This window comes from Chroicocephalus ridibundus, chromosome 1, assembly GCF_963924245.1.
Source record: "Chroicocephalus ridibundus chromosome 1, bChrRid1.1, whole genome shotgun sequence".
Classification (NCBI taxonomy): domain Eukaryota; kingdom Metazoa; phylum Chordata; class Aves; order Charadriiformes; family Laridae; genus Chroicocephalus; species Chroicocephalus ridibundus.
In genome coordinates, this window is record NC_086284.1 from 187,656,549 (window position 1) to 187,800,727 (window position 144,179).

The following is a 144,179-nucleotide window of genomic DNA, read 5'->3' on the forward strand; positions in this document are numbered from 1 at the left end:
GACGGGAAGGGCCGCCCTCGCCCACCCCCGGGCGGCGGCGAGGGAGCTGTGGGGAGCGGAGGCGAGGGGCTGGGAGGAGACGCGGCGCGGTCGCGGGGCGGCTTCCACCCCGTGAGGGGAGCGCGGAGGCGGCGGGACGGCGAGGCGGGGTCGCGGGGAGCCATGGAGGAGCCGCGGGGTGCGGGGCCGGCCCAGGCGGCCGGCGGCCGCTGAGGCGGCGGCCCGGGGGCGCCGCGGACACGGCCGCCGCGGAGCGAGCCATGCGGGTGGCGAGGTGGCTGGCGGGTCTGCTGTGCCCCCTCTCCCTGCTCGTCGCCCACGCGTGGGGAGTCCGCTTCCACCCGGGACAAGGTAAACACGCGGCAACAAAGGCGGCGGGTCCTGGCCGTGCCCTACGGGGCAGCCGCCGCCGTTCCCCCGGCCGCGGGCGGGCAGGCGGGAGCGTTTCCTCACGGCGGGGTTTGGGGGACAGCGGGGCGGCCGTCGGTGCTCGGCGGTGGCGGGGCCGGAGCGGGGTGTTGCCGGTCGCGCCGCAGGCAGGTCCCCAACCCCCCCTCCCCCCGGCCCCGCTCCTGTCACTAGCCCCCTGGCGAGGGCAAGGGGTGCGGTGGCAGGAGCCGTGTGGCTGCGAGCGGAGGTCGCCTCCGTGCTGCCGGGGTCAGGCTGAGCTTCTCGCTTTCCGCCGCAGAGACGTGGGTGAAGCAGCTCTCCTCCTACGAGATCGTCACACCTGTCCGAGTGAACGAGTTCGGAGAAGTTTTCCCTCCCACGCGTCACTTCAGCAGGAGGAAAAGGAGCTCGGAGGCACCGCTGGAGCCCACGGCTTTCCGGAGGCATTACCAGCTCAGCGCCTACGGGCAGCTCTTCCAGCTCAACCTGAGCGCCGACGCGGGTTTCCTGGCCGCTCAGTACACCGTGGTGCACGCAGGGGCCCCGCAGAAGCCGTCCTCCCCCGATCTGCGCCACTGCTTCTACCGCGGGCATGTCAATGCCCAGGAGACGCACACGGCCGTCTTCAGCATCTGCGGTGGCTTGGTAAGCATGCGGGTTACTTCCCCCTGTCTCCATTCATGTTCTTCTCCTTCCCGAAAGAAATGTAGTGGGGTGCCTTTGCCGCAGAGCTGAGCTGGAAGTTCTCGGGCATCGTTCCAAGTAGTTGGTCATGAAAAGTCTTGGCATCGGCAGTTTGCAGTCATGATGATACTTTTTTGGCGGGATATACAAATGCTGCTTTCAAAGGATCTATTGCTGGCCTGTAGTAGAATTGGTTGATGTAACTCTTGACACCAAGAGCATTATAATGGAGGAAAAAACATTCCTCAGAAACACAGTAAGCTTTTGTTTTGACAAAATGATGCTGATAGTTGGCATCAGTTATGTGTTTGTAGCTTTATAGATATACTGTATGGTTGTGAGTGAGGAATAATGGTACTTGATGAGAGAAGAACTAGTGTTGATATTCTTCTTCCTCTGCTTTCAGCAATGCTGTAGAGGTGTGTCATGTTCTAGTAGGTGTGCAGCAGTGCTCTCTAATCACGTTTCTGTTGAAAGTGAGTGGGAAGCTTCCTACTAACTTTAGTGGGACTGTGTCTATAAAATGCTTTTTTAAGAACTGAATTGAGCAAACAAATCAAAACTCCATTGCCATACATTCTTTACTTATTCCTTGATAGCATTCCATATGTCTTCCAAAGTAATAATGAAGAAACAGCATCACACAACTGTCTATCAAAACAGTTGTACTGTGTTGCTACATCTTATAGTTTTGTGTCTAGAGACAAGAAGATTGATATCTAGTGCCTCACCATGTCATGGTTCTTTGAATTCCTGAGGACAAGTATGTGTGACATGCACATTGTAAAAATATGATGTTGTAAATACTACTGTGAATTTACGTTGAAGTTGTTCCATGTTTTTTGCAGTTACTCAGGAAGGTAAAGGTGCAAGGTGCACTTTTAATTTTGGGGAATGAAAAAATCCAGTTTCGTATTCTAGTCTCTTTCTAGTAGCCCATAGGAGATAGAATGGAGATGGCTGGATGCATGCAGGAGGGTGTAATGTGTATTAAAAGAAGGTGATACACATGATGGAAAAGAAGGTCAGAAATAATTGGTACTTGAGAGAGATGCCTCTGTTGTCTAGTGCTTATTCTTGGATATGTGGCTATATGTCGCCTTGTCTTCGGGCCAAGGCCTGTAGGCTTGGGCTAGTCCTTGGAAATCACTGGAGAAGCAAGCATTCAAAACCAGTAATTCTATATTAATGGAAGTTTTGCCAATATATCTTGCTTTAGAAATGTCTGTCATTGGTTCTTGTCTGCATTATAAAAAAACCCAACTCAAACTTGTACCAACCCCCCCAATATGTTGCATTCCTAACTCACAGAGGGAGTAGGAAAGAGGAGGAATCACAAATACCTCTTTTTGTTTTTTTCCTCATGTTTCATGTTGTAGATGTAGTAGATGCTCATATACCAGGGTGTTGAGAATAGTGTCATACACATGAGAAGTCTTAAAAGCTTCTCTTTTCATAACTTTTTTTGCCTGTTTTAATTCTGTCCCTGCAAAACATCAATTTCATTACTTGAAGGGACCACATGCACTGAAAATAATTTTTTCTGAAAAACGTGCACTTACTGCACTTACAAGTTTTCTCAACTACCTATTATTTAGCAGTTTTCAAACTCCTCAGCACATGACTCTCTTCTTTGTCAAAATTTGACTATCTCACTTCTCTTGTGTCTCTCTCTCTGTCTCTACTTTTATGATCTGCATCATGTATACTTCTGCTTGGAAATCCCTGAGTGCCTTTAAACTCAGCCTTTGCCTCTTCTAGATGAGCCTTGTGAACTTTCACTGCAGCTTCCAGCGGGACTCTGTGTCCTCTGTCATTGCCTGGCTGACAGAGCACCTGGTTTGAGCTACCAGCAAAAGCCTTGTTTTTGCTGTTGTGGTGTTCTCAGGACCTTCTCTCACTGCTCATGTCACTCCTAGGCAGACACAGCCTTGCAGAGGGTATGTAGTGTAGGCAGCATTATGGCTGCTTTCCCCTTCACTAATGAAGCTGGTGAGGTTTTCGGAAGAGGAACCAGGGCCTTGCATGTGTGCTGGTGCACTTTTTGTGGGACATGCCTATAAGTACCTCAGGGAGGGATTGTGTGGGGATGAAGAGGAGGTCATAGCCAGCTGGTTGCCTATATCCACACATAGTATCTTCCAACCTGACTCAGAGCCTTCAGTCTAATGTTCTTCCTCATCCTTGTGGGTCTAAAGTGTTAGACTCTTCATGTGACTGCCAGGGGATTCAACGTTTTTGGAGTCCAGAGAAGAATGGATGTGAAAGGAGGGAGATCTTGTCCTCTCTGAATGTTCTTCCAGGTGGGGAAGCTTTTTAAAATTCCATTGCTTTGTGCCTTCAACAAATGTACTCACAAAAAGAAGCTAGTCAGTTATTGCTCTTCTATTGAATAGGACCGTGCTTCATGAATACATGCAAAGATTTAAGTGTGACTGCTGCTGTGGTAGGATACTACTTATTGTGAGTGAGACAGTAGAGACTAGACTAGTGACTTGGTAGCCCTGTATTATATATATTTTAATCATAGAATAGTTTGGGCTGGAAGGGACCTTAAAAGATCATCTAGTCCAACCCCCCTGCAACGAGCAGGGACATAATTAACTAGATGAGATTGCTCAGAGCATCCTCCAACCTGACCTTGAATGTTTCCAGGGATGGGGCATCTGCCACCTCTCTGGGCAACCTGTTCCAGGGTCTCACCACTGTCATCATAAAAAAATTTCTTCCTTCTATCTAGTCTGAATCTACCCTCTTTTAGTTTAAAGCTGTTACCCTTTGTCCTATCGCAACAGGCCCTGCTAAAAGGTTTGTACCCGTCTTTCCTGCAGGCAGTAAAATCCCTTCTCTTTGTAGGATCCATTTTCTTCAATGCTGAACCTGGTGTATGGAAATTACAATAGAAGAGATTGCTTTGAACTATTAGGCGTAATTTTACCTGTCAGCTTTGCAAATATCAGGTAGTTGCCGTAGACCAATGCTGTAAAAGCTAGTGAGGAAACAAGGTTGTGGATAAAAAGGTACAGGAAATTTAACAATGGAATTTTAAAAACTGCTCTGAGGATGTGCCTGAGTGATCTGAAGTTAAACCTGGTACTTGGGTTCACTTTGTCCTGTAGGCATCTATCCCCAAGCTCTGTGCTGCCTTCATTCACAGCTTCACTCCTGCTTCCCAAGTGCCTTCTTTTCTCTTTTGCATTATGAAGTTGAGTGTGTTCTCCCCCTCAAGCTCTGCTTCTCTTTTCACCCTCAGTGAAGCCTTTTTCCAAGTGTGCCAAGAACGTGTACAACCCCGAGTACCCATGGAGCATTGCTTAATGGCTCCTGACACCCTGTATGCAGTTTTGTTGTGTTACATTTCAGAGCATGCCCTGGGTTCAGGGATGCAAATGGCAAAGGGAGGTTAGAAGGTCAGCGGGGAGTCTGTAGTAATTGCGAGGAGGGAGTGTGTAATTAGGGAAGCTTGGGATGCCGTCAAAGGCAGAAGGTCATTTGGAGTGATGGCCTGGGTACCTAGTTGAACATCTGATCACATACAGGCATATTTCTTGCATCTTTAGAGTAATTTTGGAAATTTCACACTTTATTTCACTCTATTTTCTTAAGTTCTATATATTTTTTTTTCTCTTACTGCATTGGTCAATTAGAGCTTCCTACAAACATGGGAAGCAAGATCTGCTGAGGATGTCCCTGGATGCATGTAGGCTAGAGACCTCTCAAACATTATCTGGAGAGCAAAACAGAAGTAAAAAAAAAATAAAATAAAATTCAATTTTGAGAACATTGGGCTTACAAGTTAATTGACAAATACAAGCAAATACCAGGGAATAAAGTACCTAAAAATGAGGGAGCTATCACCATTTATAACTAGATCAAGCCTTCAATTCCTACCAGGCCCCTATCTGAAGAACAGAGCTTTGTTTTTATTTGTTTTAATCCTGAATGACTGCTATAAAAACAGTTTGTTTAGTCCTTTGAGAAGCCTGCTGTTCTTTCATGGAGGTCAGGAATGTGATGACTGATGCTGAGGATAGTTAAAATCAGGTTTTGTGAGCTGGGGGAATGCCAAAGTGCCAAAGGTGGTTTGCGTGGCCCTACTGTGAGAGAGGAAAAGGTAAGAAAGGAGGAAACATGCATCTTTTTGGGTGTACAGTCTCTGGTGTATAGAGCAATTTCACACGCTCACTGACTAGCAAAAGTTAGGAGTAGGAAAGTATGCATAAATCTGTTCTTGCATGGATTTGCTTCTGGAGTGAAGCAAGGTCTGTGTGATGAATTCTGTCCTTGGGAGCTCAAGGAAGAGACTGGTAACACTGCTTTACTCGCACATCAAGCTTACTTTTGTCTGGAGAATGTCAGGAATATGAACCTAAGTGTGGAGCTTCAGAATTTCCTCAGTACAAGAGGTTGTATTTATTTTTTTACGAGTACGGGTCAGCGAATCACCTTTCTGAGAGATTTTGAAAACAATTCAGTCTGCTACTATGGATGAGTGCAGTGGTTCTTTTTCAGAAAAAAGTAGGCAGTCCTGAAATTTAGTTTAATGAAATGTAATTTTTAATTGTTTTGTTAAAAAAAAAAAAAAAAAAAACAAAACCAAAAACCCAACAAAAAAAAACCCAAACAAAAAAAGAAAAACCCACCCCAAAAAAACTTGCTAGAAGCTAGTGCTAGTATAGCCAGAATCTGATTTCTTGTGGAGATCTAGTGCAGGTAACAGACTCCAGATATTTGCTGCCCAGTCTTGTGCTGCTTAGTACTAATACCTTCAATGAGTTAAACTACATTGGTTTTCCAAGGAAAGCTTCAACACTTGTAAGTGCAAGGTATGCTTACCTTCACATAACTTAATGCTTTAACTTATAATCTGTCACTTAAAAAAAAAAAGTTACTTTCTAAACCCGAAAGCCAGATAGTTTTCAGTATTCAGGTCACATTTGTAAACCTATGAGCATCTTTAAGGTACATACTAGTTTTTATATATTTTTATCTTGTTGTAGAGATTCCATCATAAGCTAGGAAAAGATCATATTAAAATGTCAATTAAAGACAATCAATTCTTATCTGGACAAACTACGTCTCATAGCTGCTGACTGGCTGACGTGATGACTTCCACTTAATAGCTCTGGGTTCACTTGTCATGTAGGTGCGCAAGGTGAGTCTCTAGCCCTGAATCTCTGCAATAAAACAGTCAAAAATTTCAGTGCTTCCATTATCACCCTGTGCATTTGTGCTATCTCACCGGCACAAAATGGTTTCAAGTACAAGGACTGACTTGACAAGTAAAAGATAAAATGTTCTTTTTTTTTTTTGGCTGTTATTTTTGTAGCTAAACAGAACAAAAAGGATCAGGAAGTAGACCAAACTCTACATTCTCTACATTGAAAAGATCTAGATAAAGATTTTTGTACTTGATTACTTCATTTGAATTTTTCATTTGATCTTTCTCTTTTTGTTGCTTTCTTCTCTGATTATTTATTCTTTTGCTCTTCACTTAATTTCACTTACAATTTTTTATCTCACTTTGATTTGTTTTCCTGTTAGTTTTTTCCTAATATGTGTTCTCACAAGCAGGACCGAATTTCAAATATTTTCACTTCTGTGACACTTGATCTAGCATTTTTCAACAGTCTGTTTTAATGACTGCGGTTGCCTGAAGTCTTCCCAGTCTTGGTCTGCTGGTCGCAGGATGAATGGTACAAATCTCTTACTATTGCTGTCTCATGTCTTTTTAGCTTTGTATACACTAGGTGTCTTTTTCACATACACCTGAGGGTGGACCATAATAATCGAATATGATCCTGTATCCCAGAGTCAATTTCTGCCTGCCTGCCTTGGCAAAATCACTATTCATCACATACTTAGTTATAAAATAGTAAGACAGCTTAGGTCCCCTCTGGAGCTGTTACAAAACGTCCTGAAACATCCCCAGTGCATTATCCCCAAGTTTCTACATCTCTGCTTTTCCTGAAAATATCTCCACACATGCTATGCTTTTACACATGGACCAGCAGAGATCAGCAAATACAAGTGGTAATTGCAATTGTAAAGTGAGAAAATACATAGGGTCACAAATTGTGCAGTTGAGGTCTGTCACAGAAAATGTCTTATCGGAAGCAGTATGATCTGAGTATGTATCTACCTTTTCACCAGTAATTCTGCAAGATTTGTCCTTTACGTAGGCATGTCCCAGTCTGTTTCACATTTTACATCAAGGATGCTCAGCCATTGCTGGCCTGCCTTTTGCCTGCATCCTGTGTCTGGTAGCCTGCTTCCCTGGCAGCTATTTGAGCATGTTCTATTTGCCAGATAAATTGTTCTGATGGTCGCAGTCTGTTCTTAAGTACTGCCTTTATAGGAGATCCCACAATCTCTTTCATCATTTTGGGTTTGTGTGACACAGGTGAATTTGCTGGAAAGCTGTGGGCAGCCACAGGAGGCTGGATTTACTCTTATTTTTTTCTTATAGATATATACACATACACAATATACATATATGTGTGTATATATATACATATACACACACATATACATATATATGTGTGTATATATATACACATATATGTATGTGTGTGTATATATATGTATGCCTGCACATGTTCCTTAAACTTTCAAGAAGTACACAGAAGGTACTGTGCACGATCACAAGTGACATAGAGGTGTCAGGGGAGGGGAGAGCACACAACATATGGCCCTTTGCTGTCACTAGGTGAGCTAAATTACTGAAATTGTGTGCAGAATGGCTTTTTGTGTGTGTGTGTCTTAAATTAATGCTTCCAGCCCCAGGTGGCAGTCAACAGTTAGCCAGCATGGATCTTGGGGAAACTTTGTACTCTTGGGGAATAGATAGGCTTCCCACATGAGATAACATATCTGCAGTAGTCTCAGTTGTCTTTCTGTTTCAGACGTACCTTGATGTAGAAAATGGCAAGATTGCAGTAGCAAAGTCAGACACTGAGAACAGATTATACCTTCTGGGTATGCGCGTATTGACAAAAGTACTCAAGGTAACTTATTGTGTGGTTGACTATAACAGGTGAAAAATCTAGCCGTGCTTTGCGTGTGCTTGAGCGATAACTGCCTGATGGCATACATGGGGTTGAAAGGTCTTTTTGGAGCTGCTTATCTCCCAGTGAGAGGAAGAAGGTGATTCTGCATGTACTTAAAAACATCAAAGCTAGGAAGTTCTCTTTAAACGGAGATAAGTTGCAAATGTACATTTGCTTGACGTTTACTGAGACAGACAAGATTATATGACGGAGTTTCCTCCGTTTCCTCCAGTGTTAAGCATATAGATCCCCTAGGTCTGTGTTCTGTGGGAATACTTAGCTTGATGGTTATTTATGTGTTAAAAACAAAACCCCTAAAAAAAACCAAAGACACCACCCCAAAAAAAACCCCTCCATTTCATTTCACCAGTTTCAACAGGTATTGCCAAATACCTGCTTTTCCATAATGAGATCTCCGTGTATATATCTATGACAAAAGCTTTTATGCATAATTTTTTAATTGACTCTTCTAGCTTGCTCACTGTGAATTGTATATAAGGTAAAAATAAATCACCCCTCTCTCTTCCTTCCACTTCAATGAATCTTGTTAATTGCTGTGATCCCTGCTCTTCCCAGCTGTCTTTGAGATTGTTATTGTAGCATTCTCTCAAGTTCTCTGCTATTTACCTGGTCTGTTGTTACAAATTGTATTTAGAAACTCCTGGAACACCATTATTACCAGGCTTCAGCCAGACTTTCTTGCCTAGAATAGCCTAAAAAAGTGGTGTTCAGGGTACATCCAGGATTTACCCTTTCTGCAAGAATATTCTTTCCCCTATGCATTATGCAAAATGGAAATACCTTTTGTTTGTGTTCCTGAGTGAAAGTAACTTGGCAGTAAGGATACTGGATCCAGTGCTACAGTTATCAGCATGGTTAGATCAGGTGTGATAAACACACAAATAGGTAAGATCCCTTTAGGACTTTACATGGAATTTAAATTCCAATCTGGAATGACATCATTTTATTTAACAAATGATTAGGTGCCTTTTCAGACTGGGACGCTTCGGAGCATGGGTGGGTGCCTCATCAGTTCTGTTCAAGGTGTGATTAAGTATGCTAAAGATCTGATTACTATCTGCTCATGAAATCTTAACATCACAGAATTTGTAAGGAGATGTAGTTAAATCACAGTCAAACTTATGATGAAAGGTTTATTTTTTTTCCTATAATAAGCTTTTAGCATTTTATTCTATTTCTCTTTAAGAACTTCAAATATAATGTTTCTTTCAGTCACTTCTGAAAAGGTGTTCCACTAGAAAACACTTGTTCATTGCTGGATATTTCTTTTCTGTTGCTTAGGTGGTATATTATTTAGTATTTTGTTACTAGAATCATAGAATTGCCTAGGTTGGAAGGGACCTTTCATATCATCTAGTCCAACCATCAACCTAACTCTGACAAAAACCAGCACTAAACTGTATCTTTAAGCACTATGTCTACCTGTCTAGTATTTTCACATTTCTACTATATTAGCTCTAGTTTTAATACATTAGCTTGCAACCACTACCTCTTGTTGTGTTTCTTTCTGAACTATCTTCTGGTAGAAATTTTTTTTCCCATATGTTGTCATTGTACCATGATCAGATAACCTCTAATACTTTTTTGTTCAATGAACTAAATAAGCTATACTTAAGTCTTTCATTAGAAAACATTGTAACAGTGGAGCAGGGAGAAAAGGGTGAAGGGCTTCTCACATGATTCAGAAGAGCTTTGAATTAACACAAGGGGGAGGGAGCAGAGGAGGAAAAAGAATAATATTAAAGGGATTTTGTAATTTACTTTGGCTATGAAAGTACTCTTGCTGTAAACTACTTGCAGGTTTTTGCATTTGAGTTAAGAAGCCGTACCGTGAGGGCATGAAAAATACTTGAGTACAGGAGTGGAGCACCTAGGAGGGAGTCTGCCAGTTTAGAGTCATGGTTTCCAGAACTTCAGTTGTTCTCTTAGCATTTTTCTGAAATCTTTCCAATTTTGCTGTTGGACATACTAAGATTAATTCCACGTTTCTGAAACCTGCTATATATCCCTTATGTTTTCCATGTGTTCGACGAAGTTGTCATTATACACAAGGATGTAATTTGTATGTGGGCATGGTACATACTTTAACCATAAATTCTGCAATATTTATTTCTACTACTCTTGGAATAGAGCAAATACATTGATTAAGACTATGCGGTTTTAAGCCACTTTAAACCACTAAGACATACCATATATAGTGAGTAGCTGTGTCGATCCATTGAACCTTGATTTAATATAACGTGTCTAACTCATCCAGAGTATTTTAAATCCAAAAAATAAATTATCTTTCTCATGTGGGTTTTCTCATAAATTTCCTCGAATCTATGCATATGCATAGTCCTGTGTAGCACTCCCTCTTTGCACCACTTCTTTATGATGTGCAAGAGGCTGTTTTCAATTTTGTACTGCACTTCTACTGAAGAGATCTTTTAAATATACTTTTACCTCTTTATCTGAGAACAGAAATAGAATGTTTCGGGCAGATTTCTTGTTATATGATTTGAGAGGCATCTGTAGATGATAAATAAATCCAGTTCATTTCTGATTTCATTTCCTGCAAATGCTTGGGCTCCTGTTTCAGCAACCTGCCTCTGTACATCTAAGTGACTTGGGTTTATTTGGTTTTACCAAAAGTATTTCTTGTTTGGATCTCTCAGACCTTCTACATGTGTGCCTCACTCACTGTAATAGCTCCATTTGTGTAAGCAGAGTCTGTCACCAGATTAAGTATCACTTTCATGAATGAAGGACTATAAAACAGACAGTGTAGCTGGTCACTGAATTTTTGTAGACCTATGTGTTAGGAAAATGAGGAGATAACCATATATGTAGCTAACAAAAATCCAGCTTTAGTCTTCATAGAGAATTTAAAGGTTTGGAATTGGTGGCTTCAAGCTCAATGTCTGCTTGGGGTTTAAATGACAAATATCATCATACACCCTTCTAAAGATAGAGCACTGTTTTCATCTCTCATCCTTTGGTTTTTCTCACATACACTACGATGCGTTCTTTTCAACTTGGATAGGGAAGGTGCAATAAATTTATCATAGACTCCTGGGGGGAGATGTTCCAAACTAGTCAGTGGTAGTAATTGTTTATCTATACATTGTTAAAGAGGAGAGAATTCATTAAGGAAAGAACGAAAGTTTGCTGCAATATATATTTTTGATCAGTGATTTCTTCCATATCTAAATGGACAGTTGATGCTGGGATATTGTGCAAGAGCCAGTGGGCCAGAGAGTGAGCAAGTGAGAGGAAGCCGACCTCTGTTTTTCTAAAATAGTTACCCCAAGTATCTGGAAAGGTGGAATCTCCAGTCTTAAGGACACTATTGTGCCTTCTTGTATTAATCTTTTGATTTAAAACAAAAAGCTAAGAATAATTCTGAGGTAATGAAACGTAGTATAGGATACGTCCCCTTCAGCTTTCTATCCTAACTTTAGGCTATAAGTTTATGGTGTGTTTTGTATTTTCTTGGATATAATGAAGGAGATTGCATTCTTTTGCTTTATAGGCAATTTCTCTAATTGTTTGCTGTTAAGATGAGCACAGTTACTGCTACTTCTGAGTATCTTTTAAAAGAGGGAGAATTGCCTGCATTTTGTTTTGTTTTGGTTTGTTTTTTTTCCCTCCCTAGATAACTTCACTGTGTCTTTTTTTTCAGCACAGTATTCTGTGTTTCAGCTAAGATCCATGTATCGGTTCTGATTGGGATATTCAGACTACAGAGTAATGACAGTTGAGCCAGAGATGTTGCCAGGCATTTTATATTGTGTCTTCATTGTTAGCCTCAGATTGATGTGCAGGCTTTGGAGCACTGTTCTGAGTTGCTTGATAATCTGGTTTTACAGTAAGCTCTCACTGATATGAAGTTGCTTTTTTGCCAGGAAAAATGGTTCTCTGTTTTATTTCAGTTTAAAAATACCTTTAAAATATCTTCCTTTGGTAGGAGGCATAGATTTTCTTAATTTTTTTTTAACTGCACAGAGGAATTAGTATACAGTGTACACTATTTCCATTGCTAGTGTGTAAACAAAGGAGTGTGGGAGTGCATGCCTAGAGGAGGTGCAAGGCAGGAATACCTCTTTCAGAGAATCAGCAGTCCTGGATTGACTTGGATCAGTCATGATGCGTCCTGATGACTCTTTCCGATACACTGCATAGGATAATGGTGCATAAATGCGGTTTTGAATTCCTAGATAGGATTTTTCATCTGGCAGCAATTGGTTGCCTAAGTATGGGGTCAGGAGGCTGAGTGGAATTTTCAAAGTGATCAAAAGCTTGTATCTTAGTGATGATTTTCTTTTTTGGTAGAAAAATAAAGCCTTATTGTTGTAGTTCTTGTTTTCTAGTGGAAGTCTGATATTCCAGAAGATTGATTTGGTTTAAAATATAGCACAAACTCTTTCCTTATTACTTCTGTGCTATTATTCTTATAATTGGCATGTTTGTTGTAGCTGAAACCACGTATTTGTAAGACCTGGAAGTCTGTTAGCTGGAAAAGCCATTGAAGAAACAAATACAGAATATCTGCTGTAGGTATTAAGAGTAGAAGGGAAATAAAATATACGTGTGGAATAAAGCAGTAGTAGTGAAATTTTTTGCTTAAATCTGAAATAAGATATTTAAAATGTCCCTTATCTAGAAATAGGGTTTATGATATGTCAGGAGAAAAGAATTAATTAGAATGTTAGTGTTCACAAATAGTATGGGGTGAAATTTATCTTGTTTTGGTAATTGGGACTTTAATATTAAAAAAAAAAAAACAAAAACAAACCAACATCAACATGAATCTTAGCATCAGTTCTTGCTGCTTTGGCCATGAGTGCAGGTTCTTCTTGCCTGTCCCTGTCACTTTGCCCAGAAGGTTGCACCTACTTAGGACTAGCTGACAAGCTGTGGCATATCTGTTTCCATGAGGCCCTTCCCAGGGAGGCACATAGCATTCCCAGTGCACTCCATCTGCTGTCCTCTACAAACCACATGCCCTGGAAACACTGGATGTGAGAAGGCTGAACCGCACATAGAAAGGATCCAGCATGAAGACCACTTGCAAAGAATTTAAATGAAACCGAGGGGGGGGAAAACGTGTTTCTGCGAGTTAAATTTAAACAGTCTTCAAAAGAAAATACTATTTAGCTGAGTCTTTTCATTCTGCAACAAAGGTGAGGCAGAGGATCTAACCACAGTGAGTTTACAATAACTGGATGATTTGTATGCCATGTTTCAGGCAAGGTTACAGAGAGTCTGACACATGCCTGAAGCCTAACAGACTTTAAACATAGAAAACTGATAACTGCTAGAAGGATCCAAAATTCAAGGGGATATTATCATTCCAGTACAATACCCTGGACACTAAGGTAGTCTGCACCAGATTTTAAAAGGCTCCTTGTAGGCTGCTTGAAAAAACTGTTCTCACTTCTTGTATATCTTGCTCTGCCTCTCTCTGTAACCCTGAGTTTCAAGGTTGACATGAATGCTTAATCTCTTAAACTGTGTAGATTATCGCGATTCTTTTGTTGGTCAACATACCTCACTAATATGGCAAAACAGCTAACAGGATGCAGCACACCTGCTTGCTGTAGGTGCTTAACTGGCTGAAGTGAGGAAGTTGCCAAGAAGTCTGAAAATAATTTGATTAAATTCTTACATGTTTTTTTTTTCTCCTCATAGTCTCCTGAAATAAGGGACTTAAGCTATAGGAAACTATGAATTTGGTCAGAAGTGCAGAAAGAAAGAAGAGATTCCATTTTAGGATTTCATAATTGAAGGGATTATGAGGCAGGGGTGAGGCTGGGGAAAGGATCTTAATTTGTGTTCATTTTCTTTATATATGTGCCAGTGCTTTTGTTAGTAATCAAGTTCCTTTGGTTCCCATTACATAGTTATCCATGTGTGTCTGCTATAGAGGGGGGAAAAAATCAAGGAGAAAAACTCATTAATGAAACTGTCAACTTTGAATTCCTGGAACTTGTTTCAAAGTCTTTAAAAGGAATATCAGGTTAACACTATTTCTAATCTATAGGCAAAATGCAGTTTTAGAAAAAAAATGTTATGAATTATGTAAAGGACAAGGCAAAAAATCAGTCTAGAATTTGGATAACAGAAATCCTGAATTACTTGATGGCCTCTACTCCACAGTTCCCAGCTGCTCCTCCTTGGCTTGCTAAATACTCTACTTTTGTGACCTCCTTTGTTTCATTAACTATATAGCGATTACCTATGATGCATTGTTAATATGCAACCTAGTCTGTTATGAGTTATTCTGGTGAGACAGGTCTCTGAAAGCAAATTTCTCTTTGCCTTACCTTCAAGCTTCCATCTCCAGCTTCCCCTGAATTTTCCTCTGTCTCACGTGTAAATTTTCTTCCATTAATTTCAGAATATTATCATAAATAGTTTATTATTTCAATCAAAATTATTTTTATATCAGTATTTTTAGTGGAAAATAAATCAATTACTTCTCTTACTTTCAGATGGGCACCTTTAAAGCACATGATGGTGAATATTTTTTAGAACCTCTGATGAAAGCGGATGGAGGTGAACATGAAGATGAGCATAACAAACCACATCTTATATACAGGCATGAAGAACTTAAAAAAAAGTATCAGAAATCCCATAAACCTTGTGAAGTTTCAGGTATAGTCATACTTTAAATTTCAATGTGACTTTTTCAAATGTCAGATGTATTTAAAAAAAAAGGCAAGATTTAATTTTTGTAAATGATATTTATCTTCAGATTGTTCCCTTAGAACCTACACATTTCTTTCACATAGGCTTGGCAGTCATTTATCTTTTTTTTTAAAGCACCGTGCTTTAAACTAATACGTTTTTTAGTGGGGCTGAAAACTTTCAGTAGTTGTTTTTCATATTTATGCATGCATCTTTGTAATTGGAAAATAGTATTAGAGAAAGGCACCTGCAGCTACCATCAAAGTACAAAAGCTAGACAGAAGAGCGGGATTAAAAAGGATTTATTTGAAGTTGTAGGTGTCTGAAAACTCATTCTAAACACTGAGATACCATCTGCTTTGGGATAAAATGATGCAGAAGCCTTTGAAGATCATGCCTGAGCGATGCACTTCTTAACCTTTGCTATTATACTAGTGCCACTTAAAAACATTTTTCATTGTGTTGGAAACATGGCTTAAAATAAAAATAAATTTAGTGATGTAATAAATGCTTTTCTCTTGCTTTTGATAGAAGCATAGGGGGGCCATTTATTTGGCTTCAAAGAAAACACAAATGGGTGGAGATTCACAATAGGATAAAGCAGCTTATATTTGGTTCAGCTTGGCATTTAGAAATATCCTGTCTAATTAAGTTTATACACCTTTCATGAGATTGAAAACTGCATTTTATGCATTTTGAGTGTACTTGCACTTCAGGAGTGTTTAGGCAAGGCTGAGTGCCTAAATAAGACTATCTGAAGAAAAGGAAAATAATAAAATTTCTACTTTATTTTCTTAAGGAATATCTGTCCAGATATTTGAAAACATAAATTGCAAAAATAATGGTGAACCTTGGGTGGCTAGTGTTTTTAACTTTGGAAAATTCTTAAAGCATATTTTATATTCAGAAAAAATATGTTGAGAATTCTGCTTTTCTGTAGATACTAAGGCCAGAAAGCGACCATTATGATCACCTTGCATTCAACAAATTCTAGTGAAAGGTGTTTCTTTTCTTTAGCTCTATTTTAGGAAGCTGATGCTGTCTATTTGTTGATTGTCATTGCAGAACAAGGAGTTAGTACTTTGTTGGAAAATCAAGCAAGTGTTGTTATTCCTGATTCTTTTTTTAATGATGAATAATATGTACTGAACCAAAGTAGAGGTCTTTCAGTTTGTTGTGTGGGTTTTTTGTGTTTTTCTTTTTTTCTATGTTGCATATGACAATTCTATTAATATTAGCAACCTAGTGTGAGAAAAAGGCTCCAAGCATTAAGAACTTGGTCACTCTCCCCCTTTTCATTTATTGGAACAACTGCAAAAGATTGTGTGCTAGAGATCAGTCATTTTTCCAGGAGTGAAGTTGCAGAAATTTTCATGGAGAAAAACCTTGTGTTGTTATGTTTCTGCCCTTTTAAAGAGATTTGTTTCGTTTTAATGCTAGTCTTGCCTGGTTATTCACGTCTTCCCTTTGAAGAGGAACAGAGTATATCTAGCAATATAGTGACCATGAGAGTTTCTCTAGTAAGTGAATCTTGACAGAGGATATGGAGAGGCATAGCATTCAGTACTTTTTAGTTTGAAATTGGACCATGATAATTACTTCTGAAATGGTCTAACTCATCTTTTCCTCACTTTGTGCTGGTTTCTTCTAAACTAACTTGCTGATGAAAAATTAATTGGAAACCCTGGTACAAGCTTTACTCAAGTCAGGATAGGACATCTGCTGCATTTCCTCTTATCCATAAATTCTGTTTCCTTCATCCAGGGAAGCTCATCTGAGTTTGCCATGAAATGTTTTTGATAAATACGATAGCTATTACTCATCCACTTGTTGATTTCTGGTGTTTATGAAAAAAAAAATTGATTTGTTCTGGTATTGAATTTATCTTGGCTGGTCCATAAATTCAGGTCGTCTTTAAGCTCCCACTTTAAATATAGATGCTGTTTCCCATTTTACCAGTACTCTGAAATCTCAGACACCTTCTGTGACCTAGTAAAGATGATGTGTATATGAGATTGCTTCAGCCAGTTCTCTTCAGTCATCAAACTCATTCAGTCTGAACCCATCTAATATACATAGGTGTTCACAAAGTTGCTTTTCAAAGCCATTCCCCAAATTCTCCCCTCATTATTGTTAGTGCTAATAGCTTTTGCAATTACTATAGCTATATCTTGTGACTGACTTTTAGATAATTACTCATCAAACTTTAAAGTGCTTGCTGTTGTCCCTCTACTGTTTTCTGGCTGTATTGTGCCCTAACTTTAAGGAGGACAGATTATTGACCTGTCAAAAGTAGCTTAAAGTTTATGAATGAGGGTCTTCCCTTGTAATACGGAATGCATAGATTTAAATCCTCCCATGTCGAAGGTGACAGAGTTGGGATCTCTGAATTCTTGAGTCAGTGCTGTAGTCACTAAGTCATTGGAATAAAAGGATTAGGAGACATATCCTTTGGCAGCGACTTTGTGAGAGGAAATCTAGCTTCCAGGAAGACAATGGAGGTTTGTTCTGAGGGGGCTGAAAGTGTCTAATTCTGGAGAATTCACTGAGAATTCAGATATACTTCTCAGTTAAGTATTTTTATGTGGGCTGTAGCTAAGCTCACTCCCTGATCAATGCATGGATTTTATGCATTGGGCATCAGAAGCCTCTGGTGGCTGGACTATCCAGCATAATTGGAAGTATTACAGTATTTAGTTTGGAGTTATCTGAGTAGGTTTTATATTCCCTTCAGAACTTGATCCTACATAATGAATATTAACAAAGCTGTCAAGGAAGTCACCGAAGGCTTTTGATGTGTACTTGCTTATGAAGTAAACTCCATGCTTATATAAATATAAGGTTATATAAATGAAAAAGTCAATAGGAATTTGAGGACATGGGCCTGGTCTGTGTTATGGTTTGTTTTGACTGGTTCTGTTAGTGTCAAAGGTGTGTCACGGTGTATAACAAAGGAAAAAAAAAAAGGTATTTTGTTTAACTAACTTGCTTCCTTTGTTGTATTACTTAAGCTGTAGTGCTTATCTCCTTCCTGCCTGTTTGCTGCATTCTAGGAACTGTGAAATACTGCTATCTCTTAAGTAAACTTTAACAGTGAATCCATATAAGCTAGAACTGTATGATAATGTAAATGATGTCTAATTTGATGTTCCTGTTACAGCCTTGCATGGTTAATGTATCTTTTGTAATTCTTGCACTTTTGTGCAATTTTGTAATATCTTGGACATAAGATCATAAATGTAAGTTCACTTTGTCTATATTGCCCATTTTGCCTTTTGCCCATTTCTCACTTTAAATTTAGGAACTGCATTCAACAGTAAATCTTCTTTTACTTTACAGAAAAAGAGTTGAAGAAGAGCACTTTACTACATCCAACCTTCAGCAGCTTAAATGAAGAGAGCAATGTGTTACAGAAGTCTCTCAATTTAGAGTACGCTTTAAATAACCTGTCTGTAGAGGATGGTGGCAATCCACATTCCAGGAAAAAACGTTTTCTTTCCTATCCAAGATATGTAGAAGTGATGGTTACAGCTGACACCAAAATGGTTCGTCACCATGGGCAGAATTTACAGCACTACGTACTAACACTGATGTCAATAGTAAGTAAACTTAAGTTCATAAGTATTAGCATTTTCAGTTATGTATTTTCTGTTGTTTTCTCTTCTGCAACTTCCCTGTCTTCTGGTTTGATTGAATTTGACACAGAATATTGAAAGAGATCACATAAACAAAAAAAACCTAGGGTCAAAACTTCAGAATATGGATCTCTTCAGTTTACTGCAGTAAGGTGTGTAGGTGAAATGCTGTGACCTGTTTCCTGATTTGCTGTTGCATTAGGAGAATTCTTAAGCTTCAGTGAGTTAAAACATATGGATTAATTACAGCAGACAGAGGTTAAAAGGCATTCTGAAAAAATGCTTGGTTGTTGTAATCCTAGTTTTTCAAGTAACTTCAGATTAATATGGGTCAGACTTTGAGTTGGCATCATTTAGTTGAGCTCTTTCTGTGGTGAATTTTTTATTGAACAAAAAGTCACTTCTTGTATTGATTTAGGATCTAGTACAATAAGCTCTGTAAAATCTAAAGGTTTACCACGACATTTGTTGAAACACTTTTTAGGGAAAGGCATGCTAAAATATTCTGTATAGTAATTTTTTCTAGATTTCTGTCCTACCATCTATTCAAGAAGCTTAATTTATATGAAGCTCCATCTAACTTCAGGCTTGCAAATTAAGGCACCTGCATGTTGGTATCTATGGAGATATCTGCTTTAAATAACAGAGCTATTCACTTGACCAGTTATAGACATCTACTTTTGGATGAACAGAATAGCTCTCTAGTTTCCACTGGGATCAATCAATTTGCTTCATAGAAGCATCCAGTGCCATTTAAGATGCCATAGGACATCTGACTTGGCCTCAGCTGCTGCTTCAGAAAGGTGTGCAAGTCTCCTGTAGATCATGTGTCGTATCTGCTAGTTCTGTGTAGGTGCCTGATAACTGATAGCATTTGAAGTGACACTAGATAACATGCAGTTAGGCGACTGAACTGAGTTCTGGTCACTCTAATGTCTATCTCCAGCTGATGGCAGTAGAGGTGCTGTCACCTCTACGAAGATGTCATAGATGTAGGCACCTAGATTTAGATGATGGCATTTTCTCTAATTGGTTTATAAGAAAAATAATGGAATTTTAAGAGAGGCTAGCATAGCAGGCTATTAACTTGATAGAGTCTTCTGAATTTTTCTACAGGCAGTGGTATGAAGGTCTCAAAGTTCACTTATTACCAAAAAAAAAATAGTCAGTATTGAAAGATGGATTTTTTTTTTTCTTTAACTTATAGTGCAGACTCAACTTGGAATCCTTTTAGAAAAAACTGATCCCAAACAAGCCATTTTTATAAAGTTACTTTTTTAATATAGAGCTGTACTAAGAACCAAAATGAAGTGGTCAAAACATTATTTTAAAATGGAAGCTGTTCTTCACAAAACTTTACAGTAAGATGAAATGGAACATTTATTGTATAATTTTCATGAGGCCCTGTTGTAATTATAGCTAATTTAATTCCTGATGTTCTTTTTTTAAGAACATTGTTCCTGCATCAGGAGATGTTGTACCTTCAGCCACTGTTCCTTACAGTGCAATGTTTCTTGTGTATTTTTACTTGCATAATGGGACTTCTACTAGGTAAATGGGATATGCAGTGTATAATTGCTGCTAAAGAGAGTCTAGATGAACTGTTTATAACATCTAGCATTTAACATATACATGTATGAGTGAAAAAATACCAGTTCTTTTCTAAAAAGCTTGTGATTTTATTCTTGCACTTACCTATCTATACTGTAAAACTGGGACTTAGAGCAGTTATTGGTGGCTTTGAGGTAATGGCATACAACACTACATCTTTAATGTGAATTTAATATCTTCATCTACTGTGGTATTCAGTAAGATGTATAGCTGGCATCTTCTGGCAGCTGTTATTCCACATGTACATCTGCTAGTTCTGAAGGTAATCTTGAAACAAAAGTTTGTTAAGACTTTACTTTTAGAAATGTTTGGTTTTTATAAATGCAGTTTAAAAAAAAAATCAGATCTTAATTCTGAAATATTTTCTTCACAGTCCAGTTAATTTCCTCCCCAACAATATATATCCCAGCTCATATCCCTTCTCCTTGAAGCATTTCAATGGTATCATAGAATCACAGAATAATTTAAGTTGTAAGGGACCTTTGGAAGTCATCTGGCCCAACCCTCTACTAGCATATATTTTGCTCTGGCAAATAATGCATGTGAAGATACAGTTTTCAGTCTCTTTTCTCTTCCTTCTTCTTCCCCATAATAGTTATTTTTTCAGTAAGCTAGTAATAAATGTGAAGGATAGAAAAACAACTGACTACCACTCTTTGCTATGTAATCTGTATTAGAATTCATCAGTATGCAGGTGGAGCATTTCTTGACCCATAGAATGTACTGGGTTGGAAGGGACCTTTAAAGGTCATCTAGTCCAACCCCCCTGCAGTAAGCAGGGACATTTTCAACTACATCAGGTTGCTCAGAGCCTCATCAAGCCTGGCCTTGAATGTCTCCAGGGATGGGGCCTCCATCACCTCTCTGGGCAACCTGTTCCAGTGTCTCACCACCCTCATTGTAAAGAACTTCATCCTAATGTCTAATCTAAACCTACCCTGCTCTATTTTAAAAGCACTGCCCCTCGTCCTATCGCTACATGCCTTTGCAAACAGCCCCTCCCCAGCTTTCTTATAGGCCCCCTTCAGGTGCTGGAAGCCCGCTATAAGGTCTCCCTGGAGTCTTCTCTTTTCCAGGCTGAACAACCCCAGCTTTCTCAGCCTGTCTTTATAGGAGAGGTGCTCCAGCCTGTGGATCATCTTCATGGCCCTCCTCTGGACCTGCTCCAACAGGTCCATGTCCTCCTTGTGCTGAGGGCTCCAGAGCTGGACACAGTACTCCAGGTGGGGTCTCATGAGAGCAGAGGGGGAGAATCACCTCTCTGGATCTGCTGGCCACGGTTCTTTTGATGCAGCCCAGGATGCAATTGGCCTTCTGGGCTGCAAGCACACATTGTTGGCTCATGTCCAGCTTTTCATCCACAAGTACCCCCAAGTCCTTTTCCACAGGGCTGCTCTCTATCACATCATCCCCCAGCCTGTATTGATAATGAGGGTTGTCCTGACCCAGTGTAGGACCTTGCACTTGGCCTTGTTGAACTTCATAAGGTTTGCTCAGGCCCACCTCTCTAGCTTGTCCAGGTCCCTCTGGATGACATCCCATCCCTCTGGCCTGTTGACCGCACCACTCAGCTTGGTGTCATCAGCAAAATTGCTGAGGGTGCACTTGATACCACTGTCTGTCATTGGTGAAGATGTTGAACAGTGCCAGTCCCCCCTGAGGGACACCACTTGTCACCCCTCTCCATCTGGACATCGAGCCATTGACCACCACCCTCTGGATGCGACCATCCAGCCAGTTCCTTATCCACCAAACAGCCCACCCATCAAATCTGTATCTCTCCAACTTAGAGAGAAGGATGTTGTGGGGGACCATGTCAAAGGCCTTGCAGAAGGCTTTAGCCTATTAGTGTTTGAATTAGAACCATTATTAGTCTTATTTCATTACCCATAAAGGGAAGAAATGAAACTATTAAATTTTATCCTTTCTGCTATTATACAGATACTTTTGATTATTAGATTTAACTGGTACTTGTGTCTGGTCAAGCAACTTCTCCTATTAGAGAAAACTGTCAGGTTGCTGGCATTTTAAATGAATCAATCATTATACTCTACTCTTACAATAATTTTGAAACTTTTAAGGATATTCAGTTTTGGCTTGGATTTTAAAGAAACCTAAGAAGTTAAAGCATATAAATCCCATTAAATTTTAATGAAACTTAGACATCTAGCTCCCAGAAGAACCTTTGAAATCCTGGCCCATTTTCCTTTTCTTTTCTTCCCTCTTTTTTTTTTTTTTTTTTAAAGCATCAACAAAGTCACCAAAGTAAACTTGCTGCTATAGGATACTGTTTTATGAGTGGAAAATAAGAACTGAAATATACTGCTAAATATTTTGGGGGTTTTAAGTGTCTTGTCACTCATCCAATTCAACCTGAAAAGGCTTAACGCTCAGCATGCAAGTAATCCCATTGAACTGGAACTGGAATGCATTTTCTCATTTCTTTAAAATTGCATAAATCTTGGCAAGATGAGTATTCACAGTATTTACACTAGGTCTTGGAAATACTAGTTCTGATTGAAATGTGTATTTCAAAGTACAAGGAATACCTTTGCCGTAGGACTTTACCAAAATTTTTGTATTGAAATACAATAGAGTGGAATTATTTAATGTGAAATGATAAATAAAACAATAAAGAAATCTGTGATTGCTTAACTTGCAATGTTCTTTCTTGTTCCTCCAAGCGTGGCATCAGCAGAGCAGGCAGTAGGTGCTGCCTTAACAGTTTTAGTAGCTGGAGGACTCCATCTTAGGCACATTATGTTGTGACAGTTTGAAGTCCGTAACAAAAAGACTGGGTCTTAGCAGTTGAAATAATTCATAAAGACACTGGACTTTACTGTAAAAACACCAAAACCTCATCAAATCTGAGTTCGTGATACATTTTGAGGTACTGTCCTCATTTTCTGAATGAGGTACCTGATACTGACATCATTTTAAGAAATACACTGCTTATATAGTTACTTTGCTAGTAAAAAAACCTTCTTGGTCTATTCTTAGTCTGCACGCAGCAAGACATCTGTAATCTTGCCTTTCTGAAAGGAAAACTTGACATGTAAAACCACCTGTGGTAGGGCTGTGTTGTCTGGCTCAGATGGGGAACTTGGCTGACTGCCTCGTCATGTGAGTGCTAGAGTTGGAACGTGGGAGAGGGGCAGCCATGCATTCAAGGAGAGGATTGAGACAGCATCAATTTAGATCACTTAACTTGCAGTAAGACTGTGGAATCATAGAATGGCATTATATAATGGTAAAATAGTACCATTACGAGTGAAAAGCTGGTATTTTTAATTTTCATCATCCTAACTTGGACTGCACATAAATGGCTTTGACTCTCCATTGCTTTGTGTAGTTTTTCAGATCTGTGCAAATCAAGCTGCCATGGAAGTACCTTGAAATAGTTATTGTTGTTTTAGTAATGTTTTGTGACTACTGTAATTTACTGAGATGTAAAATGTAAGGCAATGAGTAGCAGGTCTTAACAGCAAAAAGTGTTTCTAGTTTTAGTCTTATTTATACTTTTTTCTTTTTTGACATTCTGACAGATAATCATCAGCATTGACCGTGAAATATTTTCTATGTGGAAAGATCCCATGCACCAGTGTGCTGCCCCCATCATTAAAAAACAGCCAAACAATTTTGTCCTAATATATATGGGATTCATTTAAAGAATGTTTTTATACTTTCTTTGCAGTTTATACCATACAACTGTTGACAGTCATCTTTCCATAACACTCTGGGAAAACATACACGCATACGAGCATATAAGAATATTTGACATTACTGGTCCTGCCATGTAGTCATCATTTAAAATTAGGGAGTAGACTTGAAGAATTTGTAGGTTAATCATCTCATTTGTATGACTGGCATCTGAAAGGCAATAAATTCAAAATTTAGTGATGAGTATATTGTTCCTTGCATCTGCTACTTAGACTACTAAGCTTGTATTTTACCCTTTTTACACTCAGATCACTGTATTACTACTAACACTGCAGGAATGTTTAGTGCTTTTTATCTCTCATTCTGTGAAATCTAGAGAGCCAGCACAAAGGAATTTGTTTCTTGCCTAAGCTCTATACCTTGTCATGTTTCTTCTTCTCTATATATAAAACCACGTGATCTTGTGCACTTTATAGCATGGTTGAAATACAAATGGGTATTTGATTATACACTGATAAATATACATAACTGGAAATAATTATTTTCGATGTGTTGTTTATACAGAATTCTCTGAGCTAGACTTTCTGTTTATCTTGACATATGGATATCTATATGGGTATAAAAACCCCTATTACTTTTTAAATTGTGACTGTCCTTGTATTCCAGCTTCAGGGTGCCTGTACACTAAATGTCATAATGCCTCATACCTCTTGACCATACATCTCGAGGTCCACCAGCTAATGCAGAGGTGGAAATCTTGCAGTACGTAGGCAGGAACATACTTGCCCATCTTTACACTTCGCTGCTGTTAGTGCTATTTACTATTGTTACTTAGGTGGTGGCAGTTGTGATTGTTAAGTAGGTATTTAATGATTAGACTAGTACTTTTCTCTGACTTTCTCCTCCCGTAGTACAGGATTCAAGGTCAGTCCCCACTTTTTAATTAGATAAAGGCCTTGCTCTGAGCTACCTGTGACTCGTCTCATGTATAAGAAGGGGGCATTTTGCCAAGCAACACTCATACATCTTTCTCTCAGTAGCTTCTAATGGGTAGAAAAGCCTCACTATGGTTGTGCTTTGTGAAGATCAGAAACTGAAAGGAAGGATGGTTTGACATCTGAGCTGTATGTGATGTCATTTGATGTGATCAGATTATAGCTTCGGTGCATATTTCAAAAGACTGTAGATGATGATGACGTAAGTTACCATTTACTGAGTTATTGCAGTATTAAAGGGATGTCTCTGCAACTGTCTCAGTTCTGTGTTAGAGATAAGACAGAGCAGAGGCATTCCTGGCAGGGTGAGTGAGCCTTTAAAAGGGATGTATTCTTTCTTTTTGCCTTCACTAAAACACAACAGGGAGTCATCTGGAACCTCTACTTGGTTAACTTGGGGGATGGTAGATTGGAGAGGACTTGGATGAGGGGACAGAAGATGACCTAAAACTCATAGGGAGGGGAAAAAAAAAAAGGCAACTGAGGTGTGTAGGTACAGTTGTGCACGTTTACTTGAGAATTCTCTGCTGGCATTAAGTTCAACCAGGGAAAGCACAGATTTGTACAGAAGTATGGATGGAACAGAATAGGATTAACACTAGCAGAAATAGCACAGCTCTTTCTTATTCTCTCAGTGAAGCAGTACATTCTGTGATGAAACTGTTTTCTCATGACTTCAGGCAATTCTGGGGTCTTACAAAATATATGACAGAATCAGGATATGACAATGGAAGAGGTGAAGGAGAAATCTCCCAGATCCTGGATATCTTTCATCCTTTCAGCACTACAGTGATAAATAAGAGATTGTTCGAGCCTGAAAAAGACACGTGATCTAAGAACTGATACCGTGTTTCTTTCAAGAGATATGAAAGTTTGTGTTCTCCTGGTATCATGGTTATGTGTAACAGAGAAGAGGAAAGGAAAAGAGATCTTCTGATACAACATTTAGAAAAAAAAAGAGCTGAAGAAGTCCAATTCAATTTGGATATATTAGCCTCTAGATATACTTGCATGTTTGCTAGCCCATTTTCAAAATGGGGCACTTTACCACAATTCACAGTAGCAGTTTAACGGAGTTACAACAGGGATATCAAGAGAAACTAAACTTTGTTGTGACTGAGTTGCTTCTAGTCAGCTTTCAGCCACCGCTATGGTGTTGACAAGATCTGACCTAATCTTTGAGAATTCTTTAAGAATTTAATGAAATTCTTTGAGATTAATTCTTTAATTTAATTAAATTCTTTGAGAATTTAATGAGAATTCTCAAAGGGTAACTAGCTTCCACTGAAAGGTAACCAACTTCATTTATATATTTATTTTTTTCCCTTTCTTCGTTGGTCTGAACTGTTCTGTGGTGTGGATGCAGGTTTTAAGAGTCTGAAAAATCTCTTGAAACTAACTTCCCATTGTCTTGGCTACTACCTCGTAATTTTGTGAAGCCTAGATATAGATCACTGTAAAGCAAGTAGATCTGGAAATTATAAAGAAATGGTGCATTCTATCAAATTCCTACCCCATTTTGTCATCCTTTTTCATGAATGCTTCCAATAAAAGAGCACTAAAAGAGGTATCCTTAGAATACAAGAGCAGGGAGTACTTATCCCTTCAGTTTTTTCACTAAAAGTAAGAATCTCATATTCCAGATCTTTGATAATTCACTGCATTGATCTATCATTTCAAGTCTCAGTTGATGATTTTAGCCTGCACAGTTCCCTAGGTAAATCTTCAAGTTTGGTTTGTGATTTTTCAGGGTTTTTCTCTTTGCACATGTGTTCAGGCTGCAGAATATACCTTACCTCACTGGTAAGGGCATCCCTTTATCAGCACAGAGTCTTGCTTTTTGATCTTTTGAAAGCAGAGGTAATAACTAAACGTTTAGAGGTTATGAAAGTGCCATGAGACAAAGGATCCATACTTTGACTCAAATGTAGGGTTAATGAGAGCAGGGTTACTTTTACATTTGCCAGGAGCTTGCCTGTCTCCAGTATGAGAGAAAGTATGCTTCAGATTCTGGCAAGAATGGCTGGCCTCAGGCATCGAAGTGACAGGATTTCAGGCCTCAGCTATTCTCCAGACAGAGACAGCCAATAGCTAATTCAGATGGTGCATGAATATGGTGTTGAAGGTCCTGCAACAGATTCTTTTCAGGTGTGCAATGGGATATTCTTCTCTCATACTCAGTCTAATGCCTCTCCTCTGAGTATGAGTAACTTGTATGGGGTCTTGAAGAAATACTTTTGCTCAAATATTTTAAATGGACATTGTGTCAACAGGCAGGAAGGAGGACACCTGACTCTGGTTGTGTGTTGGTTTCTTTCCCTCTTCTGTGTTTTCAGATTTTGTTAGCAGATAACTTCAACAGACAGCATTTGCACAACACTAACAGATTTTTTTTTTCAACAGACTATTAAGGGAACATCCATCAACTACAGTAATAACTATAAACAAGAACAAGAAATGCTAAGTTTTAATCCCAAGAATGCTCCAGCTTGGACCCCTTGCCGAGATCATTCTAATCACACAGGATCAGAAATATCTTCCTCTCACATACTGTGGTACAGGAGGCCTTTAAGAAACTGAGGGGTGATGTTGCACAGAAGGCTGATAGTTGCAGTTTAGGCACTCGTCGTATTATTTGGTGTTAGCAGAACCTAGTTAACCTCACATCTAGTTCTCAATCTCTTTGCCTATTCTAACTGATATATACCCTTGTAGAACTGTACAAATCCTGTACTGTTTTTTGTCCACTGTGTCAAGTCACAGTGGATGACCAGCACACTCCTTACTTGACATCCAGTGAACTGCAGCTGTTCCCTGAATTTCAGAGCTTCCCGTTCCAAAACGAGGCATTAACTAGACTAATTTCCAAGTTAATAAAAAGGTATCTCTGGCTAATCTAGTGGCCTTCTATGGTGGAGTGACTTCATCAGTGGACAGGGGAAGAGTTACGGATATCATCTACCGTGACTTCCGTAAGGCCTTTGGTACGGTCCCGCATAACATTCTGGCTGCTAAATTGGAGAGATATGGGTGTGATGGATGAGGAATTGTCTGGATGGCCACATCCAAAGAGTTGTAGTCAATGGCTCAATGTCCAAGTGGAAACCAGTCCCTCAAGGTGTCCCTCAAGGCTCCTTATTGGGATTTAATGTGCTTATTGAGATATTAAATAGTATTGGGATACTATTTAATATGCTCATCTGTGACATAGATTGAGTGCACCCTCAGTAAGTTTGCAGATGACACCAAGCTTAGTGATTCAGTTGAGTTGCTTGAGGAAGGGGATGAAACCCAGAGGAACTTTGACAGGCTTGAGGAATGGGCCCATGTGAACCTCACAAAGTTCCAAAGGGCCAAGGTCTTGTAGCTGGGTTGGGACGATCCCCAGTATTGATACAGACTGGGAGATGAATGGATTGAGAGCAACCCTGTGGAGAAGGACTTGGGGATAGTGGTGAATGAAGAATTGGACAAGAGCTGGCAATGTGCACTTGCAGCCCATAAAGCCAGTGGTATCCTGGGCTGCATTAAAAGAAGCATAGCTAGCAGGTTAAGGGAGGTGATTCTCCCCTTCTACTCCCCTCTGGTGAAACCCCACCTGGGGTACTGCGTTCAGCTCTGGGGCCCTTAGTACAAGAAAGATGTGGACCTGTTAGAGTGGGTCTAGAGGAGGGCCTCAAAAACGATCAGAGGAACGGAACACATCTCCTGTGAGGAAAGGCTGAGACAATTGGGTTTGTTCATCCTGGAGAAGAGAAGGTTCTGGGAGACCTTATTGCAGTCTTTCTATATATATATATATATAGAGGACTTGGAAGATTGAGAGAGACTTTTTACTAAGGCCTGCAGTTGACAGGACAAGGGGTAACAGTTTTAAATTGAAATAGGGGAGGTGTAGATTGGATATAAGGAAGAAGTTTTTTTTATTATGATGGTGCTAATGCAGTGGAACAGGTTGTCCAGATAAGTTGTGGATGTGCCCCATCCTTGGAAGAGTTGAAGGTCAGGTTGGATGGGACTTTGAGCAACTCGATCTACTGAAAGATGCTCCTGCCTGTGGCCAGGGGGGGTTGGACTGGATTATCTTTAAGGGTCCCTTCCAACCCAAACCTTTCTAGGATTCTATTTACTGTATTTCTATAGCAGTGCCTGTTTCAGCATTATGATATACACATGAAACAGTCTGGCTTTGTTACCTGTTCCATAAAAGATCTTTTTGTTAATGCTATATGTGTGTCATCTTCTCTTATAGGTTTATGCTGTGAGAAATTCTCTGTTATAAGTCACTTTTACATCAGCTTAAGTGGTAGGAGAGTCAGTCCTTGGGACAAATGTCTTCGCGTCATAAGCCAAAGTTCCTCGCAGATCTCATTTCACATTCCTCTCTGACATGATGTTGGAATGCCATATGAAGCCGTCTTCTGTTTCTTCTTTGCTGAAGAGAAATAAAACCTGAAATAGTTGGTCTGGAATTAAGCTCTCCTAACCTCATACATCTGAAAATTAGAGATCTCATCTCTCTCTATAGTAAGGGGATGAAGAAATGAAATAACTTACCTTACTGTCTTGTATGAAAATGCATATATTTAAATATGTATCTTCAGATAGGCATGTCTACACAACAGTTCATCCTTTCTCCTCCTCCATCAACTGTTGAAGGAATTTAGACAGCTAACTTGCTGTTAGTTACATGAGCTGAGATGAACGTGATAATTCTGTTATGTTAATCTCAGACAACATTCAGGAGCATACCTTGACTTTTTGTGATATTTCATGAGGAGGATAAATATCCAGAAATATCCTCTCTAGGTTTATCTAAGTGGATCTCAAGCTATGTTTAAGAACACATTATGAGCTTGATTATTCGTGGTAACTTAAAAGTGGTTTTGATAGTAGTAAAATGGTAGTTTATTCCATTCACATTTAGTGCTTGAGCCTTTACAGGCACCTGTTCTTTGATAAAGATATTCTGAATGCGTCTATGCCTAATTGAAATCTTTGGTGAGTGCTTGAGAGGTGCTCCTTATTGCCACCTTGGAATAATTGGACATTTGTTGGTTACTAACCAAGAATGGAGTCCATCTGGTAGGAAGCAGACAATAGTTGTGCTGCTCTGAAATGTGTTCTCCATATGGATTCCAGAACTCAGGCTGCTTCCCTACCCTTATCGAATCCTCTATTTCCAGCTTGTGTATCCCCAAAAGAATGAAGGACAACGCTGTGCATTGTGCTCTCTCCAGTTCAGAGAAAAGGAGGGTATGAGTCAGTGGGAGCCAGTGCTCTGTCAATTCCAACTTTTAGCAGAATTACTCCATCTCAGGTACATTGGATTCATACACAGTAAGGCTGTGGTTTCACAAGCAATTTGAGCCAGTTCAAGTGTAGGCTACTTTTGAAAGGTGTCTGGTTTTCTGCACTTTTCCCTCTGTCAGCACCTGTGTTGGAGAGCCTCCATCAGGAATGAGATCATGTTGATCAATATAACATGATACAAGAAAAGGAAAAAAAAATAATATTTTTTTGCAGTTGGATCAGTTTCTTGATCCTGTAACTTTTGTAGCCTTGCAGCCTTAGCATATGCCGGAAGGGAGGATAGCCAGTACTTCTGTGTTTAGTAGTAGCTCTTGTTTAGATAAGGCTGTCATTCAACAACTGCTTTAAGCCAAATTGTAGAACTTATATGGGTGGGCTGTCTGAAGAATGACTTTCAAACTGGTTCACTTTGGTGTATGGAATTGACTCATGATTTTTACTATCTGGGTGCAAGATTCTATGTAAAAGCGCCTGTTGGGTATGTAAATATGAATTTTATGAATGAGGGAAGAAACCTTTGTATGTGTCATATATATTTTCCATACAGGTTTATAACTCGGTCCAGCTTCCATTAAAAGCAAGGGCAAAAGCTTATTGGTTCAGACTTGCTTTGTAAACCCCTCTAATACTTTAGGTATTGATTCTATAAATTATCCACATAAACCAGCTTATGTCTATGACAGTTGCAGTGACATTACTTTTGTTCTTTCTTTGGTATTTTATCGATAAACTACAGTTTTTACACTGTATAGTAAGTATACTTTTTATGCTAGCATTTCAACATGGTGTCTAAGTGTTTGGAAATGAATATAAAATTATAACTATTTGGATATTAGAAATTGCATTTTTTCCATTTAAGACCTTTTTAGGATAGTTACTTTTTATGTGGAGATTAGTATTGGAAAACAGCATGTGTCTGTGTTCTGATCTTCATGTGTATAGTAAATATGAGCTATTTTGAGGTAGCATCTTAGTTTAAAAATTGCTCAGCTATTTTGGGTTTGTCACCATATCCTTGGGTATAAAGGTACAGGTAGATGCATGAGACGTCTGTTGTGTAGCAGCTTGTTTTTCTTTGATATCTTGTTCACATGACAAAAAGAGAAATGGTTTGTCAGAGGAGTTTAATAATCTAATCTTCTGATTTTTTTCTCTTTAGGTTGCAGCAATCTATAAAGATTCAAGCATTGGAAATCTTATAAATATAGTTATTGTAAAATTAATTGTAATTCACAATGAACAGGTAGGAAAAATAAATACTAAAAAGACTTCTTTCTAATAGAAGAAAAAAAAATACATGAATTTGCATTGTAATTCCAAAGTTTAAAATATTTTACTCTTAAATATAAAATATCTTCTTTAACTATAAATTTGTTTTTTAAGATAGGAGACTAAATGTCAAATGTGAGGTTAACTGCAGAGCCTTTATTTAATGCCTGTATTTCCTGTATTAGCTCCTCCTGTTGACCTAAATGGACATAAATCAGATACCATGTGAAAGCTTATGGCATAACTACCTAAAGTATGGTTATATGCATGGAAACATGACAGGGAAATGACAGCTTTTATAGAGGGTTTTGATGGAGGGTTTTCAGCCCGAACAGCTGTAATATTTTAAGATTGTAAGAAGTATACGCTTTTCAAATGCATGTTTTTATATTTATTTATCATAAATGTCTCGTCACACTGTTTTTTTTAATATTTAACATGTGATGCACGCTCACATACATGGACTAAAATAATGGGTTCTCATGACCGATGACTTGTAGCTAAATTAAGACCTGATCCTACAAACAAATCTGTGTGAGTGAACTTATGTGGAGTCTTGCTGATTTCCTTTCCATGCACAGTCATTGTTTTGCAGATCAGGGGCATGAATGACAAAGTAATAAGTGCAAGTGCATGAATATTAAAATCCTTTATTTTTTTTTTTTTTTGCCATTTCTTGCTTAGGAAGGACCAGCTATCACTTTTAATGCAGCGACCACTCTTCGTAACTTTTGCTTGTGGCAGCAAGCACAAAACACTTTGGATGATGCTCACCCTTCCCATCATGATACTGCTGTTCTTATCACTAGGTACAGTATCTGAAATAGCTGTAATTACTCTGCTAGGTGAGACAAATGCTTCAGTTTCTTTTTTACATCATAATTTTTTAACCATTCCACTGATATTGTTCATAGATAATTGAAGTGAATAAAGGCTATCTTTCACTTCCCAAACCACTGGTTATCAATACATGAGCAGTTACTCTAATAGTGCTATGTTGATAGCTAAGCATCTCATGAACCTTTCATTAAAGATGATGGAAATAACTTAGACCTGATATTATTATAAGGAAATTAAGCCTTTAGCCATTGTACATACATGTGACAGGGACGGGGTGTTGTACATAATGGATTCAGCTGAAGGATGGAGTGACAATCAGTGCCTGGTAGCCCAGGTGTAATTAGAACTACCAAAATCCTACTAATGGAAAACATTTAAATATTAGTATATATTCTTCCTGTACACCGATCACCTCAGTGAATGTTCTGATGTTCGTTCACTGAAATTAATTCTCTCTTTTACTGTTTTTTTTCATTATTTTTTCCCCCCAGTGTTCAAGTTGGACACACTCCAGCACTTCAAACTGTTTGATATTTGTCCTGAATTTTAAGTTGTTATTTTGGCAGATGGTCCACTACATAAGATAGTTTCAAGCGTACTGCAATCTGCATGTTTTTCAGCAGCATTTTGTGCTTGATCTACCTTCTGCATTGTAGAGAAGTAACATAGTATTTGAATTTTTATTCTTTGCAAGCTAGATGGAAAATAATACTGTGAGCTTAGTCTGGCAAATTTAAATTACCTCTTTCACTGGAATGCAAATTGTTTGAATGGTCTGTAAGATTAAAAATTGAGAATCAGATTTGCAATTGTTGTAATTAATATAGCAATAGTCAAATACTTTAAAAATGTTCTTTAATTTGCTGTAATAATTTTAAATAAATCTTTTCCTTCAAGGGAAGATATCTGCAGAGCTAGAGAGAAGTGTGATACTCTTGGTGAGTTGTTTTTTTTTTTCATCAGTATGATTTTATAACAGAAAATCTCTAAGAGAATTTCACTGTAGGGAGAAAAATCAATTAGGAATAAATCAGAAAATAGATGCAAAGTTTAAATCACACAGACAAAAAAAAAAATCAACTTCTCAATGCTCTTCTGCCTTGGGATGTACTTTGGTGCCACGTGGTTGGTTGTTTTATGTAAATTTGTGGCTTAGTTGAGGCATGACTTTCAACTTGGGTGCCATAGTATTCGTTTATAGAGTCACTCCTACATGAAAATTTATTCTGTTAAGCTTTTATATAAGGATTCAATTTTGCAGGTTTAGCAGAGCTAGGTACAATGTGTGACCCTCTACGCAGCTGTTCTATAAGCGAAGAAAATGGATTGAGTGCTGCTTTTACTATAGCGCATGAGCTTGGACATGTGTAAGTACCTATTTCCCAGCAGGTAAATTTTTTTAATTTCCTTTTAAATATGACCAGTTTCCTGTGATGGGCTCTACTTTTCTAAGAGGGCGCAGTCTGCTGCATCCTTCTAGAAGAATCTTTATTTTTGCCCTTTGCGGTGAGCCAGCTCTTCCCACCACTTAGAGGTAGAGAAATTGTGAATTTTATAACCTGGCTGGTTGGTATCCTGAATTATGGGAGATACTGGCCATATAGCTGTATTCTGTCCTTTTGTCATATGAACTGTTGGGACACTGGGACAGGTATCTTAGACGTGCCACGTAGTCCTGTTAACTCCAATTGCATTCTAGCCATGATAGGAATTTACCTTTAAGAAAAGACAATTGTTAATATAACGCAGAAATATTGTTCCTTGTGTTTGATCCTTTCAGAATACAGTAGAGTAACACAAAGAGAAATACTTTACACAGAAAAATAAGAGGAGATGACAGCATTTTATTTTATGAAGCATACCTCATCAGTGATGGCAGAAAGGTGCTATACTCTAGCTCCATGAGGCATGCCACAGTGTAGGTAACGATGGCGTTACAGAGCTCAGTAGCTAGCTTGTTGATTTTCATTTAGATACATGCCATTTGTCGTGGTACTTAAACAGATATAAAATAAGACGGTGTGTTAGTAGCATAAATATGATGTTGATATGCTTGGTAGTTTGGTTTTGTTACTAAATAGTAAGACTTATGATGTGAATATTGGGGTAATATGTTATGGACAGTCTAGTGATGGCCTCTATATTCAGCTCAGGAGATGGGTTGTTCATTTAAAGTGGCATACTCCCAAAACGCTGGAGTTTTTCTGGTGAGCTAAAGAACCGTGTAATTGTAAAATTCTTACTGTGCCCAGCACGATATAATTAGGAGCATTTTGGATAAGGAGAGAATTTTGTAAGGCATTTTGCCTTACAAGGCGTTGTGTGGCCTTACATAGGCGTTTGCCTATTGCCATAATGTCAGATAATCATATTAAGTGAGTTCCATTAAATTTTAAAGCATTTTCAAACTCAAAAGTCAAGCATTTGCTGCTACAACAGAGTTTCGATTAATTACTGCTGAACTTGTTTTGGAGTTTGTCTGTTTTGCTTTTTAGATTTAATGTGCCTCATGATGACAGTTTTAAATGTAAAGAAGCTGGAATTAAACATCAATACCATGTGATGGCTCCAACTTTAAACTACCATACAAGTCCATGGACCTGGTCAAAATGCAGTCAAAAATATATCACTGAATTTCTTGAGTAAGTATCAATGTAATGCTGTAGGCTTGGTTTGGGGTTTTTTCTTTTGTTTGTTTGTTTTTTTTCCCCAATGTCATGTCTTTCTGAGAAGTATTTAAAGGTATTGCTTAAATACTAGTTTTGTGTTGTTCTTAGGTTTAACCACTGACTGGTAGGGTCTCAGTCCTCCAGAAAAATACGCGTCTGTAACTCTTTGGGTGATTCATGACTTTGTTAAAGTTGCACTCAACATATAAAGCTAAGAATACTTTTTCTGTTCTTTTCTTTTTTTCCCAAATATAGCGCTGTTGGTTATTGAAAGTATTTTTAGTATGATTTTACTAGGTCAGAATAGACACATTTTATTTTCCGAAGTTTATATTTAAAAAATAAGTGGTAGATATAATTTAGGTAGTACCATCTTTTTTTTTTTTTTTTCTGTAAGTATGTGAAAATGAGAAATGACAGCCAGAAAGAAAAAAAAAAAAAACCAAGAGAAGCTCTTTTTGGTGGATATAATGCAAAATCCACTAACGGAAAATCAAGTGACCTGGTTTATTTTATTAATTTTAATTAATTAAATTCGTTACATAGGCAGGTAGGCATGCAAACCCATAACTCCACTGAGATATGTATGTGTAAATGTTGTGTGAGTAGGCTTCCAATGATTTAAGAGCAATTTCTTCCATTTTGTTCCTGTTTTTACAACAGTACTGGTTATGGTGAATGTCTCCTAGACAAACCTAGTGGAAGAATATATGATCTTTCCTCTCAGCTGCCCGGGTCAATGTATGATGTCAACAAGCAGTGCGAACTTATGTTTGGTCTTGGGTCACAAGTGTGCCCATATTTGGTGAGTGAACAACACAGAGTCATGCTCAATTTATACTAAAAACTTAGTGAAAGATAGGTTTAGAAATTAAATCTTAGGACTTCTGGTTTGGGAAGAATTTTATCCTGAAATATGTCAAAGTTCAGGTTCTGTTCTGTTGAAGGGGCTAGAGTTCAGTGGAGAGCATTGCAGCTCCATATGCTAGAATTATGTAGAATTAAAAAGTAGGATGAATGCACTTTGATTTGCACATCTGCAAATGTGATTACAATTTCTTTAAAAGATCTAAAGCTGCATAAATTAAGGCTTCCTGCAAATACTGAAAGGGAATTATACCAATACTTTCTACAAGTGTTCTCACATTATAGACCCTGTCTTACATGAACAGGTCTGTCTTGTCTGCTTCTTCTAGTGCTTTTTAAAAATGTATAACTTGAAAGTTAATATATTAATTCAAATATTTGTTCTAAATATTTGGTCCAAAATATAGATACCCTCTACTTTGTCAAAGAGTCAAAAATATTTTGATGCCTGTTAGAGTGTACATTTTGTATACTTTATCAAAAATATCTTTAAAGCAAAATTGGGATCTGGAAAGAAAACTTAAGTACATTAATATTGAAACTTAAGTTGTATTTTGAAAACTTAATGTGGCTAGTGCAATATAAAATAATTACAAATATAACATTATAACTTCATTCGTTACTGTCAAGATGTTATATAGGTTAGATTTTGGACCAACTTGTCAAATACCTCTACTAGTATTGCATGGCTTGTTGGAGCTTTTTAAAGGGGAGAATTTAAGATCAGGTTCAAATTGAATTAAATGGCACTTTTGGTGAGGTGGGATGTTGTTTAGGAGGAGTCAGGCTTTATGGGAACATTATAGAGAAGTAAAGGGGATTCAAAGACCTGAATATGGTATTACTGAAGACTGCTTTGTAAGTTTTGTAATCCATAAATGTTATTTGTCCGTTAAGAGTCTTTTAAGAATTTGAAAAGGAGGCTTTCTTCTCAATTTTCTAGCCAGTGTAATTTTTAAGAATTCCAGTTAGGGTCTTTATTTGGGGATTATACTCAAAACTGTGCTGCATGGTATCAACTGTAACCTCTTACATACTTCTTTATTAAATTTTCTACTGAGTTAGAAGATGAATTTATCATTACTTCTAATGGGATCAGTTTCAAATATTCCACATTCCTGCCTGGCCTTAAACAAAATCCATTTTGTTTTTATGGGATTTTATCTGTGAAAAATGGTAGTACTAATAGCAAACACTAAGCCCGCATAGTATGAGAAAACAATCCAAATAACCCCACTGATGTCTAAAATGGTGTTACTGGTACAACAAAAGTAATCTTGTTTTCTTTTTAGAAACAATGCAAACGCTTATGGTGCACAAGCACAGAAGGTGTTCACAAGGGTTGCCGTACTCAGCACATGCCTTTGGCTGATGGAACGGTTTGTGGAGTGGGAATGGTAAGTCTTTGTCTCTCGGTACTTGCTTATGTAAAATTATGGATGTAGGCAAGAAAGATCAGTGCTTGCTGTGTGGTAGGACTGCGCCTGCAGCATACTGATTCCGTGAACAGTATCTACCTGACTTTACCTGCAGTTTCTCTTAGTCCTGTAATGTTGTGATGTAAATAACATAGGTTGTCTGTTCAGAATAATTACAAAAATTTACAAATGCCGAATAGGTGGAAGACCTCAGGGGAAAGTGGCTGTATTTCCCTCTGTTTGAAGAATTCAGATAATTTGTAACAAGTTGGGGTTTTTCCTCATCAGTAGTGCTCCAAAGTTGAATTTCCTGGCAACAAGGCATCCCAAAAGTGTATTTCCCCCAGTTTGTCTTATTGAGGCTGTTTCACTGAACAAGAATGAATTACCTATGAGTGACATAAATACAGGAGTACATGTTTTTGGAAAGAGGGAGTCTTTGGATTAGAATCCTGGTTTCATTAGACACTTGCACATCTTCAGACAAAATATGAAAGCATGGATCGGTACCTCTTCACTTACTCCAGTAAGTGCCTTAATCACACATACCTCGCACTCAGATACAGTCTTCCCTGTTGTAACATAATTCAGGATATTGAATCTGCTCAGTGCTAAAATCATAGAATCATCATAGAATCATAGAATCTTCATGGTTGGAAAGGACCTTTGAGGTCATCGAGTCCACCCAGACAACCTACAATCTCTGCCACTAGAGCATGCCCCGAAGTGCCACATCTAGATGTTTCTTAAATACCTCTAGGGATGGTGACTCAACCACCTCCCTGGGCAGGCTGTTCCAGTGCCTGACCACTCTTTCAGTAAAGTAATTCTTCCTCATATCTAATGTGAACCTCCCCTGCCGCAACTTCAGACCATTTCCTTTGGTCCTGTCATTATTCACTTGGGAGAAGAGGCCAACACCCACCTCTCTCCAACCTCCTTTCAGGTAGTTGTAGAGGGCAATGAGGTCTCCCCTCAGCCTCCTCTTCTCCAAGCTAAACATGCCCAGCTCCCTCAGCCTCTCCTCATATGACTTGGTCTCCAGACCCCTCACCACCTGGCAGCTCTCCTCTGGACACGCTCCAGCACTTCCATGTCCCTCTTGTACAGAGGGGCCCAGAACTGAACACAGCACTCGAGGTGAGGCCTCACCAGTGCCAAGCACAGAGGCATGATCACTTCCCTGCTCCTGCTGGCCACGCTGTTCCTGATACAAGCCAGAATGCTGTTGGCGTTCTTGGCCACCTGGGCACACTGCTGGCTCATTTTATGCTGGCCGTCTGCCAGCACCCCCAGGTTCTTTTCTGCCGGGCAGCTTTCCAGCCACTCTTCCCCAAGCCTGTAGTGTTGCTTGGGATTGTTGTGCTCTTTTCTCACACTCTAATGCATAAAACTCTGCCTGGCTGTATGAGGTATGGATTGAATTCTTTGACACCTAAAAAGGAAGAAATGGAAGCTGGACTTCCTATACCCTGCTCATGGGTTTATTTGGTAAAGAGTATTTGGGTCATGATAGTGCAGCTCACTTCCTCATCCAGCAGGTTGTTTTTGAGTGCAGATCTGTATCCTCTGAGGATATAACCTGTCTTGGGCTGTCCATAAGGGTTGTGAGTATCTAATTAGCAGATATAGTCAAGGCACTTACAGAACCTTGATAGAAGCAAAAGTAGTGGTGGAGGCTAGTTGAATCCAGAGTTATCAGTGAAGATTTGAGGGTTTTAGGTTTGGATTTGTATGTAGTTTGGGAAGTGAAGAGAAATTAGGTGTTTGAGTTCTTTGCTGATCTAGTCTTTGGCTTCTCTGTGTCTCAGTTCACTGCCAGCAAATAGAATTATTTTCTTACCTGTCAGGGGATTGTGAGAATAAATATTTAAGAGATTTTTTACATGCTCAGATATGACAGTGATTATCTTAAATATGGCTGGTTTATTACGTTGAGCTGCTTTTAATAGTAGTGTGCTTTGGCAGCTTCAGGGAGTGTGGGAGCAATGTTAATTTTTTACCTTTTGATAGTTTTATAGGTTCAAAGATGATTAAAAATTATCTGGTCTAATTTCTATGTATAATAGACTGCTACACTTCACTCAGTTATTCCTAAATTTCCCCCAATAACTTTTACTCTTTACAGATTGTTGGGTTTTTTTTCTTTTTCTGTATTTGATAGGACAGTAGTAGTGAGGAATTTGAAAATACTGTCTTAATAGATAACAATTTAGTGGGTAAATTGTCTCAAATGGTTTCTTTCCTTCTTGCAAGATTAGGAAAAGTTATTTGAAGGCTGTGGTGGAAGCTTTGCTTGATTAAATCCTATGCATGCAGCTGGTGTTGTAATCTTTAACCCATGTTTCAGTCAGTCACTGATCAGAAAGGAAGTTCGTCTTTTATATAAGCTTCGTGTGTAATCTGTAATTCAATTGACTTGACTCTAATTTGCCAACATCAGAGGATTTCTTTTATATAAGAATACAAAAACCTATTTTATGCAATTACAGCAGTGAAACCAGTTTTCTCTAGGAAGTGAGGAGCTAATTACATTCATTACCTCTGAAAGATGTAAAAAAGAACAGCAATTAATCTGACAAATTGTCATCTCTTCCTGTCTAAGGGGCAGCTCCTTTCTAGCTCAGTCAGCAAGTTTCTGTTCGTGTTAATGGGAATAACACATGGCGACTAGTAATTGTAATTAATATTTGTTGGCAACCTAAATAAATTTATATTTGGCATTTGCAGCGTTATTGGTGTGATGAATACAGGAAAGAATAATTTATGGCATTTGTAAATTTTGTATCAACTTTTTTTCGTAATCTTTAGCTTTTTTTCAGGCCATGTGTCTTATTAATGGATCTTGCTCTATGGACTGCTCTAACAGCCCTTGTATCTTTCCTTCCCCAAAATACAAGAAGATATAAATCTAATACTATCAGAGACTCTCAAGTGAATGAGCAAACAGCTTTTTCCTGAGTGCCTGCACTTCCTGATCTTCTTGCCATATGCAATCTATCGGCGGGCACGCATTTTGAAAGAGAGCTATGTTTTGTACGTCTCATGACGCACACACCTGTAGAGCTCAGTGGCTTCCTAACATATATAATATTAGTAGGTATGGGTAGCATATTCTTAAAATATTAACGGGAAAATGCAGTCTAACATTTCGGTGTCTCTTAGAGAATAAAGGAAATATTTTCTTGAGAATTGGAACATTTCCTGTATTAATTCTATAGGGTTATTAATTATCTAGAATTAATATTACTGATATAGAAAACTTTCACTTTTACGTCAATTTTCTGTCTAGTTAAATTTCTTCGAGCAGATCAAAGGGCACTTTGTTTGTCGTAGAGTTACCTGCAAAAATTAATTTTATTTGCCTGCTGGAAATAAGAAAATTTATTTGCTTGCTGAAGTACCTGAAAATTTCTCTTCACCTCCTCTTCTAATACATTCCAAGTGCTTAGGTCTGACAGTAGCCTTATAGGTAGCAATTCTGCTGTGTCTGAGAACAGTTTCTCGTTCCATTGATATTCACGTTGTGTCTCATCGCTTCAGGTGCTTTTTTGTTTGCTTATTTGGCTTCACAAAGATCCATGGGAAGTTTAAGCTTCTGCCAGCTCTTCTAACATCAGACAGACCTTCCCTGAAGCAGAGGATACAGCCTTTAAATTCTTTGGCCTAATTGGTACTTCAGGGACAAAATGATAGTAAATATACCTAGACATGCCATATGTAAACACTTGTTTTGCAGTGGTGAATTTCTACACACCATAGGAGTATATTAGTCATTGCTTCAAAGTGTTTCTGGTGTGGCTTTTTTCTGAGAGATTATTAAATACAAAGCTATACATTCCTGGATTGTCTTCCGAAATACAATTATATGATATAACCAGAATATAATTTTTTTATTAAAATGTTATTTTTGTTGTGTAATGAGACACAACGGCATGAAAAATATTAAATGGTTAGTGCTTTTTCATGTCTCATCTCTGTAATCAAGGTTACCATGGGATTATCTTCAGAATTAACAACTGTCCCGTATGATTAGGCAGAGGTATCTTGCTCACTGGATGCCACAATGAATTTCTTATACACAGTTGTAATTTTTGTTGCTGTGGTATAAACTATATGTACAAATTGCAAATTAAAAACAATAAATCACAATACAGAAAGTATTTATATGCTGCATTGAGGACCGAGATACCCGAGGACACTTATACAAGATGTATGAGGGAGTTATTTTCCATTAGGACAGAAACCGGAATGCTTTAATTGGGCTGGTTTCCTTCTCTTAACTGTCATAATTCTTGTTGCCATCACATTCCTGGTAGGAGTTAATTTGGTGGCTGCGTAGCAAATGTGAACATCTTAGAGTAGAACTTTTTGCCCCGCTTCCTCTTAGGTTTTCTCGTAATTGAAATTTCTGCAGACCAGCAGGCTCTTGGTATTATCTGTCTGGATTATGTTTTCAGTTGCTTTCTTTTCTTCTTCTTTTTTCTTTTTTTTTTTTTTTTTTGAGATTACTCTATTCAAAGGTTTCTGTAATGAGGAATTTGCTTGCATTTGTACTCTGGGATAGTGCAAAAGATTTCTCCTCATCTTGAGCATGGGAAGTTTTGAGGTTTTTTCTCCTTTCTTTTTGAAATTCCAAAAAATAAATTAGTTTGAAGAGGATTAAGGTTTTGGCACATCTCAGATTTTAAAAATAAAACAAAACAAAACCCCCACAAAATAATGTTAGTAGGTAGAATCCCTCGATTTCCTGGATTTGTTCATAATTCTAAATTTACAGAATACTAGTTCTCACAGTGTGGTTGATCTCATTCGCAGAAAATACTTAAACCCATTTTGTGGAGGACCTAATTAAAAGGACTAGTAAGGTATTATGGAAAAGAAATATCTACACCATTATGTGTAAACAAATTAGTTACAAGCCAACTGATATATAAACTCTCCTCACGCGTGTCCATCTCCAGCTTACATCTGGGTCAGAATCATGGCTTCCGTATAATGAAGTTATGCAGTTTTTAGCGGTGTAGTCTACACGATATTCCAGTAATGGCAAATCGTCTGTTGGAGTTGGTGATGCACATCTGAGCCAAAAAAACCACCTCCAAAGAAGAATGGCTGGTGAAGCAATCTATCTTGTAGGAGTGATGTTCTCAGAACAAGTCTTTTTTTGCTTTGAAAGGAACAGCAAAAATACCCAACAAAGTGTCTTTTTTTATTATTATGATTTTTTGAGACGGTCAGAAGGGTTGCACTCTGATCCTTCCTGGATTCCTGAGCAGTATACAAATATGCCCATATTCCATTAATTCCTTGGACATTAGAAGGGATAGGTAGGAGGTAGCTGTGTGACTCTGACCCAGGCTTTTCCATGTCCCAGAGCTGTCCCAGGGTTCTGCATTGCGGCAGTTTGCTACTTAAACACCACTGAAAAAACAAATGTCACGGAAGTCTGGAAAAAGCTATTTAAGCGCAAGAAGGAATCCACATGATACAAATAAGTTTTATTGGAGAGTATGTGCCTCGTGTGTGCGAGAGAAGTATTTATTACTTCTATTCACTCTAGATATATATTGAATATTGACCTAGCGTCTCTAAAAATATCTAGAATAGCTATCAAATGAATTAAGATCTCATCCTAGTCCCTTTATAGCCACATAAGGAGAGGGATACAGGGACAACTGAGTATGTGGATGCAAACCAAGAAAGGATTGCTTTGATCAGTACCAAGAAGTAACAGTCTCTGATTCTGAGGTATGTTTGCTGTTCTTCAGTTGTAGGTTACTACCCATGTATTGATCTCTTTTAAAAATCATTGCATTGCTTGACTACCTCATGAATGCAATACATGAAGACAGTTAATCTGCAAGAATAATTTAGTATGTGTAGAGTAAGTATAAAAAATTCACAGTTGGGTGATAGGGGGATATGTTAACCATCTGGAAGCAGCAGAAAATCTTTTGAACTGTAAAAACAGAGTAAAGTGTATTTAAGGGCTCAAACCAAGAATTTTTGCTATAAACTGGGATTTTTATAAAATACTTTTCTGATGAGATGTGATTTTCAGAAAAAATAAAAGTTTTCTGTAGGAATATTTCAAGGGAGAAATAAAGTATGTAGGGTTTTTTGCAAGAAAAAATTGAAAATGTTGAAAACATTATTAAAATATTGTGAATTTTGTCAATAATTAATGTCATCTGAGTAATAAATACAGGCTCGTCTGAGAATCCATGCTACAGAGATAGAGACCTGAGATGCTGTAGTTACAACTTCAGTTAGACATTTCTCCAAGCTCCATGTCTTCTGTCTTGTATACTCATTTTACTAACCGCTCTATTATCATGGTTATTATATGCTCTTGTCTCCACTTCTCATCTTGGTTCTTTGAGCAATGTGCTTCCTTGGCTGGTGTATTATAGGAAGAAGCCGGAGAGCAGACATAGGTCCAATGTGCAGCAAAACCTTTCCTTACATCCACTTGCAGCAGACAAGGCAGAGAGGTCTGTAGCAGTACATTCATTCAAGGGAATGAATGGGAACATCCCGTAGAGATAAATACAGCCAGAAACAGCAGCTCTGGGGTTTGTGGACTTTGGCATTCATCTGGGTGGGTATTCTTTTCACTCCCTGCTCATGAGGTTATGTGATGAATCTATGTAACTTCTAAGATTCAGACTCCTTTCCCAGCTCTGTGTGATTGGAATCTACTTTGAGACAATTTATGCTCAGACCTCACCTAGAGGCCAGATGCCGTGTAGTGAACTGGTCTTGTGCCGCAGCACTGCGTTTAGTGTTTATCTGTTTGGTGGTACCAGCTATGCCCATTTTCTTTTCCTGCATTCAGTCCACTACAGCTTTCCCTTCCCGTTCTATTTACTGGCTTATAGTCATTCTCAGGGCCCTGTCTGGATATCAGGAGTGAAGAAATCATATTTTATAAGGTAAAAAGAAACCAGAACAATGAAACTGGATATTTTGAAGGCAAAATACAGACCATCATGTCCACTTCTGCAATGCTTTGTCCTTTTAATTTTCTCCTCATACTTGTCTTCAGTGTTCAGTTGTCATCTTTCCTTTTAGAAGCACCAGCAGCTACCAGCAACATCTGTGGAAACATGTTGGTGTCTGGAAACAGATTAATAGTTTTTCCTGAGCCTCCTTTTCTGCAAGGCTGCACAGGGCTCTAACACATGAAACTGTGTCCTCATACACGGAGTATCAGTGTTTCAGTCTTTGCCCCAAGATCTTTGAAAACCATGTGTATCTCTGGGAATAGCCTGGAAAAGATAGGCAGTAAGAGGGAAAAGGTGTCCTTTTCCTGCTGTGAGTCATACCAGGCTGTGTATGAAGTACTTGATTTCAGAAGAGCTCTCGTCCTGTTCTGGGTATATCTGTCACTTTCCTTGATTCAGTTGAAATTCAGAATAGCCTGAAAATTAATGCTTTAATAATTCTTTTAAAAATTGCTTTCCTGCAAATTTAGCAAGTTCGATAAGCTATAAATTGGAAGTACCTGAAATCAGTTTATGAAATCATAATTTAATCCATAGGCAACAGTCAAACCACTTACTGCAAGCGGGTGATTAATAAATACAAATCTGGGTACCCATAGGTTCATTGATCCCAAAGTTGAACCATTAACCCTCCCTCTCAGCTCTGAAGATATAATAATTACAAGTGGATTTGGGTCAGAATTTCTGCCTTTTTGACAGAAAACCAACTGGTGACCTTGGCTAGAGCAGAGGTGCCACTTGCTGTAGCCAGTATGTTTGGAATTACAAGTGGTATCCCCTTTACATGATGCATACGTTATATTTTCCATAACAAATGTAGGGGGGGAGAAAATTGTTAGTGATTACATTTAAGTTTATGAAAGCGCTTCACTGAGAATACTATGATACACAGAAATGATTCAAGCAAGCACAGAGGAACATCTGGAATGCGTCTGGTGCCGGAGTTTTCTACTGTGACTTCATCATGTTGCTTCTGTAGGAATGCAGCAGAGTAATAGCTGAGAAAAGTTTGTTGAATAAGCTATTAAAATCCCAGATGTGAACATGTGCTTTGCATTTTTATGGATCAAAATAATGCTGTTGTGGGTATAAAATTTCATTTTACAACTCTGTCTTTTCCTGAAATCTCCCTTCAAGTTATTGTAAATGTTTTTGTAGGTGGAAGAAGAACCTGAACTCTAGGTCGCTGGCCATATTTGGATGCAGTATTAATTTTGGGAATTAGAACCTGGGATTTAGAATCTTCAGCCTATAGTAATAAAAATTATTTCCTAAGATGCTGATTACAGCTCTTGGAAAGGCAAGGTCGTGTTTCCTGATACTTACCTTAGACTTATAGGTAGTGTAGCATCTTTTATTGCTAGGTACTAGAAAGTTTGGGTACAAAGGTACCCTAAGGGCATCTTGGAAGTAATAAAAAGTATCAGTAAGCACTGCAGTATGAAAATCATATGCAGATATGCAGTGAAATAATGGTGTCTTTCTGGTGTTAAGTTAAAGCATTAGTCTTAGCATCAAGCAAGTGATGATCCGGCCAATTTGCCGGATCATTTAAATGATTGTATGACAAGACAGATCTAGCTTTTGTTCTGTGTTTGCTTTCAGCTTGAAAATCACCTTGAATGGTCGTATTATTAGAAGGCGGCATTCAGGCCTTAAAAGATGTCCCATGTGCAAGAGCCGGTGTGATGAAGAATTATACAGGCAGGCAATTTTATCGCCAAGTTGGATTAGGAACTAAGGCAGAACTCAGGAGAATCTGATTCTGTGACAAATTCCTATTTTGAGAGCAAAATGATTGTTAACATATGAGCATAAGTATCAATATAAAAAAAGCATATACTAATTAGGAAAAAATTGCTTCTGGGAATTATTTTATGCAGTGATAAAACCGCTGAACAACGTTTGAGTTTTATGTCATTCAGGTGTATTCAGAAAGATTGCACACATCATTCCTGTGTGTTCAGCAAAATTTATGTTAGTTGATGGTTCCTACAATAAATTTGTAACACAGTAACTTGAGAAATTCTATGCAACATTTAAATTAATTTTAAAGAGGGATGGAATCCTGGAATAACTTTATGTTCTGTGTGTCAGAGGTTCTTAAATTGTTTTATGTGCCAGAGGCTTTAGTTACCAAAACCCTGCTAGACTTTAAGGTAATTCAAAACTGTTTGTGTCACAGGGAGTGAGGTGGCAAAGCCTAAACTGCAGAAATTACAAGCAGTTGAGTTGATATAATCTGTTCTGATGATTCTAGTGACTGATCCACGTATGTACTACAAGGAAGGATGGAATATGCCACTCCCTGTCAATACGACTAGGGGGATCCCTCCTGACAACCTAATGATCAGTCTAATCCTGAGTCTGCAAACAGTCATCTAAAATAGAGAATTCTCTCCATTGTGTATGAGCACTGACCCCGTGTAGTCCATCCTGCCCAGTGTTTTGTCTCCGGTTGTGGGCAGTCTTTGATGCTTCAGAAGGTCTTTGGAGTCAAGGACAAAGTTGAGGACATCTTATCCACATATAAGTCAGCAGGAGGCACGGCGCTGACATTATAGTATCTTGTAAATATTCTATTTTAGTATTCAAACTGTTCCACTATGTTGTGATCAAATATACCACTTGGTATTTTCTAAAGCGTACAAGTGAATTAGAATTCCAACTGCCATAAGTCATCAATAGGATTAGTGCTGGTAATTCCTGCAGGTTCTTTGGAAAAAGTCACACATGCACCAATCGTAAGATTCTCATTTAGACTTTTTAGTCATGTACTTTTTTGAGTAACCAGTGAAGTGGATAAATATTTGCAGAGTCAGGGACTTAGACTGTAAATACTTAGAAGCAAGATACTGATCTCTTGATTCGTCTGAAAAAAATAGCTAGTAATTGCAGCTTTCTATAAATAATAACAGTTTACAGATATGGGGTGGTGAAGTCTCCTAACTGACATGACCGCAACAGAATATTCTTGCAATCTTTGTCGTCTTAATAGCGTAAATCCCAGCAGATGAAATGAAAACTGCACCTTTGTGTAAATTTTATTTGAAAATAGGTGGTTCTTCAGCAGGAGTAAAATCTGAAGTAACACAATAGACATTGCAATGTACTATCTTGCTCTAAGAATTATTATTTCTTTAAATATTTTTAAAATAATAATGGAAATAGCAAATTTGTTAACTTAGTAATAAATATAAAATTATTGTAAAATATAAATAAATAAAAGTATAAAATATTTTACAGCTATTGTTACAGGTGTGGAAGTCTGAGTTTGAGCACAAATCTATAGAATCATCTTGCTTTACCATAAACAAGGTCTGAAATGCTTGAAAATTTGTGTGCTTTTCCAAAACAATCCCACTAGCTTTTTTGCTTTTGGGATGCTCAAAACACCCTAAATTTCTTGATGGTCTGTTATCATAGCTTTTCACTTTTTGTACCAGCATGAATTTCCAAATTAAACTGGAAGAATCTCATACATACAAGCTGACCGTAAATCTATTTTTGAAGTGTGTACATGAAAACATATCAGGAATCCAAGATCAGGATTCTGAGATTCTTATATAGGCATCTGAATAAAGTGACTAGTCCTAAAGATGTATTCAGCATCCAGTAGCTTTCATAGGCAGCAAAGAACTCCAGACAGCATTTCTGAAAATATGACTTCTGGGTAAGATATCTTAGAGGAATTTGAACATTTTAGAAAAAGTCCAGACCCGGATTAAGAGCATTGAGCTCTTAAATTTTGTTCTTTCTGTGCCTAAAATATACAGTAACCTTTTGCTTGAGTTACAAATTTTATTTTGTTTGTTGATTCTGCAGCATTGCCGCCATGGAATTTGTGTGAGCAGAGAAATGGAGACGCGTCCTGTAGATGGAGAATGGGGACCATGGGGACCTTATAGCTCATGTTCAAGAACTTGTGGAGGTGGAATCAAGAGCACCACCAGGCTGTGTAATAGACCAGAGTATGTTTTTTATTGTGTTTTTCATTAGTGCATAATGAAGATATTATGACACAATGGATCGGTTCAAAACAAAATGAAGGCATTGTGGGTTGCACAAATTAGTTTGAAGCACCAATAAAAAAATGCTTGTTTCAGCCATGTTTGAAAAAAGTCTTTAGAACTTCTAGATTACTCTTGTCTCTCAATTATATAATTCATATTTATAGACGTTTCTGAAGACTTATTTTGGCAGGGTCTTTTTTTCTAGCTTTACTCTCAATGCTGAGGGTTTCTTTAATGCTGAGGGTTTCTTTAAACATTGAGATGCTTTCTTTGGAGTAAAAGCTGCAATAAGAAATAGATGTACTCCCCGGTAATCTTTTTAGTGAAACTTGATTTGCTTTGATTTAAGGCTTTTTCACAAAATCACCACCAGTAACACCCAGAAGGAACACTGGTTACAGCAGAGTCATTTACAACTTACCTTTATAATGAGAAACTTCCATTGATTGAATAATTCAGTGTGGGTTTCATTCTCCGTAATAAAAGTCAATGAGAACTTTACCCTTAACTTCTCCGGAAGCAGAGCCATAGCTGCCGCTTGGGTAGTTTCAGGGTTTATCTAGGAAGTCATGTCATCTTGATATTATCAGTGGGATAAATGAACCTCAATCAAATGACCCCAGGTTATTTTATTTTCTCTGATGAGTAAGAGGCATTAGACTAGATTCCCATTAGATATGGCTCTGTCAGTCTGTAGTATCTGATAGTATCAATATGCCGTTGATTTATTCTTTTTTTCCTCCCTAAGAACCTACTAGTACTGAATTATTGTGTAGCAGGGTTTATAACAGCTAGGAAATGTATTTTAAAGTTTACAGTAAACGGGGTGTTTTCCACCATTCTCCCTATTTTGTTCTTTTGATCCCTAAACCGAAACTAAAACTATAGAAAAGACTGTGTCATCTCCTAACTCTTTCTTTCTTTGTCACTCTGTAAAATAAGAATTTAAAATTGCTGAGGGAGCTGTTGCTTCTGTAAAAATAGGGCTGTAATCTCATCTAAATTCATAGAAGCATTGAAGTTAATAATGCTTTTTCACGGGCAAAATAATTATGATTGTAAGAGAAATAAAAATGTAATAGACATTAATAAACATCAGTGGCTTGATTACCAGCTACCTCAGCAGTAGTATTTCACATGGACTTTCTACTTTCTTCACGTGAGCATACACGTACACACAGTGTGATAGAAGATAAGAGTGTGTGGGGGAAAGTCATTAACAGATGACCGAATGCTGTGTGAGACTTTCCCCTTTAGATCAGTGACTCAAGACGCTTTTCATGGAAACCAACAATTTTAGAAACTGAATGTGTTTTACATTTACCTATTTTTGTTAGACCGAGAAATGGAGGAAAGTACTGTGTTGGCCGCAGGATGAAATTTCGGTCATGTAATACCGATTCATGTCCAAAAGGCAAAAAAGATTTCCGGGAGCAACAGTGCTCTGAATTTGATGGCAAACACTTTAATATCAACGGTCTTACATCTGCTGTTCGCTGGCTTCCAAAATACAGTGGTAGTAAGTAATTATAATTTTTTTCAATTAATGAAATAAAAATGTTACTTTAATTAAAGTTTTAAAACAGACAAGAAACCTGTTGGATTTTCTTTCCAGTTTCTATGAAAGATCGCTGTAAACTTTTTTGCCGAGTTTCTGGAACAACTTCCTACTATCAGCTGAAGGACAGAGTTGCTGATGGTACTCCCTGTGGAGCAGAAACCAATGACCTTTGTGTTCAAGGCTTATGCAGGGTATTTAAACTTATTAATTATTAAAACAAATTTTAACAAATTGTAAAGTAGATATTTAATATTCATCCAAATAACCATTCCTGAAAATATCTAAAGCAAGATGTTTTGAACTTTACTTAAGTTAATTTTAATCCCTACTGAATTAAACATCTGGAAATGGAGGCAATTAAGTGAAGAACATATAGTGGAATCTGAAGACCCACAGTCTTCCCTCGTTAAAGCCTCATATGTGAGAGAGTTAATATTGTCCAAGTGAACAGAGAGAAACTGGCATAAAGGGAGGAAAGACGCATGCTGTGTGTTTATTGCCGTCGTATTTCTGCTATCGAACAAGTGAAAAAAAAAAAAAGAAAATCTAAGGGTAGATAGATTACATATTTAGTATTTCATTGCAAAGTCAGGAGGAACTGACCCTTGAAAGGGATCATTTCAACATTCTTTGCTTAATAGCAATTATGGAAGTGCCACAAGATTTTGTTGGGAGAAGCAAGGTGCTATGTTGTAACAATTCATGACTTTTGTCAAGCCCAGGTTGTTTTGCTGATTGCAGTGAAACTGAGTAAATTCAGGATGAGGAGAAAATGTAACCTTTTTTATAGTGTTGAATCAAGAGGAAATAGGAAATGCCAGAGAATTGTCCTGTTTTATCATAATTTTTTTTTTAAAAAGGAAGTTTACATAAAGATACATAAACAAAAATTGTGCTTATGCTAGTTTAACCAGCATAGTCTACATGTATTCCTTTGCTTCTTTTGCAGTAATGACAGACATTAAAAGAGTTGATGACCATGTACACATATATACTGCTTTTAGGATTCCAAGACTTTTTAATGTAAATATAACTTAAAATTTCTACACTATGTTGATTTTTTTTAATACAAAATCTTACATACTGTTATGTATTCTTACGCAGTTCTTGACATATTAAGTGCATTTGGATTGCATGTTTTTAGTACAACAGCACTATTCTGTTTTGCCTTTACATCACAGCACCCAAAACATAAAAGGCTTTTCATGAATTGCCAAGGAAGACCGTATATGTGTGTGTATATTTATAGTAGAATAAGAAAATCTGGGGGGATTGGGAAGCTTAGATTGTTTGTTTTCAGTTTTCCATTGGGCTGAGTGACAGAGGGCTATTGCATTTTTTTGTAGCAAGCAGGCTGTGATCACGTTTTGAATTCCAAGGCAAGGAGAGACAAATGTGGAATCTGTGGTGGTGATAATTCTTCATGTAAGACTCTTGCAGGGACTTTCAACAGTGCTCGTTATGGTATGTTTGTTTGATTTTTTTGATTTTTTTTTTTTTTTAAAATCTTAGAAATTGTGTTTTACATTTGAGGAAGTGGGATTGCAGTGTATGTTCTTTAGGACCTCTGTCAACAAAAGTATCTCTGATTTTCAATCACATGTGCCCTCTGAAGGATGCAATGGCAAACATTGTTACACACTAACCCGTTCAAGGGGAAAAAAATCAATCTGCTCTAATGTAAAATCAAAAGGCACAAATAAAAGATACGATCAGGGTAAAAGTATTTTAAAAAGAAGAATGCTTCCTGCTCTGCACTCTGCATTCTCTCGTCTGAAACTATGCAGCTGAAGGACTTAATCCAACATCTCCTGTTGGTTGTGTAAAGAGATAGCAAGAAGTCTGTGGTGTGAGCAGCTGATGAGGTTCCTTTTTCCCTGTAGTGCAAAAGATAGCCTGGGAAACCTGAGCCTTCTCTTTCCAGAGAATACGGGCATGTAGCGAATGAGAAACTTCTGAATAACCCTGGTAATTTCTATTTTATTAATTTAGTTTCTCTAATAGAGCTACTGAGAGTTTTTCTATATGAAGTCCTTTCTGGGAAGTATGCAGAAGATTATTTTATGTGTATAGCAGTGTAGCTAAGTAGTTAGAGCACGTAACATAGGGATGGAAGTCTCCAGGTTAATATCAGATTCCTAAAGGCTCCTTCATGCCGCTTCACTGGTTGAAAGAGATCACAAGCGAAGTGAAAATGATACCTGGAGAGTTGCCAAATAGGATCTTCATAGAACAAAGGAATCGCTGGTCGAAGGGGAAAGTATGTCCAGTATCCTGGATTTATTTTTTTTTCCTGGCAGAGGGCTTGTGCCAAGCAAAGGTACCAAAAAACTTAAAGGTGGCGTACAGCTACCCTTCCCATACAAATGCACGTGACTTTTCTTGTGTCTGTCATGAGAAGCTGGAAGAAGACACAATCACCCATGAGACTGGATTTCTGAACATGTGGTCAAAACACTGAAGGGAAAGAATGTATTTTTTTTTGATAATTCTGAGTAAAGGACTGACAGCATTTTAGTTTTCCACCACTATGAAAGACCTATTTGCTTATAGGTAGCACATGAATCCTGTATCAAATACATTTGATACAAATGACCGTTACACTGGAACTGCTGTTTAAACAAATTTATCAGCTTTGCATTGTCACAGACTTACTTGCTTCTAACTGTGAAGTTGAAGGAAAAAACACAGCCCATGTTTTGGGAGGAGGAGAAGGTTTGTTTATTATTTTGGTTTTATACCTAGTTGAATCTTTTAAGTTGTGTTTGAATTCTTGGAATTACAGCATATAAAAGATGATACTGAATTATACTAATGGACAGTATGCTAAACATTTGGGATTGTCACTCAGGTGTGCTGAAGTAGGAGTGCAGCAAAGCAAACAAGAGGTTGTAGCCGGCTGATCCCTGAAACTTCGGTGTCCGTGGGAGGTCTGTGACATCCCTAGGGTAACGGGTGAAAACATGGTCTGAGGCAATGTTCTTTTCCAAAAAGTTCTGAGTTAGGATAACAAGAAAAGTATGCCGAAGTCTGTGCACTTGATCTTTTAACTTCACCTGGTCCCCTTCCACACTGACACTAGGCATTTTACTGAGGCAGAATTTGGAATTGGACAACAGCAGCCTGTTGTACGTGCTTGTATTCATACAGCTAAAATGTTGTCATTAAGTGTTTGAACAGTAGTGAAACAATCATCCAGAATTCATTACAACGAAATACTAATTTACTTTGCCTCCCGGTTTAGGAAACGGTAATCTCATTATGTACACATAATTATTATGTTGCCTACTATAATTGCATCAAATTAGAGTATCTGAGGATTTCCTGGAAAATGGTCATTCTGGGTGCCTTAGTACGTGATCTATTCTCCTGTGTATCTTTGACAACATGCTGTGTGCATTTTTTTTATAGTTTCCTCCCATATTTTGTCTTCTGTCATTCTACTAATACAAGGTCTTCAGCGTGTGAGATGAGGGGCTTTTTTGAGTGTGCTTTGGTTTTCTTCCCAATGTGTTGGAAGATTGACCAAACGCTGTGATTTATCCAGAGTGTCCAGCCTGTCAATTTGCAATTGCAGTGCTGCCCCCAGCTGGTAAATGGGATGGACCCGTGGTTAGATTAATTGTTCCTTTAAGTGCATGGCATAGTTTTAATAGATTAAAAGCACTGGGAAGTTAATGAATTATGAAATTGAAAAGGATATTGCCATTTAAATTTTTACCCACTGAGGTGATTCAACTAAGCAAAGTTTAATTGCAGCAACACTATGAAACACGGCACAATAAGTGGAAAAGTTAGCAAAAATTATATTAGTGCTTCAGATTGCATGTTTGTGTTTATTATTTGTTTCCAATGTTTTCCATACTCATATTTTCTTAGACATGAGAATCCTTTTGAATTTGTGATTAGGATCTGTGAGAAACAGCTTTTTTTAATTTTTAAATTATGCTTATGTGCAGCTTGACAGTTCTAAAAAGTGCATCTTGATGCACCTGATTTTGTTCCCTTACAACAAGGCTGCCATAACAGTAGTTGGAGGTATTACAGGACACCATGACTCATTTGTGAAACATTTTTTTTTGAAGGGCATACACTAGGGTAACATTTTTAGTAGCAGAACGTGGATCAAGCATGGCTAGTTTATCTGATGTATCTACCTATGTGTATGGCCTGCAACACTGCAATACTTGAGTATTTAGGACTTGTTCTTTAGAGTGCTGTCATGCAATACTCTTGTGAGACAGAGAAAAGCTAACCCAATTGTATAAAAACAGGGAATGGAGATATTTTATGTTAAGTAACTTATTCACACTTGCATGAAAATTTTGTGGTTAAATTTTGAGGAGCTTCAATGTTTCCTGAGTCCCACTTGATGTCCTTGACTGCTTTCTAGAGCAGTGCTGTTCCGTAGAGACTTTTGTGAGTACATTGAACTCATGTTATTGGTAAAGAATTGAATTCACATTTCTGAACACAGGAATGAATTTTAATGACTTAAGAAAACAGAAGTTCGGTTCAAGTGATTAAAAAACAAAACAGAGAAATTTAGTACGCACGAAGATATTCATATTCCCTTCTTAAAACATGAGGAGGGCATTCAGCAGTGGTTGTCACTGGTGCACTGTAGGATTTTTGTGAATAAAACTAGTTAATCGTATATTCATATTTATTAGTATTTGACTATTTTTGTATATAACTAAACGTGAATAATTACATTGCAGGTTACAATGTTGTAGTAAATATTCCCAAAGGAGCAACAAATATTGATATTCGGCAGCACAGCTACTCAGGGAAACCAGAAGATGACAACTACCTTGGTAAAAGCCTCCTGTGTATAACACTGATGGATAGTTTTTCTGCTCTTGCCAGAGGTCTGCTCTAGGCATATATTGTTAGAAGTCTGATAAAGTCTTTAAAGCAAATATCTAATTATATTGTATCGTCATTTGTCTGAGTCTCTCTGTAGACAGTAGTTTTCAGAAAAATGAGTGAGGTGTTTTTAGGTTTCTAATTGTTAAATGTGTGTGTTCGTTTGTCAGAGACTAGGAATTACAGCACATCGCATCATTTTGTCAGTTTTTGACTTTGTTGTGGCAATGTTAATTAAAACTCCAGAAGTGAACTCAGGAATAATGCAGGTATTTGTGGTTTTAAATCTTGGAAGCATACACTTTGTTTATAAACGAAGCAGTCTGACCTTGAGCAAACTTATCAGTTGTCTCACATTTCTCTGTTTCTGTCATGTCTGAGTATAAAGATCACATTTTGGTAGATTTGCAAGTGTGTGAGAGGAACGAAGAATTCATAAGCGTGTTGTCCCCAAAATCTTTGTTGTTCTAATTAACAGTACTTATATGCCTGAGAGAATATTGGGGCATATTTTCATTCTGTCTCTGCTTCCATTACCATCCTACTCCTCAAACTTCAGAGTTTTCAAAAGGTTTTTCTTGACATCTCTTGCCCTGTTGTTGCACATGCATTTTGCAGGACACAGAAACAATCCTCGTTCCCTGACACTTGCTACCATTTTAAATGTAGTAATGCCTGAGTAGCATGCCTTTACTAAAAATTTTACTCTATTTTTAAATTTAATTTTTAACTTGTTATTCATCTTTATGTTGTAAGTTGTTCATTATATTAAATTATTATTACAAATGCTTAATAATTTAATTTATTCTTACTTTGAAATCTACTTTTAAAAGCCACTTTGCTAAAAGTAGCTCTAGCAAATACAAGAATGTGGGCCGTAGAACAGGCCAGAAATACAGATAATTATTGTTTCCTTCTACAGTAGCCGAACCTAACCAAATTTAGAAGTGATGACTGCAGTCAACCCTTCAGCAGAACAAATATTATTAAAGTTGTGTTGTTAATGCAGAGAAAATCCATGACAACTGCTCTGGTGAAAGTTACTGATGGTTAGCATTGAATTAATGCGTTAGAAACTGTTTGATACAACTTCAAAGTATTACACGTGGACTAAAATAAAGATAAGTGTTGGTGAGAAGATATATTATTAAGAGTTTTTATTGATAGAACCTTTTAATTAAATACGTGCTTTATTTCCAATATTTTATTTTACTTATAGCTTTATCTGATATTCATGGAAATTTTATCTTGAATGGAAATTTTGTTGTAAGCATGTCAAAAAGAGAAATCAATATACAAGGAGCCATTTTTGAGTACAGTGGTTCAAACAATACGATAGAACGAATTAACAGCACTGATAGAATCGAAGAAGAGCTAATCTTACAGGTGCATGTTTACTTTTTTCATAAGTTTGAAAATTTGCTACATGATCATATGTTCATAAAATTATGTTCAAATTCACTGAAAAACAGCTGTCATTTTATCTCAATTAAGGTTTTGTGTGTAGGGAATTTGTACAACCCTGATGTGCGTTATTCATTCAATATCCCAATAGAAGAGAGAAGTGATCTCTTTACGTGGGATCCTTACGGACCCTGGCAAGACTGCAGCAGGATGTGCCGAGGTACTGTCAATTCCTTTGTCACCAGAACTAAAGACCTTATGGCACTTAGGAAGGGACTAGTCTTAAGTACTCAGATTTTCAGATTTTTCACCCCTACTTGTAAGGAAGAAACTCAGCACTCCCAGTAAACTTTAGGTGCACAGAGCCTTTAAGGGCAGAATGACTTCTAATTTGGTTTGCTATTTTTAATATTTATGCAGTGCAATTCTACATTCAAAACTACATTTGTGTTCCTTTCTTTTGTAGCCATAGGAGTGTTTTATTAAAAAAAAAAAAAAAAAAAAAGTTGAATCAAGTCTAATGCATCCTTAGAAAGCAGTGTTGTATATCTACTACTGTGTATTAGGCTTCTGTTATCCTGTTTCCAGGTGGTCACTGATTTCTCTAGGATCTTTCGTATATATTTATTTGTCTTTTTTTGGTTATCTGCTATGTAGGGTGAAGCTATTTAAAGATATTTTTTACAAATTCTTAACTGTTATTCTATATGCCATTCCAGTGTAAAAATGAAAACGCAATATGTATGAAGTGTATATATAAAGTGTATGTACAGAGATTTTTGATAGATGCTCCTATTAGCAGGTACTAGAAATGCCTGTAGATATGTGATGTTGAGTTTCTTTTGGTTTTGTGTCAGGCTGTAGACATGCTTCTGTGCTTCCTTAAAGAAAAGGATCACAACCTCTAAGTTAACATGGTGTTTTGAAAATTTGGAAGTTAGCAAAGGACAGACGTCATGTATACATAGCCTGATGTATAAATGGACTGCTGCACTTTTCCAGTTTTCTGGAAGTTGACATCCTCATGAGACCACTGTAGTACAGCTGGGAGATGGCAGGGGTGACTGGGACAAGGTTGTTCTCCCCCTGGAATGTAGTCAGCCGCACAAAACAGCATGTTTGTACAGAATCTGCTGTATACAAAGATTAGTGTTAATGGAGTATCTCAGTTGAATTCCTTAATGTTGAACGGAATCCATTAGTGTAAAAAGGCACTCTTATTTTAGCCCTTTATTTGCTTTTTTGGGTTACTTTTGAAGGTATTCGAAGAAGAAGAATGACATGCATACGAAAAAGCGATCATGTGGTAGTGTCTGATCAAAGATGTGAACATATACCCACCGTGCCAGATGTCTTTGAGGAGTGTAATACAGAATGTGAATTAAGGTAAAAAGAGGTTCCTAACTGATAGACCTATTGTGGTCTTACGTATTGTTGTTGATAGAGATTGAAACAAAATAATTCACATTGTTTTAACCATCCCCCCACCTCTTTCTACCTCCCTCATCCCTCCCATCTCTCCCTCCTTTCCTCAAATCTGTTGGTATGATGTGTTTATACATTAGGTTTACACCTCTGAATCTAAGTAAGAACTAGCGTACTTATCTAATTTTTATTGGTAAAATATAAATTCTTTTGTTAGGATTGTGAATCTGTTCTATCCTGCCACAAAAACTTGTGTTGCTGGGCAGAATACATATTTCACCAGAATTGTACCCACAACTGGAACTAATTTGAAACAGACTTGAGTTTTTGCACTCCTAGAAAGCCCACATTGAAGTGTTCAGATGGTGAACAGTTAGAATTATAGCTTACGTTTTTCAAAGTCACCTAGGAGATTAAGGCAAAAGATTCCTTAAATTTAAAAAAATGTTTTTAAGCCTATGAATCAAATTCTTTTATATTGCTTTGAAAATTCCAGTCATGAGATATATTTTACAGTTTTATCTGCTTCGTAAAATGCATATCTATACTTACATGGCAATTCCTGGTACATTCTCTGGGTGCTTTATTCACTTATAGTTTATCCTTGTAGGTGGCACAACGTTGGCAAAAGTGACTGCACGTCCAAGTGTGGCCCAGGGTATCGGTCTATAGAGATCCACTGCATGAAGTACTCTATTTCGAAAGGACTCAGTGCTCCAGTGGATGATAAGTACTGCGCTCACCAGCAGAAGCCACCGACCAGAGAGCCCTGCCACGGTGACTGTATGTTAACAAGTTGGCACTACACAGAATGGTCAGAGGTACAAATTCAAAACCTTATAATTGTACCATTATAGTTCTGGTTAGCATTCATATCAAAGTTTTATTTCTATATCAATTTTTTTTGGTGAAGCGTCTAAAAGAAAGTAATGTTTGACAAATGCAGAGTTGCAGGAGGAGCTGATACCAATCTTTATATTTCAGCAACTTCCTCATGTTTTTGTAAGAAACTGTAGATAAATTTTTTGCAGTGTGGTTTTGGAAGTCAGCAGAGAAGATCTGGTGATTAAAGGTGTGGATTTTATTTACAGTCTTAATAATTTAGTTCTGAGAGTATTTTGGAGAAAAGGAATAAGTATAATTTCAGCTTTAATCTTCATTAAAGAGTTTTATCTTGGAACTACTAAGCAAAGTGCCAAATTTATCTCATGTGAACGTATTAGCAGTCTGTGGATTAAATGTAGGATACATTTGTGTAACACAATCATTAATGTCTTTCACTTTTAAGACTGATAATTTATTTTGATGTGGTTTTATCATGTTGCGTTTCCTGTTTCATAATATTGTCTATGCACCGCAGTGTTCCAGGAGCTGTGAAAGAGGTGTCAGAACAAGAGAAGCTTTTTGTATGAACAATTTGGGTCGTCATCTCCCTGACAGAGAATGCCAGGAACTTCCAAGAGTTGTAACGCAGAGTTGCAATGAATTCTTATGTCCAAGCTGGTCTGTTAGTGAGTGGAGCGAGGTAATGAGCCATGTGAAACTTAAGACGCCTTTGGTCCTGGTTATGGATGTTAAAATAAGCTGCTTTAAGTGTTTGGTTATTTTGTTCTGGCTGTTACAGGGCACATGATAATAAAAATTCTGAAGTCCTAGGGTTTGGCTGATACACATCCCAGATGTACAGATGGCACAAGAACTCCTGAAAAATACACCTTTATTTTTCTCTGAAATTTTGTTACATTAAAAGGAGGTAGTAAAGCTACTTGAAGTAAACTTACCTACAGTAATATGCATACCTTCCTTTTTTATGAAGCAATGAGGACCATCCAGCCAACTGAAGAAAAGAATTATATCCATTTTATTGTAGATTATATGGGTATAAAAGAATCATGCATAGCTTAAACATTTTCCTGTGAAAGCTGTGATGTGTGCACTCATATTTTAAATAAGTATTCTTTATTATAATGGAAATAAATGATCTGTATATCGTTCTCATATTTTTGTAGCTTTAGAAACTTAATAGTGATTTCTTTGTATTAGCATTTGGGTTGGTGTTTACAGGAAATAGAGAGTTCATAAAAGAACTAGTTTTGTTGGACTACTTACATTCACGGAATATTTTTTTTATTTATGTGATCTTTAAAATCCAACAGATGACTAAAAGAAAGTGAAGCCATTAATGCAGATTCATGTCTTTACAAACTGTTGACTCTAATAATTTTACAGTGTCCTGTGACATGTGGCAAAGGAATGAAGCATCGTCAAGTATGGTGCCAACTTAATGATGAACAACTGAGAGATGATTTCTGTAATCCAAATGATAGACCAGAATCAGTAACACCGTGTGAGCTTCATGAATGTGCATCTTGGCAAGTAGGGCCTTGGGGATCAGTGAGTACATAAGGATTCCTGGCTTCTTATTGTCTACTTCAGACTATGAGTGATCACAAAACAATAGCTTTTAAACATTTTAATTGGATCTTAAGCAGTTACTTCAGTTGAATTGATTCACATTTTTGTTTGCTCCTGTTGACTATCTAACCTGTAATTTAGGAACACATGCATATAAGTTAAATGCCCAAAATAGTCATTGACCCTGGGCCTTAATATCAAAGATGCTTTAACACATGAATGTGCACAAGGACTGTTCAGCTATAGCCAAAATATTGGTGTGTTATGGAGACTGTTTGAGCACCATATGGTCTGCCACGAAGAAAGTTAAGACCATCCCAGTAGTCATTCCTGTTCATTCTAGAAAGAGTTTTAAAATAGAAAATGTAATTTAAAATTAAATTTGATTATAAAAAGCACTATTTCAAGTGTGTGAAATTATTGACTTTAACAGTGTACTGTAACGTGTGGACGCGGATACCAGATGCGTGCAGTCAAATGTGTTACTGGGACTTACAGAGTTATTTTGGATGACGACAGGGAATGTAATGCTGCTACTCGTCCTAGAGACAACCAAGTAAGTTTAAAAATACCTTCCAGTTAATTGTACTTTTTAGTTAAAAGCATCTAAATATAAGTGTTGCCTACTGAATCTTTGAAGGAAATTTCAGGAAAAATGAGTTCTAAAATGAGGAAAAAAAATACTAAAACTATCTGCTTTTTTCCTGAACTTCAAATTCGGCCTAGAGAATTAAGTAAAATACGAGCACTTTGGAGATTGGAGATTTGAAAATTTAGTATATGATTGAAGGGGTCCAAAGGCCTTTGATTATTTGGAGGGGAGAGGAGGGAAGCTCCAACATGTGGAATATTATAAGGAGACTGCTTGCCATGATCCTTAATAATAGCACCTAACTGGCTTGGTGTTCTCTAAAATTCTGCTTGTGTATAGTTCTTAAAAGAACAATATGGTTACTTGAAGGAAACTTCAGTTGTTGGAATAATACTAATTCAAAACCATGTAGCCATGAATTATGATTCAATATGGTATTAATACGTTTTTTTACCTTTTCTTCTTGTCTCAGTTTACTTACTTCATCACTTCCCTTGGTTTAAATCTATCATTTTTGAGGAGAAATGTTTTCAATACAGTCAGTGGGTTTACCTTTAACTAAAAGCAATTGGTGTCTTAGGTGCTATGTATTAATATGTTGATCTGGCCAGCAGATCGATACATCTCATTTATATCCAGCTAAGCTGGTAACCACATAACTCCTTGAGGAGATACTCTGCTCCTTGTCTCAAGGAGAAGAGGATGGAAAAAAAAGGATTCTGTGGTCCAGAATAAACCAGTCACAAGTTACCACCCCTCTGATGGCTTCTCGAATAAGATTTCAAAATATGAAGGCCAAGTAATTGGTGTAAATTTATTTCCACTTAGATGTGAAAACACTGAGTATGCTTTGTATTTTGAATCGTGGTGCCTGTTTGGCTGTTGACTGAAACTGGGCAGTTTTGTGTTCTCAGTAGCTGAAGGTGTAAAGGACGGGATGGCACAGCCACTGTCCTCACTCAGTTCTGTACTGCACGTGGCTGTGAAACAGGACACCGTAATGTCTATGCCCCTTGTCTCCAGCAAGTTGCCCAACACCGTTCTTTCTCAGAGCGCAAATATTATTAGTTATTATGAATACTGCTTTAACATCAAGTAAATTTTCTTTGCCTCTCTATTTGAAACAAAACAATTTAAAGAAAAGCCTTTGAATAATGGCAGGGAAAAGTTAGAAGATGGTATTTACTTGTTACTTAATGCTGGCTTATTGTAATGGTAGCATCTTTGTCTGTGGGAGCCATTTGCTTTACATTTGGCTATTCCAAATGCGTATTTTGAAAGCATTCTTTTTCTCACCCCCACAGGAATGTGAATTGCCCTCTTGTCCAGAAAATACAAAATTATGGACTACGTCGCTTCCCCTAGTTCATGTGGGGAAGGTGACCCAATGGAGATATGGATCATGGACCCCAGTACGTACTGTAATAGCGGTCACATCTTGCAGAACAGTCCTTCATTCCTTCACCTATTTTTCCATAAAGCTTGCATTAATATATTTTTCAGACTGAAATCTGCTTGGGATAAATTTTAAAGGAATTCTGATTGTTTTTATAAGAATCTGTTTCTTAAGAAGGAGAGAGACGCTCCCAGCAAATTCTGTGTGCTTTGAATCTAGCCAGGGAAAATAAGGGGGGGAAAAAACCCAGGATTCTAGGAGCTGGGCTTCTGAGCAAAATAGTTTTCGTATGATTGAGGGTGTGGAAGGAAGTGGTTTTTTTTTTTTAAAAATAATTGATCAGTTTCTGAGTATGGAGAACATCTTTCATTCTAAAATATTATTCAAATCTTTTAAGTGAATAGCAATATTAAACAATCTGGGTCTTTAAAAGTCTAATTTTACATAATTGTAAAATCAGCACTATAAAAAGTGGTTACGGCCATGCCGTTCAGTTCCAAGCCAATGGGAATTCTTAAGGCCTAATCTGTCCATGAATATTTCACTTTTCTTCCTGAATGCATGGCTCTATCAGTGTGAGATGGAAATCTGGCTCTCAGTGTTTAAATCTGAAGTCAAGCTGGTACTAAGCTACTTTAGTATTTTAGATGCTTGCATGATCTTATTTTGGTCTCCTAAAGTGCGATGAGCTTGGATTGTTCTCTGACAGTGCTCTGCATCCTGTGGGAAGGGTGATCGTGCTCGCTATGTGAGTTGTAGAGATGCTCATGGAGGAATAGCAGATGAATCTTTCTGTGCTCATTTACCGCGACCAGCTGAAATTTCAAGCTGCTTTAGCCCATGTGGAGAGTGGCAAGTTGGAAATTGGTCCCCCGTGAGTATTAATTGAATTAATTTTTTTAAATGTGTTTATTTAGATTATTGACCAAAGTCTCTGGTTAGAAATTGTGACTTCATATTCTGTGCAAGTGTCATTGAAATTGCATCCCTTGAAAAAACAAAGTGTACGTTTCTTATTGTCAAAAGTAAATATAAATGTCTTTGGTTATTAATTATCAATGTTCTGTCACAAATGTTGGGTTAATTTTTGGTCAGTGCACAGTTACGTGTGATAGTGGAATAGTAACAAGACAAGTTATCTGTGTCAACTATCATCAACAAATCAACGAGAATTACTGTGATCCTGAAGGCCGACCTTCCAAAGAACAAGAATGTAACATGCCACCATGTCCACCAGTTTATCATCATATTCCGAAAACACACGACCACCCGAGCCATTTTCCAGAAATAGGTTACCTTCCAATACACCATCCACAAGACAATATAAACCAGTGGAACCGTCCCTCTGTGGGAGGATATCAATGGAGAACTGGACCCTGGGGAGCAGTAAGAAAAATTTTTTTAATATATTATTTTTTTTCTCTCATGTGTGTTAACATTTCTAGAAATATTATTGCTGTACAGATTTGGTCAAAAGAGAAGAAAATGTTTTTTTTTTCAAAAAATACCATTATTATGAATAATAAATTTAAAAATGTATTTTTTATGCATTTTCAATTTTAAAATACTTATACATAGTAGTAATTTTTATTTTAAAATTTCAGTTTTGAAAGTTAACATTAAAAAATCATAAATTTAAGTTGTTTTAACCAACATATTTTACATTTTCCTGATTATGCAATGGTTATACATATGTTTACATGTTTTGGCAGTGCTCTAGTACTTGTGCAGGTGGATTTCACCGTCGAGTTGTAGTATGTCAAGATGAGGAAGGAAGAAGTGCTAGTTATTGTGATGAGGCAACAAAACCTCCAGAGTCAAGACACTGTGATTCTGGACCCTGCCCACGATGGAACTATGGGAACTGGGGAGAAGTAAGATCATTTCACTTTCAAAAGGAAACATTATTCACCACATAAGCTTAGAAATAGTAACTATTTGACTGTGAATGGAACTGAACACCAATTTTTAAATTATTTAAACGGAATATGTTTCACCTGTTTAGATAAACCTTGTTCTTTGGTGAAATCCAGAACTGTAGTGTAAATATACATCTAAAAGAAGTAAGTATTGTGTGAGGCTAAGGATGTACAACATAATTGAGCACAAGAAGCTATAAAGAAACTTCATTACATCAAATTTCATAGATACTGACTAGAATAACAGCAAGTAGTATTGTCTATTGGCTTGTAGTTACTAATTAGAAATACAAAGACAGGATCATGCATCTAAAAGGTGTGCCTAGGTTAGAATGTGTTGATGAAACTTTATACATTACTGGACAAAGAAGGGCTTCTCCATGCCATGTAATGTCATATCTTGACCACCCATTCTTGCTCAGACACGACAGGACTTACAGCTGGTTAGTTTGGCATTCATTCCAATCTAACCTCTTGTGGTTCCCGCCCTCTCTTCTTGTTCTTGATACGTCAATATCTGGAGTTATGAAAAGAAGAAAAATTTTTTGAGTGACTTCTTCCATTTTTCTTTTTTTCCCCCTCATTTTGGCCAGATCTAGCTGTTCAGTTCTAAAGGCCAGTCTGAGCATCATGTTTTTTCTGTCCATAGCTGCAGGCTTGGGATCCAGTTAATGCAGATGCTGCAGATTTTGTCTAATTTAGAATCCTCTAAAATACAGTAAAAGAGCTGTAAACTATTGCAATATGCTAATTTTTGATCAGGTAGATTTTAATAGCTCATTAGAAATGAGAATTAGTATTTTTGTCTGATATTGCAGGATTACAGGAAAACTGAAACCCAGAAAACACATCCTTTAAGTATTATTTTACACTTAGTCTGTATATGTTAGACTATGAGAAATCGTGCCCAGTGTCTGAGTTTCCTCTTTTTTGTCAGGAAAAACTTGGTTTAGGACCAATTTCCACCTTTTTCCCCTGTCAAAGAGAGATATGTATGCATATTTATTCTCACAAATGGTTACTTCTCCTTGATAGAGTAGATCCTTTGTAACGGAGACTTTTTGTGATAAACTATAAAAATCCTGTTTGGTAAATGTTTTCGTGAGAGAATTATTTTTTCATTATATGAGATTAGACTGTAAATCCTTGTTCTTTAATTGAGTGCCCAGGGAATATGAAAATAGATGTAAATAATAAATATAATAATAAAAATTTTTTTATAATAATAAATAATAGTATATTATTATTATTATAAAAACAGTAAATAATAAAATGTACTGATTATTGCTGTATATTTTTGGTTTAATGGTATGTCATGACTCTCAACAAAAATCTGCATATAAAATTCTGTATTTCAGTGTACTCAAACTTGTGGAGACGGAATAAAGACAAGACTAGTGATTTGTCAGCTTCCTACTGGCCAAATGTTGGGTGATCAAAACTGTGAAATTCTAGACAAGCCACCTAATATGGCACAATGTAATGTGCATTCTTGCCCTGGTGATGTTTCATGGCATCGGGGACCGTGGAAATCGGTACGATAGCATTCACTAATATTTTCTGCTTGCTTGTTCTTTCTGTCGCTCTATTTCTCCTTGCCTTTTAAAAATTATATAATTTTATTTGATAACAGTGAAATAATAATGCATGTGAAATATAGTCTAAGTAGTTTTATTAAGCAATTGTTCCTTCAGTCATTGAATTAAATGGGAAACAGCCATTTACTTCAGTGGGAACAATATCATGCTCTGTAAAACATCATAGGGAATATTTTGAAAATTACCAGAAATCATCATAGCTGATAGCGATACCTAATAGGTTGTTCTATTTTGAAGGATTATTTGATCTGTTTTTAAATTTAAAAGTATATGCTGTAATTTATACTGTAGTATTATCTACATATTTATATTTGTAAAAAGAAAAAAAGCTTTTTAGCACATAACTTTTTTCTAATAGTATATTTAAGTATAAAATAACTCACACACATGTATATTACACTGTCGTCAAACATTTTACTCCATATTACATGTACATTTGTGTATAAAAATTTATATTTGTGGTTTTAAAACAGTGACTAATTAAAACTGTCTATGTATAATTATGTATGTAACTATAATATGTTATTGTCTACATGTCACTGTCTATTAATGTGTAAAAATGCCTACAATAATCAGCATTAATCTTTAAAATTGCCACTAGCAAATTATTAACATCCTCCTGAAGTAATCCTTGCAAGCTCTACAATATAGAGTACGTTATATTTCCCAAGCTGTGAATTTGACAACAATATTTATTATTGTGCTCAATTCTAAGGAGAATAATAATGGCAATCAAAGGAGGTTGGATCCAGTTCTGGTTCCATCAAAATCAGTTAAAAACTTGTCATTAACATCCCTGGGAGATGGGATAGGACAACAGTCCTTTTCTTTTATTATTATTTTTTTTAATTACTAAAACGATGTAATTTGGTTCTTTGAATTAACATGGAAATATTTTTTTAAATATTGTCAAATTTCAATTTTAAATGATTTATTAGTGTTTATATGTTCTAGTTTATTGCAAATAGACTTTAAAATGAAAGTTTGAATGAATAATTTACCACAGTTATCTCTTTCTTCCACTGTGCAAAGCAGAGTTTTGGGTTTGTGTTCAACAAGCACCAGAGTATCTTATTTAGCCATTAGCCAAATAATTAGTGGTAACCTGTTAATGCTTAATTAATGAATGTACTTCAGGTACTTAGAAGACAAGCAGGGCATTCAGCACACAGTTGCCTTTGAACTTAATATTTGTTTTCCTTTTAGATCGAAAGTTATTCACAGCCTGTTCATTCCCTGAGCGATGCAGTTTGTCCTGCACTAACAGGTTACCTGTAAGCTATTGCGATGTGTTGTAAATGTTACATATGGCTTAGTTTTGCAAAGATTTTCTGCTTGGTTTATATCTCCGCTGACATAAAAAGCCATTTTAATCTTTCAAAACCTTAAGTTTAAAATGGCATCTAGTTACCAGAGAGCTTGTGGCCTCTGTTTTATATGTGATTGCAGGCTCTATGGTTATTCAGTAATACTTTTAATTTCGTCACATTGTCACATGGTGCTGTGCAGAAACAAGCGTTGCAGATTAAGGAAATAAAAGCAGGCTCACATATTAGATATGCTGTCACTTTTTAGTAATTCAGCTAGTTTGAATGGTGCCAACATACAAATTTCAGTTAATTTTTGTTGCTGTTTAAACAGAACAAAGCTTATTCATTGAGGACGACTATTATGAAAGAGCAGGAGAAGGTTTAGTGACAGAAACAGCGTTGTAGCCTAGCACAAACAGCTTCGTTTAGCCTTCACCTATGGGTGGTTGATGAGTGATGTTGATGTGATACTTTGGCAATAGATCATGGCTCTGCCTATCTCATACCTTTCTGGCATACAGTATGCTCTAATATAGGGGACTGTTAATGACTGGACACTCTCTGGAGGCTGGAGTGATCAAGCATGTCACATCTACACTTACTCCCTTCTCTATAAAGACAGCAAGAACCAGATAAAACGCTATTTAAATTTTTGATAAAAGCATTGAGTGATATTTATGTGCCTGAAGAGCAATGCATTACTCTTTTATATCCCCTAGTGAGATTCCAATGTCAAAACTTAAGTAGAAACTGAAATACACGACTTCCCACATGTAGTGTAATCTGCCATAATAGATTCTGCCATCTTTTACTTCTGGCATGCGTGGCACAAACGTTATACAAGGAGAGGGTGACTAGAAGGAAGGGAATTTCTGAGCAATTGCTTTACCTGGTGTCAATTCTTAATGTAAATGAGGTTGATGAATTTAGGAATGTTTGTATAATATTTAAGTGTTTCAAAATTTTGAACATTTTATTTCAAGATTTCATTGCCTAATTGTCATGTATCTGAGTACACTACCTCTTTTTTGATATACAAAACTTATAGTACGGATGTATATATTTTGATATATACATATTTATAATGTATGTATAAGTTAAATAATAGTCAAGGTAAATATAGCTACTTATTTTAATGGAGCTGCACCAGCAGTAAATTTGGCCCACATATCTTGGATATTTTTCTTTTAGATTACTCTAGTTTCATTGTCGAAGGGATTGAGGCAATGATCCAAAACTTCATGAAAGAATGAATAAATTACAAGCTAAAAAGTATGGAAACCATATGTCACATTATATAATGTCAAGAAAAATTCCATTGCATTCTGACAGCTGGCTAAGAGTACTTTGTTCTAGTATAGATTTTTATTATAACCCTTCTTTCCACAGTACATTATTGGGTTTTTGTGTTTAGTTCATGCCATAAGATTTCCGGTTTATTGTATTAATTTGCATTCAGAGCGGTTCAAGTTTTCTGAACCTAATGATAATAAGTTCTTTTTTACTTAAAGCTTGAAAACAGAGAGTATTACAAATTCACCAAGATACCGTAAGGTTTTGAAGATGAACCATGATGACAAGGATTAACAATTTTGTGCTAGAAGAGGTGTAGAATAATCTATCTCAATTGAGTTCAAGAATGCTACTTTGTTACTTTCAATACCAAGCTTTTTTCTTTTGAACAGCATTTCCCACATCCACATACTTTAGTATTCTTAGCCAAACAATTGTCTGTTACCTGACAAAAAGTTAAGTGGGAATATAATCAAATCAGCTGTTAGTTGGATCAATGGTTATGTTTAGCTACAACAAATCTTCAGATACATAGTGCAGATACATATACAATCTTGCAAAACTTTCATGTATAGCACTGATGTAAAGTAGCTATAATAGGGAATAAAATATTATTTTTAGCAGTACTTGGCTGGGAAATAATTTGACACAGTGTAGGATGTTAGAAGATTTCCAGTGCCAAAGCCCTGGCCTGGTACCTGAGCAAAATGTGTAATTGTAGAATCATAGAATACTAGGTTGGAAGGGACCTCCAGGATCGTCTGGTCTAACCTTTCTTGGCAAAAGCACGGTCTAGACAAGATGGCCCAGCACCCTGTCCAGCTGAATCTTAACAGCGTCCAGTGTTGCGGAATCCACCCCTTCCCCGGTGGGATTATTCCAGCAGCTGATTGTTCTCATTGTGAAAAATTTTCCTCTTGCGTCCGATCGGATCTCCCCAGTAGTAACTTGCACTCATCACCCCTCGTCTTTTCCACGTACCTCCTTTTAGAAAGGGAGTCACCATCTTCTTTGTAGCCACCCTTTAAGTACTGGAACATGGTGATAAGGTCTCCCCTACGCAATGTGAACATAACGTTTTGTTTTAATCTTCCTTCTGCTGTTCAAGAGGCGATAATTCTGTTACTCATCTATTATGCTTTCCTTAATGGAGAGTTTTTTATGGTGTCTTCACTTCAAGGATTGCATTTGGCTACTTTCCCCTTTTATCTCAGTTTCTTTTAAGATTTTGCTATTTGTCTCTTGGTTAAATGGTGGTATCTTCCTTTACAGTCTTTTTTTCTGTGCCTCCTAGGTTGTTGCTGCTCAATAGAAAACAAGTGTAAATTTCTTAAAATTCCTGATACATACATGCTTTTACTGTGCTGTGTACCTTTCATTTTATATATTTTCTTCAAAGTTTTACGGAGTGTGAGGAGGAATTACACTGGAGGAATAAAATAGACTATTCATATATGAGAAGACATTACCTTCCAGCTTCACATAGTGAGGAAAGTTTGTTCGCATTTTTGAATGACAAGAATTTTGATATATTTAGGAGTTTGGTTTTATTTTTGGCTCCCCATAGTTTTTCAGTGCTTGCCAAACCCCTTGGAGAGATGGGTAGCCAAACAGCAAGGCTCCTGCTTAGGCAGTTGGTGGTAGCAGTTAATGTTACCTTGAAAGCTTTACATTTCATTAGAGCTTTCATTCTTGTACGAGAGAGGGTAGCAACCTAAATTTTATCAGAGATGTTTTAATGAGGTACGTCGCAACTTGAAATACATGCTTGCTTCTCATCCTTTCTCATTGCTTTAGAAAGAATACATAACTGGATTACTCAATCCCTGTTGTAACTGAGCGTTACCTAAAGGTCGTTGTGGTAGTCTATTATTAAGTAAATCCTCACGGCACATTTGGAACCAGGTAGCTTATTGCGTGCACGTCTGATCCGAGCAGATGCAGCACAGGAAGCTGCTGGAACTTGAAGGTAACAAATATTGCCACAAAAGCAAACTGTTATGCCTTTGCTGTGTACCATCCTCAAATAATCAGTCTTTTTGAGGTGTTCTAGTTTCCCCATCTGAACAGTTTCACATATAGTCATCGTACAGCTTTGTTGCTAAGCACTACCAGTTACGGTTCAGGGCATAGCAAAGCTGAGGTCCACCTTGAGGTTTTTATTTGCTGTTACATCTTCTTGAAAACATCTGCATTTGGAATTTTATTTGACTACTAATGGAAGAGGATTTATACTCTCTAGTGTGAGTTAATTGTAGTGCAGTCATTAGCACTTTGTCTTCTTACGTTTGTTTTCTCAGCATGTTGGGCTTCATGCTCTTTTAGTTCACGTTTATATTGTGAGTTGAGATACGATACGTCCAGTTCTTTTCAAAGTTAAGACTTATGAAGAGTTCGTCCTAAAATTTTACCACATACCAGTTGTGAAGTCAGATAATAAATGTAGAATTATTTTCTTAATTAGTTCAAATTTTTTACAGATACTTTCTGTAATTAAAGGGACCTTAGATTAAAAGTGGACAGACACAACTTCCCAAGAATAGTACTTGTGCAAAGTGCTTTTATGTTGTTCTAACGCTATGAAAAGAACAAAACGCTGCCAACAAACTAGTTATGTCAGTTTTACTTGGTTGTTACTCAAGACATTGAGTATCACAGGCAAATGTTTCACTAACTGTTCAAATTATATTAAAAAAGAAGGCCCACAAAATGTTAGTTTTTCTGAGTTCTTTGGGAACAGTCTAAATCTGGTTGTGCTGAGTTGCCTTTATGCTCAACGATACAGGCAAGATCTGAGCCTTACAGGAGATAATTATATTTTGTTTGTCTGAAGTGTTGATAAAATAAAGATATTTTTTCTTTTTTTTTGTTTTCCTCACTTTTAGGTTTTTTATGTAATTTCAGAAGTATTCCTTGTGATTTCAGAGGATATAGGCATAAAAAAGGTGGATCAGCCCATCTTCTAAGTTACCTTTAAGTGTCAGAAATTAATGTTACTCCTATTCCTTACTGCTCTTCAGACACATAATGTAATATTCTTTAAAGTGGCTCTTTTTCTAGTTCTTCGTTTCTCTTTTTAGTTGCTCCAGAATAATTTTGGTGTAATTCTGTCTTTGCACTTGTGGAAGAAATCTATTGTTACTTTGAATGAATATAAACTTATTTTTTAAAAATTGACATCCCAGTCCCCTTCCAGTGTTGTTACTGCCAGGCATCCCATTGACTTCTGCAGGAGCAGAAGCAGCCCAAACTTGCATAAGTGAAATATTTATTTGTTTTCATTTACATGCAAAAAATCTTGCTATGTATGATAAGTGCCTTCATTCTCTTTTTCTAATGTGTAAAAAGTATTTATATCTTTAAAGATAATCTTTTATATTAAAAGGGAATTCAGAATCGGTGAACTTGGTTTTCAAAACCAGCTTCAGTCTTTTACCTCTACTTCTGCTGCTGCCTAATGTCGAACTTCAGAATACCTCATTACCAAAACAGCACATTTATTTAATATCCCACTGGCTGAAATCTTAATGTTAGCATGTGCTATTCATTTTTTTTCAAAACTTTGGAAATGGGGAGTGCCTTTTCAGAGATAACCGATAACAGATGTCACTACCCAAATAATGTCATAAACCAGACTCGGGATAGTGGATTTCATTTAGGATAATTCTGATAAAAATGAAAGAAAATACTTGTTTCCAAAATTCAAAAACAAATATTTGTGTACTGTTCATCAAGGTTAGAGGAAGTTTCTCCATTTTGGTGCTATGTTGCCTGTATAGCTTGAAATAATAAATAAGTTATAATGTATGTGTGATAATTTAATTTAATGACTGTGACTTGTCTGTGAAATACAGTTGCATTTTAACCCTTCTTTTTTATGCATGTTGTGTGGCTTTGTGTTTATATTTAATGTGTCCTTTATTAAAGAATGCTAATGTTTAAAGCCTTTAAAAAGGAGGGGAGGGGGATGGGAACTCACCACTGAAAGTGAGGGGATTTTACCATTGAGTAACCTTTGCGTTGCAGTGAACTTCATATGATATTTTAGTGACGTTGTTTTCATGGTGGGAGCTCTTATACTTGAGCAGAAAAAAGAAATATGAAAACATTGGCACTGATATAAGCAGTAATTGATGCCATTGAACCGCTGGACTGGAACAGGCAGTTGGCACGTGATCTTTGATGATAAAGCTTGAAGATACCAGCTGTTGAACCTTTTGCTGGAGCTGTAATTTTACAGCCCAGACCTGTTCCCACTTAATGACAAAAACTGTAGAAAACTGTGGATCATAACATAATGCTCAACTCTTAACCTCGAAGACATAATATAATTTTTCACATTCTTAAAGCAACTTTGCATGAGGAGGTTTGCAGAAGTTTCAGATCCAGGATTTAGAAGTAAGACAGGAGAGGAACAGGAGTTAAAGCAAAAAAAAAAAAATCATGGAAGGGGAAAAAAAGCAGGTGGTCTTTAATACCATTCCTAAATATTTATAGCCATTTAATGAGAATGAAAGGAATGTGAAGCTACTGATGTATTTATTTCTTCTTTTGCAGACTTAGAACTATCAGAAAAGCTGAAGGGTTCTGGGTGGTCAGATCCATGTGAAAATCATTCTAAGCTGCCTGTATACACATGGCAGTTTTGAAAACCCCAGTCACAACTCATAAATACTGGTTCAAAGTGGCTTTGAGACCCAAATTTAAAATGTATTAAACATATATTAAAGTGTTAGCATTTCATAACATTTATGAAGGTTAATACACAAATATTTCAGTTATCTGGCACGGGTTAGGAAATGAACAAAATATTCCCTAGGTCTTTATTATGGAAGTTCCTAGTGCTTTGAAAACTGCTGATTGTGGAAGACTGGTGATTCCACTAAGACAGACCGCTATATTGATGAGTATATGTTCTAGCATGCATCTATCTATGGCCCTTTCACTTCAGTGAGAGCAGGGATTTAGATTTCCTGCTGAATCAGTCCTTCAGAAGCTTGCGCGCGTGCTCACGTTCATGCACGTGACTGTGATGTTGGAAAGATTGATCTGTAAGTAAATTGAAAATACACAGAAGAGTGGCTTAGGTCAAAAATAAGCTGGAATTCAACATGTGAAGGTAGGTAAAAAGTTGTATTACTTATCTAAAATGTAAACATATTTTTGTGACCAATTAATATTTAAAATAATTTGTGTTGTTTTTCTTAATTCTTTAGCTGATGCTTAGTTAGGTGCCATAGAATTATATTTTTGTATACTTCTAAAAAGTTTGAAAAAATTTCTGACAATACCGTACCGTTCCAGTATATATATTGCTTTGTATTTCCAGTTTTCTTTAAAGTTCAAATACAAAATCTTAGTTTTTAATCAAATGAAAAAAGTGAAGAGATGCTTTTTATAGAGCAGATGGACACACGTAGCTCATGTATTTGTTATTCCTTTAAGATCTCAGCAACTGTTTTGCTGCTGCTAACATGATTAAAAATGATAAATCAGAGACTGCAGTTGCTGCGATATAGTGTTTCTTTGGCTCTTGTTTAGGTTTTTTGCAAACTCAGCTAAAACTAATTGGTCTAACATTGTAAGACTGCATTATCTCTAGTTACTTTTGTAACTGGTTAATTGAAAGGACCCTATCTCTGAAGATTAAAAAAGAAGAATGCATAAACTGAAGTTTTAAATTGTGAAAAGTATGTAAACATATGCTTTTTCCTGGGCAAATGTAGCTTCTGCACCAGAGATCCTCCATCATGTTAAAAATATGCCACTTTTATTGAGAAGACTTATGAATAAAATGTCACTCTCAAGGGGTGATCGTTACTTTTCAGTGAGAATGCAGATTATGTCATTCCTGTGCATTTGTTCAGTTTTCCTGAGCTTCACAAGGGACAGGAGACCGTCCTCCCTGTGAAGCAGTCTGTTAAATTGTGCCTGGGTGTTGGAAACAACAGTGGATTCGCTTTGGGTTGCTGCTTATTTTTTGTGGAGGTTTGTGAACACAGCTGCTGGATACATCTGTCGTTCTCCTTTTGGAAAACATGTCTAGAAATCTATCCATTTATTGGAAACGGGGAAAAAACCCTGCATGTCTTTAGCTCACGCTGGCTTTCCCTGTAGTCTCCTATCTCCATTTCTGACGCCTTTCTTTCTTGATGCTTGCACTTTAAGCACTGTTTCTCTCCAGTGCTGCTGCCTTCAGTTATTGCTGAAAGGTGTTACTGCTGTTACGTGACTGTGCAATAAAGAAAGCTGAGACTTGCCGAACTCTGGCCAAGTCAGCAATTTGACGTCTGTAACGGTGTAATGATGAAAGTGCCTATACCAAATACTTTCTAGGAGGTATCGAATGCAAAGAGCAGGATTGCTGTTCAGGCTTATAAATTTGACACAAATTTATACTTGTAGATTAACATTTTCAGAAGGACCTAGTGAGGGTTTAGCTCTGTTCCTGTTTGCCACTGATTTCAGAAGGAGAGGTAAGGCAGAATTGTCGGTTGGGGTTTTGGTTTGGTTTGTTGTTTTTTGTTTTTGTTTTTGTTTTTTTTTTTAATTTACCACTGTTATGTATTTTTAATTGGGATTTGCCTCAGCCGTCTGTCTGGTGTATGTATCATTCAACTGAAAGATGATAAAATTTAGGTACCCGTACCGGATATACACTGTTGCAGGAATGCTGGCTGAGCGATGTAGTTTATCTCTTCCCTCCCTCCCGGCAATTAATAATCTGATCATATTTCTCATTGTTTTAATATATACTGTCATTAATTACAGTGATAATGTTGGCTTGAACGAGGGCTGATGATGAAGCTCTTAACAGAGGTACGTGCAGACCCTTCAGTGGCACTTGGGACCTGCATGTGAGGTAGCAGAACCTGCCAAATGGCTGCTGAAAGGAGGCAGGAATACCTATTGTTGTCCTGATTCTCAGGTGGTAACCAGATGCGACAGATTCAAATCAAGAGCAAGTAAGGCAGGAAGAACAACTATACAATTCAATTTTTACTCTAGTTGAGAGATGAATTGGAACCCATAAAGGAAGTGTTAAATGAGATGCCAAATGTGATACGTCATTACTGTTGAAGGACATATTAATCATCAACTCATGGTGATTATTATTTTAAAATTTTCAAAAATATCAAGCAGACATTAACAGAAGCACAAAATATCTTCAGCTAGTGGAAGGCTTGTTATTACACCTCACCAATGCTGTCACGTAGCAGCGTTAGCACATCTGCCACGGGGAGATGGTTCTCTGTTAGGTTGCTGCTGTGTCTGATAGTGAGCACTTCCTCTGGGAAGCCAAAACCTGAAAGAGAGTAGTATTTGGGGAACAGGTCATGACAACTAATTCTGAATAGGACTTGGACTCAACTGTTCATGTTTGATTTCAGTAAAGTATGATATTAATTTTCTGTGAGGAATTTCCCTCTTTTCATGGTCTTTCTTTTATTTTTGCCACTGTTCTGTTCATCTTGTTTATTTTCCTCCTCTTCCACTCTGCCACGCAACCTTCCATCAACACCCACGCTAATATCTCCATAATGTGTGTGAAATGGCTTTGCCACAACACGGAATACAACATAATTGGTCTTCAATGCCTTGAATTATACTCTTAAGGAAAATGAGAAGATGGTAGTCTCTTTCCTTTATGCCATTCTTGTCCAAAATTTGCGTCAAATTTGATTCCTTGTTAGGAAACTTGGACTTGAATATTGCTTGAGCCCAGATTTTCCTTTCTGAATTATGTGATTAATATTTTTTAGGCTTTACACTGAACCTTTATAACAGGCTTTTGTTTTACTTATCCATTCTTAGTCTCCCTAAAGCTTTTTTAGCTGGCATCAGGACTTTTCACTCTTTATAGCAGCAGAGTACTGGAGTCACCTCCAAACAATGAGACAACACCTTTCTTTTGAAAGAAAAAGGATAGAGCTTTGTCTAGAAACAAAATCGTGTCTCTTGTAAGTTGCAAATTAATTTGCTTCTTAAAATGAAGAGTAGTAAGACTTAAATGTTTCAAAAATAAAAGTAGAAAATGCAGGAATAGCTATATAATATGTAAAGTCTGATCAGTAGCTTGAGGTAATAGATCATGCTTTGAGATATTAGAGGCAAAATTAAAAGACTTATGCACAGATCTAACTCGAATGAATAAATGAAATTCTGCAGATGATCATTAAATGGAATTTCAAGAGTTCTGGTTTTGATTTTTCCAACAGCTGCAGAGAGTATGACAGTTCACCTGCCATCCAGGCAGATGGCTGTTTTGCTGAGAGGTCTCCCTCGTTAAGGCTGCTGCCAGCTGCACAGGACAAAAAAATTCAGACCATGAGGTGGCAACTTTAAATACTGTCTAAAATTCCTCTGTAGCATCGTCAGTAGAGTTGGACTTCTGCAGACAAGTGTCACTGACCTCGGAGGACTATCTGTCAGTGTCATGGGAGCCAAAGCTGTGCTGTGGACTGAACTTTGCAAAGTGTTTTCGGGCTGGTGTTTGTGTTGCGTCTTACTGAACCACAGGAGTGATGGTTTCTCAGCTTTCACGTTTTGATACGCAAGAGGTCAAACAGATTCAAGAGATGCTATGTTTCCTCATGCATAGGCAACAGACAGGGAGGAATGTACAGTGGAGGCTACTTGGAGTATTCTACAAGTAGACATCACTCATCAGTCATTCATCAGCTCGAGAGAAAGGGACCTGCTGGAACTTGCTGGGCTCAGCTGGCTGTGCATTTGGCCATTAGAAATACAGGCTTGCTTGATTTAAAAAAGAAAAAAAAAATGTTACTTAGCTTAGAGGTCCAGTCAAATAGTGTGGTAGGAATGTCATCTAGGTAGTGTTTGGATCAGGGCGTAGCATTGCAGACCTAGTGTGAATACAGTTCACTCTTACAGGAAAGAAGTACATTTACTATTAATTTCCGTCAAAGATCCCGTGACGCAGTATGATTGCAAATAATACTGCAGCAAGTAGTTTTCACTCTAGATTTTATCTTCCAAATGTCATCTAGAAATCCACAAATTGGGAAGGCCGCAAAGAACTTGAACAAAGAATAATAATACTGGGTATGTGCTTGTTGGGTATGTGCTTTTTGTCGTGGTGTATTTTCACTCTAGTGCTTCGGTTGATACACAGCATACAGTCTTGGATACCTCCTTGTAAAAAACATGCAGACAGTTGGAGTGCTCAGAGGACAGCCACATGAATGGTAAGAGGCTTGGACAAAGTGAGGAATGAGAAAAGGCTGGGGTAGCTGTGTTTTTTCAAGACCAAGTCTATAGAAGAATGGACTGAATGAGGTATTCTTCCAACACATAATCAGTGATTATATAGAGGTGAGTTTTCCCGAGTCTGCTACGGGTAGAATGAGAAATAACCGTCTTATTTAACAGTAAGAGAGACTAGTTAACTCCTAAGATACTTTTTCTAACTGTAAGGATGGCTATGCAGTGGAAAAATGCAGGCAAGGGAGGTTGTAACATCCCTGTCGTTGAAGACAAGACTGACAGACTGCTGTCAGGAATGGTCCAGGTGTAAGCTGATCCGAACTCTGGACAGCACGGTGGGCTGGATGAAGTCTTTGAGTCCTTCTTAGCCCAGCCTTCCTCCCTTCCATTGCTGTAGCTGCAAAAGCGTATTTAGAAATGTGTCAAAGCAGACTCAGACTGCAGCTGCAAGGGGGACTTAATCAAATCAAGACATTTTCTGAACACCAGAGGAATGTGATATAACACTGACCTTTCGAAATGAAGCTATACTCAATGACGTGACTTAAAAATATCTTCAGTGTAACTTCTGTAGTTAACATAGGTGTAACTTAGATGTAACAGTAAATCATACACATACCCCTTGGAATTCAGTCCACTTCTTCTCAGGAGTGATGGGATGTTTGGTCTTTTGTAACCGTGGTCCTTTCTGAGTGCTTGAGCTAATGGCACAAGTGTTTGTACTTCTTTTAGTGAAGAATTACTGACTCTGAATCAAAAAATTCAGTAGGGCCTAATTACAAAGCCTCAACTAAGTGATGCTCAAAGTAATATTTTACTAGTGTCGTGTGCAATTGTGGTCCTAGTCTACTTCTAGCATAGTTTTCAAAGAGCCCAAACAGACTTTTGTGCTAACCAAAGTTGTCAGACAATTCAAGTAACTACTGCGCTTAACCCTGTAGGTTTGTTACTCTGAACCATTATATAAATATATCATTTTTATAAACTGGTCTTCCAGTTGCAGAAGTGCCTGACAAAAAAACAACCAAACAAAAACCAACAAACATTTGTAATACATTTTATCCTTTTTCAGCGCTAGTGTTGTGGCTTAACGCTGGGAGGCAGTTAAGCCCCACGCAGCCGCTCGCTCGCTCCACCCCGGTGGGATGGGGGAGAGAATCGGAAGGACAAAAGTGAGAAAACTTGTGGCGTTAAGATAAAGCCATTTTAATACTAAAGCAAAAGCTGCACCAACAAGGAAAGCAAAATAAGGAATTCATTCACTATGTCCCATCAACAGGCAGGTGTTTATCCATCTCCAGGAAAGCAGGGCTCCATCACACGTAACGGTTACTTGGGAAGACAAACGCCATCACCCTTCCTCCTCCTACCCCCAGCTTTGGTTGCTGAACACAATCTCATATGGTCTGGGACATCCCTTGGGTCAGCTGTCCCAGCTGTGTCCCCTCAAAGCCTCATGTGCACCCCCAGCCTACTCGCTGGCAGGGCAGCGTGGGGAACAGAAAAGGCCTTGATGCCGTGTAAGCACCGTTCAAAAGTAAATAAAATATCCGTGTGTTATCAACACTGTTTTAGTCACAAATCCAAATCTTTGCACCATACTAGCTACTATGAAGAAAATTAACTCTATCCCAGCCAAAACCAGTATACAGTACTACTTTCAGTGAGTCATTTATATTTCAGTCCTTTTATAGTTAATATGAATACAAAAAGAAACTGCTATATGCTTTACATTTACCGGGCTGTTTTTCAGTAACCAGAAGTCCACTGAGCTACCAGCTAAGCTACACAAAACACTCCCTTGAAAGAAAAGAAAATTTAGAAAAAAAATCCACCAAATAATCCAAGGTCTTCAACTCTTCAGTGAAGTAATAACAATAGCAAAAGAATCCAGAAGCTTTTAGTGAAACTGCCTGCCAGCTGCAGAAAAAGCCTTAATTTGGTAGGAACCGATGATGGCATGCCTGTCGGAGAGTCCGTCTGTGCCACAGAAAGCACCAGGAGTTCTGTCAGGCCGATCCTCACAGAATTTTATTACTATGAAAAAAACCCAAACAGATGAATCCTAGTTACCAGGGTTATGGAATGACTTTGAACAATAGTAATCAAGTCCAGCTTTTTAGCTGTAGTTTTATGTTTTTAAAAGAACGTGACATATGGGAAATATTACTTTAGCCAATGTTGAGACAAGTGCTAGAATTTCTGTGTAAAATGGTTACAGGATGGGTTTTTTCAACTTGCTTTTTTTTAAAGAAAAGTTCGTATTTCTTTTGAGATTTAAAGATTTGGGATTTTATTTTTTTTTCCTACATATGCAATCTGCAGAAAATATATGGAAAATGTACTCTCCATAAGCCTCCAATTGGGTGGAATGTCATACAGGTGAAGCCACATTACGGACATATTGAGCCATAACGATCATGTTGTTCTTGACCACATTCAAGTTTGAATGGAAGGAGGTCGAGCAGCGAAGAGAGTTAAGTGCAGTATATTCCACACGTAGCGTGTAATAATGCGCTAGGAGCTCCAAGAAGAACACAGGCTTACGTTGCTCTTGACCATGTTCAAGTTTGAATGGAAGGAGGTCAAGCAGCAAGGGAGTTAAGCGCAGTATATTCCACAGGTAGCCGTGTAATAATGCATTAGGAGCTCCAAGAAGGAACACAGGCTTACAAAGGGCAAAATTCATCCTTATAGCAATGCGCTATAGGCTAGATGCGCTAAAAGGATACGAGTGGCTTCCGGAGCACAGAACAAGGCTTCGCGCCTGTACAAATGAGAATTTGACGCTTCTTACTGATGATACAAAGCTGAGAGGAAGCTGGTCAGGCAGGTGTCTTGGGTCAGCGTGTGCAATGTGCAGCTCTCTAAGGAAAACGCCAGTGGCAGGGATAGAAATTAATGCAAGATATCTCCCTGTAAGCTGTATGTAGATGCCTTTAGCCACTTGGGAGTCCCACTTGGGGATCTTCTCTATTTCATTAAATGAGCATTTTGTGAAAAAACTCCCCGGAAAAAGTTACACGTGGATGTTTTCTTGGTCTGAGTTGGCAACATTCTGTAAGTTATTGTCTTTTACAGCAAGATAGGAAAAAAAACCCAAACAAACAACAAACAAACATGGATGACTTGTCCAAAGTTACATTTCTGGAAATTTAAATTATATTTTTTATAATTAAATTAATTTTTAAGTGCAAAACTATTTTTACAATAATTGAAAATAATTTCTACCTACAGCTTTTAAGTCTTTCATTTCTGTTTCTGCATTTAGCATTAAGATAACAATAGGTTTCAGCTGGCTTGAGTCATCAAAGCTAAACAGTATTTGCATGAAAGAAAGTTTAATTAGTATTTGAAATAAGTGTTCATAAAGCCTCTCTTATTCTTAACATCCAAACTGCTATTTTCCTTTCTGAACTCCCTCTTCAGCTTCCCATCCAATATGATTGAAAACAAATTGCTGTATAATTGTACTCTAATTACAAAATTCAGTAGAATGTCTTTATGAAAGAGAATGGCAAATAATCTTTTTATGCAGGCATTGCTCTTTAATGACTAAAAATACCTTACTATTATAATAGGCTAACTTAACACACAAATCTTCAATTTCTTTCTTTAGAAGAAAGAATAGCACAAATTATAAAGATTAAATTAGGCCATTTAAATACAAAAGAGATGTAACTCAGTTGAGTTTGGACCAATGAAAAGATAAAAAAAACCCATAACAACAAACCAACAACAATAAAACCAGACCCAATTCTAACTTGTGTAGAAGTAAACATATAATGTTGTACCTAGTGGGTAGAGATATTATCGTAGAATGGTTAGAATTGACAGGGACCTTAAAGATCATCTAGTTCCAACCCCCCTGCCATGGGCAGGGTCACCTTCCACTAGATGAGAAGATCTTTAGAAGACTGAGGTGCAGGGTAAAAGACTTCTTTGCCTATTCTATTGCTGTTAGCAGCTGTTAGCCCTGTACAATAAATCTCATTTTTGTTGAGTAAAAGGTATAAGCTGTATAAACAAATATGTATGTATATGGAAAAGTGTTGTCTTGATACTTAATGTTGAGGGCAATGGGAAATTAAAGAGTGCAATTATTCTGTGCAGTGGTAGCCTCATCTCCTGAAGCAAAGGCTTCTTAGGACACCTTCTGTGGTTGCAGTTCTCCGCCTGGACCACCATCCCTAGAAGGGCTCACTCTGTCTGACAGCCCTCTGGAGCCTAATTAATGCTTCACAGGTGAAAGTCGTTGAGGAAGGGGGAGCATGTGGTGTTTTCCTAACACATCATAGGAGGAGGTTAAGGAACTCTGTGATGCATTTCACTTACGTACTACTGAAGAATGAAAAGACTCTTCAGAGTTCAGGGGTCCTTTATGTTTTATTTTATGGTTGAAATTCCTTAAAAAAGCTTCAAGGGAGGGAAAAATCAATTATCAAGATCATATTAGTTTTCAAGCATAAATGTTATCTTGCCTGCTTTGGTAATTAAACCCTCTGAATTCAGAGCTGAGTTTTCTGAAAGCCCTTTATAATTATATGGTTTGCAGAGTTTTAAGTTTTCTGACCTACGTTGTTCATAGATAAAAGGAAAGAAAGAATTTCTTTTCAAGTAATTTCGGTTCTACCAAAATTTTTCTACCTTAAAGTATTTTCTAAATTAATGAAACAAAAATTGTAAAACTACATGAATGGTACTTTTCAATGATAAATTTAAAGATTTTGCTGAGAGCAAAAGGATTAAATTTTGAAACAAATATTCTTATTTACCGGAATTGCATAACAGGCATATAAGAAGCAAGTTTTGACCAAATCAGTACCCTTATCTTTTTGCAAATACAATTATAGCTGCTTAAGAGAAACGTGCTATCCATTGTATTGTGTGATAAAATAAATGTATTGCTTTATTCTGCAAAGATTTAATTTTAAGCACATCGGTACTTTCAATTAAACTCGTAAGATTACACGTATAAATGCTTAAGGACACATACGAATCCCTCTAGTATTTGAGGACAAATGAGTCAGCCAAGATTCTGTTTAATGAGGTATAGTTATTGTGAAAAATGTTTCTGTCATAGTAGGTTAATGTATTATAGTTGCTTATTCTATATTTTAAAAACTTTTCTCCAGCTGTTGTTCTCATGCAAATATTTGCCAGGTTTTCAACTGAAAGATAGATGTTCTGGATTTCATTTCCTGAAAACAGAAGATATATTTTTTAGAAGTGCTTGATTATATTAGCGTGTCATGCCAGTGACATAGATGACAATGTAAGAGAAAAGAAAGAGAAGTATCTTAGGTGCTTTGGAAGAAAGTCTATATTTAAATCCTTTTTCCACGTCCATTTAGAAATTAAATTTGGGTTTGAGTATTAATTCCCTACCTGATTGTGTAGGAAATGTTTATCCAGGTGTAAAATAAAGTACAGAGGAAATTTTAGAACAAATTAAGCGTGTTCTTTTTCCATATAGAAAAGTAATTAACTCAATCGATCAAAACTTTTTGATAGGATGACATAAAATAGGAAGATTAATGACAAGAGTAAGATAGTAATAATACTTAAGTGCTTACATTCAGAATGCTCATGATCCAAGCTAAGTCAGCTGAGTAGCCACCTAATTTGAAAGTGTTTCAGATGTTCCTTATTTGACTGAAAGTTCCCTAGGACCTGCAGCTCTGCTCCGCAGGTGAATAGAAGAGCTCTGCTTTGAAGAATTAAATTCAAACCTCACGAAAGCCTCGTGGCAGTCCAAGAATATAGCAGAAGAACAGCCATTTCTGCAGAAGAATAGCCATTTCTCCAAAAGAGACCGATCTGTCAGACATGCCCCAATCACGGCTAGTGCGTACTGCCAGGGTGGGTTTCACAAAATGTATCTGCAGCCCCGTTGGTTTTACGTTGGAGGTCGGTCAGTCCTAGAGCCAGTCGTGTCTATCATAGCAACTTTCTGGAGAAAACAGGATAACAGGGTAGCGAGGCAAGGCCATGCCTCCAGGGAGTGCACCATAACCTACAGTGTCTGCTTTATACTTCTCTTGCCTCTTGGTCACATGCAGCAAGATACCCAAAGCTCATGGAAGGGAGGTGCCAGAGCAAACAGGACTTCGTAACCTAATACCTGGAAGCATGCCTACCCACGATTTTGCCTTTTCCTTTCTTTAATGCTTATGATAAGCATCATGCTTACATTAAAATAGCAATATATGGACTGGAAACAGGATGTTACTAGAGCATGTTCTTCTGAGATCGTAATGTCAAGCTGTCTCCTGCATGGATATGGATGGCTGAGCTCAGGTATTTGCCAATGATGATGCCAATGAATGAAGAACACGTGAGGGATGTTTGGCGTCTGGTCAGTAACACGCAGTATGAGAGAGCTTACACAAAAATTTCAGATACATACAGTAGATGTTGTGTCCTAATACAGAAACTTATTCCTATAATCGTAGAGTCCGTTTTGGGGAGAGGCCACAGCTTCTTCTGGTTTTCTCATTACTTTGAGATTTTTAGTAAAGTAATGAAATGCACTTCTCTTTTCAGTGTTCTGTCTCCTGTGGAAAAGGTTTGAAGTTTCGTGATGTGCATTGTTTTAATAGCTTTCAAGCTAAAATAGAGGAAGGAAACTGCAGGCATTTGAAAAAACCACGGACCTACAAAATATGTAGAGCTGGAAGATGTCCTGCTTGGAAGACCAGCAGATGGAAAGAGGTATGTCAAATCTGCTCTGATTATGTTCTCGATGAGAGTACAAGACAAGATTGTATTCATGACAAAATGCTTTGATGGAAATAATTGTCAGGAAGGTTTTTTTCTACGCACATCACAATGAAATCTACAAATCAGAAAGTAGTTCATTATATTTTCCTTTTTTCTTTCTTTTAAGAGTAATTAAAAGTAAATATGTGTGAAAACAGAAAGTATTTGGTAATCTGAACCTTGGACTGGATAGGTACTTAGGACTTTCCTCAACTTATCTGGTAAATTCAAAATAACAGTAAAATTTTGAAGTTTAATTCTTACCTTCAGTGAGAGACTCGTTAGTATCACTGTAGTTGCTATCGTAGTCTGAATATTGAAGTGAGCGCAGGTTTGTCAGGGAAGGAGAAGAAAAAGGGATTTTGGGCACAAATACTGGTCTTTTCTCTGGTTTGGTCTTGTAAAAGATCTCTCACCTTGTTGTGACATTGTGTGTAACTGAGCACGTGGCAACATTTTGCATTTTGCTCACTCTTTCAAAGTATAATTCCCCACATTGATAAAGACACGTTGCCACTCGCCACACTTGATAGAGCAATATCTACTTTATGATTAGGATTTTTAGGTAGGCTTTGGGACCTAATGGTGCTCTGCCTGGGTTAAAAAGGGGCTGTCTGTCTCAGGCAGCCTTAGCGTTGTAGGGAAATACCTTTGGCCAGGAAGGAGGAGCAGAGGCGTGTGGCAGGAAGGGTTTGAACCTTTTGAAGCTCATCAGGATTTAAGTTCCTTAGTTCTACCTGCAAAAGAAAGAGAAGTGTCCCCAACACGTTGCACCATTTGCAATGTTTTTCTAACCCGGAATACTGAGATTTTTTTATTTTTTTTTTATTTTAATATTTACATTTTAAAGCAACAGATAAGACTGTCAATCTCTAATAAAGGAATAACCTAAACTTAGAACTTCAACCGTTTCATCTTGCAAAAATGTAAACTTTTGCTTTGCCTGTGCCTGTAGTCGTTGTTCCTACTGTGAATTAAGGTAAGTGGAAAGATCAGGCTAGGTAACTGGGATGCATTTATTTTTCATATTTATTACAAATCTTGATTTTAATTGGTGTTTTACATTTTTCAACATAAAACTCTTCAGATACAATGAAACGCTAGTATGGTAAGGGCTGTGAAGTATATTTTAAATAATATCCTAAGAACTTGTAATAATGGCAACTGTACCACCTTCTAGGAATGTCTCATTTCACACTGACATAATTCATTTTGATGAATTTCAGTGTTCTGTGTCCTGTGGAGTGGGGATTCAGCAAAGGGACATCTACTGTCAGCTGAAGGGCCTGGGTCAAGTGAGCGAAGCCATGTGTAGTCGTGATACCCGGCCCGCGAGCAAGAGGCATTGCTGGCTGCCTGCCTGCTCGCGGTACCGCTGGTTGGCAGATGAATGGGAAGATGTAAGTAAGGCTTCCAACTTGTATGAAGTAACCGAGTCATGTCGTACGTTTTCCTTTTTTTTTCTTTTGCCTTTTTCCCCCCTTTTCCCCCCTTTTCCCCCCTTTTCCCCCCTTTTCCCCCCTTTTTCCCCCTTTTTCCCCTTTTTCCCCTTTTCCCCCTTTTCCCCCTTTTCCCCCTTTTCCCCCTTTTTCCCCCTTTTCCCCCCTTTTCCCCCCTTTTCCCCCCTTTTCCCCCCTTTTCCCCCCTTTTCCCCCCTTTTTCCCTTTTGTCTTTCTTCCTGTATTCCTTCCCGCCTTTTTCCCCGCCTTTTTCCCTCCCTCTTCCCCCCCTCTTCCCCGCCTTTCCTCCCTTTCCCCCCTTTTTACCCTTTTTCTCCCTTTTTCCCCCTTTTTCCCTTTTGTCTTTCTTCCTGTATTCCTTCCCGCCTTTTTCCCCGCCTTTTTCCCTCCCTCTTCCCCCCCTCTTCCCCCCCTTTCCTCCCTTTCCCCCCTTTTTTACCCTTTTTCTTTTTTTTTTTCCACATTTGGGCACATTTCTAGTAGTTGTTATGTTGCAGAATGACAAGTGGCCACACTGGATATTTTGAGTGTCAAGCTTGCAAAACTAAAGAGAGTGACAAAAAAATGTCAAAGGCTTTGTTTGCTCTCTTGTACAGGCTTTGCTTGTCTACGGGTGTAGAGAAAAGCTCTGGTGGAGCTCTGAGCAGGTCCCTATTGATAGAACTGTGTAACTTGAATACAAAGATCTTTACATAGTGCGTAAAATGTTTAATAAAAGCTCATTACGAAATATCACTTTAAAAAAATCACATTTTAAGACTGGAAATACAAATGAAATGTCAGCTGGAAGTAGAAACCTCAGAGGTAAAACCTTTGGAAGACAGCGTTTTCAAGAAGATCTATGTATCAGGTTTTCCAGAAAAGATAAGAAGCAAAATAAAACTCAGCAGCCTCCTACCAAATATACATTTTCATTTTTAAGAAAATCTAAAGATACTTTCAGGAGAAAGCTGTCATTTTTAAAGAAGATGTAAGGACTATTTCCTACACGCTAAAAATTTAATAACTTTTGTATCCATGTATGCAAACATACAAACATATGTAAAGAGAGAGGGAGAGAGAAAAACAAATATTATGTATGTATAATACCTGAAATGGTGTACGGAAGAGCCTGTCTCTTACTGTAACATTAAAAAAAAAAACAGTTTGTGCAGTTGTCTCATCTTAATAATCTGCACTGTCAAATTTCGTAGGGCAAAGCCCCGAAACTTTGAATATGAAGACTCAAAATCTCAGGGACACAATGCTGTAGAAGCGACTACTATTAATATATACCTCATTTGTTGGTTCTCTGCAAACCCTGGATTATATTCAAGCAGTTCAGACATACGTATTCCTCTCTGAAGCTATATTGAGAGAAAGCTGACTATATATGTTTCTTCCAAGTGTCCTCTTCTCATACAAAGCTGTTAAAATCAGGAATTAGTGGAAGTGGCTCAGAATGTCCTTTTAGCACAAATATAAACTTTCAGAGAATGAGGGTGCATTTTCCTTTCCCGTCAAACATTTGTATACTCCAGCTGGGTATTTAGAGGTCTCCACAACAAATGCATTGTGTTTTACTGCGTCTTCCGGATAGTTCATAACTTCTTCCACATGGATATTGCTGTTTGCTTGGAATTCCTGTGTTCAGTTCCCCTTTCTCACCAGATTCACATATAGCCCTGTACATCTAGTATTAACAGTAGTTCAAGCGTTTATCCATCTGTATTCCACTCCCGGTGCAGGACGCTCTCTACTGAAATTGCAGTATTTTGCCCAGCTGTCCCAGCTCTGAGTGCTTGTGTGTCATTTCCTCGCCTCATCAGTCACAGTGCAGCGGAAAAATGTCCAGATCCAGCATTTCTCCAGCTTGCAGCTGGGAGGCTGGCTGATAGCGGCAGCCGGCATTCTCCTACCCACTATGCATTTTCATGCTAAAGAGAAGAACGTCTACAACACTACTGTATAAAGCAAAATGAACAGGATTCTTCTGCCTGTCCCCATGACCTCATGACTGGGTTTTTCCTTACGTTCCTAATATTTTGAGCTGCTCCATGCCGTTAAAAGATCAGGTGCTTCTGTAAGTCACAGCAGCCAATTGTGTCCACACTCCATCCCCCGGTGCAAGTCCACAGCAAAGAAGTTACCAAGAGGACAGAGCCAGGCTCTCTGCAGTGTTGCATGGTGGGAAGGCAAGAGACAACGGGAGCAAGGTTACAAAAACATAGGGTTGGAAGGGACCTCTGGAGATCATCTAGTCCAACCCCCTGCCAGAGCAGGGTCACCTAGAGCAGGTTGCACAGGAACGCGTCCAGGCGGGTTTTGAATGTCTCTGGAGGTGGAGACTCCACCACCTCTCTGGGCAGCCTGTGCCAGTGCTCTGCCACCCTCAAAGCAAAGAAGTTCCTCCTCATGTTTAGGTGGAACTCCCTATGCTCAAGTTTGTGCCCGTTACCTCTTGTCCTGTTGCTGTGCACGATTGCAAAGAGCCTGACCCCATCCTCCTGACACCCACCCTTTAAGTATTTATAAGAGTTGATAAGATCTCCCCTCAGTCGTCTTTTTTCCAGACTGAAGAGACCCAAATCCCTCAGCCTTTCTTCATAAGATCAAGCCAGAGAGGTTAAAACTGAATGTTATTAAGAACTTTTTCTCCATGAGGACAATTAAGGCAGTTGAATGCGCTGCCCAGGGAATTTGTGCAGTCTCCATCCTTTTGATGTTCTCAAGACCTGACTTTATAAAGTTAGAGGTTTCCTCTAGTAGAGCTGTTTTACCATACAACATCTGTTATTTGCACTTCAAGTTGCCTCTTTGAGTCCATAATAATAAAATTTGAACAATAGGCTTGGTCTGTGTATCAGACCTTGACGAGTCTTCTAGTTGACTGTTGTTGTGTCCAAATTAGCATTAAATCAGGTTCAGGTCTGTCTGTAGTAGTTGGTGTTATTGATTATTGCCTCTGCTGAGACTGGAGTTTGTGTATTTGAGCCTTCCTTCTTTATCACAGCAAGTTCTAACAGGTTAGTTAAGGCACCCGCAGCTGTGGTGTGCTGTTGACATGTATTACTTAGCTTGTACCTCCACTTTTCTGGATTCTGGTGGCACCAAGGTTCTCATCCTGTCCTGGCAGAGCTGCAACAACTCTCCATCTCACTGGCCTGCCATGGGGAGAGGTCTGAGGAGGCTCAGAGCAAAGGCACAGGCTCAGCAGATGCTGCTGCCCAAAGCTGCCCCTGGCTTTGTTAACAGGCAGTTTTGTTTTCTTTTCTTTTATTGGTGTAATACCATGTACACACTTCTTTTATTTTGTTTTCAAGACCAGCTTATTCCTTTCCAATTTCACTGAAATTACTTTTTTGGCTCTTCCCTTTTCAGTAGAAGAGCTTTTGCACTCAACCTGTCATTTTGGCCTGATGTTTTCCTTTTCTTCTCTGACTCACCCAACACTTACAGTGTCATGTCATTATACACTATTGTTTTTTCAGCTGATTAGAGGTACCTGAACTTGGAAAACAAAGTAAAGGATTTTGATTCAGTGAGTAATTCAGTCCGACGCTGATAGCAGATGTCATGAAAGGTGTTGCTGTCTGGGTTTTACTGGTGTGTGGCAACCAGAAAATAACTTTGTTCTGTAAATGGCTAGTTAAAGTATAAAAGCTGTGACTGTTTTTCTCACTCTCAGTGCTCAGCATCATACAGAAGAAAGGAAATACACCGGAAAGTTAAGTGTGTGGATGAAAACCATCTCCAAGTGGATGAAAGCTTCTGCGATCCTGCAACAAAGCCTCCATCAACCAAAACCTGCAGGGCAGGTCCCTCTAAATACGTTGTGCTTACAGGAGAACTGTCACAGGTAAGCTAATTATACTGCTCGCGCATCTTTTATGTAAATTCACTTTTAAGAAGTTTATACTGCTGTAAAACTTACGTTATGTGTGCAGAGCAAAACGAAATAACTTATATTTTCATCTGAACATGGGTGTCTAAATTTTCCCCACACTGAACCTTCCAATCAGCCGTGGTTTATTGTAGTGACTGTTGTCAGCCTTCTGGTAGCCCCCCCGGGACCTATGAACACCAGCTAGAGGACAGCCGCCCCCACCGCAGGATTCCTTTGCTGGTTCCTAGCAAACTCTCCTGCAAGCTGATCTCACTGACGTAAAGAAAAGTGTTTTCCTTAGTTTCAGCGCGGTGGTGGGTGAGCGCTTTGTTTCCCTTGCGCGGCTGCGCTACCTACGTGCGCGTGTCTGTGTGCCTACTGCAGCTGGGAGGGGACTGCTCTGGACCCTCTCTGCGCTCTGAGAAGAGGGCAACGTGGGACTTCCCATCTCCTTGCGCGCATAACTATTGTAGACCTTCACTTCTGCACGCCGATGAACCAGCCCCGTGGTGGCACACGTCGGATTACAGGCTTTTGCCGAAGAGAAGATCAGAGCTGATTTATCTGTAACTGCAACGCCGCAGAAAGGTTGTTTCACTAGAAATAATGCCTGTGCCTGGGGATTTTCTTTCAGTGCTCGGCCAGCTGTGGGTTTGGTCACCGGCAAAGGATCGCATACTGTGTTGGAGTCCACTCTGTTCCAAATCAGCACGCCCGTGGCCTTCGACCTGTAGCGTACCGAGAATGCCCGGCAGAGCCGTCCCCATACATTTATAAATGTAATATCAAAGGATGCTCACAGGCAGCTACGTGGAGGGTGGGGAAGTGGACCACGGTGAGTACAGATGTGCAAGATGATTTTTGCTAGCTGCCTCAAATGCAAACGAATGCCAAGACTAATTTGCTGACGTAGTTATTTACTACCTTCCAAACTAACTCTTGACGGCCATCCACGTCCAGTGCTCGGTGTCTTGCGGAGTGGGGGTAAAGGAGAGAATCGTAGAATGTACGACTGAAAATGGCTTATCCAGTGACTTGTGCCTGACACGTTTAAAACCAGATGCCAGAAAGATCTGCCGCGAGGAAGAATGTAAGTGACAGCTGCAGTTTTCATCTGAACTTAATGTTTTCCCGGGTTATTTATATAAAAGCTATATATATATATATATTTGTATTTGGAGCACAATTATGCAAGCTATGTCCTAAAATTAAGCTCTATTTGTGAAATATTAATATGATTTAATCATTCTTTTTGAAGGTGAAATCTTTACCACCTGCAAAGATATCCAGATTAAAAAAGGGATTAGAAAGGATGGTGAATACCTACTTAACATTAAGGGAAGGGCGATAAAGGTACTCTTAATATTTATGAGTTTTTTATCAGCACATATTTTTATTAAATAATACTTTTCTAATAAAGGTTTTGCTAAAGGATTGTATTTTCTCTTGTAGATTTATTGCTCAGGCATGCATTTAGAGAATCCCAAAGAATATTTGACATTGGTAAAAGGTGAAGCAGACAACTTTTCTGAAGTATATGGATTCAGGTATGAAAGTAGTTCTGTAACTTTATGAAGTGCATTTACTTATTCCAAAATAAAAAAATAAAATAATGCTTAGTTTTGTGAGAACAGATGAGTAGATATTTTTTTTCCTCGATTTTCTGTTTTGAATATCCAGGTATGTGAACACAGAAATGTAGAAATGTGGATACTTCCAGTCTGAAATTGTGTTAATTGCACTAAATGATTTTAAAAATTTTCTGTCTTGAATTTAGTAGAAATGGTGTAGAAATTAGTGTTTCAGTTGAGCCAAGATTAATAGCTGAGCTTCTTGTTCAGTCACTGTTGTTTAATATTGTTTATGCAGCATAGTACAATGCAATTATTTTTCACTACGGTGCTGTGTTATGGAGAAATGCCAAAAGGAAAACTAAATCTTTGCTATTCTCTAGGTTGCAAAATCCATACGAATGTCCTTTCAATGGAAGCAGAAGGCAAGACTGTGCCTGTCGAAATGATTACCTTGCAGCTGGCTTCACGGTTTTTAGCAAAATAAGATTTGATGTAGCCTCCATGCAAATTAAAAGTAAGCATTTTGGCAGTTTCAGCCAATGTGAGCATTCTATTGAAATTGCACTGATGGTGATTATGAAATTATCATTTGACCTAGTTATAGATCCAATTATGCCATTTTTGGAAAAACAAAATTTTTATTTCCTTTGTGAATTCAGTAGGAATTTCAAAGAAAAAAAAAATATGGAGAAACCACTACTGCTTCCCTTGTTAGTTTGTCCCAAGCGGTCAAGTGGCATGAATCTTGCAGATTCGTATTTTACATGTAAAGTAGCTTCAGTTTCTAAGGTTTTGTTCACATTATTCCATTTCCCTTTAGTTCCTGGCGTATTTTTCTAGGGAATGTCTTCCTATGCTGTAGTCAGTCTCTTCTCAGACCTTAATAGACACGGGAAACGGACAGGGAATCTTGCAGCACTTTCAAGCCTCTGCCTGAAGGTGGCAAGGTGGCCCACAACCAGCTCACCTGGAGCTGCATCCAAGTGCACGTCCATCCTCCTCCTAACCCTCCCCTATCTCAGAAAGGAGACTGGGCTTACAGGTTGGTTTGATGTCGCATTAACCAAAATGGACTGTTTAAAATGCAGTTTGTAAAAAAAAAAAAAAAAAAAAAAAAAAAAAAAACAAAAAAAAACCAAAAAAAAAACAAACAAAAAAAAAAAACAAAAAAACCCCACCAACCAGAAAAAAAAAAACAAAACAAAACAACAACAAAGAAAAACCGAAACAAAAAGAAAAACAAACAAACAAAAAAACCAAAATCCCCACAACAAAACCAAAACACCCCCCCCCCAAAAAAGCCCCTCAAACAACAAACAGAAAAACCCCACCCACAACAAACCAAAAAACCCCATGTTAATGCCTTTCGCACTGTTTTCACCCAGCCTTCTAATGCTGCAGTTTCAATGTTGAGTAATTTTCTGTTTTCTAGCCACAGATTTTCTTTTTGCTCAGACTATACTTGGGAGAGCAGTTCCCTTTGCTACAGCTGGAGATTGCTACAGTGCTGCCAGATGTCCACAGGTATTCATGACTTCTTATCCCCTTGAAAAGTGCATGTAGGAGGGGGAAAAAACCCATCTCTGTGACTGATTTAGAGCTGTAAGGTTCTAAACCAATCTCCTATTTTGTCTAGTCTGTGTACTACATTAATAAATATGTTTTTGTTACTCTTTTCCCTCCTGTTCCACCATGTTCCCCTCCACCCTGGCCCTGGTTTCTCCTTCAAATGTTTACTCCACACTTTCCCTCTAGGCACCATGTATGTGTAACTTTCTATGTATTTAATGTCTTTCTCTACCTCCCTCTGTAAGTGATGTATCCTTTGTTTCCCCTAATCCTTTCTCAATTTTTGTTCTCCTCCAGTGGCTTTCCTTTTCGCTAATCCTGCAGAATTTTTCTGTTTCTCTCCTGACTCTTCATATTGTTAAGGCTACCAGAGGACATCAATCCTCTTTAGCAGTAAAATTTAAAATTATACGTCCACTGGTGCGTCTGCATGAGTGTTTTAGTTTGGACTGGATGGTGCTTTTTAAAGTTAATCTCTGTAATGTCCCAGTTTACTGTTTGTTGGTTCACATCACAGAGCAGTCTTGAAAGACATGATCAGGATGCCTTACAGATGAAACCAACTGACACAATGAGCTCCAGCAGAAGGATCTTAATGCACTCTGACTGCTAATGAGGATTCAGTCTATGGGACTGGATGAGAGTTAGTCCAAAGTAAAACCTCTCGCTGTGCGCTGTGTACAGACGTTGGGCTCTCTGACCCAGCATTTTCACTCTACAGATCTATCTGCTCATACTGCAGTGTCCTTCTTGCGAATGCAGAAGTAACCCTAGTCTGAACTGGTCAACCTAGGCTGCTTTTGGAGTCTGTTGGCAGAAATGAGATTCCCTAGAAAACCGTTCAGCTAATCTTACTCTATTAGACACCTGAGGATGAGGCCAACCATCGTCTGGACGGGCATATTTCTTTTCACTGATTATAAAGGGAGTTAAGATCAATTATCTAGGACTTGTGTGGAGGTGAATCCCTGTTGTCCATCTATCCTATGTGCTTAAACTTAAGACAGGCTATGTGGGTAGATGCACTCAAGGGCAGCTGGAGACAATTTAGGTACAAATGAAGTACCAGAGTTAGGCAGAGTTAACCCCTGACAAGAAAACCGTTGGAGTTGATGACAGTATTGGATACCTTCAACCTGCAAACTCTTTGGGCTTAGTACAATACACATCTATTTGCAATCTGTCACTTCCGTTGGGAAGTCATTCTGCTCATGTGGTTTTGCACCAATGTGTTTCCATCTATGAGGTCTGTACTGAAACTAACTAAATGGAGTAAAAAGGCCTCCATTCCCCAGTTGTCAGTCCTTGAAATCTGATCCTGGCCTTGAGTATGCTGCATGACATGACAGGCGGCAGTTAAGCTGTCATCATAATTGGACATAGCACTTTTCACTTATTTTTGCAAAATGATGTCACTGTGAATGAAGTTACTTTGGGCCTGTTAATTGTGGAAAGTGTTCCACACCATTTGGATTAATTTCCTCCAGATGCTTTATTCATTAAATGGAAATCTTCCACTTTTGGGGCACTTGAAGCACAACCTACCTCTATCCATGTGAGCTTATGTTAGCGCCTCCTGAGTATGAGAGGGCTATAAGCACAGCAACTGTACATAGAAGCGCTCTCAAAACAAATCTGCCATACTGAACAATATAAGACCCAATTTTTATGAAGAAATTTCAGTGAATCAGAAGAATAAAGGCTGAATGGTGTATTTTTATACATGCACACATACATGTGCCTGGACGAATCTATATATAAAATATATATATCTGACTATGATGATACTAAGCAATAAAATACAGAAGCTACCATATGTAATAGAAATGTTATCTTTGCTAAAGCTTTGATCTCAGCATTTTGGGATGTTTTAACTAGGTCTGAATACAGGAATTCAGGCCCTCAGTGAATTGTATGGAGGTTTGCAGGAGTTTTCTGATTGTAGAGCTGCCTAAACTGACCATTAATCATTATTTGTACCTCAGTTTGTTTACCAAGGTAGCGCAGTTGGTTGCTTGTAAAATATTTCTTACTGTCATATGAACTAACTCTGTTTTAAAACTAGTTTTCAGAGTACCACTTACGTAGCAAATATTTTAGAATCTGTAAACTGTTTTGAGTGGTTTGTATTGAAAAAAAATTCCATTTAGCCACAAATTCATTTATTTTAACCTCCACTTATGTTCATGTTCAATTATGTTATTTGGTATATTGAAAAGAAAGGGAAGATGATGAGATGATGATGCTTGAACAGCATGCTTGCAAAAATTTGAGAATTAGATGTCTAAGAAGTGATGAGCTTGTAATTTCCAGGTAGTGATCAGTCCTGACCATGTTATTTCCCAAAAGTTCAGGCAAGTAAAAAAAAAAAAATCTTTCAAGAAAGCCAGCCTCATTCTTGCATGTTGCAAATCCATACTTTTTGTAAATTAAAATTTAATACGTATCAAGGAGGCTAAAATAATTGGAATTGTCTGATGTGAGTTCTGTATTCAGACTGCAGACAGATGCACAGGTGCTACTTACTGCAGAACAACTTGTTGGTGTGTCTATGTCCTGAGTGTCCAAAAAAAGAGGGTATAATGCAGCATAAGTAACCCAGGTGAAGTACACACCTTTGAGTACTTTATGTCTAGATATATCATAGTATCATAGAATGGTTTGGGTTAGAAGGGACCTTAAAGATCATCTAGTTCGGACCCCCCTGCCCTGGTCAGGGACACCTCCCACTAGACCAGGCTGCTCAAAGCCCCATCCAGCCTAAGCCTCATCACTACCTTAAGTGATATGTGCAGATATGCAAATGTAGAGTGGTTTAGTGTTTTGAACACCGTTTGTCAGCTCTGTATTTTACCTTTTTTTTTGTTTTGTTTTGTTTTGTTTTGTTTTGTTTTGTTTTGTTAGGGGCAATTCAGCATTAATTTGGCTGGTACAGGTCTGAGATTATCCAGTACAGTGAGGTGGATCGCTCAGGGCAACTATGCAACTGCTGACATACACAAATCCCACGTAAGTCAATGTTGTTTTCTTTTTCCTGCTCTTATGGCTTGGAATATTAAGCCTCCAGAGATGCAAGTGATGACTCTCCTGTGAAAGCTATCTGTGAATCAAAAATAGTGTTCAAGGTCTCTAACCCATCTAAGTCTTCTTCCAAATGTAATGTTAAAACTGAGTTTAATCACACTGCCCAGAATCTAATCCAGATCAACCCTGCCTGCCTGCCCTTCCCTTACAGATTTTAAGAGCCTATTTTTATATTAATCAGGTTTATGAAAAGCTTTGAAGATACCTAATAATACTTTGAAAAAAATAATAAACACAACACCCCAAACCCCCCACTTAATTAAAGATACCCTACTACAGAGGATCCTTACAGTTTGTTTGCCTCCAACTTGATTCATGTGGGAAACCAAAAGACCAGTTGAACAAGAACCGTAAACTTGTACAGTTTAAGACAACTTTGGATGGTAAGCAGGGAGGAGAAGGTATACAGAGACACCAACAGAGGATCTCTGTGCCCATATTGCTAATTTGTTGCTGTCTCTTGATTTAGTGTTTGTAGGTACAATTTTTCAAGAGGTCTATTGTGTGCAGACCTCAAGGAGCTTTTGGTACAGCTGTGATTTCAATTGCCTTTCTTGATTGACTCTTCTCTTTGTCCGATTCCCAGGACGGTACTAAAATATATGGAAGATGCGGAGGATTTTGTGGAAAATGTATTCCTAACACAATTATCGGTCTCCAACTTCAAATACAGTGAGAACTCTGATGTGGTAAGAGCATCCAAGCAGGGACATCTGCCGTTTAGGTGTAAATTGTAGGTGCTGTGTATATATATATATTTTAATTCTTTCATCTCTGTAATGCTCGTTACTGTAACGCTCGTTACTGTAATGCTCACTACTAAGAATTCCTGTTTTGTTCAGTGTTTATTCAGGGATGTATTACCTGTTTGTGGGCCACCGAGTGCATAAATCACAATCATAAACCTTCAGGTTTTAATGGAGAAGCATTCATTCAATGTACAGTATACATTAGCAAGTAAATTGCACTGAGGTTACTACCATGGGTAACACCCTAAATTGTGCGGTAATTGTAATACTTTACCTGCAACTAATCAGTGCAATTCTTTATGCTGTATTCAATAAAATTTATACTGTACTGGTTTTCTTGATCAACTCTACTAAAATATAGAAAGGAAAGAGTTATTGCTAGATAGATAAGACAGGTTAGAATTTCAAATGCTTCCGATTTTCTGAAACATTTTAGGAATTATCTGCCAGCAACTTACAGCAGAAAAGTATATAACCAACATACTTGAGATAGTTTCTATAGATCTGTGCATTTCTCTTGTCAGCAGAAGCATTTTTTCCCCGTCCCTTTCCTTATATTCTTTGTGGTGCTCAAATACTAGCAGCAATCCTGAGAAGTGTGGTTTAACCTCTGTAGTCTCTGTAGCACGTGTTAAACATCTAGGCTTAATTGTGTTGTGGTTACAGGAAAAGAAAATTAGGAAACAAATTGCTTGGAAATCTGATTTTTAAATCCCTGCCTCTCATCCAAGTATACTGTAAAAACAGCGTACTCGCTTTACCCCGTAGCATCTTGTATGTGATTGTGTGAATATGTATTTACTTAAACCCTTCCCATGCACACCATACTCCTTTATACTGGCCAATGGCACACTGGTAAAGGCTGTAGCATGTGTCCCTCACACTCCAACTCAACACAATTTTCAATAACCTTAGTGAAAACCCTGGGCAGGGGCAGCATCAAGCCCCATGGTGGTTTTGGTGTCCAGCTTCGACTCAGTTTAATTTTTCAGTGTTTGTAAATGCAGTCCTAACATCTGCTAGTTAAAATAATTTCTTCCAGAAAAGTAAGCGTATGAAAGAGTTACGAGGTTTAAAAAATGATCTAGCTCTTTGATTTGTTGTTTTTGATTACTGTACTGTCCGGAACTGTAGATATATACGCATATAAAGATAATGTGTTTCAGGGCCAGCTCTCAGGTATCCAGAATAAAATTTTCTACGTGCATAACATACATTATGTGCCAGGTAACTCTACATGAATTTTCTGACAATATGCATTTTGTAAACCAAATATTTGTTTTGCATGCCGGTACAATTGGTAGATCAAATGGCAGCTATATCGTATTTTTACCCGCAAAGAGTTAGCCATGAATTAGCAATATGTATTAATTAAAAACAACACTGTACCACAGAACTGTAAGCAGCTACTTTTTAGATAACACATGTAGGAAATTATTTTGTGATCTCTGCATCAGAAATGTATTTTTGCACTATGTGCCTTATATTTGTTGTAAACATTAATAAGAATATAAAGCATTATTTTCCTAGAAATGTTTACATTTATAATTAAAATCTTGTAATTTATAAAATATTTATATAATAAATATGCTTGTGTGAATGGTACCAGAGTACTTTTGTTTTTTTTTTTTTGTTTTTTTTTTTTGGGTGTTGGATGCTTAGTACAAAATGTTGCAAAAACATTTCAACTGGTTTATGCACAGTCTTATACTGGAATAACTGCCACAAAAGCAGGTTGTAGTCATGGGAATATTTTCCATGGAAGCAAATCCTGCTTCAGAAGGACAAACTCCATGTCTGTGGGCTCTTTCCAGACATCTCCCCCTGTTCACTTATACCATTCCCGGGGGGGGGGGGGGGGGGTGTTGCCCTGCAAATCATTCACTGAAATAATGTAGAAATCTGAAACAATCTTCCTCCTCCTCGCGCTAAACTCGGATCAATTTATTTATAGCGTGGTCCCTAAGCCATTGCTTTGGCAGAAGGGGAGCTGCACTCCGCCTCCATCCCCAGGAGCACCATTTTCTTTTCAGCCCCGAAACTCCCGTTAAGGGCTAGGAAGTTCTCGGCTCTGCGGACGCAGAATCACTCTGAAAATCCACTACCAAACAAAAGTGACTTTTAACCCAATATTTGACACAACAGGTTTTTATTGGGTAACAGGAATGGTTTTTCAGTAAAAATGTATTTTCTATCATTACAGCAAACCCTGTGGCCCAGCATCAACTTCTGCATAAAACGGCACTGTATTGCATTGCTGGGTTTTGCATCTTTTCTTTCATTTATCCTTGCTTTGGAGTTTCAGCCCTAGTGTAAGGAGAAAGTACTCATGTGTTCTGGTGTTTTGTGAATTCCTTGTGTCAGGATTTTGATTTCTGTTAAGAAAAGGGGCTTAATCAATCACCACATTTCAACTTACTAAGGTGTCATCCTGAGGGCAATTTAAGGAAAACGTGACCCTGATGATCAGCTCAGAAGAATTTGGAGACGTGGTGATGCTGACGTGTTAGAAGGTCCATGCAATAAAATGAGAATCATGGGTTGTACTTGCAGTATGATGTTTCCATCTCCTTTAGTTGACGTTGCTGTAGATTTCCATCACACTGAGCAGCAGAGATGGCTACCAGCATGGCAGGGTGCTCTGTGAGAGCGCTGTGAGCTCCACCTCGTGGGTCTGCGTGGGCCGAGCTGCCCATGGCCGGTCGGAGTCCCACAGTGCTCCAGCTTTGGTCCCTGCTGAGGGAATGAAATGCTGAACTGCCCTGTTCAGCATACAGAAAAAAATAATAATTAAGGAATGGTAGTAGTTAAAGATGATTGTAACAGTAGTCCATTAGATGTCTTCTAGGACATTTTCAATGCCACCAATGACAGCATCAATTATTAGGTGACACAACTGCATTTACTTGTGTGTATGCACACACACACACGCATTTAGTGCTTCTCTGAATATAGAATCCCCAAGATGGACTAGATTTAAAAAACTTATTGCTCACTTTTACCTAATGGAATGTCACTTGGCATGTTATGAAATGGCGTACTGCCATGTGGCAGTACCTGTGACATCTCTTGATGAAGACATCATCTAGGTGTCTTCTACCTCTGTTTCCCCAAAGGTTACATCTGGGAGGTAGCAGAGGAGCTGGAAACCCTAACAGGTCTCCATCCTGGCTGGATTCATCCCGGCATAGTCTGCTGTGCCACTTTCCCTGTAGAGAGGAGGAGAATACACGCAGGAGTTTGATCCAGGACACGCATAAGTGTGTTGTACAGTCAGCCAATCCCACGTTCATGGGAAGAGTCATGTCTGTGTGACTTCAGTGTATATACGTGTCTGTGCAGGCTTCTGATGGATGGTCTTGTATTTTTCTTATCAAATTGAAAGGCTATAATATCCAAGACATACTCGAAAAGGTGAGGGAAAGCTTTGGGGTTTTCCTTCCACTCCTGTAACCTGTAACATGTTTAGCGTAACTTCTCAGTTGCGTTGACTATTTGAAATAAAAGTTACATGTAACAAGGAGGGGGTTTATGTCTTTGCAGCTTTATTGTAGTAAGACGCGATGAGATCCCTGAGAAATTCAGAGTCTGAATAAAATATTACTATCTTGCAAGTGCTTTCTATGTCTTGCAGGGCTTTAAGTAAGATTACTGAGGAGTGTGAGGAGTTGGTTTTTATTGTTTCCATAAAGAAACAAATAGATTCCTGAAAATTGATGTTCGGTGGCTATCAAAACTGAACTTGAATTACAAGTGGAACGGAAATATACCATAATATTTTAACCTTAACTTAAAAAATGAGAACAGGAAAACTATGTACCAAAAGGGTTTTGACACAAGATAATTGAATATTTAAATAGGAAATTAAGATTAAAATGAGCATTCATTTATAAATGTTACAGTGGAGATTTCATTTAATGCCCACGTGGGCATTAAATCTATCTTGGCCTTATTTAAAACTTAAAACAATTTCCAATTGCTCTCCAAAGAAGCCCACCAGAACCTTTTCCAAAAATTAACTTTCACAATACAATAGACTTCCATGTTTGTATTTTTGTAGAAATTGAACCAGGAAAGGCCAAAGGCTGCACTTAAATGCCTTTATACTTACCAGTTACATGGTATCTCGCTCAATGCAGGTAAGAGCAGGACTGGAGGTCAGGTTGGCAGAACTGATATGAAATAATGTCCTCCAGGCTGGAGAGTGGCATCTCCGGGGAAGCATTTGTCTCCTCTGGACCAGCTCACGATCCCTTGTAAGGCCTGCGTTGCTCTGCTGTAGTACTTGGCCATCTTCTCCTGAGCCTCTCTGATTTTTCAAGGTGGTCTCGTTGTATCCATGCATTAAAAAAAAATCTCTGGTGGGGGGGGCCTCATCAGCCTCTATCTCTCTGGTGTGCTTTGGAAATAGGCTGAATAGATCATAGAAAAAGCAAGGTATTGCTTCTTAAAGTGCATTCCTGCTTCACAGTACTGACTTCCCTTCAGACAGAGCAGTAACTGATGACAGCAGGGGGAAATTATCTGCGTTTTGTTCAAAGAGAAGAACAAACTGTCTGACTTGGAGATGTATCTGATGTTTAATCTTCTCATCCACAGAAGGTGATTTTCTTTTGCACAATTGAGTTTATTTTGCAATGCCATAGCTTGAGAGGCTTTTCTGGGCTTTCTTTATCCTGGCTTTAGAGAAGCAATCTGTGCTCTGTTTCTGATAAATTTCTCCTTGTGTTCAGTTATGACAGATATTCCTTTGAATCTGCTGTATAAAAATACTGTAGCAGCAGAGCAGAGCAAAGATCTAACTGTATTTATGTCTATATTCTGCCTTTAAGCATGAACAGCTGTGCATACATTCATCTGTCTCATGTCTCACTCTGTGCTGCCATCCAGAACCTTTTCCTTCTTAATAAACAAATGTTTCCTTCTTTAATCTGTGTGTGTGTTTTATCTCTGTTCCTGCAACAAAATTTTCTTGTCCGCATATGTTTTTCAAATCTTATTTGTATAATTAAACAAAGCATGCGACGGGGAGAACCCACGCTGTAACCGGTAGAGAACTACCCCCTCTCAAAGTGCCTGAAATAAAACAAGCTATTTCTGTCTTGCACACCATTACTGTTTTGTTTTGGAAAGCAAAACCCCGCATTTATGAATACTGAAAGACTCTTTTTGAAATCACTGTATGGTCTTATTTTGCAGTCTGATTTACAGAAGCAAGCAACATTCAAGGAGAGCTCATGAATTTTCTATACGCAAAAGTGATTCATAGCAGCAGCATACATTTACGCCTGGTGGGGTGAAATCCTTCTTTGCACTTTGGTCGTCTCCGGCATCATTCATTGATCGTGGCAGTGACATTCATGGTCAGTTCATCGTTCTCAGTGAGGTTTTTTTTTTTATTATTTTCCTTTGGAAGCCGGAATAATTAAAAATGTGGTTGCACAGAAAACAAATCGAAATTTGTGCTTGTAAAATCAGGAGGCAGAAAGTTTCTTCTTAATGCTTTGTGTTTAAAATGTCTCGCAGAAGAGGCTTGTTGTAAAAATATTTATTTAACACCTCAGCAAAGAAAACAGCAGCCCTGCTAGTATTTGTGTCCCTGGAAGGTCTGCAACTCAGGGCAAAGAACGCTGCCACCAGTAGCCCCTTTCATCAGGGTTTACAAGGTATTTAGCTAAGAATTCTTTTGCCCCGCAATTATTCTTTTCTGTCTCAGGTTTATTACTGCTGTTGCCAGGAAATTGACACTGTCCCCAGTTCCTTAACTAAATTCCTGCTTGCAACTTCCGAGAGAAGAGGGAAAAACGGGAGTAAATTTGTGGCTGTTACCTCAAAGGGAAAAGGCACAACCTGTGTGCTAACATAAAGGCAGTACTCGAAAGTGCACAGGAAAAAAAAAAAAAGAAAAAAAAAAGATTATTTTACTTCTAGAGTCCTCTCTTCCATGCCAGATGCCAGGATCAGAGATTTATTGCTGCTCTTTCTTACGTGGCGGGGTATATTTTTGGCATTATACTGCCAAATGTTTACTCAGAGGGATTATTTTGAGAGGGCTCTATGGCAAATGCAGGTAGGCAGGCGTGAAAGGGGGAGATTTTTCTCTGGATCGGGAGCGCACCTTCCTGCAATGTGTTTGCCTGGCCAGCTGTCGACAGCATTGCTTCATGCGAAATTCGCTGTTCAGGATATTTTCAAAGCAGCGAAGGAAGCGAACTGTTTCCAGCAGTGACTTACAGCCCTGTCGGAGCAGAGGGACGGGGAGGGCTTTATCTCTCAAATGGAAACAAGCTTCGGGCTACCTGAAAATCTTCCCTAGCCCATAATCAAACAAAACCCCCACCAGCGTTATCAGCGCTGTGTTGTTATTGCCATAATAAATTATATATAAGCTGTAAGAATCATGAAATTTTAATAAAAAATATATCTACGGGCAATTCTATGCTGTGCAGTGCCTTTTTCTCTGTGTGTGTTTTCTTCCATGCACCACAAACGTTGTGTCAGACCTTGTTGGATCAGCCTGACTTTTCTAACCGAAACAACCTTCTTTTGGAGAAATTAGTTCTTCGACGTTTTTTTCTTTCTGCTTTACTCGTTGAAAAAAAGTGAGGTAGCATATTTTAATGTTATTGCCCTGGAAACACACATTCAAACAACCGTGTATTTAAATATTTCTACCACCACCCCCCCCCCCCCACCCCCCCCCCTCCCCCTTACACACTCCTCATCGAGCCTGTGGCAGTTTCCATGTCAGAAGGCAGGAGTTGGCACAAGCATAAGAAGCAACTTGGCAAAGTGTTTCGGTTGTGTTTTTTTTCTGTAATGTGGTACATTACAAAAAATGTATGTGAGTTGGGGTGACCACTGTTCAGTGCAATAAAAGACTTCTGGCTCTGATCCCACAAGTCACCGTAGCAGGCTGTATTTCTAGCCCTTCACTGAATCCCAGTAATACGCATGTAATTCCGCACTGGTGCACGGATCTAGTGCAGGGATCCAGTTCCCCATGCTGTGAGACCTCAGGCTGCGGGGTTTTTTGGGTGTTTGTTCCTGGCCATGTGTCTTCCTCTAGCATTTTGTCCAGGACAAACCATGTGGTTATTCCTCAAAATATACTATTACTGATACGAATACAGGAGAAATGGTGTAACACAGTAAGTCTTGTGGGTTTATTTTTCACTCAGGAGCTGCTGTTCAAAATTTCTGTCTTACTAGAAATGTTGCCAGTTAAATTCCCCATAGCTACACATAGCTACACAAGAATCACTTGCTCTGAAAGCAGAAATTTCATGCAAAGCTGAGGGCATGTTTTGCCTTAAAGGTCTATTTTGTTGTACTTTGTGCTGTTAATTGACACTGCCTTTACCATGTGAGCCAAAGCTAAATGATGTGATCAGTGCCATGACAAGTATGAGCTAAAATTATCTGAATGTTAGATATGAGAAAATCAAAATGATCTCTTGGCATGCAGGAGACAGGCTGTCCTGCCTACATAACTGCAACTAGCAGATGATAGTCTCAAACCTGCATCTTCTTCCCCAAAAGAGGATGCCCCTAATTGCTGAATTACAGAGCATCCCAAAGAATCTCCCTTGCATATATAAAAGCCCTGCTTGTTCGGCTGGGAAGTGATTTAGTTTTCCACACTCACCTGGCTGACCCAGTCCTTGCTCCAGTGACAGAGTGCCAGGCCTTTGTCATCAGGAAAGGGTTCGTCCGTGAGCCATGAAGGAGGGAGCTGCTACCCTCCAGTGTGGACTTCAGTGGTCAGCACAGAGCTCATGCCTCAGCATCTCCACGCTGGCTGGGGCTTTGAGCAGCCTGGTCTAGTGGGAGGTGTCCCTGCCCAGGGCAGGGGGTTGGAACTAGGTGATCTTTAAGGTCCCTTCCAACCCGAACCATTCTGTGATTCTATGATCTGGAGGCAATGTGGGTAGATGGTTTCCCCAGGAATGCCTTCTGTCAATCTCGTAACTGAGCCCTATTTTTCCCTTAGGTGCCACCAAGGAGTCTGGGTGTCCCGTGTGCAGCCGTGGCTCACACGCCATGGCAGGGCACCTCTGAGGCTTGGCGCTGGGCTGTCTGCTGTGTCCCGCTCAGGAGAGATCTCCTGTCCTGCTGAAGTTCAGCAGCCACCTGTCTTTCAGCCTATTGGAAACAGTAAGACAGGAGCAGCGTTCGTAACAACAATTCCTTTTGCTGCAGAAACCTTTAGCATCCCCAGGCAGGGAGGATGCAGGGATGAAACACTCGCTAATGTATCCCCGAGCATGGGGCTGTTGTGCTGCTTCAGTATCATCCTTCCCTCTCCTCATTAGCAGCAATGCTGAACCGGATCACTAATCTTCCCTGTGTGCATTTTGAAGGAGGGGGGGATGCTCATTGAGGAAAACATCTTGAATTTTCAAGAAGTTGCAAAAGAGTCTGTAACCCTGGCAGATTGCGAGGGAGAGGAAATTTGTGGTTTTGAATAACACAAAGTGGCGCCAGCTCCACTACTTTTATTCCAGGAGAAATTTTATTAACAGTTGGGAAATACAATCTGACTCCAGATTTCTTTCTATCGCGGACCTCTCAGATACAGCGTCCTCGGCTAACGCAGCAGTAGCCGGAGGGCTGGCTGCGAGGCGTCCGTGGGCAGAGCTGGCACAGCGGGGATGCTGTGGCACCTCGCTTAGAAGCTCACAGCAGGATGTGTTTGTTGGCTACAAACCTGTTTTGCCTTGCTGGGTGCTGCAGGGTGGCCCTGGAAAGAGGGTGCTGGGTGTTTTGGTGGAGATGGCAGCTCTCCCACTGACTCGCACTGGCTCAAGGTAGAAACCCGGGACAGAAGTTCACGAGTCAGGGCTGGGGAACATCTGGTTCACATTTATCCGGAAAAGTTTGCATCAGACACCAACTGCCTGGGCTGATGGAGAGAGGGAGTGTATTTCTCAAGCATCTTCAGCCTAAGTGCAGTTTCTGAACTTGAAGTAATAAATTAGGGCTTAGGGAAACCATTTGAAATCAGATGGCTGAAACAGGGACATTCTCTGAGAAGACATAACTGTTTATGTTAGCAATCTGACTTCTCTTCCCCCTTTGTTGGGCCAACTCTCATAAGAATCTGCACACAGCCTTTGGGAGAAATATTTGGCCCGCAAACGGGAAAGTTTGCTCAGCAGCGCAGTAAAACTGCAGGAGCTCTAAAATGCTCGTTTTACAGTATCGTGTGCGCTGACACCAGCGTAATATTTAGAGCAGTCACTTCCTAACCATTTTCTTCAGCACATATTGAACCCACAAGCTGCAATCAGGAGCATGCCAGATGTTACCCTAATGTCCCACAAGATGGTGACAAAATAATTCTAATTACACCACACTTTGATTTGTGGTACATACAGACTTAGCGACTCCAAATATTTTCTTACCATCAATTGCATTAAACTCTGCTTATATAACATACTTTGGGCATATTTTAATGGATTACTCATTTGGCAGACGTTCATTCTTTTAAGTACTTTGTTGATTATATTTTAAATTAACTTCAGGACTACATAGCAAGTTTCAGTCCTCCCACATTAGGAGTCACAAGTTCCCTAGATGCAGGAGAAGGAAAAACACTTTTATTGCTTCTCATCCATCTCTTTGCCAGACTGCTTCCCCTCCCTCCCTCTGTGATTTTTTGTGTGAGGTCTTATGGTCCATAAATTCTTTCCTTTCTGAATTAAGCATGAAAAAAGTGGCTCGGTAGGCATAAGAAAGGTGGCCGTTGTAGAGCAGGTACATGGTCTCCAGAGAAAAGGCTGGGAACAAACATGGTGAGGAAGAACTGAGGCTCCAGAAGCACAGGAGGGCTGGAAATCATCTCCTCTCCCCTTAGTCGCCAAATACTTTATTAGACTTTTTTCTTGGGTTGTTTTTTTTTGTTGTTGTTGTTAGGTTTTTTTTTTAAATATTTTAAAACTATGATCAGTTTGGGCTATTTCCTTCTTGAGCAACCAAGTTGAGAAACCCGAAAGGGGGCTGAACTGCAGAATTTGCCTTTTGGAAATGGTGTCCTCAAACTGGGCGCTGGAGACGGAGCAGGCATCCCACACTACAAACTGCTGGTCTTCTGGGGGAAAATGTATTGTCCAATATTAGAAACAGTTGCTTCCCTGGGTCCTATTGTTTTAGAAACAATAAAGGAAACAAAGCCCTTTTTTTTTAGCCTGTCTTTTAAGGACAATAGAAATGCTCTCTAAACTCTAGCTCTTCGTTTCAGTGAAGGCAGGAGCTGATTTTCACAGGCTGAATGACTCCAGCCGTTCAGGTGCCTGAAGAAGGTCGTAAAGGAAATACATTCCCAGCTGTAGCTGTGGGTTTCTATCAATAGATGGCAAGATCAGACTAGTCCTCTGGCTAAGACTTACACACGCATTTCAGTGACTTGAAAGCCATAGAACCAGATTTTCAAAGGTCTTTAGACATATAATTCCCGGCGATCTGCATATGAATTTGGTGTCTAAAGATGTTCCATTTCTGGCCAGAAATACCACTTGAAAATGACTTATGCATTCGGGAGCCGACATTAAATGCAAAGCCTGTGTGATAAAGCAGGGCTGTGCAGAGACGCCCAGCTCGTTCTGAACGAGCTTGTTTGGCTATCAGAAGAGGTGCACCCACACGAGCACGGCAGCCCGCCCAGGAAAATCAGCCCTGCTGAGGCACGTACTCAGATTCTCTTCAAAAATCTCACCTCCTGCCCGCAGCACCGCAAAGGCATTTGCTGTGAATTGCTTCCCTATGGATTTTGGCCAGGCTGATTTCAATGCGCTTGTGATTTTTTAATACTATATATAACAGATTCAGTCGGCTTTACTGTGGCAGTGTTCAGCTCCTACTCTGGGAGACGGGATGTAGCCGGTTGGAAAAGCACATTTTGATGGCGGTGTAGGCAGCAGCAGGTGAGATGGTTTGAACTCAGGGACAGCCTTGTCCTCAGCAGCAGTAGCTTAGAAGGACTTGGTGGGATTTGTAAGTTTCCCACTTTAATTCTAATTTTAAGGGTTCTTCTCCATCTCTCTCTCCCTCTCTGTGTCTCTTTCTTCAAATGCCATGTAATCTTCATCCCAGACCTGCTCTGTGGCAAACTCCCACACAGGTGTATCTTCGTGTTGTACATTGTTCCACACCTCTGCTATTATCTGATGTTGCTTTTGACACCTGGCAGGGGAGGAAACCCTGCCCTCCCCTGCCGGCAGGGCCACACTGAAAGAGTTCCTGTTGTCTACACCCACTTCTAGAAGATTTTTACATATAAGCAAAGCGAATGATCGGAAGCACAACCGTGCTTGTGTGGAAGTGGGCTATTCACACTTGCATAATTTTCATATAGAAGCTAGATGCCTAAACCCATGTTCAACATATAAATAAACGTGACCTAATTTTAAGCATCTGCCATTCAATGCCTTTGCAGATATTACTCAAATGTGCAGTCTTTGGCACCCAACTGTGAAAGTTTTGGCTTATGTTTCCAGAGGCCTGTTAGAAAGCTCATTTGTGTGCCATTATTTTAAAGGCATAAAATACAGTGGTCTGACAGCAGGCTTTTGGGCTGACCATCAATCCTCGTCAAAACATCAGTTACCGACAGAGTTCTCTTTGCAGTAGAATGCTATCAGTCGTGCCAGTTAATATGGTTTTATGAAACGCAGCTCATCAGACTCACCTAGTATTGTTTTTCAAGCTATTTTAACACGGAAGTTTTAACAAAATAAGGTTGGTTGATAAAGGTTTTAAGACTCATAAAATTTATTTAGGCTTCTGCAGGGCATTTAACGCAATCATTGTGGTTTTTTTCATTAGCAGAAGCAGCAAAAATGTAACAGTAGAAGAGAAAACATCTTCAGATGACTGTTTTCCTAGTCAGGCCCCAGAAGGACTGGTTCTTGGCCCTATACAGCTATGAGGGGGAAAAAATCATTAAGTTATATATGAAAAACGCCACAGAAAATGCAGAGCCTTGCCCCTCCATTCCTAGTTGGCTTTCCAACTAGAAGGCCAACTAGATCAGGTTGCTCAGGATCTCCTCGTATAGTTGAGGTTTGAACATCTCCAACAATGTAAATTCCACAGTCTCTGGGCACCCTCTTCCAGTGTTGGACCACCCTCATAGTGGGGGGAAAAATTATATCATACTGTCTAATTGGAATTTTCCGTGTTGCAATTTGTGTCTGCTGCCTTATGCACTTCCAAAAAGAGTATGATTTCTTCTTCTCTCTACCCCCATTAAATTTTTGTAGACAGCAATACGGTTTCCCCAAAGCCGTTTCTTCTCTGGCCTGAACAAGCCGAGCTCTCCCAGCATCTCCTTATATGCCTTTTGCTTCAGCCCCTGACCAGCTTGGTGGCCCTCCGTTGCACTTGCTCCACTTCGTCAGCGTCTTTCTTGTACTGGAGAGGACCAAAACTGAACAAAGTACACCAAACCTGCTTTCATGAGTGCTGAATATAAGGAAATTTGATATCTGCAAAACCACTGAGAGTATACCTCATCTTGTTGTCCATATTTTTAATAAAGATGTTGAATTGTATTAGCTTCCATGTTGATCGCTGAGGACACCACTATTAACCAGATGCCAGATGGACTTTGCTGTGCTGCTCACCATCCTTAGTCTTGCTGGTCACCATCCAGCTAGCCAATTTCCACCTATCCTATAGTCCAAGTCTCTTGACCATGTCTCACCAGTTTGGCTATAAGGATACTGTAGAAAGCCTTACTGAAGTCAAAGTAAACAATATGTCCTGCTCTCCCCTTGTCCAACTGCCAGCCACCTAATCTCAGAGGGCTATCAGGTTGGTCATCACCTCTGGCAAACTCACTCTGGCTGTTCCTAAGCACTTTCCCATCTTTTATATCCTTGGAAATGGCTTCCAAGAGGATCTACTCCATAAACTTCCTGACACTGAGACAAAATGGTCTCTTTAGCCTCAGAATAAAATGAAAGTCCAAATATTTCTTTACATTGGAAACAACTCCTAATTCTCCTGTTCAACCTCTTCATAAGTGGTCTGGATGATGGGATTGAAAGCATGCTTCTCAAGTTTGCTGATGACACTAAACTGGGTGGTGAGGTGGACATGTCAAAAGGGAGAACAATCTTACAGGCAGCCCTGTACAGTCTGAAAGAGTGGGCTAGCAAGAACAGTATGAAGTTTAGCAAAGACAAGTACAGGGTCCTGCACCTGGGACTAAGTAACCAAAGAGTCCAGTGTAGGCTAGGATCTGTGTGGCTGGGGAGCAGCCTTGCTGAAAAGGGCCTGGGGGTTCTGGTGAACAACAAGCAGTGATGGAGCCTGGGCTGCATCCACAGGGGCATTACTAGCAGATAGAGACATGATCGTCCCACTCTACTCAGTGCTTATCAGGCCACACCTGGAGTACTGCATCCAGTTCTGGTCCCCAAAATTCAAAAAAGATGCAGACAGACTGGACAGGGTCCAAAGGAGAGCCACAAAGATGATCAAAGGGCTGTAGAACCTGTCCTCAGAAAGACTGAAGGAGTTAAGTCTCTTCTTTAAGAAGAGAATACCAAGATGAGGCCCATCTGTCATCATCCCCCCTGCCACCTCTTCTCTCTTAAGACTTAAAGGGCACCTACAAAGAGGATGGAGGCTCTTTCTTCACAAGGAGCCACACAGACACAAGAGACAACGGCTACGATTTGCACCAGGAAAGGTTTCATCTTCACATAAGGAAGAAATTTTGTACAGTGAGGACAATCATTCACTGGAAAAAACTCTCCAGGACAAGGTAGAATCCCTGTCACTGGAGGTTTTCAAGATGCAATTGGACAGGATGCTAGATGATAATCTCATCTAGTCTCCCATTCCCACAAAAGGGAAAGACCGAAAGGTGATCATTCGAGGTTCCTTCCAACCTGGGCTGTCCTGTGATTCCATGATTCTAATTTACAGGCACTAAGAGAGTGTGTGATTTGTAGTTACTCAGTTTATGAGTTTTTAAGACAACTATAGCATAAAATTGGACCAGAATCAGGAAAAGACATGAATGTCCTGAGTTGTGTGTCACTGCTTGATCCAAAAATGTGGACAAATATTTTTTGACCATTGTTCCTTTCCCCCTCGTGGACAGCATGCTACATAGTCTGTTTGCTTCCAGTGGATGTTATTCCTGATATCAGTTTCTATCAGCACAGGTCTGCTCGAGCTGGAAATTTGCTAATTAGAGCAGAAGAGGAGGACAACCACAGTCTGGGGTGGGGGCATATGAGCCGTCTTTGCAAGCCAACATGCAACTGCAGCGCCCAAGCACCAGGGAGGGATGGGGAGGGGAACAGGCATGGGCTGAGAAGCATCTCTCCAGACCCCATGGTTTCTGTGGGAGATGTAGCAGCGGGAAAAGTGGTTCACATCCTTTCACTGTGCTTTGCAGCCTGGTGAAGAGACCAGCCTCCTCCTCACCGGCTGGCAGGCTGGGTGTGAAATGCAGCCCCCTCTGCTCCACAACACCCCATACCAGGATGGAGACCTCTGGCAGAAGAAAGGAAGGTCAGGGACAGAAAGGGGAGAAGCTGTGACATTTCTGACTGCCTCAGCAGGATCTGGTGAACCTTTGTTGCCAGAGCCCTTCAGCACAGCAGAGGGCCTGGCGCGATGAAGCAGTGCCATTCCCTCCGTGTCTTCAAAACTGAGCTCTGTCATCACTTCTGCCGCCTCCCTCGCCTCTCTTCTGAAGAAAAAAGGCTGCTTTCTGAAATTTCTGGAGCAAGATGTTCTCTGAAAGCTGCCTTTTGCTGATCCCACCCTAAGAACACAAAATGCTGCAGCGTTTGGGAACATGCATGAAGAAGAAGAAAAGCTCAGTGCTGGATTAAAGCCACTTTTGGCAAAAGATAAAAGACGATCTCTCTCTCTTTCTCTCTCTCTCACACACACACACACACAGACAAACAGGAAGAAAAGCTCTCAGGGGCACAATCAATTACAGTTCGTATCTCTTCTGCGCTGTCAGAGATAGTCACTGGCACGGGCCCTGCTGGAGTGCAAACCCAAAAGGGATTTACAGAAACAAATCCTCAGCTGGTGTGTACCTTGTATACCAGTATAGCCCACAGCAATTTGTAGAACAGCAGGAAGAAGACTAATATACGGTGATACACAAGCACAATGAATATTCTTCTCTTAATTGAATTTCCTTTGGCCTTCTGTAGTGAACTGACTGAAACAAAGGCTCTGCTGTTTCTTGCTGTTCATGAAAAGTTCAAGATTTTTGGAAATTTGACTCAGTCCCAACCAGGACAGACATAATCTTTACAGACAGCTGTATGCATAAATGCAGATATGAATAGGAAATTCTAAAAATATTTAACATGGAAAACTGAATATCTGGTATGAAATGCAGACCTACTGACTGCGTATGGTCTTGTCCATTCTGCTGTAAAAGCAACCAGAGTATGGATAGCAAACTCGGAGAGAAATCCCACTGGAAGGTAACCTGAAAAAGTCCCCAGACCTTCCTTGACAGAAACGACAGCATGCATGTTATCAGTTACAACCAAGAAACACAAGCTCAAGTGCAAATATTTGCAACCAACCCAGACTTAAATATTTGTTCTCTTATCAGGCAATCAGTGCTAGGTCGTCGTGACAGCCGTGTAAATCCAGACTAACATGTCCAACGTGAAGGATGGGGAGCTGCGCTGCAGTCGTGTCGGAGAACACCGAGGAGACTTGATTTGGTTATACAAAATATTGGGACAAGTATGGGAATTTTTCTGCAGGAATAAGTGCATTTAATCTTGGAGAAGGATTGAAAACAAGCGGGGCTGAAAAGCTATATTTGAGAGCTGTCCTCATCCAGCACATGCTTTGGGTTTGTGAGGAGCTGAGCTGTGACTGTAAAAGCCCTGTCCCGCAGGCTCCCACCACCAACAACCTCAGTCTCCTTTGGGACTGGGTTTAGTTCAACAGATCAAAAGGACTATAAACACCAAATAGATGCCCTGGGTCCACAGGGCAGGTTGAGAAATGTCGTGGGCTGTTGTTAGGGGGATGTGGGTCTTGGCATCTCCTGTGTGCTGCTCTACTGGGAAGCAGTAGTGTGTACTCCCAGCTGGCATCACCTTCTGGTGGTGCCAACAGGTGTGTGCGAGGTGTCCTGGGTCAGGGATGTGGCCTGGGCAGAGAGTTGCTTAGACCAGACCTCCCAGTCACAGGGACATCCGAGCAGCCCCTCGAACGCACCTCAGAGAAAGGCGCATGGCAGACGCATCCTCAGCCCATGGGTTTGAAATTGTTTCCTCCTGCGTTATGGTTTGCTCCTGCTGAGCGCCGGCAAGGGCTTTGAGTGAGCAGAAATCACAGTCCGCTCACAAACGCGTCAGAAGAGGGAGTCTAAGAGCAGCCAGTGATTCATCATGAGTTAACTGATGTGAGATACAACCCAGGGCTTGTGAGGTACAGAGGAAATGACATGTCAAAGTGGCGTAAAAAATATTTGAAATCCTCTGGATAAGCGTTACCATCAATTACTCCACTTCAGCTTTTAGGCCAAAGTCCGAGGGCAGGCACAGTATTTCAGTCACTTCTCTGAACACTTGCACCAGAGAAATCACAAAGACTGTGCAAGTTGTACAAACTTCTTAGGCCATCATACCGCAGTCCCCAAATCGCTCTGCAAGCGCTTGTGAAGGTGCTTGTAAAGGATGCTCTTTGGGTGTCTTTGGGGCCCCCATGGCTGCAGGGCTGGTGCAGTCTGCTGATGCTAAATTCAGCTGGGGCTGCAGAAATGCCTGAGCAGACCTGGAGAGCACTAACGTGTCGCTCATTGCTCCATTTGCCCACCATACCCAAAACTCTGAGGCTTTCCCGGCACTTTGGGCTGTAGCCAGCAGGTAGTGCAAGGCTCTGCGATATTGCTCTCCATCTCCAGCCAGTCTCCTCCCCCTCCCCTCCCACCCCCTGCTCAAGCCTGACACGAATGCGCTGCTTATTTATTTTGGTGTTAGAGTCAGTTTATCTCATACCCTTCTTAAAGTTTCATTTCTGGCCTCGTTGCCGGCTTGTGTGATCCAAGTGCAGAGATGCTGTGCGTTAGCGCAGGGTGGGGAGCAGCAGAAACTGAGAGCCCGGCTCGGGGGACAGCAGGGACCCATCTCAACCAAGGGGGTCTGGGGAGCTGCTATGGGTTTGAAGAGCCCAGGAGGCCCCGACCCGGGTGGTGGAATCGCAGTAATAAATAAAAAATTCCGTTTAAAGCTGCAATGAAGACAAGTTATGAGTGTAAATTAGAAGCCTAAATCCTACTCGACAGCTCTTAAGATCTGGGGCAATGATTTGAGCCACATGTCTGATTATAGTAATGGCATATTTTAACGTTGCTTGTAACTAAGCTTAATCTTCACCATACTCGGTACCTCAGTGCCTACAAAGGGCAATCTCTGCATCACAAGCCTGGGCAGCTGGTGTGGCCAGAGGAGCCTGAGGGCGGCATTGACCCAGGGACTGGGGGCAGGATCAGACCTTCTGGTTCTGAGCAGGACCTGAAGGTTTCTGCGGTTATAGGGGAAGGAAGAGCCGCTAGAGCAATTAACAGCCTGGTTTCTGGTGAGCGGACCTTTCTAAGGGCTGGGGGGCCGTGCCTGAGCAGCCATTTCGAAAGCAGCCCCAGCTGTGCAATGCTCGATAGGTCCTGTCACCCGTGTCACCCCTGCTCTGCAGGGCAGGACTGATTTACCCAGCCCGAATCAGGATGCTGGGACTCTGCTGGTGGCTCCGGACACAACTCCTTCCCAAGGAAGAGCTTGCAAAACTCCATTCATTCAAATTTCCACTAATTGTTACTGATGCTTGGTATACACATGCTTCAGTCTCTGCTGGACGTGGCACCTTTGTGCGCCGCTTTTCATGTGATTGCCACAGAGCGTGGCAGGAGCTGCTGAATTCAGAGAGGTTATTGAAAAAATAATCGGCTGAGGAATATAGAGAAGAATAATTGTGGAGAGGGGTCTCAGTTGTGCTTTTTTTTATTTTTACTGTTTTTCTAAATATCGTGGGGCATGTTGTGGAAAAATTTTAGCCATCTGTCTAACGGATATTAGTAAAGTGGAGACTGTGTTAAAAATAAAGTGCCAGGTTGTCCTCTGCAGAAAGTTAATAAAAAGAAGGAAGTGAAAGACTGCTCATTATTTTTAATGACTTTGCTTTCCAGCAGAGTGCCTGTATCTCCCTGCCTTTACATTCTGCCTTATTTCAGTTCATTACGGCACATTCAACTGCTCAGGAGAATGATGGCTTTGTTCTAAAGCACTGAATTTATCAAGAGGCCCCCGGTCCAGCCTGGCCGGGCTGTTAATCACGTCCCCGCTGCCAGGAGGAGGATGCCGAGAAGAGCCTGATGGACGGCGAGTCCAACCTGGACGGTTGTGAGCTCCTCGTCGGGGACAGCCGTGCTGGGCACTAGCGCTGCAGAACGCCACGCACAAAGCCGTCGTCAGAGTCGATTAAGCGGTGCTTGGCGACTGCCTGGCTCTCTTCTGCCTGCACATCTACATTTGTCTCTCTTACTGGCTCCACCTGGACACGAACCTCTCATTCCCTGTCAGTGGCTATTTGCTTTATTGACTTTAAAATACAGGACGCGTTTTGGTGTTCAGAAGATGAAGATTCATGAGTGTGTAACCCAGGGCATGGTGCCAGGCAAAGCACCCAGAGCACTCGGCTAAATCTGCAGGCTCCTCGCCGGCAGCAGACGGCAGGTAGAAAAGCTAAAAGCAGAAGCTGCGTTTCCAGACTTGAGAACCAAGAGCTTTTCTCAACAGCCTTGCTTGCAAAAGTCCATGCTGCGATTCTTTTGATCTAAAACTCTTTCTGCTATGCTCTGTGCATAAATCGAGGCCCACATTACAGCCAGGCTTTTATAGCACTACCATTACAGTGGTTTGTTTGGAAACAAGATGTGCATTTTCTAGGGCCCAGAGGAATGACCTAAAAGGGGTCCACAGCAAGCGCCCAGGGTCTTTCCAGGTTTTTTCTTCCAGCTCCTCACAAACTCATTTGCCAGCAGATTTTGCTGCCATGCTCTGCCTTCTCTTCTTGCTTACTGGTGGTTGTGGCCCTGCAGCAAAACCTGCATCCTGCATCTCATGTGTAATGCGAGTGTAGAAGTCCCAAACGACACAGAAAAGCCGATGTGTGGCTTCAGGAGATGCAGGGAGACCTTGTACAGCTGTGCTCACAGCTGGAGTGCCTCCCTGGCTCTTTCCATGCCTTTCTTGTGGATGCTGCTCCCAGCCTCAGCTGCTGCTCCTGGGTGGATGGAAGCTCGTGGGAAACTTCAATTGGGCAATCCATAACCCCAAGGGCCTTCCTGCACAAATGATGCTCCGTTGGGAAAACAGCCATCAAGTGCAGCCTGGACAATGGGAGGGGCAAGGGTTGGATGGGATGGCAAGGACTGGGTGGTGATCCTTTAAAATCTAGGCACAGCAGTCTGGCTGATATTTTGCATCTGCTTACCTTTTAACACAGAACAAGGCCAAAACTCATTTATATTGGCAAATCACATTTTTTGCCTGTCTTAATCCAGGAAATGAAAACCGTGACCAGAAGTGTAGTCCCCTTGTCTAAACACTGGCACGCTGGTGTTTAGAAAAAAGGACTCCACCACAATTCTTCCCAACTGCCTGCAGAGTGAAAGGAGAGCTTCAGCCAGGGAGGAAAATGAGCCCGTTCCCATGTGGAAACTCAGCACGGAGTCAGGCAGAGTTTTCTTGGGGGCAGGAGGGGTTGGTTTCTACCAGATGCCAACTTTGGCTGTACCCTGACAAGATGCTACAAAGCACTCATCTGGCAGCAAGTTAATGAGAGAAACATTTAATACTTACCCACTGGCAGGCTAATTAGAAGAGAAGGGATTCACTGGATTGCAGGAAAAACAAAGGAAGGTAATCAAAATGTTCAGGCAGATCATTTAAGATCCTCATCCTGGGAGAGAGGGAGTAACTGGTTTCATTTCCCAGGGGCTAATCCTGCTCTAATTGACTTATTATTGGAGTCCAAAGGAAAACAATCCATGTGGCCATGACAGCACAGCCAGGGAAGACGTGATTGCGGCTGCTGTGGGGGGACAAACGGGGAGACAATAGGTTGCAGTGTGTGAAGCGACACGGGATAACATTGGGCACATGTGGATCTCGGTGATGTAAGAGCCCTAACTGGGCACACTGGTTGGTGATATGCTATGGACTGGGAGCACTGAGAACAGGCTCATGATTTGTTTTGACTCAGTGGTTTCAAAGGCCTTAGTCTTCCGTGATTTCTCACGGTGGTTTCAAAGGCATTAGTCTTCCATGATTTCTCACGGAAAGTTCAACCTCTTCCTAAACAGAGCAGACTACCAGGGATCACACAGTACAATAGAGTAGCTATAGCTTACCCATGAACTACAAAAAAACAAACTACATATTTAGAAACCAAACTCAGGACAGTGAGGTCCTGGTTTTGTGAGAGATGGTGCTATGGACGCGGTATGGCAGAGCTTTAAGGACAAAGATGCATCGAAATACATTAAGTCTGGGAGCTGAGCAAAGGCTGAGGAGATTTGCCTTTTTCAGCATTGGGAAAACCTGTTGTGCTTTCCATTAACACTGGAAAATTTTTTTGAGTCCCTAATTTGCATAATTAAAATACATAGCTAGAAAGGAATTCAAATTTTGGGCTAAAATTACACCCAGGAAACTACGTTCAGTTTTGGTCGCTTTGCTTGACAAGGACTTTTTGGTATTAGAAATGCACTGAAGATATACTATTACTAAAATAAGAACTACTATGGAATGCCTAAGGGATACAATTCATTATCCAGATAAACTTTCAAATAAGCAGACATAAATGCATGCTAAATTACAATAAAATTCCTGTGGAATTACATATTTCTTCTGTAACAGGCCAGATGATCTCATCTCATGAATGTTATTACTGTGACTACCACAGTTCTCCAGGGAAGTTCAGAAGACACAGGAGCTTCAGGTATGGTTAGATATTATGAGTATATGGTACATTAAAGAAACCAAACACAGAAAAGAAAAATCCAGCAAACGCTACAACTGTGTAGAAAAATACCTTCCGCCTCTTCAGATAAATGTTAACCTAAGACATATTTCCTGCATGAAATTGGTGGAAATGCCTTTTCTCCAGGAGAACTTGAAGGGAACGAGCAAGCGTTGAAGCAGGTAGCTTGACTATGTGAAGATCCCATCAGATTTTGGATTAAAAACTGTGGTTTGGCAAGAAAGGCGTAAAAATCGGGTACCTTCTGTTGGCCCAGGTTTTCTGAGAATTTGGGCCAGGCTTTTTGAGTAGGGCTTTTGTCTGAGTGTTTCTAAGGGGGAGCAGGTAAAAAAAGAATAGCCTAAAATTAGCAGACCAGGAACATTTTATATTGCTGGGGTACCTGTATGTGCAGGCAACGGGCATTGCTAAGGAAGGGAAAAGCTCATTGGAAAGCCAGGAGCCAAGGCACACCACTTACCGTCTGCCCCCAAAAGTCTGCCGATTCACTTGGGATATAGCTATGGGGAGACAAAAAATTAGAAATGCTCCTCTCTGAATACAGTACGTTGCAGATGGAAAAGGAGACACGGCACCCAGCTGAGTGCAGGGACTCATTTCACTCCACTGCTTCAAGCTGGGACCACTTCTGCCAACACTTGGGGCTCTGCTTGGTGATGGGGTGAAATGTTTGATATGTACTTTGTCAGGGAGGGCTTGCAATTCAAACAGCCACCCCAGAACCATTTTTTTTTTTTTGTCGTGCAGACAAAGAAATACACCTGCACATTTTAGCAAAGTACTCTGAAGTTAGAAAATTTCAGAAATTCTAACAATCCTTTAAAACTTTGGCTTTACTGTAGACCTTTTCATGTGGAAGAAACAGCTGTTGTACCACATAGTAAAGTAAAAAACAAAAATAAACACAGGTGGTAGAGGCAGGGGAAAAAAAGCTCTCAGAGAAATTGGTGCATTTCTCACTTATTAGGACATTTCCCTGATTTTAAGCATAATTTATTCTGTTTCAGCCGCATGGTTTCTGCACATTTCCTTTGAAACATCTGTAATTCTTTCTGGCAGAGATCCGAGGCGATACAGTGTAGTCTCATCTGGGAACGGTATCCTAGGAAAGCAAAAATATCCCGAAGCTGTAAAGAAAATAATAACAATTAAAAAAAAAAAGTTAGCATTGAAGGGCTTGAACGAAAAACCGGACTAGATCAGAGATAAGTGAATCTCCTCACACGGTGGCTTAGGCAACACGGACGAAGCGGAGGATGGGGGTCAGCCCGCCCCACGCGCTGGCAGGCCTGGGAGAGGCGTCCCTTCCCCAGCCGCTGGGACTCATCAAGCCCCCTTTCTGGTGGACTCGTGTTTCGTGGCTGACTGACTTTTTAACTCAATTATAATACAAGTGAGGCATGAACTCTCTCCTCGGTGGAATCCGCCCAGGAGAGAGAAAACGCGACCGAGGAGTCAATTATTTGGAGATTAATAAGGCAAAGCCCTGAGACGTGCTTTCCGCAGAGCAGGGCCCACCAATTGCTACAGGATCATTTGTTTCCCCAGGAGAGGACTCCAGCAGGAACAAAGCACACAGGCTCCTCTGTCATTGACCAGCTCTGGGGGTTCGGCAAGGGCTGAACATTGAACAAACACCCCGAGTACACCCACTGTGTCCCACCCGGCATGGGGTGGGATCTCCAGCCCCAGCAAGCTGACAGGTCCTTGCGGAGCAATGCCATGTCCTCCAGGGACATGCTGGCCACATCAGCATAGCATCCTGCCTGGCCTAATTAAAGAAATGGAGATAATTAGGCCAGGCACAGTGCCACATTGATTAGATGGTGGAGACACAGCCCTGACATCTAGACATGCTAGCGGGGACAACATAGCACTTGGCTTGCGTGTTACCCGGATAAATCAGAGCCTTTATTCTCTGAAACTGTCAGCATGGCGCTGCTCGCAAATGCTGCCTTCACACGGACCTTAATGCTGCATTGTGTTTTGTTTTTCTTTAATATTACACAGAACTCAACAGTCATCTCCCTGTTTTGTGGGCACAGTTCCTGAAATAAGATTAACTTTGTCTCCAGGGGTCACTTTCCAGCCAGCAAACGAAAAGCTGTGCAGGAGAACAAAAACAAGGCAAGGAGAGAAAAAAAAAAAAATCAGGCTGTGTTGCAGACCTCCAATTTAAGATATGAAAACCTTTCAGGGCCTTTTATGGGGAAATACATAAACCCACAGATAAGGATTTTTATGTTCAAGCCCTCCATGTTCGTCTAACCACGAGGAGCTGACGGTTTCCTGGCAGGGGGCCTGTCCCTGAACATACAGATCGTTGCATGGATCCACTTCCCAATGGATTCTACCCCACAGCCTTCTCCATCCAGACCCACCCTGACGGCAGCCCTGCCAGCTCTGCAGGCATCCTGAAGATGACAGCACAGTCAAGGTAACCACGGCTGGATCCGTCCTCCCGCTAGTTCTTTTGTGTGGCCTCCATTTGCCACTTCCATGCTCATCACCGAGGACGTTTCAAAAGGACAGGCATATTTTCTTTTCCTAACTTATTCTAGAGGGACTGTAAGAATGTTAATATTTATGGGTCTGGCTAGCTAGGAAATCAGACTTCTTCGTATCACGGCATAACCATTTTGAAGATACTGTTTCAAGGAAAAGTGAATCCCAAGGTTCAAGCAGGGCTGAGAAAAAAGAGAATATTTTATTATCTATGATCTCTCTGATCAAAGCAGTACCAAAAGCATTTCTCTGTCTGCAGAGAAAACAATGAGGAATGTGGAGTAGGCAGAAAACTGAATGCTCTTTCAAAAATAAGTGTGCCTGTACTTCTGACCCTCCCCTTCTCCCCACCAAAAAAAGAACAGCCCAGCCTTTCAGTCTCCAAGCGTGTGCACACATCTACATTTATCAGGCTGCGAATGTCTCTATTTTATTCCATTTCAGTCTGTAAAGAAATGCAGATGGACTGATTAAGCAAAATGACTTTCTTCTACTCTCCCTCCATGGAAAAGGTGATGGAGCTGTTTTACTTGAGAGCAGGCAAGAGGGGGCACTCATGCATTTCCTACATGAGGGCCTTTGATTCACGCTATGTTGGCTGGTAGGAAATGTATCTGAGAGCGTCCTTGTTGAAAAAGGTTGCAGGAAAAATACCAAATGAACGTTAACACCATAAAGAAGCAGAAAATTTGTCAGAAAGGGAAAGAGGAAAAATGGAGACGCGTGGGTAATGTCAGAAGACATCCTGGTGCCCCGCGCTGGGAGGCCTGGCTCTGCAGATCTGCTTTGGTGGGAGGACATGGTGTCGCAGGAGCAGAGGTGGAAGCCAAGCTCCCATGGGGGTGAAAGAAAGGCTGGGTCTAAAGTATAGTCCACAGCAGCGAGCCGAAGCTGGCCTCAGGCCCCTTGCAAGCTTCTAAATTTTCAGAGTAGTGAAAAAGGGCAGGGTAGGGGCTGAGAGTAGCTGTAAGAGATACAGCTTCAAGGGCAGTCCTCATTTTACTAATGAAACAGTTTGGGCTGCCTGCACAGGGTCACTCAGGAAAGTTAAATAAATCAATCAGCTAAAGGTGTGAAATCAATTTATATAAGTTATAGCATATTAAAGCTCTGCGTGAATAGTTTCATTCAGGGTAAATAGCCTTAGATTACTATGGCTTAATTCTCTAGATTGGTGGAAACAAAATATGTTTTGATAGCAAAGTAAAACAAAATGGAGGGAGGATAAACATCCAGTTAGTAAATTAGTCCTGCATCTATGTTCTTTGTTTTCAGCAGCAGAAAATCCAAAGCTACTCGGACAGAAAAATAAAGTTTGTTGTGCCTTCTGAGTATCATCCAACAACCTTAGCTGCAAAAGGCTGTAAGGAGCAGAAAGCGTGTTATGGCAGCTAAGTACAAACCTTGCCGTGGTTGCTGCCAGTCCCTTTTGCTGCCCCCGTTTCTCTGTGGGCGCCCTGACTGCAACTGAGCCATGTTCCTGCTGCAAACAGCAGAGTCAATTAACTGCGAATTAACTTTTAACTAACACGATTTGACTAAATTACCGGGTAGTGATAGTATCAGAAACATAACTAATTCTTTTATTAAAAACTACATTCATTTGCTCAGTGAAGCGAAACATCAGTCAATCAAAACCTCTGCCTTGCTCGGTAAGTTTCCCTTCTCTTCCCTTTGCTCACCATCAGGCTCTCCTCAAGGTTTTCTTTTTGTACCAGTAAAATGAACCATTATTATGCCTTTTTTATCACTTGCAGGCTTCCCCCATTTGTCTCATCGTCATCTGAGGCCCTTCAAGAGGTTTACTCTGCTGCACGGATGAAGAACTTCTGACGCTACAACTAAATGAGTGAAACAAAAATAAGGTAGTTGGCTGAGATCAGTATGTGCTCGTGGATGCTAGTTTGTGAAGTGTACCTTCTTCACAAGGAAACCTGAATTGTAAACAACTTCTGAAAACCATCAGTTCCCCACCACAGCTCTGTAGACTGTTCATGAAAATGAAGACGGGGATTTTCTAAGCAAGTGAGTTTTGCGAATCACTTCAGACGCCTTGCATCAAATCACTACCTGAGGATGAAATTAGATAAGGTAGTATTGTGCAGCATAGATGTGATAGCAATATAGGTCTGATTTTTTTAAATTAATCGCCCTATGTAAATGGATTTTTCATTGAACTACTCTATTGCTGAAAAGAAAGTCCTACCTCAGAGTTTTCCCTAGAACATCCTAGCCACAAATGCATTAATGTCCTCAAGGGTCATATTTTCCCTTTGGAAAAGGGAAAATACCAGGCTTGCTTTGGCAAATTTCTGACCTATTTTGATGAGATGGGTTTGGGAATGTAGCTAAATTGAGTATCACTCAGTTTCCACAACTCTTAGCGAAACTCCACAGGAATGTGAAAGTGGGAGGAGCAATCCAATGATAAAATGAAAGCATTGCAGTAACACTGAGATGTTTAGGGCATTCACTTCAAAAAAGAGGTAAACTCCTGTCTGGGGAGAAAAGGCAGGCTGAAATTAGGTTACTGAAAGTTACAAACTCCAAATGTGGTCTGAAAGGTTACAGAACCTGAAGCTCCATGATCGTATCCCCTAGTTTAGAGGCAATGTATATTCTCTGTATAACACATTTGTTGTGTAAGACTGATTATGTACCCTGTATAAACCTAGGATATTACTAACTATATGGATCACTTGAGGAAACCATAAACAGTATATAAAATAAGAATCTTGTAATGGTTCCGCATAGCCTTTTCAACAGTCTAGGAAGAAAACTGTTCTCTCCTTAATTCACCCTTTTTCCAATAAGCTGGTAGAAGCGTTATGCAATATACAGCATTTATATAGTAGAAGACAACTGGGTTGAGGGCTATAGGCTCCATCACACCACATCATTTATAGTTAGGCTGTTTATCCAAACTCTTTCTCTAACAGTTTTGTGCTGCCTTCATGTTCATTGTTGTAAACTCCCATTGGCCAAAAGCAGAGTAAACAATAGCAGAAATATTGTTTACTTTATTACAAGGAAACAACATTTGAAATTTATTGGTGAATTAATTATTCAGGCATTTTAACAGTGAACTCGCTCCTGGATTCAGAGAAAATTCAGCCAATCCAGGAGCCGACTACCTCTCAGACCATCAGCTTAAGGTCTGGACAGAATGCTTCAAAAGGCTTTATGGGACGGCTAACTCTGAGGCATCAGTCTGATCTGTAAAAGATGCTGAGAACAAGGCCATACCACGCTAAGCAATCAGGAGGCTCTTTCTGGAAAAAAGAAATCACATTTGCTGAAACATATGTAAGGGATGAGGTGAAGAAACCAGAACAGGACCAAACCAGAAGTCTTAAGTCCATCAGACTGAAATAACTTTCCTTATCTGTATAATTACCTGCAGGAAGTCAACAAAATAATTACTTTTTTTTTTTTTTAGGACAGCTAGTTGACATTTAAAGCAGAGAGGCTTTAGAAATCCTCATAGCCTACAGAGAGGAATCATCTAGGATTTATGTCCCTGGTTGCAGGCAACCAGCTTTCTAAGATCCTCCCTTCAACATTTGCAAAGATTTTCCATTTTGACTCGGACACAGCCCGCTTGGTCTTCAAGGCACCATCATCTGCTCTTCTAACCCCATAACACAGGACCTATGTTTTCAACCTCACAAACCCTCTGGTTTGCCCAGAGTCTATCAGTGTAGGCTTGGAAGCTACCAGAAGTGCAGATGCAGCACAGCAGTCACCCAATGCAGCCATGCTCTCATTCCCTCGTGGCTCTCCGCTTCTTCAACCTGTCTCTCCCTGTGCTTTGCCCTCACTTCTGCCCTTTGCTTCAAGAGTAAGAGATTTGCAGAACATCATGAACGTGCCCAAGCCCAAGCCCTGGGAGGTGGTAGCCCTGTGACCGGGAGCCCCCAGACTTGGTTTTGACTGCAGCAACAATCAGAACCACAGTACTCTCCAAGAAGAGGGAGATCAAAACTGTCCAGCAGGGAACTTACACAAAAAGGTGTCTGAAATCCTTTAAAGGGTAGCTAAACGACTCTTTGGGAAAGGAGACGCCCTTTTCCCTAAGAACTGTTTCATGCTAAATCCCTGAAAACTCACAGGCAGCCAACTGAGGAATAACCATGGGAAGTCCTGTGAGGTACTGAGTGACCTGCTTTCAGGCAGAGCTTAGCATTACTCAACCCCTTCCAGCACTGGGCTATGTAACAGAGTCCTCAGAGCTTAAATTTACTCCCACGCATTTTTGTACTATCCTACAAATTAGACACATTTTAAGAAATTAAAAGATGGGGAGGAAGAAAGAAACAACTAAGCCCCTGAGAATAAGACAAATGCCTCCAATAGAGAGAAATTTATGCATATATTTGCCCATAAACAACAGAAGGAAATTCATAATACTGCACATAATGTTTTAAAAGCTATTGGGAAAGCAGGCTGAGAAGGGTGAGGGCAAAATGTTCAATCTCCTTAAGCAGCAGCTGAAACAGGCTCTAAATTAATCAGGATTCTTAGAAACTCTAATAAGAAGGGACTGATGAAAAACAGCTGCACCCAATCCCCATAAAAACCTTCAAAAAGAAGGGAATTAAGTGATAATGTTGGTGGAAGGGCATATCATCACAGGATGGTCTCCTGCTGCTACAAAATGCCAGAGCAAAACTGAGTACTTTTCCAAGGGGAGATAATTACGATGAGTCTCAGCCCTGTTTTCAGATCCTGGACTTGATTTCCACCCTATGGCATAGTGATACAGCTCTATTTTGGACAGACTTTAAATTGTACTGAGCACTGAGAGCAAAGCATCCTGTTCTAATGTATATTAAAAGCGGTATTCAGAATATCTCCTCTGCCCCCGCCATAGTGATTTGCATGAGAAGAAGGACGTGTACCCAAAATATGGCTTTGTAAAGGAGGGGAATAGAAGGGAAAAAATAAAATATATGTTCACCATTAAGCTTTGAAGGTCTTCAGTCCCGTAGACTCAATAAAGTTAACTTACAGCCCAGTATTGGTGAAGGAGAAAGTATCCCACAGAGAGGCAGGATATAAGTCGATGTCTCTCAGGAAACCAGTTGTCTGCACAAAGAATTGTTTGGGGAATAGCCAGAGATGATGTTAACAGGTTTTAGTAGTATTTCAGGAAAAAATAATATAACAATTTGTCGAGATTAATGGTGCAACAAGGTCATGTTGTACAAATCCATTATTTTATGGAAAGAAGGAAAAATTACTTTTTGCATAATTCTCAAAAAAATGTAGATTGATTTTTTTGACAGAAAAGCAGCTGGCTCTCAGTAACTCTTGTAACTCAGTAACTCAGTGCTTCTAAGCATCCCCCAGGACCGATGGACGTGCAGCCCACAGTGGACCTACAGTCTCCACACACATGGTTCCTGGCCGCCATGGGTTTATGGCAGCTTTTCCCCAAAACTCTGTAGGATTTGAGCAACATTGATGGCCTGCAATTGCAAAATCTCCCATACTGAAAAGACACTTAGAACATCAACTTTACGGATTTAAGCACCCAAGTACCCAGGTCCGTGTTTTGCCTCCAAAAGGACTTTTGGTGACTGCGTGTGGGACTTTTCATCTCATTTTTTGCCCTGGAACAAATTGCTCGATTTTTGTCGTCTTCAATTTCGTTGGTTTTTAGATTTTCTTAATGCTCATAGTTATGCCGGAGACTTCGGGAAAGAAGATCTCAGGACTCCCATGTGGAAGCGCAGTATTTCATCAGAGTTGCTGCTTCTCCTCTAACCCAAGTAGCCACGATAGGAAATGACTCCTGGGTAGGAGAAATTATATATAAACTATAGACACTCATCTAACATCCCTACAGAAGCTCAGTTATTTCTCTCTGAGCCAATTGTATGACGAAGGTTGATCTCACTATCAGTCATCCGCACAACAAAAGCAGGCTGAAGCAGTAAAATTTTTGCTTGCGTCGGCGGTGTGGATGATACAAGCACTCCAGAGGGGCCATCAAGCAGGTCCTCACCCCCATGGGGGGCTCCTATAACTGCCTCAGCCTCAGGCCTTGGCTTCCTCCGCTCCCCGCCTTGCGCAATGCCCGAGCCTGTCATTTCCCAGCAGAGCTAAATGTCGAACCCTGCAAAAAGAAAAGTTTGGTAATGTAGACGTATTTAGTAATGACGAGCCATTCTGAGGACCCTGCAAGAGTCATAAACATGTTTGTTTTAATCGAGGTAGGGTAGGGCTTGTAGTGCGACGGAACGATGAAAACGATTAACAGCTCCTCTCATCTCCTGCTCTGACAGCCCCTTTCTCAAAGCACCAATATTACCCACTTAGAAAATGGATTTATGCCAAAGTTTAAAGCACTTCTTCTTCTTTCAGCACACCAGATGGTACTAAAAATTCAAAATATTTCCTACAACAGCTGTATCTTTGACAACAAAATTAATACAAGCCGAAATACCACTCTTGTGCGTAGGCCATAATGACCAGACTCTTCAGTTTTATGTCTAATGTAACAAAGCATTTTATAGTTAAAAAAATAGATCTGATCAACTCAGTATTGCGTCAATCATGTGACTCTGTCTGGGTTTTCAAAACCAGATGCAAAATTTAGTGCCTTTATAGTTTAACAGCTGGTCTGATAAGAATGTAAAATACACCTTTCCCTAGAGCTATAATAAATGTGTTAACACTTTCTTACAACCAACCCTTTCCTACAACTCATCATTTTCTTGCCCCAAGCTCCGTCTTTATGTATTTGATGACATAAATCTTTTAAGCAGGTTTTGACCAGAAGCTAACTTCCCTTACTCTCTGATATCTGGACAATGATATGTGTTTTTTTCTCTGGCGTTTTAAGAGGAGGAGGGGGGATACTTTCAACTCAGACAAAATAAAAAATGCAAATAATTCTGCTTGCAATGTCCATCTCCTTAACACAAATGAGTACAATAGGGTTTTTTAATGATCTGCTTGTTAGATTGTTAGCTAGATTGTCAGATATAAGGCATACAGCTCTCAAAGTTTTAGTATTTTAAACAGCGTGGTAGCTTTGGCATGCCCTGAACTGTGAGCAACAAGGGCAGGAAACATGAAAACAAAACTCAAGCCAAATAATTTGCCCATCAAAAGGGTGTAATATCCGAGCAATGTAAAGAACACAATTCTGTTATCTGTATATGTTTCTACTTGTACGTGAACATTCTTGATGCTAGCGTGTGAACATCTGCTACAAAATTCAATTACTTAACAGTGCTGTGAAGCAAGAAAGGGCTGTTAGCCCTTGTTGTAGACAGGGAGGATGGTCTGGTGGTTTTTGATGCCAGACTCATCCTAGGGACGGACAATTTCATGTCCCTCCCCTGTCACAGACTTGTGAGACACTGAGCCACCTCAACTGGGAGCTTTACGTCCCGAAGTTCTCTAAGGCCTGAGGCACATGAAGGGATCTATCATGGGAACAGGCACCAAAACCCCAGCACCTCAGCTCTGGCCGTCCTTTTCCCAGTCAGACCTTGCCTGCGGTAGTTGAAATTCTTCCCCATCTCTGCGTGTCTTGTCTTTGGTCTCTGCCAAGCACCGATCTCTGCTTTCCCGCTGGCACCTTCCCCGCACGAAATCACTCCTTTCATCTTCCCGCAGTGCAATTCCCGCCCTCATCTGCGGGATTCCCTTTCCTCCGGGACTCCATTCCTCAGTCAGCACGAGCGTGCGCTCGCATAAGGCATCTGGCATTGAAATGATGCGGATGGCCTGGCGCTGTCATGCTGGACGTGGAGGTGATGAGCGAATGGTTGTTATTTGCAGATGTAGCACTAGAGCTATTTTTAACCACCTTCCTTTTGCACAGCTGCAATGCTGTCATATTAGTTCAGCATACTTGAAAATTATGCAAACAATGAAAGGGTATGGGTTTTTAAAGTATTGATGGAGTTTGTTAATATTTTAAAAAATGAGATAAAAATAATTTTGGAATGACCTTCATTTAAAAATTCGCAGTCCCTGCTCTCAGCTGCATTAAAAACACAACACAGGCTGAAAATGGAATGAAGGACTATAAATTAGATGGGGGTGGAGAAACAAGACAGCTCACATCACTCAGGGCTCCCTGCAGGAACCTCCCAAAGTCTGCATACCACTCTGTGACCCTGCAGGAAGAAGACCACGACAGGAAGGTGGGCAATGGACGTGCTCGATGACTTATGAAGGCATTTCATTGAAACCACGTGAAGGTAGAATTGACACTAGTTTTGATTTTGTTTTACTCAATATGAGTGCTTCCATTTAAAAATTTTTAGTAATTAATTCTTACATTGTGTGACTAGTTCTAAATGAAATTGTTAGTGTTCCCCTTCAAAACAAATATACTGTCCAAACTGATGATGAGAGGGGTCTCAGGCAAATGCGTGTGACCTTAGCAGACATCAACAGATGATTTTACCCCAGATAAATCTCTGGATTATTTTATCTAGAAATCCAAATTATTTACCTGGACATCTAAATGTATCTAAATACCATAAGGCTGATGACTTTCTGCCTCTCCTCAAATACAGTGCATCCCCACAGCCAGCTCAATGTCAAGATGAAAAAATATGGGTAACTTCTATGCCCTGGTGATCACCTGAGCAGGATCAGGAGGAGAACAGGCTCCTCTGTTTTCTACTGAAGATTGAGATGATCTCAGAGGCTTAGAGTCATCCTTGTTTTCCTCCCCTTTCCTACCCCTACAGAGCCACACAGACCATGGACTGGCAGCCAGGCAAGAGCTGACCCCCTGTGAAGGCAGGACCCCTTTTAATTCAGGTAAAGTAATTTTAAAGCTAAATTTGGGAAAAAACTCTCTAAAGGACCCATTGCGTCTCCTTTAATTTTTAAGGGAAGACAATAAACAAACGATCTCTAAGGAGGGTTTTCTGACACTGTTGTGTTGTTTTGCATTTGGCCAAGATTTACTTACAGTTGTTTATTTCCATTTCCATTTGCAAGAGCCCAGCTCACTCTCACACAAATCCCTGTTAATGACCCATGTCCATAGCTCGCTGGAACCTAAAGGGATGGTCACACTGTTGGTTAAGCCCCAGCTTAGCTGCTGATTTGGAGCCAAATAAACTCCTCAACGTCCGAACCTTGATTCTGCCATCCTCCTTCATGGTGCCCGCTAAGCAAGCAGGAGCCAAGCATCAGCAGAGGGCCAGCCTGTCCAGGAGAGCTTCCCATGCGCCATGGGGACAGCAAGCTGTGCCAAATTTCAGCCAATAATAGCCATGAGGCAGAAATTTCCTCTGACCCCGCTTTTCCATTGTATCTACTTCATTCTAGTGCAAAGCCAAAGAGGTTAAAACAGAAAGTTGCCAGCGCTTTCAGCTAATCCATTCGGTTTTGCACAAGACTGAAGGACAGCTGAAAGAGGTTAAAAGAAACATTTTAAAGTTTGGGGTTTTTTCCCCGTCTTTTTTAGTAAAACTCCATTCCCAACTATGTACTCACTTGGACAAAATCAGACTAAATCAGGTGACGCATTGGGCCAAGGCTCTGGACTCACTATTTGATCACATTCTCAGAAGCCAAAGGCTTCATTAAAATTACTTCCTTCGTCAGCGCTAGCTCTGCTAGCCGAAACGAAACGCTGTGCATTTGAGTGATTCCTAGGAGACCATCTGCACTTCCCAAAGTCTGTCCCTGTAAGTCCCCTTCCCAGCCGCAGCACATGCATAATCGCTGTGGCTAACTGATTATTCTGGGAGCGTGTGTGATTCCCAACCTGTCAGATTTTCGTGGTTTGAGATATTGACATACAGCTCCAAGCTGAACACTTTCAGCTGTAGGATGAAGCACATAAAGGAAAACAGGGTGCGTTTAGTACACCTGTTCTCCATCCATCCACCAAGAGCACAGTCTTTAAAGACTCGAGACAAATTCACCGTAGGCTCCCAGAGGTAAAAGACAATGAATGAAGTCACTCCTCAATATTTTATTTGCTGCTAAGATACTGCAAGGTTGAAGGAAAGCTGACACCAGGAAAGGTTACACAGGCATCCCGGGAAAGAGCTCAGGAAGCACTGAACACCGCCCATACACTTTTAGTGCATTACTAGCTAAGCTCCGCACATTTAATAGCTCGCCCTTCATCAAAAAGATTTATGATGCTTGATAACAGAACGGTGTCGCAAAGAGACTGTGCTGCAGAAACGCTATCCTTGTGGCGGCATGCAATGACATCCCCGGAATAAATGATCTCGCTGCCTTACTGCAGAAAGTGGTTGCAATCTTTCTGAGCAATCTGTTTACTGGAAGAGAGCTGTGCTGCAGATCAGAGCACACCGCGTCTGTACGGAGACTCCGAACCCCGTCTCCTTCTTCTGTGAGGTGATGGAGGCCCCAGCTTCACCCAGTCGTTTACTTTTCTGATTTGTCCTGAGGAGATCATGGTCTCCATCATTCTACTGTCCTTGCTCTCTTAAGGTCCAGCCTTAACCTCGGACTTTCTTTTACACTCCTCAGGTGCTTTTGCATTCCTCTACATCTAAAATCCATCCTGTCAAAACCAGAGAGCAACTACATGTACTTTAGATGTCTTCACACAACCACAGGAGCCATGGAGGCGTAAACTGCAGACAGCACTGTATCTTTATGTATCTGTATCCGTATCTTTATGGCTGGCTGCTGGCTGTTTGTTGCTAGTTTTTGTCTTAGTCCTGAATGAATTCTTGCTTTTACTGTTCACTCTGTCGCGCTTTGTAACAATTATCTGTCACTTGCTGCCTCCAAAGCCAGGGTTCATTCTTGGCAGTGGCAGAGCACACAATTTCTTTCTCTGTATAACCAGAACTATGTCAAAAAAGCTCTGTTTGTAGAAAACAACATGCTAGCTGGGATGGATGTGAGGTATGCGCCCAGCCAGTTAAAAACTGCTCAGGGGTGAAATGTCTTTTCAAAAGTACTGAAGTGAGGTAGTTGCAATGCTGTGGTCATTTGTACAGGGTGAAAGACAAGAATATTTTCCTTGCAACTGGCTGAAAAAACCCAAGAGCATCAGTGGCCACGTACCAGTGTCCTCCTCAGAGGGGGACTCTGCCTGGGAAAGGTGCTTTTGAGACACAGCACAGCTTGGTCAGAGCAGCAGCTTACCTTGGACGGCGCCTTGCTTTCCCCTGTAGCAGGTTAAGTCGTTGTGACTGAGGTTAACGCTCTCCAGCACATTTGGTCCATATTCTTCTATTTTTATTTTTTTTTGGTGCTAATGCACTACAGTCCACTCTTGTTTTAATCACATGTTTATCCTGGCATCTGCTTTTTCATGGTAATCCCTGAAAAAAGTCCCTGAGCCTTGCGCCTCAATAGTCACAGTACTATCTTCCAAGCCACCTCTGGTTCCCCACAGTGACCTTGGGGTGTCCTTGGCCTTGCTAAGGGGATTGCACGAGTGATGGATATTTGCAGGTCGGCCTGTGTGAGGATTCAGGAGGCAGAGCCTATTCTTATCTCTGTCACTTCACTTAGTGGGTCACCTTGGAGGAGTCCGTTCCCTGTTCTTTGCTTCAGTCTCCTCATATATAGGAAGAGATACTTAATATTTCTCGATGAAAAGCAATTAGCTAAGCCATAATACAATTTCCCTTCCTAGTTATCTGTCAGACTGCTGTCTGCTGAGGGAATGCTCAATATATATGCTCTCATGCTTGCAGATACACTGAGGCACTATTTATTTTCTATTTTCTTAGCCTCTGTCTTACACTTCTTGGGCACAATCTTTGTGTCTCTTACTACTCATAAAAATGGGCCATAATTCTAAATCCCATCTTAGCACTCTTGGCAGCCAAACACACTCTTTGCTAAAAAATTTTACATTGGAGTTTTAATTTATAATTTAGCTTCTAATAGATGACTGATATTTGGAGCAATATGATATTTGAAGCAATTTGAATTAAGTAAGTGATGGCACCCAGGCTCTGCGAAGGACTCTGGCACAATTCTACTTAACTATAGACTGTACAGGAGAAACAGATCTCAACAGAGCCACGCCTGGGATTCTGCACATTTCTGGAGCATCCTTTGGAAGACCCTCCAAACATCTGCCAGGACAATGCAATATTGCCTCCGCACTCTGGAGCATGACGCGCTGGTGGCGAGTGCATGTTCAGAGTAACCATACAGGGCCTATTTAAGAAGTCCAGTGTGCCTGGGATACCCCAACATCATGTTTTATGTGCTGCATAGTCAACCTGCCATGTGTGATGGCCACGTGTCTGGGACTTCTGGAAATCTGGCAACTCCATTAGCATTATTTCTCTTTCTCCTTCTCTTTGCATGGCCAGATACCTTTAATAGGCCAAGAAGCTCTTTCTTCTGACAAAGTTTCTGCGCAGAAAAGAAAAGTGGGCACGTGTGGGAAAATCCAGAGATGTTTTGGTTGGAACCCCACAGTAAGTCCGCTTACCCTCATCTCCCTTTACCTACCCCTTCTCCCCACCTTTCAAATGATTTTTTCCCTGAAGGACGTAGGCTCTCTCCTCCTGCCCTCTCCCTGGACTCTCCTCCCCTCCTGCTAATTTTCTGTTTCTTTGGCTGGTGGTGCAGAGGAGAAAAGCCCTCTCCATGAAGGCATGCGCCTTTGTTCCTCCTTTTTGCCCAAAGCCGCCTCGTTCTTCAAACCGCTGCTCTGTCACCTCTGCCCCTTTGTTCTCCTGCTTAGGGATTTTCCACTCCTCACCTTCCTGCTGATAAAGTTAATCAAACTAATTTTCCCACTCAGTCACCTCCCTTATCACAGTCGCTGTTTGGCCAGAGCCCAATGAATATGGTTTATGAGCTCTGCTGTTTGTTCTGCAGCTTTTTCTGGCCAGGGTGAGTGATGTGTCTCAGGGCCTGTGTCAGCTCCTGGCTGATTTACAATACCTTGAGACAAATAACAAATACATTTCGAACCATTTTGTGAAATAACTGGAATTCATAAATTCAAATAATTTTGTTGTCAGGAAAAGATCCAGGATCTTTTTGTTTTGCTTTGAAACTTTCTATCTAGTGGTCAGCTGCCCATGTCCAAGTGATGACCATAACTTGGTTCAGCTTCTTTGTCAATGATTGTAAAAGGTAGAAAACATACTTTGTTCTGCCTTATCCTTGCTTGTGTTCCAGTGTAGATGTTTTGAAGAGGCAGAATAGGAATGCATGTGAGAACGAGCTGGAAAGGATCTCCGGCACCTCTGGCAGATATCTAGTCTGATCTGTCCCCCAGGACCCCCTTGGCAGTTAGTGGAAGAGCCCATGGCCCTCAGTGCCCAGTGGCTGGGGGACCTGAGGCGATTAGCGCAGACCAGGCGCTTAACCCCAGATGGGCTCAAATTGGCGGTGGCGAGTCCTACCCAGTAAGTCAGAAAGATTTGCACTCACCCTTGCTATTGCTGTTACTGCTCCAGCACCACTTCTATTAGTAACACCAAAGACAGCATGTGAGAGGGCCAACAACAGCATTTTGAGCAATTTGTCAGCTAATCAGGAGATGCCACAGTTGGGTAGGTGGATCCTGATGCTCGGGTTTGCTACTCATCCCTGTCATTTGATTTCATGCCACTGAGTTTTTCTAAGCCTTCCAGCGAGGCTCTGCTCCCCACAACGTGGCTGTCAGTGTTAGAGACCTCTGAGGTGGTCCTCACAGCTTGGTGACAGGAAAATCCCTGAGTAACCAAGGCCTGCATGGGGTACAAAGCACTCCCAAAGGGATTCCTCTTTGTGCATCACTCATGGTGGCATCTCGGCATTTCACAGGTTATCCCACTAAGGGGGAAAAAAAAAACCCAATGCAAGTTTTGTTCTGCTACACTTGAAACACTTTTTAAAAGCCTGATAGATTTGGAAAACAGGTGCAAAGAATCAAAGGGCAGATCCTGCTCTGACCTCACATACCCCATCCCCATGCTGCCCCTGGCCACTCATCTGTGCATCCCTTGCACCAGCTCTGGACCTTGCTGGAGCTTTTCATGAGATGATTTAACCCACTGAAACAGCAGAAAGCTAATCCCAGAAAGAGGAAAGGGAGGTAAGTAGTTGTCTGAGGTTTCTGCGAGGTCAGTTGGCTTGGTAGGACGTCTGGTGGGTACCGTGGCTGGGGAAGGGAGTGGGGAGGAGCGTGGTGGTGGCAGAGGGCAGAAGGCAGGGAAGCTTGACTTCCCCTGGGCAGCAATCTGTGTGCCAGCCCAGAACCACCTGCCCCATCCCTCTGACACCAACCTCCCGCACACGGGGCAAAGCCCTGTGAAACCGTCCTCTCCCTGGGAATGCGACCTAGTGTAAATGCCCCACTGGGGATTTCCTGTAGCCCAAAGACTTGATAATTATTTTAATTAGGATATCAATTTATGATCTTTTTGCTAGTGAAAAGCTGCTTGATACAATGTTAGCTTTTGATATGCAAAAATGCTTTTGAAACTCTGCCTCAACCTGGGTGGCCCAGAAAGTGTTATCATTTCACTGTCAATAGATAATTCATTCATAATACACACATCTATCCCCTCTCGACAAACGCCGATGGGAAGTGTTGAATGATCTCTGAGGCTATGGATTCATATGAAGTTTTGTCTGGCGATAGTGCTGGAGTGATATGTTTTTCAGACTCCCCCACAACCCAAACCCATCAGATCACTTCAGTGACCTCCTTGTGGACCCACAAACATTCCATTCAGCCTAATGAGGGGGCATGAAGATGGGAACAGGGACAGGGACAGGGACAGGGAGGAAATAGTCTCCTCACACTAGCACTAGTATCGGGAAAAACATAACATGAAACTAAACCTTGAGTTTAAATACATGAGTGTGAATGACTAAACTTTCTATGACATGTAACCACAGAAATACCCAATAAACAGGCATTAAGGTGGTAGAAAGACACAACTTATTTGCAATGCTAAACTGGTGCTAATTACGATCGCTAGCAAGATGAACTAGAAGGTGCTCAATGCCGAGTTATGGAAGATACCAGCATAGCAACAAAGGGAAGGCTGCCCACACCAAGGCACAATGTGGTGTTGTCAGCATCCTTCTGTGTTTGAAAGGCCCCAATATTTCCAGAAAGAGTGTTTTACTAGTATGATAATGAGGATGGCAGTATTTCAGAGGGATTTCCACTGATCTCAAATCATTTTTAAAAATGCTCAAACTGTCTCTTCACCATTTGTTTCAGTATTTTCAGCTATTCTGATTTAATTTAACCTGATTTTCTGCAGAGCCAAAAAAATTTCCCACTCTCATTTCTTTTGGACTGATTTGCTCATGGGGCACATTTGTTTCTGTTTCAATTACAACCCTGTTAAAATGCAAACATTTTCTAGGTTTTAAAAATCTGCTTTGGGCAGCACAGCGTTCTTAAATTAACGTTAGCCAGCTATGCACTTTTCATGTTATTTCACCAACAATCTAGGCTGCTGAGCCTGATTTCATCTCCCCTAAATTACTTGGAAAACGTGTTATTAGTGACTCCCCAAATCACTTGCTGTTTTGCCAGGGCGTCAGTTCCCCTCCTTGTTCAAAGAGCATCTCTATTTCAGACTGGCTTGCAGGGCAGGTTGTAAAGTGCCTGATGTCTGTAGCATTGGTTCATGCCCTTCTGGGCCACCACCAGAAGAGACCCGTCACTCACAACAGTGTGTGATTGTGGATACAGGGCCCGAACCCCAGTTGGATGGTCAGTACCACACACTGTTACACACATGAAGAAGAAGGAGGCACACCTCAGGAGTGTTGCTGTACAGGTGAAGAGGAAGGGAAGTGATGCCTTGAGGGGAGAGCTGCCCACTATCTAACCCACCATAGCATCTATGCCTTCTTACCTGCCCTTGCTTTACAGACATGACTCAGGGAGGGACCACAGCCATGAGGAACTGCCTTCAAATACTCCCTCAGAAATACCTCTGGCCATGTCAAAAATGCCCCGTCGCTCCTGGCCCCAGCGTACCAGCAGTGTCCAGCGCTTCCAGCCCCGGATCAACTTTGGTGGTAGCCGGGACTGGTGTTGGGTCATGGAGGGAAGCAGTGGTTCGTACAGCTGGTTGCTACTCTGGGAGATGCAAGCAGATACAGTCTTCTGAACTGCACGTTGGGACATCTCACCTGGAGACAAAAAGCTGGTTTCCAAATTATGGAAACCACTGGGGCCAAAAGGAGACTTGGTGGGATGTGCAATGCAGCATGACATGAATGTTATGGGCAACTGCCGCGGCACATAGTGAGGTATTGACAGGGCATTTTGAGGGGATAGAGAAGCTTTTTTTAGGTAGACCTCTTGTGTTTCTACTTAGACCTGCTTAGTGTGTGCCTCCTGACCCCATCCTTATCTCGGCTTTTTCTGATCTAAAAACCTCCTGCAGCCTCAAACCTTTGCTTCCTGTCTCTCTGCTGGCAGCATTTGCAAACGCTCAGGTCAGGATGAAGGTGCGGTAGCTGATACTTTTCTAGTGGTGGGTATGTCTCACTGCCAGAGTAAAGTGTTGCTTCCGAACTATCCATCACAGCTAATGGCATTATAAACTCCCTCAGAATTAAGGACTTTCCAGGTGGCAGGTGGAGACTTGTACTAGGCAAGGAAGGAGAGGAGAGGGCCAGATATCTAAGCTGGTGGGAGAAAAGAAAGGAAAAATGGCTTGTTCTGCACTCATGCAAAACAGGCATTTCAGACAGCTGGAGACATTTCTGCATGTCAGTCTGGATGGTGGCCAGTTTAGACGTGAAGCTGGTGCCAGTGAAGAGATGAATGAATTGCTGTAGCTTTCTTAATCCTCCCTGTATGGCTACTTCTGGGGAGATGCAGCCGGTCCTTCCTCTTGATGATGTGAGAGAGAAATGGGTCTCAATCAAAAGTCTCCCTTTCTACCTACTAATCTTCAGCTGTGAACCTCCAATGCGAAAGGTGCAACAAAGCAGAACCCAAAGAAGACCTAAGAAAAGGAAAACTAGCACTTCAAAAGCAATCCAGAGGGGGAGTTACTTCAAAAGGAAACCCTGGAGTAAGAAGCACTTCAAAGGGGGAAACTTCCCTAGGGAGCTTGTTGCAAATTATCTTAAAGTAGGTCCTACCATCAAACAGACGTAATTAGTTTTATTCCTATTGCTACTATCGTGAAATGTTCTTCATTCAAAAACACCCCGAACATTTCACATGATGGAGGAGCACTTGCTGAAGGATAAACAGGACTTCAGTGTAGTCGACACCCTACAACTGCGGGCAACAGTCTGCAAGAAGTACCTGCTCACCAAAGCTTGTCAAAGCTCAGAAAGGTCTCTCAGAGCAGGTCTGTCCAATGCTATACAAACTGGGTTCATTTGCTTCCCAGCTTTTCACAGCTGACTTGCACACTGTGATTGAATTTTGTTGCTGCAGCAAAAGCCAGTGTAATTTTCCCACCATTCATGCCTTTTCAGGCACGTTGTGTAGTCTCAGTTGAGCACTCTAAAACTACATGTACTTTTTTCTTCATCTGTTTCATTATCTCTAGGGATAGGCCAATCCAATCTTCATGAGCTGCTTGTACTGCCAATTAGTTTTACTATTATCATAGTCAGTGTAATTAAAATAATGACAATGTGGTCTGATCCTCCCATTTTCCCTCTTTATATCTTTCTTATCCTTTTCTTCCTTCTCGTCACTTTGCTCCCTTCATCTTTCACATATCCCTTTCCGTGTTCTTGTTCTCACAACAGGGGAACAGACTCTCCCTAGATCTTGTGGCTGCGGCTGCACCCTCCCTTGGCCAACATCCATGTCAGCTGCCTGGCCCCACCACTAACAATAATGTAAATTTTAAAATGTCTGTTTTCTTTTAGAAGCCCAAACTCCCTACTCTCTGAAGAAACTAACAGGGCGAAGAGGGTTGTGTTCGCAATGTAGGTCAAGCACGAACAGCAACTTCCAAAAGAACTGAGGTATATCAGGATTGTTAAGTTTCAAAGTGCCCACAGCCTGACTTCAGGAAACCTCCCTCGGTTCTCAGCTCTCGGCTTCCTCAATCCCTTCCCAAACCCCTAGAGATGACTTAATTTCTCATTCTCTTGAGAACCAACTAGCACCTTTGGATTTATTAAAATGAGTGTTTTTTGAAACCGCACCCATGTCTATTCAATAACTGCTAAGGTACATTATTCCATTATACTTAAATGGAGACATGAAAAAAAGAGTGAATACATATTATAATGATGTTAGATAAAGCATGTATCACTTGAAAAATCTTGCACAGACACCTAGAAAGCTTACTCATCTTTTTCTTCTCCTTCCCATCAGAGTATCTCTAACTCACCATGCATCCTATTCAATAGTTTGACTTTAGAGTGCTCGTTTGAATCTCCCTGGATGGCACCTACGTTGTTGCCCTAACTCCGGGGAAGGTGGTTCCTTATTCCGCACCTTGTGTTTCTTGCCCTCCAATGGCAATCAAGGTTGTATATGTGTTGGAAAAGGAGGAAGGGATGAGATGAGGGAGTATCATTTTTGATTCTGTACCAAAAAGCAACATTTAATGCCCCAGCTTGGTTTTACTGGCATTTTTCTCCTTCCAACAGAGATATTCTTACATTGTATTTTCAGTGTCTGGTTCCCATACTTCAAGTTGAACAACCTTATTTCAGCAAATCTTCCCCTCGATTAGTAGCATGATTAATCTTGTCTTTGAAGACAATGAAAACATCAAAGCGATTTTTATGTGTAAAAAAAAAGATATCCTTCCCTAGACCTCTCAGCTGCACCAATTTTCTGGATTTCAGCAGCCTGCGCTACCAGACGCACAGAGAAAGAGCTACTGCGAGTGCAGGCGTCGCTCGAGCGTGTGCAACAGGTGACTATGGGACCTGTCAGAGCCACTGTCCTCTGACCTGCCAGTGTTGGCGAGTTGGCTTCCCTCAGATATAACAAATTACTTGCCCTTGTCAGAGGATGTTAGAGTGTGTTCTGCATACTATGAGCACTTTTATTTAAGATTTTTAATATTAACTCTGTTGTGGTTGAGACTTGTTTTGAAATTTGTCTCTTAGCAACGTCAGAGTTATTTACAGTAAATCACATCTGAGTTGAGATGAAAGAATTTCACCTGACTTCAGAAAGTAAAAAACACACAACTTGTGTTTACAAGGCAACCCATTACAGACTAATGCCTTGGTGATAGCAGCTTATGGAACATCCATATGTGCTGTTGGCATTTGAAAGGTGATGAAACAGAATGCAGTTTCTGATATCTGAGCTGCTTTTATTGTGGTATTTGCAAAAATAAAAATACCCAATAAAACTAAACTTGGAATTTATAAGAGTTGATTTATGTGAAAAACAGGAGCCAACCCATATCCTTTATTAAAATAAAGTTCAAGCCCTAAAATCATTAAAAAATAATTGTGTGTTTTAGCAGATATTTACGCCATCGTAGAGCAGCCTGACAAAGTAACGGAGCCTGAGGCTGCTATTCTGAGTTAGAAAGAAATTTAAAATAAAGTTGTTCTTGTTTTAAACTAGAAAGGAAAGAAGCTTATAGAGAATAGTTGCTCCAACTCTTAATTTTTTTAACACATCCCAAAGGGACATAACAAAAAAGCAGTAGAAGAGAATAAAAAAAAGGTGGCTTAGGAAGAGATGACCTGTGTGTGACAACAAATATTACAGTAGTGTGCACACTTTGCTACTCCTTTGCATCGGGGTTCAACCTTGCTGCTGACTGTGCAATTTTGTAGGACTGGATCAATGGCACTTCGGATGGTTAGAGGAAGGGAGGAAGTCACGCTGCAGATGTCACCTTAAGCTACTTGGGAAAATTAAATGTCAGCATCACTAGTTCAACAAAACAAGTTTAGCTAAAAATCTTTGGGGTTGGAAAAACTGGAAATTCCTACTGGAAAAATGTTTTAGGCTAGCTCCTCAAAAAGACTTCAGCCTTGCTATTTGCGGTATTGTGGCACCTTGCTGTTAAACATGCTTTTGCAGTGGAACCTACAGACTAAGTTAGACCCATAGGCTCCTCACAGCGTACTGGAGAATTTAGCACCACAGACAGAAAACATGAATGCCTGCAAGCCAAGCAGGGAGGAGTCATCTTTCTCAGTCACTCCAGCTGGGAAGTGCTGTGGAGGACAGAGTGGCTCAGGGGAGTCCCGTCCCTGAGCACAGGCTCCAGGGAAGCACAACCCTCCACCAGAGCGTAGTTTTCATGTGTGCAGCCTCTCCTAGGGGTAAGACCTCTTGCCAAGCACAGCCAGAAAAGATCTTCTCTCTCACCACCTCCTGTTCAAAAAATCTAGATTTCCATCCTTTCCTTATCGGAACTCAAGTTCAGATCTCCCTTTTCCTTCAATCTTCCCACTGCCCTTCTTTGCCACCTCCTAACTGCTGGGCTGTAGCTGTGCAGGTTGTAGTCCCTCTTTCATTTTACATGGATTAATTATACATTCATTATACCTATCTTGGGTCAGAGCCCACAGGAATCTGTAGCTGAGAAGACAGCTCTTATCAGAGATGTGAGACCTGGATACTAATGATTGTTCCAATTAGTACTTATACCTTTATTACAAAGTAACAAATCTTTGTGTCTCCTACGCTTCTGATAAATGCTGTAACCCTTCAAATCCAGGGTATTATGTAGTGGGGAAAGGGAGCAGTCATCTGTCCTGGGAGATAAGTTTTGGGATGCTCAGTTGCCCAGTAGAGAGGGGATGCGCATGATGTACCTCAGACAGGCATCAGGCCAAGGTGCCCCCCCTGGCAGCAAATTCAGGCTCTCTGGGCTTTGCTGGTAAAACTCGGACTTTTATACAATTTGGTGGCACCAAAGAAGAGGTTAGCAGCCAACAGGGCACTTGGGGAAATCTCATTTTTAGATTTAAAAGTGCCTAAATAAACAGCAGTGAGGTGTTACTGACTGGATGTCTTCTCACCATCAGGCAGTCTCTCCTTCCATGAGATTTCCTCCAGAACAGTCAGTCTCCTAGAATGAAGAGACAGTAACACCCTCCAAGAAATAACAGCTTTTCTCTCAAAAATGTTTGAGAATGTTTTCTAATCCTTAGAAACGAAAGCAGCAAATGTTTCTTATTTCCCATACATGTCAAAGACTGCCATCTTTATTTTTGTGCCTCTTCTCAACGTTCAGCTGTCATTGTAGTTAATTATCTTGTCAGAGGCATCTGCGGTTTGGGGACTATCGCTTAAATATTTTCAGATGTTTGCATCACATGGTAGCACATTTTGGTGTGTGGTGGGAAACAAAACCAGGATGAAGCAACAGGAGATCACAAAGAAGGTCAGGTTTGGCAAAGAACTCAAATAAGGTCAAGTTTAATTCCAACAAATCGGAGACTGTAATGACCACAAGAGCACAAGAATGGATCCGCACCTTTAGAAATGGTAGAGAACATTTTTACTTACCTTTGATATACACAAAATGTCCAGAATCTTAAAGGAATTTTTTAAGTTTACTTGTTATATATGGTCTGTTGTACTTGCAATGATCGTATAAGATTGCAATGACACATCTATTGGACACAAAACATTCAGTCTGAGATTTTTGTCAATCCCAGCTTTTATACAGGTGTCGAGGAGAGAACACACAAGGTGTGCATCTGCTGCACAGGGCTAAGGCACAGAGACACTCTTTCTCCAGCTACCAACTACCCTTCTCGTGATGGGGCCGCCTGAAAAGGGGTTGGAAAGAGATGGCCTTAGCTAAGGAGAGGGCGTCAGGAACGCTAGCCTCGTGAAACCAGCGTATGCTATATCTTTTCCAGGACTGACAGGGAAGACCTAGCAGGTATAGCATGTCTGTGATTTAGTGATGTGCTAGGGTTAAGAGGACTGCTAGACACACAGTGCCTCCTGGGCCTCCCATCTGGGTGAGAGTATCCATTATGCTGGAGCAAGCACATAAAACACAGGCTGACACAGAGATTAATGGTGATTACCAAGTCTGGACTCTGCTGCATCTCCAAATATACAGCTTTCATGTAGAATGACATTGTCTCAAACATCTGCCAGAGGGGAACACATAGTAAATTTCTCACATGCAGGAGGGGATAAGTGTTAGATTATGTTCGACAAATAAACAAACCAAAGAAAACCTGTTCCACCTCAGTCAGAGAGCAACAATTGTCTGGATTATCCCTGTCAGCACTTCAGTAGATTTATTGCTTCTTATCCACAGCTAGTTAAAAAAAATGCCAAGACAGTAAGAAAATTGGGAGGAAAGTCCTCCAGACCACAGCTTGCTGTCGATGCCCACCAGTCAACCTGTCTTCCTTGGAAATCATGCTATGGCTGTCAATAGGGATGAGCTATGCTACTTAATGCAGCTGTAACTGTGACAGGTGTGAAGGTCAGCTCCTTGCAAAAGATTTTAAGAGAGAGGTTAGCAGTGCATCTGGAAATATGTTGCTATTTATGCGTCATGACTGAGGAGTCTTAAATAAATCGGTTAGCCAAGTACTAAAAAAAAGGCTGTTTGATTCACTTAAAAATAAGGAGTGAGGTCTTCTTTTTGAAAACATCAGGCAGGTTGCAAAAATCACTCCCTTCTGGTCTAAACATACAAACTATAAACAAATCCAGAGCCTATCCCAAATGTTTTAATGGAGGCAACATTATTATATTACTGCTTGGAGCGATGGCTGAACCAGCAAAGGGAGATGTCAGTGGTAAGAGCTAACACGTAACACACAGCAATCTGTGGTTTTAGTTTGTCTCATTCTGTTTTAATATACTGAATTCACCTCAGACCTATCACGTACTTATAATTTAGATATTCAGAAATGTGGAGGTCACATTTGGAATCCTCAGTTATTAAGAACGTGAGTTTGATATATATCTGTATATCAGATTTGTATAATGCTCTTGCATTTCAGTTATGGCATTAACACAGCGCTATCAAAGACCTGCATAGAGTAAGAGATGGCCAAATGAAGGCATTTGGTTTTGAAACAGATTTGCCTGTTTCATTCATTTATAAGAGAAAGATCAATCCAAAAAACAAATGAACTTGTAAAATCTAAGTTATAGCTAAAGAACACACCTGTGTATTGCATAGTTTCTTCCCTAGTCATATGGGCAGAAGGAGTTGAATTGTTCATTTTTCCATTTTGTGAAGTTTCGTGTACAAAATATCTAAGCTATTGTGCCTTTATAAACATAAATTCTAACTTTTATGGCACAGAGAAAGAGGAATCAAAATCTGAATGTGGTTTTAAAGCTAAATGAAAGAAATTTTATACCTACAAAGGATGAAATGCTTATCTGTATTATCTCTGATTTTAATGGAGCCTTTAGTGCTTCCTTCCTATTCCCATTTACATCAGATCATATGGGTAAAATACACAAATAAGCGAGATCTCAGTGTTAGAGTGACAATGCACAGATGGTTTAAAATTCTATGCTTAATTCACAGTCTGGATTTTTTTCTAAAAGTTATTTATTGCAAAACGTCCCTAGATTTACACTGAGGTGTAATGTTCTGCCAGCAATTGCTTTAACAGCTCTCCAACAAAAAAACCTAGGGACTCACTTTATCTCCGGTTTGTATTTTATTAACTCTGTAAAGCTATGTCTCTCTTGTCCATCATTTATATTTAAGACTAATTTCACAGCCTGCAACAATTACTTCATACATAATGGATACCTTTTGTCTGAAAATAAAAGGAAAACTCCAACAACCCAGAAATTGCATGTTTCTTCACACGTGATTGTTCTCCCCATAGAATTTTAAAGAAGCGCTTTTACGAAAGACATATTGGCCATAATCTGTTCATTTTTTATCAGCCAGTGGAATCTAAACATGATTCACTGAAATGCAGTCTCTTCTGTTTTCACAGATCCCACCGTTTCACACGGCAAACCACCGAACAACCCACTGGGCCAAGATAGCTGCTTTTTTCCCCCACAGGTCTTTTGTCAGCTTGCAGGGAGACGACAGAAAGAATTAATTGGCGATTAATCCTTATATCGCAATTAGAAAGCTCTTTCAAAGCTGCTTTCTGTGGCCACTTGTCCTGGAATGCTCAGCGAAGTTCCTCCGGGGAGAGTGCAGCAGCGACCGCGTTCACCCGGGAGGTGCCCAAAGTCTGTTTTCTGACAAGCGCAGTGATGTCCTGGCTGCTCTTCCTCACGTGAAGCTGCTGCCCAGCTGCTTCGGTAATTATCTTGCTACTCACCTGACAAAGACAAAGTTACGGTGCAATGAGGCTGCAGGGAAGGCACGTGGTAGGAACACAGACTTATTAATTTGGGGATCTATGCACACCTTGGTGAAGAAAGTCTCAGTTGAAACCAACATATTTATTGCATTGGAAGAGTTTCTTCATTACCTGAAAATAACTCGTAAACTGGAGGCTTGTTGTCTGACATTAGAAGCAACATCTCCACATAACACATTTGTAAGAGCTCATAGTCAGTTTCACTAATTAGCTATTTTGTAATTGCTTTGGATAAAGTAATTTTA

At 39.9% G+C, this 144,179-nt stretch overlaps 1 protein-coding gene across 1 annotated transcript; it reads left to right on the forward strand.

The window, feature by feature from the left end:
• The first annotated feature begins 260 nt into the window (after window positions 1–260).
• Window positions 261–97,664, forward strand: ADAMTS20 (ADAM metallopeptidase with thrombospondin type 1 motif 20). The gene is made up of 39 exons (XM_063323122.1): window positions 261–351; window positions 689–1,035; window positions 14,621–14,783; window positions 18,156–18,415; window positions 31,190–31,273; window positions 31,984–32,108; window positions 33,037–33,077; window positions 33,401–33,506; window positions 34,635–34,781; window positions 35,472–35,613; window positions 36,968–37,072; window positions 47,929–48,074; window positions 49,454–49,635; window positions 49,732–49,868; window positions 51,024–51,141; window positions 54,399–54,494; window positions 55,766–55,932; window positions 56,041–56,170; window positions 57,210–57,336; window positions 57,986–58,196; window positions 58,736–58,900; window positions 59,605–59,769; window positions 60,224–60,346; window positions 61,687–61,794; window positions 62,488–62,652; window positions 62,874–63,164; window positions 63,491–63,652; window positions 65,056–65,232; window positions 83,673–83,840; window positions 85,115–85,288; window positions 89,016–89,186; window positions 89,848–90,048; window positions 90,174–90,303; window positions 90,472–90,566; window positions 90,666–90,760; window positions 91,168–91,301; window positions 92,220–92,311; window positions 95,261–95,365; window positions 96,027–97,664. Exons 1-39 carry the CDS (start codon window positions 261–263, stop codon window positions 96,114–96,116), a joined length of 5,736 nt encoding a protein of 1,911 aa, XP_063179192.1. The 3' UTR covers window positions 96,117–97,664.
• Window positions 97,665–144,179: the final 46,515 nt, after the last annotated feature.

Bases quoted from the DNA above. Each gene is read 5' to 3' on its own strand.
- ADAMTS20 (XM_063323122.1), top strand. From the start codon at position 261: ATGCGGGTGGCGAGGTGGCTGGCGGGTCTGCTGTGCCCCCTCTCCCTG. The intron at 1,036-14,620 runs GTAAGCATGCGG...TCTTACTTTCAG, and splicing joins TCAGCATCTGCGGTGGCTTG to ATGGGCACCTTTAAAGCACA. The intron at 95,366-96,026 runs GTAAGTCAATGT...TCCGATTCCCAG, and splicing joins CTGACATACACAAATCCCAC to GACGGTACTAAAATATATGG.